Below are 144,179 nucleotides of genomic sequence, written 5' to 3'. Positions count from 1 at the left end.
TCAGAAAATTTATCTTGACTTTAAAAGATGCAGAAATGGTTTCTGTGCACATTGGTGAAATTGATTTATCAATTTGAGTCACGATGAATTTTATATTAATTTCTGAACATGCGGGCTTTGCTTGTCAGGCTTGAACTTAGGACTAATGGGCCCTAAGCTGTTAGCAGCCCACATTATAAATAAGTTATTGTAGTACAGAAATTACACACAACTTACACTCAGATTTTCGAAAACCCTAGCCTCCAGTCTAGGAATTTCGGCCGCCCCCCTCTCTCTGTCTTAGAGAATTTTCAGTCTGCGAATTTCGAATTTGCATTCTGAATTAGCAGATCATATCTGTTCTATCTCTTCGTAGAAACTTCTGATAGACTTTCTAGTGCAGTCTATCAGAGGGATTAAATTTTTGTTCGTGGACCTGATTGAAGAATTGTTCGTTCATCAGTTCCTGGGATATACAACAAGAGCAGTTTAATCTGTTGGTGTCCATAATCTCGTTTCGAGATTTTAAGGTAAAATTTATATTGTTTAAATTTTATATTATCAATTTTAATCGTAGGAATTTGATACCCATATGGAATCGTTCCATATAAAAATTTAAAACTTTCGCTGCATCGGATATCACTTTTTTTTTCGATCCGAAGAACGACCGTGTTCCAACAATATTTATCAATGCATGTTCATTCTTTTAACAGCATGTTAAAGATTGAAGGGCACCAAGAAAGCAGCATAATTCAGAAGTGAACAGCTGCAGTTTTGGAGCAGGGTATGCCCGCTCGATCGGTAGAATGTAACCGATCGAGCGAGGCCCATTTTGTCCAAAAAAGAGAAGTCAATTTTTATGCCCGCTCGATCGGTAAAGTTTCACCGATCGAGCGAGGCCAAAATGGATGCAGGCCGAGAGTTTATACTTTGTGCTCGCTCGATCGGCAAAGAGTGCCCGATCGAGCGAGGGGCAGAGTTTAAAAAAAAAAAAATTTTGTTTCCTCTTGGTTTGAACAATCTTTTATTACATGATTAATTGTTAATTAATCTTTTATTTCCCTAAGATTAGATTATCAACCCGGGTCCCCACAGTCTGTCTAGTAATCAGGGCTTGACGAGGAGGCATATATGATATACAAATGGATAGCACATCAATACAACAAAATATCATATTCAACCATTCTGTTTCAGTCCCCCTCTGATTGGAATATTCATGCGTTCTCAAGAGATTGAGTTTTGATCAAGAACCAGTTCTGATTCATTCTCAACTAATACATGCTTCCAATCAACTCAGATATTCATGTAAGCATGTAATTCTTAAAACAATACAGCATGCTTTGACAATATAAATTACATAATCATGTACATATAATCTCGAAAGTATCAAAGCAAGCTCACATATAATTCATGTAATCAACAATGAATATAATATCATGAAAAATGAATCAATCAATATGACTCGATCTACCCCGCTCACTCATATCTAATCAGTCCAGAACTTATGCTCTGATACGACCTGTTTTGGGGACCTCGGGTGCTAATCTCAATTCATAACATATAATCTATGTTAATTCAAATCGTGGCAACAAGGTAATAAGAAACCAATTTTTTTTAAGATGGGCGTGCGGGCGGGCCATTTTCTCGGGCCATGGCAGCCATGGTGCCATGGTTAGGCGCGGGCGCGCTGCGCCTTCGGGTCCTCTCTTTGCCCAGCTGAAAAATGAAGATTTTGCCCCTGTTTTGATCCCTAAACTTCATCTACCATTGAAATCATGAATCCAACATGAATTCTGAAAAGAAACATGAAATATCACAAAGTGTTTAAGGTTAACAAAAAACACAACTTGCTATCACATCTCATGCCAAGGAACACAACATATGTAGTAGCCCGTGCCCTAATTGAGTAATTAAAGGATTAATGCTAATTAATTGAATTAGGTATCGGACGGATCGGAAGCTCCGAAGGCACGATCGGAAGCTCCGATCAGGATCGGAAGCTCCGATGAGCGATCGGAGGCACCGATGTTATTACGTCAGGCATGACGTGTGGTTGGATCGGAAGCTCCGATCAGGACCGGAAGCTCCGATCACCCCTATCCGGAGTCAACAAGTGATATTTTGACACGTGGCAGATCAGGATCTTCGGAAGCTCCGATGACAGGATCGGACGTTCCGATCGAGGTTCGGACGTTCCGATCAAGGATCGGAAGTTCCGATCGTTGTCTATAAATAGAAGGCCGAGACTTCACTTTCATTTGCCAATTCCGAGTTCTCCTTTCCTTTCTAGTCCTTTTGGAGCTGTTCTAGTCTTCTTAGGCTTGGTCCGGAGGTCGGAGAGGCGTTCGGTAGTCGTAGCGGAGTCGTGCCCAAGTTCTGGAGGCATCGACATCAAAGGGCTAACGACGGACGAAGGTATAGCTTTTGCTCCCTATAAATATTTAGGAGTATGCAATAGCTTAGTTAAGGCTTTTAGAGCACTTTAATGATAGTAGTATCATTTGGCAGTGTAGAGCAGACTATAGGCATGGACCTAGAGTTGGTAGAGCTTGCACTGTTTTGAGGTACGAAAGTACTGTTCGAGATATCCTGACTGAGTATGCATGTATTATATGACTGCATGATTTATATGCCATGATATTATGCTGCATTCATTTGCATCTTGCTGTATCTCCTTCGAGATGTCTGTTAGTAGGGTTGTACCCTATCCTGTTAGTGGATGGACTTCCATCGATTTGGGTCCGGTGTTTCCACGGTTATCTCGGTATGGGAGCCACCTCCTGAAGCGACGGCACAGCGTGCTACATACTAGGGCCCGGTCTGTCTCTGTTATCTGATCCTTGACCTCGAGTCTATAGGGAGTTCACTTTGCATGCATGTATACTCATACTCTCGCACTGAGCGTTGTATGCTCACGTCTCGTACTCTGTATTTTTCTGGACACCCTATTCCATGGGGCAGGTTTGCGATTGGACGAGGAGGGTGGATCCAGGAGGGGCTAGTCAGTGGTTGGCCAGCTGGAGCTTCATCTAGGTTTTATTACTGTTGTTTGGGTTTATACAGCTATTCGATTTGGTTGTATATTATTGGATAATTACAGATTCCTTTACTTGGGATTGTATAATGTTATTGGTTTCCGCAGTTTTATTCTGATATCTGTTTAATTAAGTTAATTGCATGCCTAAGTTCTGTTTAGTAGGTGATCCGGGTAAGGTTCACTACATTTATGGTATCAGAGCATGCAAAAGAATTCTTGGGATTTAGTCTCATCTTGAGGTATTTTTGTAGATGTCAAATCGTGACGACCAGAGTTCTCATGGCAGTGTTGGTGGGCATTGGGGTGATGCCGACCGGGAGCCTCGTCGAGAACGGCGTCATCATCACCATGACGACGAGCGTTTCACTGTGCGTCGATTTTTAGCTATGGGTCCTAAGCCCTTAGTTGGAGGTGAGTCTCCGGAGGATGCAGAGAACTGGTTAGACCGCATGGAGACGACTTTTCAGACTTTCCAATGCACCGATGAGCAGAAGGTGGAGACCCTTGGCTATCTTCTGGATGGGCGTGCGCGTAGGTGAGGGAGGTTTACTTCTGCACCTTTTGTTACGGCGAGAGGAGTGGCCACCTGGGCCGAGTTCCGCACAGCTTTCCAAAAGCGGTATTTTCCTCCTGCACTCCGCCAGTCGAAGGCAGGCGAGCTACTGAGTCTGCGACAGGGAGCCATGTCTATCGATGAGTATCAGCAGAGGTTCTTTGATCTGCTATCCTATTGCCCCGAGATTGCTGATAGCTCAGAGATGAAGTATAATCTGTTCCTTCAGGGCCTTAACCCTGAGATCCATGACCGTGTGGCGGTTGGCGACGACATGTCCTACGAGGGTTTGGTGAGCCATTGTCATCAGGCAGAGGACAACATTCGGCGGAACAGGTCTTTTCCTCAGTCGAGGCCTGCTAGTTCTTTGGGTCCCCGTGCCCAAACTTTCAAGAAGTCTGGATCTTCTTCTTCCTCTGGTTCTGGAGGTATTGTCCGTTATGGTAAGAAGGACAAGTGTGATCACTGTGGGAAGAACCATCCATCCGACAAGTGCCGCAGAGCTTCTGGAGCTTGTTTCCGTTGTGGAGAGACTGGTCATATCCGGAGGGATTGTCCACAGTCTGGGGGAGGCGGTTCTGGATCTGGTTCAGGATCGGGTTCTCAGGCCACCGTTCAGCAGAGGTCGCAGGGACAGTCTGCTGGGAGTTCTCATTTGAGGCCACGAGCTTCTGGCCAGGTGTTTGCCCTGAGACATGATCAGGCTGTGGAGGAGAATGAGAAAGTCATCGCAGGTACATTTATGCTTTTTGGTATACCTGCTCTTGTACTTATTGACACTGGTGCATCTCATTCCTTCATTTCTGCACGTTTTGTTAAGAGGCATAAGTTACCATGCATTGCACTAGACGTAGTGATGTCTGTTTCTACTCCGACGGGCCAATCTGCTTTGGCTAAGCGTCTAGTGATGGGTTGCCCTTTAGAGTTCGAAGGGAACGTTCTGTTGGCGAATCTCATGGTCCTGGCGATGGACGACTTTGATTGCATTCTGGGAATAGATGTGCTGACTACCTATCGAGCTTCAGTGGACTGCTATCAGAGATTAGTACGCTTTAATCCGGAAGGGAGTGAGAGTTGGTTTTTCTATGGTGAGGGAGCGCGACCCCCGATGCCTTTGGTATCAGCTTTGAGAGCCTGTCGAGCTCTAGAGTCTGGCGGGGAAGGCTACCTTATCTATGCAGTTGATTTGTCCGCTGAGAGTATTGGGATAGAGAGCATTCCTGTTGTGGATGAATTTCCAGATGTGTTTCCTGATGAGATTCCGGGTTTTCCTCCGTCTAGGGAAGTCGAGTTTGGCATAGAGTTGATGCCAGGTACTTCGCCTATTTCTAGAGCATCGTATCGTCTGGCTCCGTCAGAGATACGTGAGTTGAAGAATCAGCTACAGGATCTTTTGGAAAAGGGGTATATTCGTCCTAGTGTATCTCCTTGGGGAGCTCCTGTACTCTTCGTGAAGAAGAAGGATGGGTTGATGCGGCTGTGCATTGACTATCGGTAGCTGAATCGAGTCACTGTGAAGAACAAGTATCCGTTGCCTCGTGTTGATGACTTGTTTGACCAGCTGCAGGGCACATCAATTTACTCCAAGATGGACTTGAGATCTGGGTATCATCAGTTGAGAGTCCGTGATCAGGACGTAGCCAAGACTGCATTCCGTACTCGCTATGGGCATTACGAGTTCCTAGTGATGCCATTTGGTTTGACTAATGCGCCGGCTATATTCATGGATCTGATGAACCGTGTCTTCAGGGAGTATTTGGACAAGTTTGTCGTGGTCTTCATTGACGACATCTTGGTGTATTCGCGTAATACGGAAGAGCATGTTTCTCACTTGCGGTTGGTACTGCAGACTTTTCGAGATGAGCAATTGTACGCCAAGCTGAGCAAGTGTGAGTTCTGGATGGATAGAGTGGTCTTTCTTGGCCATATCATATCCAGGGAGGGGATTTCTGTTGATCCAAGCAAGATTGAAGCGGTACTTAATTGGTCGCGTCCGACGACAGTTGCTGAGATCCGTAGTTTTCTGGGTCTAGCAGGGTATTATCGTCGCTTCATTCTGAACTTCTCTCAGTTAGCTCGACCGTTGACGCAGCTTACCCACAAGGGTGTGGATTTTGAGTGGTCCTCCGAGTGTGAGGAGAATTTCCGTGAGCTTCGACGGCGGTTGACTTCTGCGCCGGTGTTAGCATTACCGTCAGGACCTGGAGGGTATGTAGTTTACACGGATGCTTCTCTTCAGGGGTTAGGTTGTGTCCTGACTCAGAATGGGCATGTGATTGCATACGCTTCTAGACAGCTGAAGCTTCACGAGGACAACTACCCAGTCCATGATTTGGAGTTAGCAGCCATTGTGTTCGCTTTGAAGATCTGGCGTCATTATCTTTATGACGAGAAATTTGAGATCTTCACCGACCATAAGAGTCTCAAGTATTTGTTCACTCAGGCGGAGTTGAACATGAGGCAGAGACGTTGGATGGACTTGCTTAAGGACTATGATTGCGAGATTAAGTACCATCCGGGAGCTGCTAATCTCACCGCTAATGCTTTGAGCCGCAAGGTGCGACTATCCGCACTTCAGACTTGTTCGATGTCTAGTGCGATCAGTGACTGTTGTACTTCAGGTTTTACCTTCAAGCATAAGAAAGGTATGCAGAGTATCCAGATGTTTGCGATATTATCTGAGCCAGCCTTGTACTCGCGGATCCGAGATGCTCAGATGTCTGATTCAAAGACCCAGCGTTTAGCTCGTCTAGCTAACGAGGGTAGCTCGTCTGGATTTCATTATCAGTCAGATGGCTTTCTGTGTTTGTCTGGTAGGCTTGTGATGAAAGAGTGGGTGCCCGGTGAGCCAACTTGTGGCTAAGGGCTTTGATGACTCTTTGTATAAACAATCTTTTGTTTAATATAATTTACACTTTTTGTTAATGGCAATGACTTTATCTTTCTTCATATTGTAATATTGTGATATACTATTGTTGTTTTGATAAAGACCTTGAATATACTATAGTGTATGTAAGATGTGGTAGAACATGGGGATGTCTATCATGAAACACATCTTATAGTCACTGTATATTCTAAACTGTTCCTAGTCGATTGAGCCGTCCGATAATAAGGATAAGGATCGCTCGAGCTTGAGACTAGCATTTGCGATGCAGAATACCACGTTTCATTGGTAAGGAACATAGAGATGTTCGAAGCATGCAAATGGATATTCATATGATGAATGATCGAACTACCCTATCCGGACTTTCCAAGTGGTTATCACTTATCGAGTGGATATAGTCCACGGTTTTGGTTGTACACCATTAGTCCTTACTACTTGAGACATCATTGAGACTCTATATGCTAGTACTGTGCTTTGACTCGTTTACCGACTCTATTGGGGTCATCAGGTGTCGGGATTGGGTACAGTTACAACACATATAGGAGTCGATGCTTTGTTGTCAAGGATTCACCACATACTTGCGAGTGTGGATATCCTATGCGATCTGAGGAGATATTAGTGTGACGAATCTCTTGCCAGAGTACATGATGTGATTTAAGAAATGGTTTCTTAGTAGCACATGCGATGTCACTATTTGATCTTCAAGATGCATTGCATAGTTATCGAATCTCGAGCGACTCTCGATATACCAATGGTTGTTGATTCGATCGGGATATATGGATGAAGGGACCGTACTGTACGCTAACCAAAATCTACTGGTTCTTGTAGGCACTATCAGTGATACCTAGGGAATCATGGGGCGATGTTGCTAGGCGCTCATACCATGATTCGATGGGCAAGTCGGAAATTGTTGTTTCGAGTCACAAGGAGTTGTGAGCCCACGGCTAGCTGTATCCCTGAACCATTGAGGGTCACACAGTGTAATGGATTTTTAATCCCCGTTGAGATAGTTAAATTTAAAGAGTTAAATTTAATGAACGAAGAAGTTGGACTTCTTATTTAAGAGTAGAGGAGTAAGATTTCCTAAAATGACATAGGGATGACCATTTTTGGAAATCACTGAATTCGGATTCAGAAAAATTTATCTTGACTTTAAAAGGTGCAGAAATGGTTTCTGTGCACATTGGTGAAATCGGTTTATCAATCGGAGTCACGATGAATTTTATATTAATTTCTGAACATGCGGGCTTTGCTTGTCGGGCCTGAACTTATGACTAATGGGCCCTAAGCTGTTAGTGGCCTACATTATAAATAAGTTATTGCAGTACAGAAATTACACACAATAGGTCACAATTTTCGAAAACCCTAAGTATTTTTCTAAAAGGTGGCCGCCCCCCTCCCTCTCTCTGTCAGAAAAATCCAGCCTGTGATTTTGAATTACAGTCTGGTTTAACGAATCAAATTCGTTAATCTCTTCGTAGAAAACTTCTGATAGATTTTCTAGTGCAATCTATCAGAGGGATTAAATCTCTATTCGTGGACCTGATTGAAGAACAGTTCATCCATCGGTTCCAGGGAGATACAACAAGAGCAGAGAAATCTGTTGGTGTCCAAAATCTCGATACGAGATTAAAGGTAAAAATTTTATAATTGTTAAATAAATTTTTACACACACATAATTTAATCGTAGAGATTTGATACCCAATATGGAATCGTTCCATATAATAAATAATTTTAAACTTCCGCTGCACCGGGTATCAATCTTGTTTGATCTGAAAGCCGCGTTCTACAACAGTGGTATCAGAGTCAGGTTGCTCAGATCAAGCGATTAAATTAATCGATTGTACAAAAATTTTTTAGGCCTCGGTTTTTGAAACAAAATAAATATTTTAAAATAAAAATATTTTTTCGGGCAAAAACCCGGGCAGCGCACGGCGCTGCCCGGCGCAGCACTGGGCGCTGCGCAGGGCAGCGCTCGGCGCTGCCCATGGGCAGCAATGTGATCGCTGCCCAGGGCAGCGATCGTCGCTGCCCTAGGGGCAGCCGGGCTGCCCGGCCCGGGAACGTCCCGGGAGGTTTGCGGGAAAAATTATTTTTAATTTTTTAAATTAAATTTTAATATGTTAAAATTCTATTTTTGGTCCGATCGAAAATTGTTTTGATTGGTCCACGAGGCGTCGGATCGAATTGTTCGAGTCCGAAAATTTTAAAATTGATTTTTGGATAAATTTGAATTTTTGAAAAATTTTAATATTTTATCCTTTAATTGAATTTTGAAATTAATTAATTTTTGGTACAATTGATGATAAGATATGATCTTATGGATATATTGAGTAAAATATGATTTTATGTATAAAATTGGATTTTATAGATAAAATATGATTTTATTTGATAAAAAGATAAAATATGATTTTATATGTAAAATAAGATTTTATGTATGAGATATGATTTTATCTTTTTAAATTTAAATTGCCATTGCATGTTATCCAATAAATTAATTTTGAATTAAATGTTATTGGATAAGGATGATCGATTGCCATGACCAATTTTGTAGGTGTATGTTAGGAATTTACATTTGTTTTATTGTTGTTGGTTTTATTAATGGGCCTGGTTTATGGCCCAATATGAATGTCATATGTAATAAAAGTGGGCTTGGTTTATGGCCCGTTCCCACCCCTTAAAAATGTATCCCCTACTTGTCATTGTTATTTATTGTAAATACATTAGATTTAGTGGGAGATCAAGATTTGAAGATGGAGGTGGGGCCCAGCAGACAATAAAGACAGAAGAAATGTAAATTGGAAGCAAATGTAATAGGATTGGATTGCATACTTCATATTACCTAGGATTGGACTAAGACTCGTGATTGGCAACCACGGGTCGATTAGAAATGGAATCGATCATCCTATATAATATGTGATATTATAGTTGTATGCATGTTTTATACAAAATTGTGTGAATCCGACAAGCGTACAAAAATTATAAAAATGATGAGAAAAATTTTCATAATTAAAAATCCCTCATTTTAAATATGATTTAAAATTGATATCAAGATAAATAAAGGAAATTTAAATTTGTTTAAATGTTCCTACCTTCCATCAACGATCAATGTATGAGATGCTACCCGCGGATACGGTCCGGCTCATATTATTGGGGGGGCCCGTTCGTCGGAAAGCTGTACATTGGATCGACACATGTTGTAAGTTGGGTGGAACTCCCATGGGATCGGCTCATATTATTGGGGGATCCACATGGCGACCGTCCATCACAACTTAATATTGATGGGTCATCTTGACATGTCACAATAAACGGCGTCATATTATTGGGCCCTTATTGGACATGAGGTAAAAACGTGGAGGTTGCTTTGGAAGCAATTGGGCTCTACCTTTTGAAAATTATGGTTGGCTGATATTATTCGGGACTATAAGTTTGTCAATTGGACTCCATGTTCTCACTAAGGAAAACAGTTTCCCGTTTTCACTAGAGGGTAGTGAAATCGTTAAAATAGTGGGAGTGAGATTCATAAAATAAATCTCGCCTATTTTATGTCTTAGTAAATTGCTTAAACAATCACTGATATTTGTCTGTTTCTTTTCAGTATTTCATACAATGAATTCGCGTAATCCACTTTTCTCGATCCTCGAACAAAATAAGTTGACTGGCGCAAACTATACGGAATGGTTCCGTAAGTTGAAGATTGTCTTGACTTCGGAGAAGATGCTCTACGTGTTAGAGAAATCTCCTCCGAAGGAAGCACCAGCTGACGTAAGTCCGGAGGAGTTAGCCAAGCTTGATACATGGTGGGACCATGATATCAAGACCAAATGCTATATGCAAGCCTCGATGTCTGATGAACTCCAGAGGCGATTTGAGGACACCGTGAATGCTGCTGACATTCACGTTCAACTCAAGGAACTTTTTGGGGCTCAATCGAGGGCTGAAAGGTTCGCTACTGTAAAGGAGCTAATGACGTGTCGCATGCGTGAAGGGACTTCGGTCCGTGATCATGGGGTACGAGTGATTTGGCTCATACAGAAGTTGGTAACCCTTGATTTGGTGTTGGAGCATGAACTCAACGTGGACTTACTACTTCTGTCTCTTCCTTCTTCGTTTGACGGATTTGTGGTAAATTTCAATATGAACAAGATAGAGGCCTCCCTTGAAGAGATGGTCAATATGCTTGTGACATATGAATCCACATTAAAGAAGGATAAACCGGCTTTCTTGGTGGGCTCCTCTTCTTCTGCAAAGAAGGGGCCAAGTACGAAGGGTAAGAAACGTTCTGCCCCACCCAAGAAAATCGAACCCGAGAAGAAGTACAAGACAAAGGCTTCAAACATGGAAAAATCCAAGGATGTTTGCCATTACTGCAAGAAGCCCGGTCATTGGAAGCGTAACTGCAAGGAATATCTAGAGCAGTTGCGAACTGCGAAGGGTATGTTCTATATTGAAATAAATGTTTCACTTAATACTACTTCTTGGGTATTGGATACCGGATGTGGATCTCACATTTGCAATGATTTGCAGGTGATGACAAGAAGTCGCAGGCTTAGGATGGGTGAGACCCAGCTGAGGCTCGGAAATGGTTCCAGAGTTGAAGCAAAAGCCGTGGGAGATGTTTATTTAATTTTGCAGAACGGTTTTAAGTTACTTTTAAGAGATATTTTATTTGTTCCGGATTTAATTAAAAACATTATTTCTGTTTCTATGCTTGATAGAGATGGTTATTCTTGCAATTTTGTGAATGGGATTTGCAATATTTACAAGAATGAATGTTTAATTGGAAATGGACAACTTGAAAACGATCTATACAACTTAAAACTAAAAGACGTTCCAATAAATTATGTTGATAAACCGGCAACAACAAACAAAAGGAAAATCGATAGCCAAAACCCGGCAAACCTTTGGCACGCTAGGCTAGGTCATATTTCCTCAAGGAGGATGAACAAGCTAGTGGGAGAGGGCATGTTTGATATGTTTGATATTAACTCTCTACCTACTTGTGAATCCTGCCTAAAAGGAAAAATGACTAAATCTTCTTTTAAGGGGAAACCTGAGCGTAGTCAAAATCTGTTGGATTTGATCCATACAGATATTTGTGGTCCATTTAGAGTTGGGACTCAATATGGCCACACCTACTTCATTACCTTTACTGATGATTATTCAAGGTATGAGTATTTATATTTAATGAAATATAAATCTGAAGCATTTGAAAAGTTCAAAGAATTCAAGGCTGAAGTAGAAAACAAGCTAGGTAAAAGTATTAAAGCACTTCGATCGGATCGAGGTGGAGAATACTTGAGTACCGAGTTTTTGGACTATCTGAAAGAGAATGTGATTCTCTCTTAGTGGACTCCTCCTATGACACCACAACTGAATGGTGTATCGGAGCGTCGTAATCGAACTTTGTTGGACATGGTTCGATCCATGATGAGCTTCACTGAGCTTCCACCTTCGTTTTGGGGCTATGCGCTTGAAACGGCGGTATTGTTGTTGAACAACGTCCACACTAAAGCAGTGGACAAAACACCATACGAGTTATGGAATGGCAAAGCTCCTAAGTATTCATACTTGAGGATTTGGGGATGTCCTGCTTACGTGAAGCGGACAGTGGGAGATAAGTTGGATAGTAGATCCAGCTTATGTTATTTTGTAGGGTATCCGAAGAATTCAATCGGATATTATTTCTATTATCCTGCTGAAACAAAGGTGTTTGTTTCAAGGAATGCCACCTTCTTGGAGAAGGAGTTCTTATTGGATAAGAAAGGCGAGATGATGGAACTCGAAGAAATTCGAGAAGAACCTGAAATACAAAATAACGATCCTACACCTCAGGAACCATTGCTGGACACGCCTGCACCTAGAAGATCCGAGAGGACTTCTAGACCTCCTATTCGATATGGTCTTCTTCTTGAAGGGGATCAAGATGAACCCGATGTTGGATGTGATCCAAGAAACTTCAAGGAAACAATTTCTGATGTGGATTCAAATTTATGGCTTGAAGCTATGCAGTCGGAAATAGATTCGATGCATACAAACCAAGTTTGGTCTTTAGTAGATCCTCCCGATGGAATTGTTCCAATAGGGTGTAAATGGATCTACAGGAGAAAGCTTGGGCCTGATGGTAAGGTATTGACCTACAAGGCGCGATTGGTGGCAAAAGGTTATACTCAAAGACAAGGAGTTGACTATGATGAAACCTTTTCACCAGTTGCAATGTTCAAGTCCATAAGAATCCTTATTGCCATAGCTGCATGGTATGACTATGAGATATGGCAAATGGATGTGAAGACTGCTTTTCTTAATGGAGACATTAAGGAAGAAATCTATATGAAGCAGCCTGAGGGGTTCACATCCATGGGAAGCGAGCATAAGGTATGCAAGCTTCAGAGATCAATTTATGGTCTAAAACAAGCATCAAGAAGTTGGAACCAAAAATTAGATGAAACAATAAAAGATTTTGGTTTCATCAAGAATCCGGAGGAACCATGCGTGTACAAGAAAGTAGTTAAGGATGCTGTGACATTCTTAGTACTTTATGTTGATGACATCCTACTCATTGGAAATGATGTAGGGATGTTGCAGTCAACAAAGATATGGTTATCAGGTAGATTCTCGATGAAGGATTTGGGTGAGGCATCCTATATTCTTGGGATACAGATCTATAGAGATAGATCTAAGAGAATGATAGGACTCACTCAATCAACCTACATCGACACCATATTGAAACGGTTTTCAATGGATGGGTCCAAGAGAGGAAATCTACCCATGTGTCATGGAGTTTCTCTATCCAAGTCTATGTGTCCCAAGACTGATGAAGAGATAGAGAAAATGACACATGTACCATATGCATCAGCCATAGGTAGTATCATGTATGGGATGATATCTACCAGACCGGATGTGGCATTTGCTCTGAGTGTCACGAGCAGATATCAAGCTAATCCTGGTCAAATGCATTGGAAAGCCGTGAAGGACATTCTTAAGTACTTACGAAGGACTAAGAATATGTTCATGGTATATGGAGGAAGAGAACTAAAATTGGAAGGCTATACCGACTCTATCTTCCAAAGTGACGTGGATGACTCGAAGTCAACCTCTGGATTTGTGTTCATGCTCAATGGCGGTGCTGTCTCTTGGAAGAGTTCCAAGAAGGACACCACAGCGGATTCCACCACTGAGGCTGAATACATTGCAGCATCAGCTGCTGCTAAAGAGGCCGTTTGGATGAGGAATTTCGTCCAAGAGTTGGGCGTCATTCCTGAAGTTGTTGGTCCAGTCCCGGTGTACTGTGACAACACGGGTGCCGTTGCTCAGGCAAAGGAACCAAGGTCTCATCAAAGATCCAAACACGTACTGAGGAAATACCACATCATCCGGGAGATTGTGGAAAGAGGAGACATCACTGTCGAAAGAGTGGCCTCTGCAGACAATATCGCTGATCCACTTACTAAGCCCTTGCCAGGACCATTATTTGACAAACATCGCGAAGCAATGGGTCTACGTAGTATGACTAGTTGGCTATAGGGCAAGTGGGAGATTGAAAGAGTGGGTGCCCGGTGAGCCAACTTGTGGCTAAGGGCTTTGATGACTCTTTGTATAAACAATCTTTTGTTTAATATAATTTACACTTTTATTAATGGCAATGACTTTATCTTTCTTCATATTGTAATATTGTGATATACTATTGTTGTTTTGATAAAGACCTTGTATATACTATAGTGTATGTAAGATGTGGTAGAACATGGGGATGTCTATCATGAAACACATCTTATAGTCACTGTATATTCTAAACTGTTCCTAGTCGATTGAGCCATCCGATAATAAGGATAAGGATCGCTCGAGCTTGAGACTAGCATTTGCGATGCAGAGTACCACGTTTCATTGGTAAGGAACATAGAGATGTTCGAAGCATGCAAATGGATATTTATATGATGAATGATCGAACTACCCTATCCGGACTTTCCAAGTGGTTATCACTTATCGAGTGGATATAGTCCGCGGTTTTGGTTGTACACCATTAGTCCTTACTACTTGAGACATCATTGAGACTCTATATGCTAGTACTGTGCTTTGACTCGTTTACCGACTCTATTGGGGTCATCAGGTGTCGGGATTGGGTACAGTTACAACACATATAGGAGTCGATGCTTTGTTGTCAAGGATTCACCACATACTTGCGAGTGTGGATATCCTATGCGATCTGAGGAGATATTAGTGTGACGAATCTCTGGCCAGAGTACATGATGTGATTTAAGAAATGGTTTCTTAGTAGCACATGCGATGTCACTATTTGATCTTCAAGATGCATTGCATAGTTATCGAATCTCGAGCGACTCTCGATATACCAATGGTTGTTGATTCGATCGGGATATATGGATGAAGGGACCGTACTGTACGCTAACCAAAATCTACTGGTTCTTGTAGGCACTATCAGTGATACCTAGGGAATCATGGGGCGATGTTGCTAGGTGCTCATACCATGATTCGATGGGCAAGTCGGAAATTGTTGTTCCGAGTCACAAGGAGTTGTGAGCCCACGGCTAGCTGTATCCCTGAACCATTGAGGGTCACACAGTGTAATGGATTTTTAATCCCCGTTGAGATAGTTAAATTTAAAGAGTTAAATTTAATGAACGAAGAAGTTGGACTTCTTATTTAAGAGTAGAGGAGTAAGATTTCCTAAAATGACATAGGGATGGCCATTTTTGGAAATCACTGAATTCGGATTCAGAAAAATTTATCTTGACTTTAAAAGGTGCAGAAATGGTTTCTGTGCACATTGGTGAAATCGGTTTATCAATCGGAGTCACGATGAATTTTATATTAATTTCTGAACATGCGGGCTTTGCTTGTCGGGCCTGAACTTATGACTAATGGGCCCTAAGCTGTTAGTGGCCTACATTATAAATAAGTTATTGCAGTACAGAAATTACACACAATAGGTCACAATTTTTGAAAACCCTAAGTATTTTTCTAAAAGGTGGCCGCCCCCCTCCCTCTCTCTGTCAGAAAAATCCAGCCTGTGATTTTGAATTACAGTCTGGTTTAACGAATCAAATTCGTTAATCTCTTCGTAGAAAACTTTTGATAGATTTTCTAGTGAAATCTATCAGAGGGATTAAATCTCTATTCGTGGACCTGATTGAAGAACAGTTCATCCATCGGTTCCAGGGAGATACAACAAGAGCAGAGAAATCTGTTGGTGTCCAAAATCTCGATACGAGATTAAAGGTAAAAATTTTATAATTGTTATTTAAATTTTTACACACACATAATTTAATCGTAGAGATTTGATACCCAATATGGAATCGTTCCATATAATAAATAATTTTAAACTTCCGCTGCACCGGGTATCAATCTTGTTTGATCTGAAAGCCGCGTTCTACAACATGTGATTCCACAGGATGAAGAGTTGCGAGAGGAGATTTTATCTCAGGCACATCGCACTAAGTTGAGTATTCATCCTGGGAGCAACAAGATGTACAAGGATCTACGTACTCGTTTCTGGTGGAAGGGAATGAAACGCAGTGTTTATCAGTTTGTTTCGAGATGTTTGGTGTGTCAACAGGTCAAGGCAGAGCACCGACGACCTGGAGGATTGCTTCACAGTCTGCCTATTCCTGAATGGAAATGGGAGTTTATCACTATGGACTTTGTGACCCATTTGCCGGTATCCCCGAGGAACTGTGATGCTATCTGGGTTGTGGTGGACCGACTCACCAAGTCAGCGCATTTCATTGCCTATAGCCGAGAGTACTCTGTGGATCGCATGGCACGGATGTACATTCAGGAGATCGTCCGACTTCATGGAGTTCCTGTGAGCATTGTCAGCGATCGGGACCCCAGGTTTACTTCTAGATTCTGGGGGAGTGTTCAGCGTGCGATGGGTACTACTCTCAGTTTGAGTACAGCCTATCATCCAGAGACTGATGGTCAGTCAGAGCGCACTATCCGTACGTTAGAGGATATGCTTAGAGCGTGCGTCATGGATTTTGGTTCATCTTGGCAGGATCATTTGCCGTTGATCGAGTTCGCTTACAACAACAGCTATCACACTAGTATTGGGATGACACCTTTTGAAGCGTTGTATGGGCGACGTTGTCGTACTCCACTCTTCTGGGAAGAAGTGGGGGAGAGACAGGCTGAAGGACCGGAGTTTATCCAGCAGGCGATAGACATTGTTGATCAGATCAAGAAACGGATTAAGACTGCCCAGGATCGTCAGGCCAGTTATGCTAATATCAAGCGTAGGCCTTTGCAGTTCGAGGTCGGGGAGAAAGTGTTTCTGAGAGTGTCACCTTTCCGCAAGATTCTCAGATTTGGCCTTAAGGGCAAGTTGTCTCCCAGATTTATCGGTCCGTTTGAGATCTTAGAGAGCATTGGCGATTTGGCTTATCGACTAGCTTTGCCACCGCATCTATCCAGCATTCACGACGTGTTCCACGTATCTCTGTTGCGACGGTATGTGGCGGATGAATCTCATATTCTGCAGCGGTCTGAGGTTCAGGTAGACAAGGATTTGACTTATGTTGAGAAACCTCTTCGTATCCTGGATTATAAGGATAAGGTTTTACGGAACAAAGTCATTCCTTTGGTTTTAGTCCAGTGGCAGCGCCGAGGCACTGAGGAAGCTACTTGGGAGCTTGAGGACAGGATGCGTAAAGACCATCCTGAGTTGTTTTGATTTCATTCTTTAAGTTGTATTCAGTTGCAAACTCTGTAAACGCTTGATTTGAATAAAGAATGTTTCTGATTTCTGTATTTGCATTCGGTACTTAAGATCTGATTTCGAGGACGAAATATCTTAAGTGGGGGAGAATGTAGTAGCCCGTGCCCTAATTGAGTAATTAAAGGATTAATGCTAATTAATTGAATTAGGTATCGGACGGATCGGAAGCTCCGAAGGCACGATCGGAAGCTCCGATCAGGATCGGAAGCTCCGATGAGCGATCGGAGGCACCGATGTTATTACGTCAGGCATGATGTGTGGTTGGATCGGAAGCTCCGATCAGGACCGGAAGCTCCGATCACCCCTATCCGGAGTCAACAAGTGATATTTTGACACGTGGCAGATCAGGATCTTCGGAAGCTCCGATGACAGGATCGGACGTTCCGATCGAGGTTCGGACGTTCCGATCAAGGATCGGAAGTTCCGATCGTTGTCTATAAATAGAAGGCCGAGACTTCACTTTCATTTGCCAATTCCGAGTTCTCCTTTCCTTTCTAGTCTTTTTGGAGCTGTTCTAGTCTTCTTAGGCTTGGTCCGGAGGTCGGAGAGGCGTTCGGTAGTCGTAGCGGAGTCGTGCCCAAGTTTTGGAGGCATCGACATCAAAGGGCTAACGACGGACGAAGGTATAGCTTTTGCTCCCTATAAATATTTAGGAGTATGCAATAGCTTAGTTAAGGCTTTTAGAGCACTTTAATGATAGTAGTATCATTTGGCAGTGTAGAGCAGACTATAGGCGTGGACCTAGAGTTGGTAGAGCTTGCACTGTTTTGAGGTACGAAAGTACTGTTCGAGATATCCTGACTGAGTATGCATGTATTATATGACTGCATGATTTATATGCCATGATATTATGCTGCATTCATTTGCATCTTGCTGTATCTCCTTCGAGATGTCTGTTAGTAGGGTTGTACCCTATCCTGTTAGTGGATGGACTTCCATCGATTTGGGTCCGGTGTTTCCACGGTTATCTCGGTATGGGAGCCACCTCCTGAAGCGACGGCACAGCGTGCTACATACCAGGGCCCGGTCTGTCTCTGTTATCTGATCCTTGACCTCGAGTCTATAGGGAGTTCACTTTGCATGCATGTATACTCATACTCTCGCACTGAGCGTTGTATGCTTACGTCTCGTACTCTGTATTTTTCTGGACACCCTATTCCATGGGGCAGGTTTGCGATTGGACGAGGAGGGTGGATCCAGGAGGGGCTAGTCAGTGGTTGGCCAACCGGAGCTTCGTCTAGGTTTTATTACTGTTGTTTGGGTTTATACAACTATTCGATTTGGTTGTATATTATTGGATAATTACAGATTCCTTTACTTGGGATTGTATAATGTTATTGGTTTCCGCAGTTTTATTCTGATATCTGTTTAATTAAGTTAATTGCATGCCTAAGTTCTGTTTAGTAGGTGATCCGGGTAAGGGTCACTACAACATACTTCTTGTTATTGAAACCAAACATCTAGTCTTTTTAAGTTCATAAAAACTTTAAGCTAAAGTTTACACACAATGTTCTTGATAGCAGCTTCTACAACTCTAACCCGAAGTCACCACATCTATCTCGGTCTCGTTCTTTCACGGGCGTCCCTGACTCGTTCCCGCCCCACCTAATTCCATGCACACATACAAAAAAAGCAATAGCCGGATATCTCCGGTGAGAATTACATTCCCATTATAAACAACATAATCATGCATTGTATCATAAGTAAAGCAACTTATAACATATCAAGCAATCAATTCAAACAATAAGAATTTTTCTATAAACCACATCAAATGTAATACATGAATTCAAAAATCGGTTAATAAACTCTATATCGGTTCTTGGGATCACAGGGGAAAAAGAACACAACAACTCTCCCACCTACTCTTCCATTCGAGGTGGAGTTGAATTCTTTTTTTCGGACTTTGGCCCACTATATTGAGCTTCAGCGATAGGAGTAACTCTATCTCCTAGGCTCCTCAATATATGTCCAAACACACGTAATCTTTTAGGCGAATATGCCATTCAAAATCTCAAAGAATTTTTGGCTCAATATGAATGCAACAAAGTCTAGTACATGAGAATCAAGCCAACTATAAGCAAGCTAATTCAAGCAAGCAATCACATGTGCAAATACAAAACATATAAGCACTTAGTATGTGGTTTTGAAAGGGCACTCAAGAAAATCATCTTGAATGGTAAATCCTTTATTCTTGTGATGTCTTATACCTTTATTTTTCTTGGTTTCACAGCTCCTCAAATTTGATATAACTACAATCACATAAGCTCTATCAAAATCTGCTCACAACTCAACTCAATCCTCAAGGCTAAAAGTCACAAACCTTGTTATTTCTTCCACCAGTTATGATTTCGAGGTGCTCGAGTTGACGTCCCCTAGTTTAACTCTGAAAACACAGCAAATATATCTAGAAACATCAGCAAGAACTCTCACATATATCACAGCTCAATCTCATAGATTCAAATGCTAGAAATTTCTTGAACCGATGGCATAACAGTACAAATTCGATAACCAAAACTGAAATATATCAAATCTATCAATCTAAATCCACTCAAATACATCTCCTATCAGAAAGAATACATCAAATATCAGCATATTCATTAGTCATAGGTTTCGAATACTTGCTGAAAAATCATATCAAATGCATACGTTGTCCGTTCTTCGATCCGATTTCGATATCGCAACACATATAATCTCAAGAACACAAATACATGATCAAATTCTGAGTTATTCATACACATAATTTCGAAAACTACTAAATCTCATCAATACTTACATCAATTCGTAGCTCTTGAAGAGAGGATCGCAGAACTATGCCCGGATAAAAAATCGGATGGCCGGATCTTGAGATATATAAGATTGAAAATAAAATTTAGATGAAAAAGCTGAAGGTCTCGACTTTGACCTGATGAATTGCATTCAATATACACGCTAATATGCTAGCAAGACAAGTGTCCTCCACTAAAAATCCATTTTTTGCACTTTGGCCCCTGAAATCTTCACTATTTGCAATATAGTCCTTGGTCAATCTTTTAATTCAATTTCAATCCTAAATAATTTAAAAATGTTAGAATTTAAATCCAAACTCCAAAATTCTCAAATTAAATATTCTTTGATTAAAATTAAATAATCTCGTGTCTTACATGATTTTCACCACCACATGCGTAGCCGCAACCACGACCTCCGTACGTTGCCCCCACAGTAGCCACCACCACCTCCATCACCACGGCCAAAATTCCCGCACCCACCACAATAGCCACCTGCGATCACCACCAACACAAAAATTTAAACACCCGCCACAACCGTCATTGCCTCCACAATTGCCACCTCCTCCACCTCCAGAACAGCTAGCGACCACCTTTGCAGCCAGATTGCCACATCGATTCCCAGTACCGGTGCTCTGTGTAGCCAAAAGAGAGCGTGAAAAGTTTGGCTTTTCAACATCCGCAGATTCAGTAAGCACCTTATTAGCAGAGTAGAAGCTCAAGCATACCAAAACCCAGAATCCCACTTGTGCAAAACCCATATAGCTGTTGCCATTTGAGAAATATTCTTAGTATTTCTGATCGATGATGTGAAAACATATACAACGATCGAGCTTTATATAGTGTTAAAAAAATCAACCATTTAGTACGAAATTTCAGCAGTCTTTTGGGTGAGCACTCTTCATTCTCTTCCCACTTCATGATATATCGTTGCATGGATACCGGTAGTTTCAATCATTTACTATAATAATTAATAATTAATTAATCCTAGAGTTCTAGTTTTTTTCCATCTTGCTGACGTTATTTATGTTAAAACACAACAAAATTAATTTTCTACTCCATATTCAATGAATTTTAATATTTTGAAATTTGAAATGAGAGATAGCAAAGTGTAAATTATGTGATAGGAAAGTGTGTATAAACACTACAAGAACAACTGGAAACAACAACGGTTTTAATCCGTTGTCGTAGGGGTCGAAAAACCGTTGTACTTTTATGTGTTGTCGTAAGTATAACATACGACAACGGTTTATATCCGTTGTGGATTCCAACATATGACAACAGATATGAAACATTAAATATCTGTTGTGGCACACACCTTTTGACCACGGTTCATAACCGTTGTCTTAAGTTGTCTTCTACGACAGTTATAAACCGTTGTCTATGTTGGCATACCACACCTTTTGACCACGGTTTATAACCGTTGTCTTAAGTTGTATTTTACGACAGTTATAAACCGTTGTCTATGTTGGCATATGACAACAGATTTGCAACACTTTATATCCGTTGTCGTATGTTTAGAAATAACCACATTTTAAAAATTATGTCTTATGTAGGTTACGACAACATATATGCAACTTCTTATATCCGTTGTCGTTTGCTTATTATTCAACCACGTTTTAAAACCGTTGTCGTATGTTATTTTTAACAACAGTTTATAACCAGTTTCTTAAATTGCCTTTCCGCAAGAGCTATTATTCACAATGAATTAAAAAACCATTGTCTATTTTAATTAGTGGTATATACCCATACAAAATAAAATATTTACTACATACATAAAATATGTGAAATAATATATATCTTCAAGTCTCAAAAGCTGTGACATACATCTAAATACTTTTATAGAAATTGTAGCGCTAGTAATTTTGAACCCAACATGTCATGGAAGTTGTACAAAAAATATAGATCTACTTATCTGACCAATTTACAAGTATTTTCGATCATGATTTTCAAAAACACCTTCTCCTCAATTGTTAAGAGTTCGATCTTGAAACAAAGCGCTTCTCCTCAATTTCCCAAAACAGCAAGTTCATTCCACATTCCCAAAACAGCAAGTTCATTCCACAGCTTCATGCCCATGCCCGACATGACTTCCAGTCACCCGACAGCCAAAACTACAAGTAACAGCAAATACCAAATAGTGTTACAAGCCAATTACGAAATTATGGAGCAATAATGTCGAAAACAATTATGGATCAATAATGTCGAAATGAACAAATTACCTGTGTCAGAATGAAAAAGGCTCTCAGATTTAACTTGGAATGGCTACTCAAGCAACTCCCCATTACAATTCCCAAAAACAGCTTAAAAAATACTGAATCTTTCTGAACAGTAAACATCTCAAAGAAACAGGCCAAAATTCCACAGCCCACGTCAAGATTTTCTTTCCAATCAGTAAATGCAAAAAAAACAACAATACGTGGTTTCTTCCATGTTAAAAAAAAAATTAAGTTGTGTAACATGGCAGCTAAAAATATTTCAGAGCCACACTAAAACATCCATTGAGTTCGTTGTACCCTGCACCACATCAAGTCTAAAGACTCCCACACACGGTTTCTTCCATGTTTTTTCCTTGGGTGATTATCTCTATTAAATATCAAACTTACATCCCTTTCTTTATGGAATTCAATCAAATAAGGCATCACCCAATCAATCTTAATCGAGACATGTTGCTTAAGTTGCTCATGTTTAATCTAACAGCAATCTTTCCATGTGGCCCAAGATACATCACATACAACTCAAACTCTTTCTTTGAAAATTTATCTCGTATCAATAATGCACAATCAATAGGAGACAACATACTATACTTCTTTAAATATGACCAAAATTCAGTACACTTCCAAACCTTATGCACCATCGGGCAGAAAAATAGACAATGACTCGTAGATGCTTCATGCACACCGCAAAACAGACAACAAATAGACGTTAATGAACAGGACATCCTTTAGCGACGACCCCAGGTGCAGTGGGGCATGTAGCCAATGGACAGTGATCATCGGATTCATCAATTTCAGAGGGGGGAGACAGGGGGACTGTCACTTAGAGAGCCACAGCTCTGGCCTCCATTGACAGGGCCATATTTGAACAAAACTTTGTTTAAAAATTCAAGATTTGAACCAAATTAATCTTGCATATAACCAAATTAAACAAAACACTTAACTACTCTGCCAACCGTCTTGTTATACCACTTCATAATTCAACAAACCTATAATGCACAACATGCATATGGAAAATATTCTACAAGTTTAGGCAAGACTTGGCCAGTAGAAGTAGCAACTAAGTGGACTCACCAATATTTATTATGTGAGCACAAACGACAAATAGCAACTAAGTGGACTCACCAATATTCTACATGCAAACGACAAAATCATCAGGTCCTGTAGGTCTTGGCATAAACATGCAGCTGGAGATTTAAATCTGATAAGCATAAAACAATACTTAATTCACACTGACAGTCATAGGTAGAGTACCTTATCTGTAAAATTTCCGTTGTTCGTCCATAAATATACGTACCTAGTAATGAATATAATCTTGGATGCATTCCGCCCATTCGGAACGAACTTCATTAATTTCTTCCATTGAGTACTCTGTTTTCACGAACTTCAAACCACAAATAAATTATATTATTACCCAAATAAATGTAAATGACTTTGGAAAAAAATAACAAAACAATTATTTGAGAAGATTTACTATAGCGAACAGTGAATGCTTTTCACTGTTAACATTTCCTTCAATAATATCTTTCATAAATCTCATCACATAATAACCACATTGTTTTGCATCTGGTTGTCGAGGACCCTGTGTAGAAGAAAGCAGAATGTCTCATCTATAAATAATATTTGTAGATGAATCACAAGTAGACATGCATACATACCTTTACTGTTTCCCATATTGTCTGTTTTTTGCCTTTCCTTTCTTTGTTAGAATTAAACAATTTCAAGCTCCTTCATACATAATATTAACACATTAATGTTGAATCACATAATTAAGTCATCGATAAAAACAAATATGTACTCACATATTCACTACATATTTCCAGTCTTCATAACGATTACGATGACTCAGTGGATCCAAAAAATAAACCATCTCTACGTAAGGATCAATAACAGTGAGAATCCAATGAAACCTATGCGTAACAATATATTATTAGTGCATACATTTCCCTAAACAGTTTCCAAAAATCAATTTCATATGATATTATAACATTTGCTTACCCAACATTAACTGGCACCAAAACTAGTTGATTTCTCGATGAACCACTCAACCTATCTGCCAAAACAGTCGCTCTTTCATTGAAGTGTTCAATTTTACCATTTCTGTCAAGGTTGGTCACAAATGGAATGAATTGGATGGTGTGTGGATTCATAAACCTATATTTCTCAACCTTGTTATCACTTTTCATCTTTCTGTAAAGATGCCTGCCATTATCAACAGAAAAATGTTATTATGCTTAATTAATTAAAGTATGTACAACGTATATGCTAAAAAAATTAAGGTATAAAAGTTCATGTTAATTGAACACCTACCAAATGTAAACAACCATACAATTGGCAGATATTGGCTCCAACTCATAAAAGGGAATGATGTCTTCAAGGTGCACAAGTAGTTCGTATTCTTCATCAAACAAATCATGATCTAAATTGATTGATATATTATTTTCCTCATCAAGAGCATGCGTGCAGAAAAAATGCAACATATTCAAGGACTTCGGTACATGCGATGCCAAAACAGTACTTGTTTTCTTCACATTTTTCTTCTTTCCATGCTTCTAAAAATTGCAAATGTAGATGTATATGTTAGGTACAGTTCACTAAATTTTATTGGACAAGTTAAGTCCAACTATAATATCATATTTACCTCATCCCGCATCAATACCAAGTGCACAGGCCAAGCCACGTGAGAACCTACAGCATCACCAATAGTATCACATTCATTTGGAATTGGGAATGGCAGCTGTGCTGATTTCTCCACAGCCTCATCAATGGCGATGCGCATACAATTTACGGGCAATGGAACTCCATGAAGTAAGTTACCACCTCCATTGACATGAACAATTGTACCGTATGCAGCTACAATATTAGATTCCAGTGTCAACGTAACCAACTTGCCCTATAAAACAAAGTTTCATCATGTTATAAATTGATTCAACTCCCGGGTGACATTCATTCAATTACATAATAACAGTAGCGTAGGCAATACCTGCAAGAAATCGTCTTTGCTCAGAATTTGCATGTCATCATCAATGAAAGTTGCATAATATGGGGCACTCTTTTCTGTTTTGATTTTGTCTTCATTCCTGAGATGTAACTTTACGGAGCAACTACCTTTCTCTTCAATCTCAGAGGCGCATGCACCATTTTTGAACATTTCTTCCAACTTTTTTATGCGTTCGTCTTGATCTGCAAGGCGAGTAGATTGTTCTGAAATCAATAGTTTTGCCTCTGACAACTCTTTTTTATTCTGCATCAATAAGTGGCCATCACCAGTAGGCCTCTTCCATAATGTACCAACATTAAAGTAGACAGTTGGAGTTATATGACCTCCAACACCCCTGACATGTCCACCATGCTCTTCTGAATCAAGTACATTTGAAAGGATATCCTTTTTTGACCCTTCAAATTGCAACTTACCATCCCGTTTTTTCTTCACATATTCATCCTGTCAAGCACAAGAAATTATTTTTTACCAAAAAACAGTTTACTTGAATAAATACTATTGGATTCATGTACTTATTACATACAATCTTTTCTATTTTCATTTTCAGATCATCTCCTTCAACTTCACCCTCCTTATTCACCCGTCCTTTCTTCCAAATAAGAGCCCGATTGACATCATCATCATCACATAATTCACTTGCCTTCAAACAAGATAAAAAATATCAAATGATTGCCATTGTTATAGAAGATAGGCTATGAAAAAAATACTTACTATTTCATCAGCAAATTGTGCATAACCTTTACGGGAAAGCCGATGTGGGTATATGTTCTGCTTTCTTCTCTTGTTTTGCTCAGCACTTAAGTTCTAGATAATTCTCCACATGTGTTAATGTATCGGTATATATAATAATGACATGTTAAATTGTTTTTAAGAAGTAATTAAAAATCGATCTTACCATGAAGTCAACGGACATGCGAGTGATTACAAAGGAACTCCAATCATCCCGTGGAATACCGTAGCCACTTGGCGGTTCTTTCAACTCCTCTGGTTTATCAAACTTCGAGAAAATGAACTTCTCAGTTAGATGCGCCTTGTATTGCCGCCACTTACTATTCGCTGAATGCAAACAACCCTTCCTCCAGCTTGGGCTAACATTGTATGTCAGCTGTAAAGAAAAGTATATATCAACCCATACATAACATTTAAATTATTTAAAACTGTCAAATAATTCTTACTTACATTAACTGATTCCCATATTAACTCTTTAACATCACTTGGAACTTGCTTCCAATTCTTGTAACTGATCTTAATCTTTTCTCGAGCGAGAACTCCTATATAACTCTGCATTTCAGCCGCAAACTCTCCTATTGGCTGTCCAATTTTATTGAACATTACATCCTTTCTAACTCCCTGCACCCTTTGCCTAACGACCTTATCCAAATGTGTACGTCCTCTAGAACTTCTTGTCATCTCGGTCTCAGTAGATTCCACCGGTTCTGCCTCATTGTTTTCAGTAGCTTTACCATTGTGATAACCCTTACGAAACTGTTCACGAGCTTCCATAGTGCCAGAAATTAGAAGATTATTCAATGCCAAATCAGACCTCAAGTTTCCCCAATGACAGTTCCTGCAAAAGTTGACATCTTCTTAGGCATACGTATTAAAACGAAATAAAGAGTGATAATGAAAACGAACTATAAATTTCAAGATAAAATACAAAGAAAATAGATTAACGAGATTTATATACTAAACAGTAAAAAAAGGATTTCAGTGGGTTACATTATGCATTGTCAACCCAAGTTCCATCACAATCTTCACGAATGCATGGTGGTTCATTTTCATCTTTTTCATCAACATCCAATGGTTCCATTGGTAGAAATCCTCTAGTAAAAGATTGATAATGAATTACAGAGTTTTCCAACACATCCTCAGATATGAATTCAATGTACTCCTTGGTAGGAGTAGTAAGTACAACATGCCATGTAGGATCTTGAGGATCTTCAATATAAAACACCTGCTTTGCTTGACTGGCTAAGATAAAAGAGTCAGATTTGAATCCAACTCTTTTCAAGTTCACCAACATGAAACCAAGATCATCAACTTTAATACCGTTATTATTATCAACCCAATTACATTTAAACATTGGAACTTGATATTTGTGGTAATCGAGTACCCATATCTCTTGAATGACTCCAAAGAAAATCATGTCTGACACAACTGGATGTTTGTCCTTTGCACTGACAACTTGCATTGTTTTTGCAATTAAGCTTACTCCAGAGTTTTGAACAACTCGTCTATCATCACACTCTTTGGTATGATAAGTTACCCCATCAATCAGATAGCTAGAGTACTTTAACACTTGATTGCTAGGTCCACAGGCTATCCACTTTAATCTTTCTGATATTTGACAGGTGGAATGACCAAAACCACTTCCAACCTATATTTCACAATGTGATAAATTTTATCACGAACTTCAAAACTTATATTTCAATGCTTATGACACTTACACGGTCACGTAACCAGTTAGCAAACGCGCGGTTGTGCTCATCTTGTAACCACTTTTTGGACTTAGCTTTATTGGGAAATTTTTCATTCAGAAATGTCATGTGTTCCCTAATAAAAAAATAAATGTGTTTATGTTAAACAATAGATCAAAAAAGTTGAAAGAAATTACTAATAAGTTAGAGAAATTACTCGATATATGGATCAACGTCAACATCATTTTCCAACACATAGCGATGCGCTTGATGCAACTCATCAAGGCTAGTGGAGTACACTACGGCACCAGATAAAGGCCTAGTAAGTTGTAATTGTCGATGCCTTGTTGGGATCCCAATTGTATGAACGTTAGACATGTAGTCGGAGCAAAATTCCACAGCCTCTTCAGCAACGTAACATTCGGCTATACACCCTTCCGGCCGATTGCGATTTCGCACATAGCCTTTCAAGATCTTCATGAATCTTTCAAATGGGTACATCTGCCTATACCAAACAGGTCCACACAATTTTACCTCCCGCACAAGATGGACAGTTAAATGAACCATTATATCGAAAAACGATGGTGGAAAATATTTTTCAAGCATACACAATAGGGTAACAATCTCTCTTTGCAGACCATCCAACTTTGAGACATCTATCACTTTATTGCATAAAACATTGAAGAACCCACACAACCGGATGATAGTATCTCTAACATGTTTAGGCAAGACATCGCGGATGGCGATTGGAAACAATTGTTGCATCAAAGTGTGGTAGTCATGTGACTTGAGGCCAACAAGTTTTAAGTCCTTCATTGACACCATATTTTTAACATTGGAGGAGTAACCTGTCGGGACTTTCATTCCAAACAAAGAATTGCAAAGTTTTCTTTTCTCAGTCCTACTTAGTGTAAAACAAGCTGCTGGCAAAAAAGTTCTATTCTCCTCCGTCTTTGGTGCCAAATCAGTCCTCACATTCATCTCCACAAGGTCTAGTCTAGCGGCTACCCCATCCTTTGTTTTTCCTGGAACATTAAGTAGCGTACCAATAAGACTTTCACAAACATTTTTTTCAATGTGCATCACATCAAGCATATGTCGAACATGTAGATGTTTCCAATACTCTAGTTCAAAGAATATGGATTTTCTTTTCCAACATGATTTTGTTTCCAACTCCTTGCGCTGAAGCTTCCCACTCATTTTTCCCGCATGATAGTTAATCTTATCAACTCTTTCCAACACTTCAAGCCCAGTTAATGGTTTTGGTGCGGGGTTAAACTCTTGTTTCCCATTAAAAGCTTTTTTTTGCCTTCGGTAAGGATGATTTCTAGGAAGAAACCTTCGATGACCTGTATATGACATTTTTCTACTATGCTTCAACCTGGTCGAATATGTTTCTTCCCCACAGATAGGGCATGCTTGATATCCTTTCACAACACAACCTGACATGTTCCCATAAGCAGGAAAATCATTGATTGTCCATAGTAAGACAACTCTGAGCGAGAAATATTCTTTCCGATATGCATCATATGCATCAACACCTATCTCCCATAAACATTTTAAGTCATCAACTAGAGGTGCTAAATAAACGTCAATATCATTTCCAGGTTGTTTGGGTCCAGAAATCAATAAAGTCAGCATCATAAATTTTCTCTTCATACACAACCATGGAGGAAGGTTGTAAGTGATCATCACAACTGGCCAACAGCTATATGCAGAACTCATCAAACTATGGGGATTGATCCCATCTGCTGATATGGCCAATCTAAGATTTCTTTACTCCGATGCAAAATCCGGCCATTTGTGATCCACTACTTTCCAAGCCGGCGAATCAGCTGGATGACGCAAGTATCCATCACAAATTCTTTTATCAGCATGCCAAGTTAACTCTTTAGACACCTCTTTGTTCCGAAATAATCTTTGAAATCTAGGAATAGGTGGGAAGTACCAAAGAACCTTTGCAGGAGTACCTTCATTCACCACAGAATTATTACCCAACTTCCACCTAGACATACCGCAAATAGGACAATTGGACAAGTCCTCAAACTCTTTCCGGTACAAGATACAATCATTAGGGCAAGCATGTATTTTCACATAATTCATTCCTAATGCACTGAAGCTTTTCTTTGCATCATAGTAGGATAAAGGCAATTCATTGTGATCAGGAAGCATTTCTCCTAACAAACTTAGCAAGTCAGTGAAACTTTTATCGCTCCAACTATATTTTGCTTTCAAATTAAATAATTTCACAAGTGCTGTTAACTTTGTAAATTTTGTGCATCCAGAGTATAAAGGTTTCTCGGCATCTTCAAGTATCTTATGAAATTGGCTTGGATTCTCAGCATAGCTATCATATGCATCATGTACCATATCTATAGTTTCCTCGGCAAAATATTTGTGTTCATCTGGTCCTACTTGATCACTATCATTCATTGGGTTCTTGACCGTAGATCTTTCCCCGTGCCAAATCCATGTATGATATGTTAAATCCATGCCATTAGAACACAAATGTGCCCTTATAGTGCGAACATCTTTCATCTGTAGATTACCACATCTTGTGCAGGGGCAAGGTATTTCATTTGGATCGTTGGCATTTTGCATTGCAAATTGCAGAAAAGATTCTACCCCAACCTCATATTCATGTGATAATCTGTTCTTTGACATCCAAGCTTTGTCCATTACTCATACAAATAAGCAACCAGCACTGAGTCTAATCCTTCAAAACTTAAAAAAAATTAATCAATGTTTTATCATTCTATTTTGTTGAAGAAATATACCAGTTAACACTAGTTTCTAATCTTTATAATAAAATCCTTAAATATTGATCTAATCCACCAATCAACGGACTATGGAAAAATAAGGAAAGAACTAATTCTACTAATGTCCAATATTTGAGTGAAAAGGAGCGAATTTCTCAGAAAAATAAATTTTATGATTTGATATTCAACCTAGAACATAATGAAAAATTGTGAAAAAAATTCAATGGCAAAGAAAACAGTAACAAAATAGAACCACTTTTTGATGTTCATATTTCAAAAATCAAAAATAAGAAATGAAGAAGAGGATTGTCTTACCAGCAGTATACCACAGACAAGATTCACAGATCAGTTCCCATCCACAGAGACATTGGCACTGAAGTTATCTAACACAGCTGGAAATAATCCTGTATCAATTTAGAACACGCACCATTATGGCCAAGAAAACACACAGAGAAGTATGAACATTTTTTATGAAAAGTATTGGTTGCCAAGAAAACATTACTTGATGGGCAGAATTGTTGGCGTAGCTAGTTGCACCATTTCCTACAGTGATATGCACATCAACTTCCTTCACTCCCATAATATCTGACTTTTCTTTGAAATTTTTCTGCGGTTTTCAAAATTTGATTGTGATGTTAATCTTCCAACTCACTTTCTATTTATAGTGATCGAGTTACATTTTTTTTTCTTTTTGAGAAATTTTATACATTAATTATCTAATTAAAACTACTTGCTTAGTTGATATACGGTTGTTCTTTGACGACCTTGTCAAATAGTCTAATTTGACAGCAAATGTCAGAATTATTTAACTGTTAATTCTTGGGAATCATCAATCCCGTCAAATGACTAGTTGTAATATAAAATATGAGCTACAAGATATTGAAACAATTAATTTAATTACAAATTAATAATACTAGTATTCCATACTTTGCCACTTTTGGAAAGGAAAATTGAGTGCAAGATAGATATAAATTAAAAGAGATCTGGTACGGGGATTGGATACAAACAATTGTTGTTTGAGAGTGTTATTTTAATTTCTATGTATTTTGTGTAAGATATATATTTGATCATATGAATTCAAAACAAAAAAATATTTGGGTCTACTAGATGATCACATGCATAAACATCTTGTATATATAAAAATGCATAAAAAGTAAAATTGCAGATGTAACATGTATAAACTTAACAATAAAGAAATATATATACTTTTATGGAATCACCATTCGAGTTTAATTCAATTATTATTAGCTTCTAGTTATTAATCTTTTTTAAAGTACTATAAATCACTGCCAAGAGGAAAATCTATTATATCTCAAATTTATGAACCATATATGATTATAATTAATTATTAATGCATGGCACTGTCATTTATTGGTTAAGTTGTTTTAACTATCACCTTTATAATTCAGGTACTCTTTTAATGACATCTAAATTTCTAAGATAAAATTATCTGTTTTGTCCAATAAAATTGTCACATTTTATTAGTTTTCTTTAATAAAAATGTGGAAGGGAATCCCACGAACCTGGAATTCTTAAGAATTCTAACAACCTTCTCAAGCAATCATTTGTCAAACCACTTCACTCCAAGTACTAATCTCTGTTTAACGATGTAAAAGATCTACCATAACCATGCAAAACAATGTAATAAAGTTGAACAAATCATTGAATTTAAATTAGTTGCTCCAAGTCTGTCAATTGCACAATATAGACTTGGAATTTGATCAATTACATCGGTACGAAACAATGTGAGCAATACTTTATTACATGATTGAATTTAAATTCAATGATTGAATTCATGTAATGGCTTTGTGAAGTCTGTTTTTAAATTAGTGTACTTTGTGAAGTCTACCATATAGACTTGGAATTTTTCTAAGAACCATATTATTTTTTAGGAACCGATGGATTAGAGAAACCCTAGAAATATGGTGTTTGATGAGATTTGTATATGGGTACAATTGAACAATATCCCGTTGGCATGCATGCTTGAGGATGTACTGTTAAAATTGGGGGAAAAATGGGTACATTGTGGAGTTGGACAGAGGGTCAGATGGAACTTTTTTGGGTAGGTTTGCTAGAATCAGAGTTTAGATTAACATTACTAAGCCACTGAGGAAATGTATCCGACTTAAGGTTATGGGGGAGGAGGAGGACATCATCATTCTCCTTGTTTACGAAAGTCTACCAGATTTTTGCTATGTGTGTGGACGGGTCGGACATTTTTTTAGAGACTGTGATGACACAGATGCAGATAAGTCAAAGCATGAATTCGGCATGTTGATGCGGGCAGCATCGCACATTGGAGAGGGGAGAAAGTATAATCCAGGGAGTCCAAAACCTGCTCAAAAACACAACGAGGAAGCTTCCCAGACTGAATCAGATGAAAATACTAATCTAAATTCCCAACTGGTGATTGAAAAACAACATAAAGCACTTACTGATGGCCCATGTTCCCAAGAGACAAATGATGGGGTTCTAAAATTACAAAATAGGTAATCCCTACTGGATACGGTAGCCACAAAAGCAATCATTAAATTTCTAGAGCAACTTTTTTTCACTAGGTCGCTGGACTCATTTTTTCAGGCAAAACATATCGGGTGGTTTGACCTATATCAACTAATAAGGCGAACCAACCTAGGCAATGTAAGCGTAGATCACGAGAAAAGGGGAAGGGAATAAGACCTTATGTTTCGATAGTGAAAAACTTGGTAATAATCGTGCCCCCTATCTTATGATAGAGTTTAGAGAGGTTCTCAAGGCTTGTGAATTACAAGACCTTCACTGTCGTAGTGAGATATTTACCTGGGTAAATATACAAGAAACGAATGATATCATATTTGAAAGGTTGGATAGATTCGTGGGTAACATGGATTGGAGACCCTTATACCCCACTGCGCGAGTGTTCATCACTTAAGTTCTACCACTCGGTCCATAGTCCCATCCAACTTGAATTACGCCCGAACCCTATGCCTTTTGGGTGTACGACAAACAAAAGAACTTCTCTATTCCGGTTTGAGAAGGCCTATGTGGTCGAGGATGATTGTGGCAGGGTAATCACGATGAGTTGGAGATCACAGGATCCAAATCTAAGTATAATAGAGAGGCTAAATTCATGTTAGAAAGAACTCAAAAAATTGACCATAATTGATCTGAATTGTTCTCCGAAGCAAATCAAACAACGGCGGGAATAAATTAATGAAAATGAGTTTAAACTATAACTCCTTCTCCAGCCGAATTCGAGAGTTGGAACATGAGGTGGAGAAACTAGCTACCAAGGAGGAACTCTACTGGAGACAAAGAAGTAGTATCACTTGGCTCAAGGAGGGGGACATGAGCTCTAATTTTTTCCATGATCGAACATCACAGCACAAGACGCTGAATTCCATATGTGGATTGGTGTCCAGCCATGGTGATTGGTGTACAAATAGCAGAGGTATTCCTGACATAGTTTTGGATTATTTTACGTCCATTTTCAGGTCATCTCACCCGTCTAATGCAGATATATCTCAATTTCTTAATGTGGTGGTTCCCATTGTTGACACTCGAATGAGCCAGAGCCTCAATGCTCCGTTCTCTTTATTTGAGGTACACCGAGCCCTATTTGATATGAATCCAGATAAGGGCCTGGGGCCTGATGGCTTTTCAGTTTTATTTTTTCAAAAATTCTGGAGAATAGTAGGAGGTGATGTGACTAAGGCAGTCCTCCGAGTGCTTAAGGATGGGGACTCTCTGAAACCTTGGAACAAGACACTGGTCACCTTGATCCCAAAAGTAAAGATCAGATGCTCATGAAAAACTTCATACCAATTAGCCTGTGTAATTTCTCCAGAAGATAGTCTCCAGAACTCTCACAAATTGTTTCTAGCCGGTATTATCAAAAATCATAGCAGGATCTCAAAGTGAATTTATTCCAGGCCGGTTGATCACAAATAATATTATGGTGCGTTTCAAAATTTGCACAAGATCCTACCATAACAATGGAATTTTTCTATCTGATCAATCATTTGTCAAACCACTTCACTCCAAGTACATGAATTCACAAATTAGTTGCTCCAAGTCTGTCAATTGCACAATATAGACCTGGGCTAGTTTACAATCAGCCATTACATGAATTCAATCATTGAATTCAATCATTGAATTTAAATTAGTTGCTCCAAGTCTATATGGAATTTAAAAACAGACTTCACAAAGTACACTAATTTTCATATTTACACGAGCACTAGTTGCTCCAAGTCTGTCAATTATCAGTTATATCAAGATTAAGAATGCGACGAAGAGTCTTAGTCGCAGTGTCAGAACTATAAAAAATATCACCATCCAGAGGGCTCTGCTCCCTGGTGGGGTAAGTAGGCAGAGATTTCACAGCAAAGCGCAAACCAATTTCAGAGGTTGAGGCATCCAAATCAAGGGAAATGGATTGTTTAGGCTGTACCGAGAACGTAGGTATAGGCAAGCAACACCAGCGTTCCACTTTTGTTGATAAACAACACACATTGTACAAGGAAACCAAAGAGTAACATGAGTTTTGTGGTATGAACTCGAAAACAATATCACAGGCAATGGTTTTACACAAACGGATGAGCTAATGAAAGAACCCAAAAAAAAACACAAAATAGAGTCTCGTTTTTCACCTTTTCTCGACATTCACCTAAAACCCAAACAAAAATAAATCTAGACTCTCAACATCTACTAAAAATACCTAGAAACATGAGCCCGAAGAAAGAGAAGAAAGCAACAAAACTTACACGTGAAAGTCGCGACACTGAAGCTCCGATCCAAGCTTTAAACTCACGATTGAAGTCACGATTGCCATTGCCAAGGCTTGGTCTAGGTGCAAAGAGGTCGGACAACCATTTTTCGGTGATCCATCGGCGCCGGAGGTGAGCTGGGTTGAAGGGGGCGAAGGGTTTGGCTAGGGATTGGGTTTCTCTCGATTCTTCTTAAGGCAGAGGTAGTATATAGGTTTATGTTATATGTATTATATTTTTTAAACATTATTATATTTTTTAAAATATTAAAAATAAAAATAAATAAATAAATAACAAGGACAACAGATTACAATCTGTTGTCTTAGGCCTTCAAAAAAACTCTAATAGACAATGGTTTTTAAAACCGTTGTCATAGAACATAAAAAACGCGCTGATTGACAACGGTTTTTAAAAACCGTTGTCATAGAACATCAAAAACACGCTCATTGACAACGGTTTTTAAAAACCGTTGTATTTGACGAATATAAGACAACTGATTTTTAAAAACCGTTGTCTTTTTAATTAAAAATACGGTTAACGACAACGATTTTTGTAAAAACCGTTGTTAAAGGCAAAAAGACAACAGTTTGTGTATAAAACCGTTGTCTTTTCAGTGTTGTTAATGAGCATATTTGTTGTAGTGAAAATACGAAAAATGCTAATATATAAATATATATTTTTTTAAAAAAAGTTGTACAAGAACATATACTTCCTTATCTATTATATAAAATATATGTAATAGTTGTTATCTATTATATAAAATATATGCAATGCGTGTGTTTGTTAATCCATTTGTTATTTTTATTATTTTTTTGGAAAGTTAATACATGTATTATTAAACTACCATTTTAGATTATAAAATATATGTAAACATTGTGGGAGTTACTTTTCAAAACTTGAAAATCATTTGAAATTACTGAATTGCACATTTGATTTTTAAAAATTGCATTATAAGATGAAGGATAATTTTGAAAATTCACTTAAAAATACCAAAAACAGTTACTATATCATTCTCTCACTTTAACTAAAAACGTCAAACGATATAGCATGATGATTCTATCCACAAAACTTCACCAATATTCCTCTGTTGTTGAATCACCAATATTGTTATTGTAAAGAAATTCGATGGCACAATGACTCTTGAAATACACTGACTTAGGCTTAGAACAGATTTCCAGAAATCAACAGCAAAACATCTAATACAAAGTCACACAAGAATTATGTCGAACACTTTCACTCTAGAGATTCGATCTTAATGGCAATGCAGATTATGAAGCATAAAGAAAAACATGACACAAGAGATGCGTGCTTTAGCCAAAATGGCTTACATCCACAGGAGAGCAGCGATCTTTATTCAATCCAAGAACAAGTCAATTACAAGAAGAATCGAATCAGAAAATACAACTCTAATTACATAGATTTCTGATCTTCAATCTCCCTTCGAGTTTTCTGTCTTCTTGCTTGTGGTTTTCCCTTGTTCTTGATTTTGTGTAACTTGCATAATACCTAAGAATTAACTGATTAGCTTCTTTATCTATCTTCCCATCACTTTACTTTAGTCACCGGTAGCTCCCTTTCCAAATGTCGAAGTTTTGCCATTCATTTTCCCAGCAAATGAGTTGTTAACTATCCACTACCGGTGATAGCCTGTCATATTAGTTATGGCCAATAACCAATATTATAACTCATCCTCACTACTTGAATGGAAAGCCAGCTTGGAAGACACCTAATCAACAATTCTCCACCTTGTCTTCAAGATGGCTGCTCTCCAACCCCTATGCTATGCTATGCTAATTCGATTCCACGGCTTGAACCAAGTCAAGACAGTGTCTAAACTTGGCCTGTGGTAATGACTTGGTTAGCATATATGTAGGATTTTCTTCGGTGGGAATCTTTTGAACCTTCACATCCCCTTTCGAAATTATATCTCTCACGAAATTCAGTTTGATATCTATGTGTTTAGATCTCTCGTGATAAACCTGGTGCTTGGTCAAGTGAATGGCACTTTGATTGTTGCAATACACTACAATATGTTGTTGTTTTATCCCTAGATTTGTAGTAATACCCTTAAACCACAATGCTTCCTTGATGGCTTCTGTCACAGCCATATATTCAGCTTTCATTGTGGATAATGCAACCACAGGCTGAAGTATTGCCTTCCAACTTACTACCGTTCCAAATATCGTGAATATATATCCAGTTAGGGACTTTCTTGTATCCAAGTTTCCTGCATAATCTGAATCTACGAATCCTACAACTGGTTCAATCCCATTTTCCTATCTTACAAACAACAATCCAATGTTTTGATTTCCATTTATATATCGTAGAACCCATTTTAGAGCTTCCAAATGTGACTGTCCCGGATTAGCCATGAATCTAGAGACCATGCTTATTGCATACGCGAGATCTGGACGGCTACAAACCATTCCATACATCACACTACCTACTCCACTTGCATAAGGTATTCTGTCCATATCTTTTCTCTCTGCTTCATTAGTCGAAGATTGAGAAATTGAGAGTTTATGATGCTGTCCCATTGGAGTTGTTACTGCCTTAGAATCATGCATATTAAACCGTTTAAGTACTTTCTTCATATAAGATACTTGGCTAAGGAATAAACTGCCTTTGTCCCTATTCCTCATTATTTCCATCCCAAGGATTTTCTTAGCTTCCCCTAGATCCTTCATCTCAAATTCAGAATTTAGCTGATCCTTTAGGGTATGAATTTCTTTCTTACTATTGCTTGAAATGAACATATCATCTACATATAATAGTAAGAAGGTTCTACCTTTATTTTCTACATCTTTCAAATATACACAGCTGTAAAAGTTACTTCTTGAGAATCCAATCCTTGTCATGAACTCGTCAAATCTTTTATACCACTGCCTTGGGCTCTGTTTAAGTCTGTATAAGGATTTCTTTAGCAAACACACTTTGTTTCTGGTCTCCTTTCTTACAAAACCCTCGGGCTGGTCCATAAAGATGGTTTCTTCTAATTCTCCATGTAAAAATTCTGTCTTTACATCTAACTGTTCCTGTTCCAAGTCTAACTGAGCTACTAGTGCAAGCATTATTCTTATCGAAGTATGCTTCACTACCGGAGAATATATTTTATTAAAGTCAATTTCAGCCCTTTGCAAATATCCTTTGGCCACTAGCCTCGCCTTATACTTCATCTTTTCCGTCCCAGGAATTCCTTTTTTAAGTTTATAGATCCACCTACATCCTAATACTTTCTGCCCCTCTGGTTTAGGTACTAATTTCCTGGTATGGTTTTTGGTAAGAGAATCCATCTCCTCATTCATAGCTTCCTGCCATTTATCTTTCTTTTCACAGTTCATAGCTTCATTGAATGAAGAATGTTAAAATAAGTCTACTTGCCCTGCCATTAAAAGAGCATACCAAGTCATGTTTGTGTGTCCAAAATTTTCTGGATCGGAGGCTTTATAACTCTTCTTTGTCTGTCTCGAGCTAAGGCATAATCCCTTAAATCATCTTATGTATGGTGTTGTTATGCTGTCTTTGTGTGTTCAGTTTCCTTTTGCAAGTCACCTTGTGTTAACTCCACCTCAACTTGTGATTCCTTAGATTTTTCATTTCCAATCTGTTCTTCACCATCTCTTTTCCCGTATGCCATAACAGATTCTACAAAAATGACATCCCTTTAGTTGAAACACCTAGGACCATTGGATCCCAAATTCCATAATTTGTATCCTTTTATTCCTTCTGGATAACCTATAAAAATACACTTGAGTGCCCTTGGTTCGAGTTTATCTTGTTTAATGTGAGCAAAATATAAGCATCCAAAAACTCTAAGCACCGAGTAGTCCGCAGGAACACCACTCCACATTTCCATTGGTGTTTTAAAATTGATTGTAATTGAGGGACATCGGTTGATCAAAAAACATGTTGTGACTACAGCTTCTCCCCAGAATGTTTTTGGTAATTTTGCATTTAAGATCATGCATCTTACTCTTTCCAATAAAGTGCGATTCAATCTCTCTATGATTCCATTTTGTTGCGGAGTTCCAGGTATAGTTCTGTGCCTTGTTATTCCATGAGACCTGCAAAGTTCTTGAAATTGCTCTGAAAAATATTCCAGGCCATTGTCAGTCCGCAAATGTTTTAGTTTTCTTCCTAGTATATTTTCATTCACCATTAGCCATTCTTCAAATTTCATGAATGCTTCATTTAGTTTTAAGAACATACACCCATGCCCTCATAGAGTAATCATCAATAATTGACATGAAATATCTACCACCACCATGAGTAGTTGTTTTAGATGGACCCCAAAGATCAGAGCGTACATAATCAAAAGGCACGTTAGTGTTATGCATGCCTGTACTGAAATGAACTCTTTTAGATTTTCCTAAAACACAGTATTCACAAAATTCTATACCCTGATTTTTTTCACCGCAAAGTAGGTTTTTTTTGGTTAATTCTATCAGGCCTTTCTCACTAACATGGCCAAGTCTTTGGTGCCATAAGTTGGGCTTATCAAGTATGTTCCAGACCATTGCAGATCCACCTATGATGTTTCTTCCTAGCAGAATGTACAGGGACTATTTTCTAATGGCTTTCATAACAATTAATTATCCTTTAGTCACCTTTAAGTAACCATTTTCAGATTTAAAACTATAGCCATTTAAATCTGAAGTAGCAAAGGAAATTAAATTTCTTTTTAGTTCAGGCACGTACCTGACCTCTTGAAGTACCAGGTCTCTGTAATCATGTAGTTTGAGTCTAATGCTTCCAATCCCTTTGAATTTATTGAAAGAGTGGGTGCCCGGTTAGCCAACTTGTGGCTAAGGGCTTTTCTGACTCTATGTGTAAATAATCTTTGTTTAATATAATTTACACTTTTATATTGGCATTTACTTTATCTTTTATCATATTATTATGTTGTGACGTACTATACGATGTTTAGATAAAGACCTTGAATATACTAGAGTGCATGTAAGATGTGATAGTAGAATTGAATGACTATCATGAAACACATCTTATAATCACTGTATATTCTAAACAGTTCCTAGTCAATTGAGCCATCCGCAGATAAGGATAAGGATCGCTCGAGATTGAGACTAGAATTTGCGATGCCTAGTACCACATTTCATTGGTATAGAACATAGAGATGTTCGAAGCATGCAAATGGATATTCATATGATGGATGATCGAACTACCCTATTCGGACTTTCCAAGTGGTTATCATTAATTGAGTGGATAAGTCCGCGGTTTTGGTTGTACACCATTATTCCTTACTACTTGAAATATCATGGAGACTCTATATGGTAGTACTGTACTTTGACTCGTTTACCGACTCTATGAGGGTCATCAGGTGTCGAGATTGGGTACAGTTACGACACATATAGGAGTCAATGCTTTGTTGTCAAGGATTCACCACATGCTTGCGAGTGTGGATATCCTATGCGATCTGAGGAGATATTATTTTGACAAATCTCTGGCCAGAGTACATGATGTGCTTTAGGTTACTTGGTTTCCTAGTAGCACATGCGATGTCACTATTTGATCTTTAAGATGTATTGCATAGTTATCGAATCTCGAACGACTCTCGATGTACCAATGGTTGTTGATTTGATCGGGATATATGGATGAAGGGACCGTACTATACGCTAACCAAAACCTACTGGTTCTTGCAGGCACTATCAGTGATACCTAGGGAATCATGGGGTGATGTTGCTAGGCGCTCTTACTATGATTCGATGGGTAAGTCGAAAATTGTTGTTCCGAGTCACAAGGAGTTGTGAGCCCACGACTAGCTGTATCCCTGAACTATTGAGGGTTACACAAGTAATGGATTACTAATCCCCGTTGAGATAGTTAAATTTAAAGAGTTAAATTTAGCGAAAGAAAAGTTGGACTTCTTAAGTAAAGAGAGTGGAATTTCCTAAAATGACATAGGGATGGGCATTTTTGGAAATCACTGAATTCTGATTCAGAAAAATTATCTTGACTTTAAAAGGTGCAGAAATGGTTTCTGAGCACATTGGTGAAATCAGTTTATCAATCGGAGTCACGATGAATTTTATATTAATTTCTATAATAACAGGCTTGCCTTGTTGGGCTTAAATTATGACTAATGGGCCTTAAGGAGTTAGTGTCCTATTAGACATATAATTAATCCAGTACAGAAATTATATATAGTGGATGTAGGGGATTTCGAAAAATACAATTCATTCCAAGTTGGAATTTTCGAAAATCTCATATTAATCTAAATTGGAATTTTCGAATTCCTTCTCCTTTTTGAGAGAATTTAGTCTGTGATTTTTCTGAAAAATTACATTCTGAATTGACAGATCAAATCTGTAAATCTCTTCGATAAACATCTGATTGATTTCTAGTGCATTTAATCAGAGGGTTTCTATTTTTTATTCGTGGACCTAATTCAGGAGTTGATCGAGCAAGTCATCAGTTCCTGAGATTTACAAGAAGAATATATTTAATCTGTTGGAGTCCATTAATCAAGCCATAGCTTGAAGAGGTAAAATATTAATTGTTATTATTATTTTACTTGTAGATTTTAATCTTAAGGATTTGATACCCATGATATGGAATCGTTCCATATCAGAAAAGAAAAATTTTTAACTTCCGCTGCTCAGGGTATAAGATCAAACTGATCTAAAAACGTGTTCCAACAGTGGCGTCAGAGACAGGTTGTTCTCAGATCAAACGATTAAAATTTATCGATTGTACAAAATTTTGGCCTCGATTTTTGGAAAACAAAACAAAATTTTTAAATTAAAATTTTAAGGGCAACACGGGCATCGATTAGATCGCTGCCCAGGGCAACGCTAGGCGCTGCCCAGGGCAGTGCTGATCGGTGCCCAAGGGCAGCGATAGGATCACTGCCCAGGGCAGCGATCGTCGCTGCCCAAGGGCAGCAACGGGCTGCCCTGCCCCACGTGGGGGCGGGGCTGCCCGGGAACGTCCCGGGCAGCCCGAAAAATTAAAAAATTGATTTTTTTTAGAATTTTAAATTTTTGAAATTTTAGTTTTTGGTCGGATCGAAAATTGTTTTGATTAGACCATGAGGCATCGGGTCAAATTGTTTGAGTCCGAAATTTTTAAAATTGATTTTTGGATAAATTTGAATTTTTGGAAAATTTATAAGTTTTATCCGTTAAATTAGATTTTACAAAATTAATTATTTTGGTACAATTGATGATAAGATATGATCTTATGATTATATTAGATAAAATTTGATTTTATCTTTTTAATTATGTTGCCATTGCATGTTATCCAATGATTTAATTATTGAATTAATTATTGGATAAGAGGATGATCGATTGTCATGACCAATTTTGTAGGTGTATGTTAGGTTATTTACATTTGGTTTTTATTATTGTTGTTGGGTTTTATTATTGGGCTTGGTTTATAGCCCAAATTGATTTATCATTTGTAATAAAAGTGGGCCTTGTTTATTGCCCGTTCCCATCCTTAAATATGTATCCCCTACTTGTCATCGAAATTTATTAGACTTAGTGGGAGATAAAGATTTGAAGACAATGGTGGGCCCAGTAGACAATAAAAACCGAAGAAATGTAAATTGAAAGTTCAATGTAATAGGATTGCATTGCATACTTGCATATCACCTAGGATTGGACTTAGACTCGTGATTGGCAACCACGGGTCGATAAGATCTAGGCATCAATCATCCTTTATATAATATTTGATATTATTGTTGTATGCATGTTTAGACTAAATTGCATAAATCCCGCAAGCATACAAATTATTAAATGATGAGACAATTTTTAAAATTAAAATCCCTCATTTTAAATATGATTTAAAATTGATATCAAGATTAACAAAAGGGAATTTAAATATTGTTTAAATGTTCCTACCTTTCATCAACGATCAATGTATGAGATGCTACCCGCGGGCATGGTCCGACTCATATTATTGGGGGGGGGGGGGGGGCGTTCGTCGGAAAGCTGTACATTGGATCGAAAAATGTTGTAAGTTGGGTGGAACTCCCATGGGATTGGCTCATATTATTGGGGATCCACATGGCGACCGTCCATCACAACTTAATATTGATGGGTCATCTTGACATGTCGCAATAAAAGGCGTCATATTATTGGGCTCTTATTGGACATGAGGTAAAAACATGGAGGTTGCTTTGGAAGCAATTGGGCTCTACCTTTTGAAAATTATGGTTGGCTGATATTATTCGGAACTATGGTTTGTCAATTGGACTCCATGTTCACACTAAGGAAACCAGTTTCTCGTTTTCACTAGAGGGTGGTGAAATCGTTAAAATAGTGGGAGTGTAATTCATAAAATTAATCTCGCCTTATTTTATGTCTAAGTAAATTAATTAAACAATCACTGATAATTATCTGCTTTCATCTCAGTATTTCATTATGATGAATTCAAGTAATCCACATGTTTCTATTCTCAAACAAAATAAAATGACTAGCGAAAACTATACGGATTGGTTCCGTAAGTTAAGATTGTCCTGAGTTCGGAGAAGATTTTCTACGTGCTAGAAAAGGCTCCTCCGAAAACAGCCCCGACTGATGTAACTTTGGAAAGGTTGGCCGATCTAGAGAAATTGTGGGACCATGATCTCAAGGCCAAATGTTACATGCAAAACTGGACAAGTCTAAATAAGTTTGCCATTACTGCAAGAAACCCGGTTACTGGAAGCACAACAGCAAAGGATATATTTTATATTAAAATAAATGTATCACTTATACTACTTCTTGGGTATAGGATACAAGATGTGGATCTCACATTTGCAAAGAGTTGCAAATGATGACAAGAAGTCATAGGCTAAGGATGGGTAAGACCCAGTTAAGGCTCGAGAATGGTTCCAGAGTTGAAGCCAAACTGTGGGAGACATTTGTTTAAAATTTTGTAAAACAATTTTAAACTATTTTGAGAGATGTTTCATTTGTGTCAGATTTCAGTAAAACATTATTTCTAAATCTATGCTTGATAGAGATGGTTTTTCTTGAAATTTTGCGAATGAGATTTGCAATATGTACAAGAATGAATGTTTGATTGGAAATGGAAAACTAGAAAATGATCTATATAACTTAAAATTAAAAGACATTCCAGTTAATTATGTTGATAAACCGGCAACAACAAATAAAAGAAAAAATGATGGTCAAGTCTCTTTCATTGAATCTCCTTCATAAATGCTCGGATTCGAGTTCTGACTCGATGGACTATGGAGAAAACAGTCAAATAGCTGAGTTTAATCCGCCTCACCATCAATATCTTATGATTTATACTCACACACTCAATCAATGAGTCAGTGCTGGTCCCCCGGCTGATGCATGTGAATCCCACTTCCCAGATGAATTCAGATGCCAGTTGCTTGCAATCATTATCGGGTCTGGCAGAAGAACTCCTAATTTCCAATGAAACAAATATTAATGCTAAAAGAATCCAGTTGTTACAGAAGAGGTTGACGATCGACTATAATAATTCCTGTGTTGTGCTTCAGATATTTATCAACTTGGTGTCCTGCTCTTTGAGGTCAGTTAGTACGTGGTAGGCAGCAGTGCTTTAATATGTTAAAAAATAGCAGCTTTCTAATATATGCTTCTCACCATCTTCTTGGTATATATCTTGATGTTGATCTTAATGAATTAGATTTAGCGTGATGAAAATTTTTAGACGTTACTGATATAGATTTTTTACTTGCAACTTTAATTCAATGGAACAGAAAGTCACAACTATGGCAAGCCAGCCTGAGACACCGGGTCCTCAATTATGGTTGCTACATCCAGAGCCAAGTAGCAGACCAAAAATATATAGGGTGGGTTTTTGTCTGAGCATTTCCAATCCGTTGAAGCTTCAGGTTTTATTTTCCATTACTATTTTGTATTCATTTATTTCCTGCCACCTTACTTCCCCTTCATACAAAAAAGGTTCCTATTATTCTACTTCAACAAGGTGCATAATTTTCTGTTTTTTTGGAATTCTTGTAGATATTAGGCAGTTTATACAACTTTTGTGAATTTGTCTTCCTAGGAGAGTTGAACTGCCTGTCCTTGTGAATTTGCAAATGTTTGAGCGAGAAAGCATGAGCGTTTAGATACTTTATTGTATTTGATATGCAATTACCTGCAGACATATATATGCATTCTATTTTCATAGGAAAAATATAAAATGGCCGGGTGGATATAATAGTCATCAGACTGTTCATATATATCTGTCGTACATGTACAATCATTCTAATTTATATAATCAAATATGATTTATATATAGCATTTCTTCCTACGTCAGACTATCCATCTCCACAGATACTCTTCTCGGTGGATTTGTCTTGCAGATGTGTTCTGTTATAAGTTGTTCTTTACTACAGCCGTAACTGTTTGCTGTGAGTTGCTGCAAAGCGAGTTTTTGAATGCACCAAGAGATGAACGAGAAGCTGCCATAGACCTTTGAGAGATCGAAGATAGAGGAGCAAGAGCTGTTTTTGTAGTTTATTCTGCTACTGCAAAAAAGAAAGCAGGATACTGCAAATAGCTTGAACGACACAATATCCATTTTGTCTTCTAACATAGAAGAAGTCGACAACTCTTAGAATAAAAGGAGGCCAAAGGTTAGAGGTGGCCAAGAATTCTACCTCAGGTTGCCAGTCAATTGACATTACTAGCTCTGGTAGTTCAGGTTCTAGAAAGAGAATTAGGCAGGGCATATGTGACAGCAACCAAGGTGAAACTTCCGACCACGCAGATGAAAATCAGAAGCTAGAGATGCCTTCTGGATATCAGGGGAACGTTCTCTCCAAAAATTCTAGACTGGTGACTAATATTAGGAAATTGGAATCAGCTTACTTTTTAACAAGACGCATGGCAGCCAAACCGAGAGGCAGATCATTGGCCAAACATTTTCCTGTCAATAGTGATTGTCACGCCCCGAGACCAAGACGTGCCACCGGCGTTGTTTCAAATTCACACAAATTATAAAACAACCAGCCTCTTAGTACAGTATAAACCAAACCAGTCTATTATCATAAATAAACTTCAAAACATTGTCTTTACAACTCGATAAATCCAAAATAATGAAACGATTGCAGAAGCGTCTAAAAACTTAATAACAAAATATTAAAGCAAAAATCCCAATAATAAAAATAACAAAATTTAGTCTTATTATTTCTCTATCACCATCCCCAAAACATATCTTGTTCACGATCCTCTAAATCGCCATCTTCATCATCTGGAAGGGGAAAAGTAAGGGGGGTGAGTGTTTTGGGAAACACTCAGCAAGTGGGGGCCGATCGATCATATCAAATATATACATATATATATATATATTTATTTCAAAAGCTCATAGCATAATTCAAAGCCTAAACATTTCATATCATGTCTTAACATAGCATAGCATGAACATCATCATAACATAATTGACATGACATAACATAGCATAACATAATTTTGGCCAGACACTGAAATTCCTCTCATTAATCGTGGCTAACTGATCAGTCCCCTATATTTAATCCCTCTAAGGGGTGAGGTCATAGAACGGTTATTATTACCCACTGCATCAGGGCCATAACATAACATGGTTCGGAAATTTCCTTTCCACTCATAATTTGAGTCATAACAGTGCCAAAACATACTTATAACAAATTCATCAAGAATATCAATTACATAGCAAAATTCGAAAGAATATCATGAACGATCGAAATTTTAAATCATACATAATATTTTAAAACATAAGCCCACTTACCGTAGACGTGTACAGAAATCAATACTTGACAACGCTGGACCGAAACTTCACAGGGATTCTTCGAAAATCCCACTATGCTCACGTGTTGATAGCTTATAGAACAAGCAAGCACTAAATCCACTAAATTTCCTAGCCCAAATTCTCGAAAGTATGATGGCACAAGATGACAAATTCCTTTGACTTTTATGGTGAAAGATTAAAAACAAAAAGGAAAAAAAGGACAAATTACTTTCCCAAATGGCAGCCTTATACACAAAAATAATTGAAGAGAAGGGGGTGGATTTCTAAGCAAACTCTCAGCCGAGCTTCGAAAGCACGAAGAGGAAAAGAGAGTATGTTTGTGTGATTTTTCCTTAAACTATGAGCCTCTATTTATAGGCACTCAATAGGAGTTTGAGATTGACTAGGATAGTGACTTTCAAAATTTTAATTCAAATCTATCTCTCAAGATTTGACCACACTTAGATCTTGATCACCTATCTTAATAATATTTTATCAAGATACCCAAAATTATATTCTATCTCTAACACTATCTCGATGACATAAAATATACTAATATTAATTATCATAAATTAACTATTATCACAAATAAATAATTAAATAATAAAAGATCCTAAACGTAATTTAGAAAAATTACGGTTTTCACATTCTCCCCACCTTAAAAGATGTTTCGTCCTCGAAACTTTGATTAACTTACTAGTAAAGGTCGCTAAGCTAAATGGTTCGATCGGTTACTCAGGTATAGGCCCTAGCATCTTACGAATCTCTTAGATGTAAACGAATGGGTGACGCCAAAATCAAACGAAACAGATAAAGAAACATTGTTGATTAGAATGGTACCTTCCACGACTTTGTTTGCACCGCCTGCTTCTTCTTGAGTAATTGCATAGACACGAGCATTGGGTTTATTTTCCTTTGGTTGACCTTGGGTAGTAGTACTAGTATGTGGTCCTGTCCTTGCCTTCATGGTTTTGGGGCATTGAGAAATTCGGTGTCCGAATTTTCCACAGTTGAAACAGGCACCAGTGTTTCGACGACATTCCCTTTCATGTCGGAGGTTGCAGGTGGGGCATAGCTTGATCTGTGGACAGTTTGGAGCAGCATAAGTTTCCTTGAAGGATTCATCAGAATTGTTCGAATGCTTGGACACATGTTTGTGTGAAGAAGATTGGCCCGTCAGAGGCAGTTTGTTGTGGAAGTCATTCTCACGACGCTTGATGTCCGATTCAGCTCGGATGGCCGCTCCCATCAAATCCGCGAAGTTGGCAGGCTGATAAACTGCTAATGCCGACTGTATACGACTATTCAACCCCTTCTTGAAACGGTGCAACTTCAGATCATCATCCCCCATAATTGTTGGGGCGTAGGACCCGAGCTCATTGAACTTGGAAGTGTATTCCACCACTGTCATGTCTGGTGTTTGCGTAAGATTCTCAAAATCGTTCAGTTTCTGCATTTTAACTTCATCTAGAAAGTACTGCTTCAGAAATGCGGTACGGAACTGCTTCCATGTGATTGCTCCCACAGCTAGCATAGCAGGTGAAACGGCTTCCCACCATTTCCTTGCTTTGTCCTCCAGAAAAGGAATCGTCACCTCTACTTTCAGTGCTTCAGGAATTTCAAGTAAACGAAGTTGGTCCTCCATCTTCTTCATCCAATTTCGTCCCACTTCTGGATCGGCATCCCCTTTGAACATTTCAGTTCGGTTCTTGCAAAGAGCCTCGTAATGGAATTTGACTCCATTCTGGGCAGGTGGTGGAGGTGGCGGATTGCCATTGCCGTTTCCGTTAATGTTTCCCATCCCTTGTATAGTTGTTGCCACTATTGCTGCAATAGCCGCAAGGTCTTCTCTACTAAGGTTGATTCTTGGAGGTGGGTTCGAATTATCCCCCTGGTTGTTGTTGTTGTTGTTATTGCGAGTTCTAGGGGGTGCTCCGGCCATTTCCTACAGTAAAGGAGTTCTAAGAGTTTGTCGAAACATGACACTTTAAGAAGAAAGGAAATAGCGGAATAAATAAATCAATAAATAATCCAAAGGATAAAAATTATTTTATTGATTCCCAAAATTTCATGAAGGTAAAAAAAACAAGTCAAGTCTCAAAACACCAAGATATCAGAACCATGCTGAATAAAAATAGTGCTGAATAAAAGGAATAAGCTAGGTGATAGTCTAATCTATGATTTCTCCATCGCCCGCGGCTTCATCTTCTGCCGGAACTTCTTCTGGGTCCTCGTTTCCAACAAGGGCTGCCATAAGGAGCTGATCAATGTACTCGAGTGCAGCTAAGTTATGCGCCTCAAGGTTTTGCACAGTGTGTTGCAGCTCTTGCACTTGATTTTTTTTAAACCTTGGATACGGATTCCCGACTCTTGACGCCTTAGTGCCTCTTTGCGTGCCTCCTCAAGGAGTATGGCTTGAAGTTCCTTCACGTTAGCTAGTGCAGATGCTAGTTCCTTCTTTGTTTCCTCGTGTTCCTTCTCTTCCTTATTGAGGTAATATGCAAACCTTTCCACATCGGCTTCAAGGTGGTCCTGATGCTCCTCCATCTCACTGTTGTCAGCCTTTAGCGTCTTCATGTTTTCAATCATTTCCTCTTTCTCGTATTGCTCCACGTATAGAGAAGACCTCAATGATTCGATAACTTGATCCTTGCTTCGCACAACGTTTTTCCGAGCCGTAACTTTGGTGCGAGCCATCTTTCTAAAATAAATAAGAATGGGTTCAAGTTGAAATTCAAATTGATGAAACTTCAGGCAGAATTGATATAGAACAAGATTTTTAGGCGAATTTTCCAGAAAATAAAATTTTGAGATATTTCCAAGGATCGAAACTACTGATCACAAGGAGTATGAGACAATCGACAAAATCAAATTTCGAGTTTCTCACGAAAAGTTATACGCAAAACAAATATTTCCAAAAATAGCAAAAACGTGAATTCGAGGGTTCAAACAAACGAATTAGGGCTAAAAGCGTCACTGGTCATACAAAGTACGAGTTTGACTCAAAGGTCGGTTCGGGCCAGGATACGCTAGGCTAAGGTCGAAATTTGACAACGTCAAATTTTTTGGTACGAAATCCCATCCGGATTTATGAACCTGGCGGGCTTTGATACCACTAAATGTCACGCCTCGAGACCGAGACGCGCCACCGGCGTTGTTTCAAATTCACAAAAATTATAAAACAACCAGCCTTGTAGTACAGTATAAACCAAACCAGTCTATTATCATAAATAAACTTCAAAGCATTGTCTTTACAACTCGATAAATCCAAAATAATGAAACGATTGCGGAAGCGTCTAAAAACTTAATAACAAAATATTAAAGCAAAAATCCCAATAATAAAAATAACAAAATTTAGTCTTATTATTTCTCTATCACCATCCCCAAAACATATCTTGTTCACGATCCTCTAAATCGCCATCTTCATCATCTGGAAGGGGAAAAGTAAGGGGGGTGAGTGTTTTGGAAAACACTCAGCAAGTGGGGGCCGATCGATCATATCAAATATATACATATATATATATATTTATTTCAAAAGCTCATAGCATAATTCAAAGCCTAAACATTTCATATCATGTCTTAACATAGCATAGCATGAACATCATCATAACATAATTGACATGACATAACATAGCATAACATAATTTTGGCCAGACACTGAAATTCCTCTTATTAATCGTGGCTAACTGATCAGTCCCCTATATGTAATCCCTCTAAGGGGTGAGGTCATAGAACAGTTATTATTACCCACCGCATCAGGGCCATAACATAAAATGGTTCGGAAATTTCCTTTCCACTCATAATTTGAGTCATAACAGTGCCAAAACATACTTATAACAAATTCATCAAGAATATCAATTACATAGCAAAATTCGAAAGAATATCATGAACGATCGAAATTTTAAATCATACATAATATTTTAAAACATAAGCCTACTTACCGTAGACATTTACAGAAATCAATACTTGACAACGCTGGACCGAAACTTCAAAGGGATTCTTCGAAAATCCCACTATGCTCACGTGTTGATAGCTAATAGAACAAGCAAGCACTAAATCCACTAAATTTCCTAGCCCAAATTCTCGAAAGTATGATGGCACAAGATGACAAATTCCTTTGACTTTTATGGTGAAAGATTAAAAACAAAAAGGAAAAACAGGACAAAATACTTTCCCAAATGGCAGCCTTATACACGAAAATAATTGAAGAGAAGGGGGTGGATTTCTAAGCAAACTCTCAGCCGAGCTTCGAAAGCACGAAGAGGAAAAGAGAGTATGTTTGTGTGATTTTTCCTTAAACTATGAGCCTCTATTTATAGGCACTCAATAGGAGTTTGAGATTGACTAGGATAGTGACTTTCAAAATTTGAATTCAAATCTATCTTCCAAGATTTGACCACACTTAGATCTTGATCACCTATCTTAATAATATTTTATCAAGATACCCAAAATTATATTCTATCTCCAACACTATCTCGATGACATAAAATATACTAATATTAATTATCATAAATTAACTATTATCACAAATAAATAATTAAATAATAAAAGATCCTAAACGTAATTTAGAAAAATTACGGTTTTCACAGTGATGGTAGAGGATCTATTTCAGCAACTGAAAGAAGTTCCATCAGTAATCCATCATCAAAAGAAAGATACTGTTATGAGAACAAGTTGATATCAAGATTCACATCCACGGGGAGAATCAACTCAAGTTCTTATTAATCAATTCAAGAATGGAGTTCCAATACAATAGAAATGCAAGCAATAATCGATCCCAAAGAATAAACAACTCAATACAATCAAGATTTTATCAACTTCCCTTGATTGCCGATCTTGCTTTCTTCTCTATCGATTATTCCTCTTTAACTCTTCTGTATTGTATCTTCAAGGAGTAGCTCTATACTCTTCTTAAACCTTCAAGATCAGATCGCATTCCTTCCAAGCTCAATTGATCGAAGATCTATTTTTTTTGTTGTATCTTAGCTTCTGGATTAACTCTCATATATATACATCTCAGCTAGTAAGTAGTTATAACTCCTCAAATTCTTTTCCAGCTAAGAGATAGCCCAGCCCAACATATGTGATCCAATTCCTTAGTTACCAACTAAGCCTTTTAATTGAAAATGGGCTGGCCCAACAGATAAGAGTCACAAGCATCAACAATCTCCACCTTGACTCTTGAGGTTGGTTGTTCTCCCATCTAGTCCTTTACCTGACTAGTTCCTTTCTTACCATTCCTACCAAGTCCATACAATACTCGAACTTGGATAGAGTTAAGGATTTAGTTAATGCATCTGCCGGGTTATGATCCGTGGATATCTTTTCTATAGCCACTTCTCCAGTTGATATAACATCCCTTATAAAGTGTAACCGCACATCTATGTGCTTGATCCGCTCATGATGAAACTGATTTTTTGATAGATAGATAGCTCTTTGATTATCACAGTAGACTGTCACTCTATCTTGATTAATACCCAGCTCAATCAACAAACCTCTCAACCATTTAGCTTCTTTGACAGCTTCAGTAGATGCTATATATTCTGATTCTGTGGTTGAGAGTACGACTACTGATTGTAAATTTGACTTTCAAGTAATGGCTGTCCCATAGAGTGTGAATACATATCCTGTTAAGGACTTTCTTGTATCTATGTTACCGGCAAAGTCTGAGTCATTAAATCCTTTTACTGGATTTTTTTCTTTGATTTGCCTTCTTAACATCAATCCATATTCTGAGGTTCTGTTTACATACCTCATAATCTACTTTAAAGCTTCCCAATGATAGATCCCTGGATTTGCCATGAATATCGAGACTACACTCATGGCATATGACAAGTCAGGCCTTGTGCATACCATACTGTACATTAAGCTTCCAACCCCACTAGCATAAGGTATCTTTTCCATCTTCTGTTTATCTGGCATACTTTCTGGACTTTGACTTGCAGATAATTTTAGATGTTTTCCAAGTGGAGTTGATACATATTTCGACTCATTCATATTGTATCTCGATATTAATTTCTTCAAATAAGCTTCCTGATTCAGATATATAGTGCACTGGAATCTGTCCCTCACTATGCTCATTCCAAGTATCTTATTTGCTTTTCCCAAATCCTTCATTTCAAACTCTGATTTCAACTGTTCCTTTATTATTTTGATCTCTGTAATGCTCTTGCTTGCTATCAAAATATCATCTACATAAATTAGTAGATAGACCAGTACTTGACTTCCTTCTTTCTTCAAGTAAATGCAACTGTCAAAATTACTTTTTTCATAGCCTATGCTCACCATGAATTCATGGAACCTTCTATTCCATTGCCTTGGACTTTGTTTGAGTCCATAAAGTGATCTTTTAAGCAGGCATACCTTATTCTGGTTTTCTGGTTTTATAAACCCCTTTGGCTGCTCCATGTAGATCACTTCTTCTAGTTCACCATGAAGGAAGGCAGTTTTTACATCTAGTTGCTCAAGTTCCAAATCAAGTTGTGTTACCAAAGCAAGCATTGTCCTTATTGAGCAGTGTCTTACTACAGGAGAATAAATTTCATTGTAATCTATTCCTTCGATTTGTGAAAAACCTTTTGCCACAACTCTAGTCTTATACTTGACTCTTTCAACTTCTGGAGTAACATCCTTGAGTTTATATATCCATTTGCATCCAAGTATTCTCTGTCCAGGAGGCTTTGTCACTAACTTCCAGGTGTTATTCTTGCTCAAGGAATTCATCTCTTCTCTCATGGCTACCTCCCACTTATTCCTATGTTTACTTGACATGGCTTCTTCATAAGTAGTTGGTTCTGAGTGTTCAAGTTCTTCAGCTACTGCCAAGGCATACCAAACAAAATCTGCCTCCCCATATTTCTTAGGAGGCTCTATTTCTCTGCTGATCCTATCCCTGGCTAGGTGATATGAACTCAAGTCTTCTTTCTGATCACTCTGGTCCTTTTCTTCCCATGTTTCTTGTTCTGATTCAGTAATCTCATTCTGAAGCTCCACCTCAACCGGTGATTTCACAATCCTCTCTGTTTCCAGTGTTTCCTTTTGATCATTTGCTTTATATCCCATTCTTGACTCATCAAATTTTATATCTCTTGAATTAAAGCATTTTGGGCCTTTGTTTTCCAGATTCCATACCTTGTACCCTTTAACACCTTCTGGATAGCCTATGAAAATGCATCTTACTGCTCTTGCATCCAATTTATCTTGCTTTAGATGAGCATAAGCTAGGCATCCAAACACCTTTAATTGTGAATAATCAGATGGCACACCATTCCAAAGTTCCATTGGAGTTTTGAAGTTAAGGGCACTTGATGGACATCTGTTTATTAGATATGAGGATGTAGAGATGGCTTCATCCCAAAAAGTCTTTGGGAGACCAGAATTTAGAAGCATACATCTTACTCTCTCTAATAAAGTTCGATTCATCCTTTCGGCCAAACCATTTTGCTGTGGAGTACCTGGGACTGTTCTATGCCTTGTTATTCCTTGGTTTCTACAGAATTGATTGAACTTTTCTGAGAGATACTCCAAACCATTGTCTGTCCTTAGATGTTTTACCTTCTTTTCTGTCTTGTTTTCTACAGCCAGTAACCAATCTTTAAACTTCTCAAACTCCTCATCCTTTGACTTCAAAACAAAAGTCCATAGCCTTCTTGAGTAGTCATCTATAATGCTCATAAAATACTTTCCACCCCCATGAGTTTCAGTCTTTGATGGTCCCCATAAGTCAGAGTGTATGTAGGCTAGAGGTTGCTTTGAAGTGTGTTTCCCTTGAGTAAATGATACTCTCTTAGACTTTCCCAGCAGGCAGCTTTCACAAAGCTCTAGTGTCTGTATTTTGTCTCCACAGAGAAGTCCTTGTTTTGATAGCTCTTGTAGCCCACGCTCACTAACATGTCATAGCCTTAGGTGCCACAACTTTGCCTTATCTTGGTGCCTTTGAATGTTTGCTGAACCACCAACCACTGTGTCACCTTGTAATACATAGAGAGCATTCACCTTTGAGCTTTCATCATCACAAGTGAACCTTTTGTCACTTTTAGTTTTCCATTCTCAGATTTAAAAGAGTAACCATCAGAATCAAGTGTTCCTAAGGATATCAGTTTCCTCTTAAGCTCTGGAACATACCTCACATCTTTTAGCACCCTGTCCACTCAATCAAACATCCTTATTCTTATAGAACCAATTCCTTTTATCCCACATGCTTTATTATTTCCCAGTAGGACAATTCCTTGATTTGATTCTTTAAGATTCTCAAACCATGATTTCAAAGGGCACATTTGAAATGAACAACTAGTGTCCATTATCCATTCATTAGTCACCTCATTATCTAATATGGTTAATACCTCAGCTGATTCATAGCCATCAGATGCTATAGCTGTTGATCCATCTTCCTTACTTATATCACTGATCTTTCCCTTTCTCTCTGGACAGTTTCTCTTAAAGTGTCCTTCCTTGTGGCAGATAAAACACTTTAAGTTTCCTGTGTAATTCCTTTTGAATTTTCATTGACTCCTTGATCGAGATCTGAACTTCCTTCCAGTTATATTTCTTCTATCAGTTCTTCCTCGAGTCACAAGACTTTCCCCTTGAGATTCAATACTCACATTACTCTTCCTTTGCAACTCCTTTGATTGTATGGCCGACATCACCTCCTCAAGAGTTATAGTCTGCTCTCTTCCATACAGTAAAGCGTCCCTGAAGTTTTCATACTTCTTTGGCAAAGCATTCAGGAGTATCAGAGCTTTATCATCCTCTTCAAGCTTGACTTCAATGTTTTCAAGATCATCTAATATCTTGGAATATTCATTGATAAGTGCATTTTGTATGCATTATTTTATGTTATTTTTATGTCTACTTTGTGTGCATTCATATTATTTTTATGTTTTTTTATGTGTTTTAGTGCATGTGTGTGTATTTCACTCCTTGGGTTAATTTTGTAGGAAAATATATTTTTGAAGAATGAATTCCGGACCAGCTTTGTTCAAAAAATCAAATTTACTTTTAGAGAGCTCCAAATCCGATCCTCACCGTTCAGATTATATTTCAAGATGTTTAAAAGCTGCTGTCCAAATTTCAGCTCAATCCGACGGCTAGATCTTAAGATTTGAATTTTTGAAAATCGTCGCTCGGTGCAAAATGTTTGTACTACTCGTGCACGAGAATCAAGCTCGCGCGCGCGCGAGTTTCGTGTCCAGGCCTATGTTTTTATGTGTTGCGCGCGCGCGAAGCCTATGCCGTGCGCGCGTGCGTGTTCGGGGGTCATATTTGTTCCGAAAAATCCTTGTTTTGAGAGGAAATTAACTGGTAGGAATTCTGGACCATATATATACAAGATATAACATATTTTTGAGGGTTTCGAAGTTCCAGAGCGCAGACAACGCAAAGGAGGCGGCTACAAGGCTTGGGAGAGAAGATTTCTTCTTTCTTTTATTCTTTTTATTTTTATTTTTGAATTATTGTTTTTAATTATTGAGTAGTTTATTTTCAACCAAGACAGCGTGATTGGGCCGAACAAATTCATGTAGAAAATTTGGATGTTCGTTTGGGATTTTTCAGAGTTGATTTTATTTTATTGATTGTTAGATTTATATTTTTCTTGTGAATAGTCTGATCAACTGTTTGCTTGCATGTTAATCGATTCCAAGTCGACAGAGGAGGTTTTGATTTCGATCACTCTGATAATTAACATATTGTAAAACCAACTAGAAATAGAATTTGGTTTCAGTGTGCGGTTTGGGTGTAAACTGAATTTTCACAAATATTTAATGCATTCAAATTTGATTAGAATTACGAAAGATTAGTTCATCAATATTTGAATAGGTTTGATTGTTCTAGAAATAGTCCTTTGAACAAATTAGGAGAATTTTCGTAATTTAAGATTAAATCTGAGTCCTGAATCGACTACTTGTTACATGATTTGTTCGGTACCTACGTGTGTCTTGGTTGTCTTGTTTTAATTATTTTTATATTCAGTTATTTTAATTATTATTTCTTAAGCAGTTTTTATTTTTTATTCTTATTTTATTTAAATCAAATTGCTCTGTTTGATTTTGTCTAGATTAAGTAAAATAATTAATTCTTGAGAATTGACTGTAGTCCCTGTGGGATCGATACTTGGACTCTCTGTCCACTTTACTATTACTTGACCTGGTGCGTTTGCCAGTAGATTTTTATCAAACCGATTTTGCCGATCAAGTTTTTGGCGCCGTTGTCGGGGACTGTTTAGTTAATATTAGGATAGATTATTTGCTTGAGACTAGATTTTTTTTTCTTGCATTTGTTTAATTATTTATTTTAATTTTAATTTTATTCTCTTTTGCTTGTGAGGTACTTGGAGATGGACCATCGACAGGTGTTCACAAGATTTGGCCAACAATACTTGGAGCCTTTCTACGCTGCTTGGGGGAGATTCAATGATTTGGCGAACAGATTTTAATGCCTTCAGTTTTCGACTTACACCCTCACTAAAATTTTTTATGGTGGTTTGGATGAGATTACAAGAAGTTGGGTAGATTCTGGAGCTCTGGCCACTGGCAGTCAATCATTTAGAAGAGATGAAGATAGTGCGATGCACTTGTTGAACGATATGGCATATTTTGACTACCATTGGCATTGTGATCCTTCACTGCAGGGTTGGAGTCACCAATATCCTCCAGATATCAACTCTAAAAATTTTGCGAACCAACCACCAGAGCATCAAGAAGAGTGTATAGGGCGTTCCGAAGATTATGTGGCTCAGTTGGAGAATTTTTTGCGGCAACAGACAGAGACAAATCAATTTTTAGAAAGACGCATAAGTCTTTTGGATGAACAGATTGCGCTTATTAGAGAACCAATTTTGGATATCTGCCAATTGAGTGAAGTAACTGAGCCAGAGCATGAAGAAATCATTTTTGAGGAATCTTCTTGTGAGGATGAGCCAAACATGATAGTGGAGGAGGAAGAACCATTCAAGGAGAGAGATTTTACCTCGTCAGTGGTCGTTCCATGTACACCGTTAGAAGATACTTTCTTGCCATTGACGCCAATCCCATAGTATTTCATCCTCTATGACCTTCAGCCTAGATTCGGAGTCTCCTTCCAAAAGAAAAATTTCAGAACAAGTGTTGTTGGACCGACAAGCTTACAAAGTATTTATCACGCCAAGCTTGAGGGCGAAGGAAATCAAGACCCATACATAGAGTTGTATGATTCTTACTATGGGCGGCAGCCGCTCTTTGATGGTTGCTTCTGCATAGTCGGGAATTAGACTATAAATTTAGCGCTGTCTGGGAGGCAACCCAGTGTTCTTTCTTTTTGATTTTTATTTTATTTTTGGTTTTTGTTTTTGTTTTTGTTTTATTTTTGTTTTATTCCCATGCCAGTTGGTCGTGCCTGCCGATATATACAATCTGCTGCTGTTGTCCCAGCTGATACTATCAAGAATGTAGTGGCCCGTATCCAAAACTAATGAGTAATTAAATCGTATAATCATGTCGGGATTAAGTGAAACATGATTAAGGAAATTCCAGAAGGGTTAACGGATTCCAGAAATGGATCCAGGACACTCGAAAATGGCTTAGAGGGTTTCATGACTCGAGTGGGATCGGAACCACCGATCCAGGATCGGAGCCTCCGATCTTGGTGAGTTCGGAACCACATCGGAAGCAGGGAGATCGGAACGTCCGATCAGGATCGGAGCTTCCGATGGCTGTCGATGACAGGTGTGTGGTTGCATGTGGACCGAATTGACACGTAGCGAACGGAACTTCCGATCGGGGAACGGAGCTTCCGATCTAAACGAACGGAGCTTCCGATCGAGGAACGGAGCTTCCGATCGATGCCTATAAATATGAGGTCCGAGCTCCTCATTTCTTGCCAGTTCCGAGTTCCTCTCCTTCTCCTAGTTGCTCTATTTTAGGGCTTTGGGTACTCTTATTTTAGAGTTGGAGTAGGGAATATATTTTAGTATAGTCAGACAGTGTTTGACATAGTAGCGGAGTGGTGCTCGAGTAGCGGAGCAGCGCTCGTGTAGCGGAGTAGTGCTCGAGGCTGTGGAGCTGCAGCAGGGGTGTGCCCCTAGTTGCGGGATAGTCGCCATCAGTGGGCTAACGACGGACGCAGGTATAGCTATGGTCTCCTTAAATTATTTAGGAGTATGCAATAGCTTAGTTAAGGCTTTTAGAGCTTATTGAATGATGCATGGGTATTTGCATTGTAGACTTGATGATAGGCTTGGAACCTAGAGTGGGACTACTAGGACTACCTTAGAAAGGTACGTAAGTACTGACTGAGATTGCCAGCGGATATGCATGCTTATATGTTGCATTTATGTGTTTGCATGTTATTATTGTTATGCGGCATGTGCATATCATCTTGTGCCTGTACATCTGTATACCTTTCGAGATGAGCCAGTTAGGGTTGCTCAGCCCTGTTAGGACGTTTGATATCGAGTACCCCTAGGTACTGATACCGGAAGGACTCCGTGGTCCGCGTCTGTGATTCGGGAATGAGTGTTCGCACACAGTGGTTAGCTACCCCGATGTGACGAGCTTATATCCCAGGCGCCAGTCTGAGTAGTTTGTATACAGTTATCCCAGATATGGATACCCTGTCATTTGCATGCATCATATTTGTATGTTTATCCGTGCTTTCGTATTGAGCTTAGAGCTCATGTCCAGTATTTTCTGTATATTTGGATACCCTATTCGACGGGGCAGGTGTAGGTGCAGGATTGAGCAGCAGGAGTCTGGAGTAGCCAGTGACCTTGAAGACAGCAGGATTAGCTGTAGGTTTTATTTAAATTCGATTGGGTTGTATAATCGAGTTTGTTTAGCCGGTTGTATTCCGCCGGTCTTTTTGTATTTAAGACTTCCGCAGCGATTTATTTAATGCATGCTTAATTATGCTCTTAACTCTGATTAGATAGTGGATCCGGGATGGGTCACTACATTTATTGGTATCAGAGCAATGCATGCAAGGGACTTAGGAAATTTATATTAAGACTTCTTGATTATCCTTGTAGGATTGATTGAGGCCCAGCGAAAGAAGATTTGGTTCTTCATTGCCGAGGTTTGCGGCATAAGTCTTTACTATAAGGAATGCAACAGTGATGAGAACACCAGTAGTAGCACATCGATAGATAGACTGACTGCTGTGGACAGTTCATCATTCGATGCATTGGGATGTTGATCGAAGAATATATGGATTCTAGCCAAGGAATACTGGAAGAGAAGATCGAGTATATCGCGTCAGATACCTCTGAGGGCTTTTTGGAACGAATGGTGTTTAATAATCCATGTGGTTCCAGTCCTCGAATATTCTCCACTCGTAGTGTAGTGACCCTTACCCGGATCACCTACTAAACAGAACTTAAGCATGCAATTAACTTAATAAAACAGATATCAGAATAAAACTGCGGAAACCAATAACATTATACAATCCCAAGAAAAGGAATCTGTAATTATCCAATAATATACAACCAAATCGAATAGCTGTATAAACCCAAACAACAGTAATAAAGCCTAGACGAAGCTCCAGCTGGCCAACCACTGACTAGCCCCTCCTGGATCCACCCTCCTCGTCCAATCGCAAACCTGCCCCATGGAATAGGGTGTCCAGAAAATACAGAGTACGAGACGTGAGCATAAAACGCTCAGTGCGAGAGTATGAGTATACATGCATGCAAAGTGAACTCCCTATAGACTCTAGGTCAAGGATCAGATAACAGAGACAGACCGGGCCCTGGTATGTAGCACGCTGTGCCGTCTCTTCAGGAGGTGGCTCCCATACCGAGATAACTGTGGATACGCCGGACCCAAATCGATGGAAGTCCATCCACTAACAGGATAGGGTACAACCCTACTACAGACATCTCGAAGGAGATACAGCAAGATGCAAATGAATGCAGCATAATATCATGGCATATAAATCATGCAGTCACATAATACATGCATACTCAGTCAGGATATCTCGAACAGTACTTTCGTACCTCAAAAACCAGGTAGGCACTACCAGCTCTAAGTCCAAGCCTAAAGTCCGCCTACACAGCGAAATGATACTACTATCATTACAGTGCTCTAAAAGCCTTAACTAAGCTATTGCATACTCCTAAATATTTATAGGAAGCAAAAGCTATACCTTCGTCCGTCGTTAGCCCTTTGATGTCGATGCCTCCAGAACTTGGGCACAACTTCGCTACGACTATCGAACGCCTCTCCGACCTCCGGACCAAGCCTAAGAAGACTAGAACAGCTCGAATATAACTAGAAATAGAGAGGAAATTCGGAATTGGCAAGGAGAAATGAAGTCTCGGCCTTCTATTTATAGACAACGATCGGAGCCTCCGATCCTCGATCGGAACATCCGAACCTCGATCGGAACGTCCGATCCTGCCATCGGAGCTTCCGAAGATCCTGATCTGCCACGTGTCAAAATATCACTTGTTGACTCCGGATAGGGGTGATCGGAGCCTCCGGTCCTGATCGGAGCTTCCGATCCAGCCACACGTCATGGATGACGTAATATCATCGGTGCCTCCGATCCTCATCGGAGCTTCCGATCCCGATCGGAGCTTCCGATCGTCCCTTCGGAGCTTTCAATCCGTCCAATCCCCAATTTATTTAATTAGCATTAATCCTTTAATTACTCAATTAGGGCACGGGCTACTACATTCTCCCCCACTTAAGATATTTCGTCCTCGAAATCAGATCTTAAGTACCGAATGCAAATACAGAAATCAGAAACATTCTTTATTCAAATCAAACGTTTACAGAGTTTGCAACTGAATACAACTTAAAGAATGAAATCAAAACAACTCAGGATGGTCTTTACGCATCCTGTCCTCAAGCTCCCAAGTAGCTTCCTCAGTGCCTCGGCGCTGCCACTGAACTAAAACCAAAGGAATGACTTTGTTCCGTAAAACCTTATCCTTAAAATCAAGGATGCGAAGAGGTTTCTCAACATAAGTCAAATCCTTGTCTACCTGAACCTCAGACCGCTGCAGAATATGAGATTCATCCGCCACATACCGTCGCAACAGAGATACGTGGAACACGTCGTGAATGCTGGATAGATGCGGTGGCAAAGCTAGTCGATAAGCCAAATCGCCAATGCTCTCCAAGATCTCAAACGGACCGATAAATCTGGGAGACAACTTGCCTTTAAGGCCAAATCTGAGAATCTTGCGGAAAGGTGACACTCTCAGAAACACTTTCTCCCCGACCTCGAACTGCAAAGGCCTACGCTTGATATTAGCATAACTGGCCTGACGATCCTGTGCAGTCTTAATCCGTTTCTTGATTTGATCAACAATATCTATCGCCTGCTGGATAAACTCTGGTCCCTCAGCCTGTCTCTCCCCCACTTCTTCCCAGAAGAGTGGAGTACGACAACGTCGCCCATACAACGCCTCAAAAGGTGCCATCCCAATACTAGTGTGATAGCTGTTGTTGTAAGCGAACTCGATCAACGGCAAATGATCCTGCTAGGCTGAACCAAAATCCATGACGCACGCTCTAAGCATATCCTCTAACGTACGGATAGTGCGCTCTGACTGACCATCAGTCTCCGGATGATAAGCTGTACTCAAACTGAGAGTAGTACCCATCGCACGCTGAACACTCCCCCAGAATCTAGAAGTAAACCTGGGGTCCCGATCGCTGACAATGCTCACAGGCACTCCATGAAGTCGGACGACCTCCTGAATGTACAACCGAGCCATGCGATCCACAGAGTACTCTCGGCTATAGGCAATGAAATGCGCTGACTTGGTGAGTCGGTCCACCACAACCCAGATAGCATCACAGTTCCTCGGGGATACCGACAAATGGGTCACAAAGTCCATAGTGATAAACTCCCATTTCCATTCAGGAATAGGCAGACTGTGAAGCAATCCTCCAGGTCTTCGGTGCTCTGCCTTGACCTGTTGACACACCAAACATCTCGAAACAAACTGATAAACACTGCGTTTCATTCCCTTCCACCAGAAACGAGTACGTAGATCCTTGTACATCTTGTTGCTCCCAGGATGAATACTCAACTTAGTGCGATGTGCCTGAGATAAAATCTCCTCTCGCAACTCTTCATCCTGTGGAATCACAAGCCTACCAGACAAACACAGAAAGCCATCTGACTGATAATGAAATCCAGACGAGCTACCCTCATTAGCTAGACGAGCTAAACGCTGGGTCTTTGAATCAGACATCTGAGCATCTCGGATCCGCGAGTACAAAGCTGGCTCAGATAATATCGCAAACATCTGGATACTCTGCATACCTTTCTTATGTTTGAAGGTATAACCTGAAGTACAACAGTCACTGATCGCACTAGACATCGAACAAGTCTGAAGTGCGGATAGTCGCACCTTGCGACTCAAAGCATCAGCGGTGAGATTAGCAGCTCCCGGATGGTACTTAATCTCGCAATCATAGTCCTTAAGCAAGTCCATCCAACGTCTCTGCCTCATGTTCAACTCCGCCTGAGTGAACAAATATTTGAGACTCTTATGGTCGGAAAAGATCTCAAATTTCTCGCCATACAGATAATGACGCCAGATCTTCAAAGCGAACACAATGGCTGCCAACTCCAAATCATGGACTGGGTAGTTGTCCTCGTGAAGCTTCAGCTGTCTAGAAGCGTATGCGATCACATTCCCATTCTGAGTCAGGACACAACCTAACCCCTGAAGAGAAGCATCCGTGTAAACTACATACCCTCCAGATCCTGACGGTAATGCTAACACCGGCGCAGAAGTCAACCGCCGTCGAAGCTCACGGAAATTCTCCTCACACTCGGAGGACCACTCGAAATCCACACCCTTGCGGGTAAGCTGCGTCAACGGTCGAGCTAACTGAGAGAAATTCAGAATGAAGCGACGATAATACCCTGCTAGACCCAGAAAACTACGGATCTCAGCAACTGTCGTCGGACGCGACCAATTAAGTACCGCTTCAATCTTGTTTGGATCAACAGAAATCCCCTCCCTGGATATGATATGGCCAAGAAAAACCACTCTATCCATCCAGAACTCACACTTGCTCAGCTTGGCGTACAATTGCTCATCTCGAAGAGTCTGTAGTACCAACCGCAAGTGAGAAACATGCTCTTCCGTATTACGCGAATACACCAAGATGTCGTCAATGAAGACCACGACAAACTTGTCCAAATACTCCCTGAAGACACGGTTCATCAGATCCATGAATATAGCCGGCGCATTGGTCAAACCAAATGGCATCACTAGGAACTCGTAATGCCCATAGCGAGTACGGAATGCAGTCTTGGCTACGTCTTGATCACGGACTCTCAACTGATGATACCCAGATCTCAAGTCAATCTTGGAGTAAATAGAAGTACCCTGCAGCTGATCAAACAAGTCATCAATACGAGGCAACGGATACTTGTTCTTCACAGTGACTCGATTCAGCTGCCTATAGTCAATGCACAGCCGCATCGACCCATCCTTCTTCTTTACGAAGAGAACAGGAGCTCCCCAAGGAGATACACTAGGACGAATGTACCCCTTGTCCAAAAGATCCTGTAGCTGATTCTTCAACTCACGCATCTCTGACGGAGCCAGACGATACGGTGCTCTAGAAATAGGCGAAGTACCCGGCATCAACTCTATGCCAAACTCGACTTCCCTAGCAGGAGGAAAACTCGGAATCTCATCAGGAAACACATCTGGAAATTCATCCACAACAGGAATGCTCTCTATCCCAATACTCTCAGCGGACAAATCAACTGCATAGATAAGGTAGCCTTCCCCGCCAGACTCTAGAGCTCGACAGGCTCTCAAAGCTGATACCAAAGGCATCGGGGGTCGCGCTCCCTCACCATAGAAAAACCAACTCTCACTCCCTTCCGGATGAAAGCGTACTAATCTCTGATAGCAGTCCACTGAAGCTCGATAGGTAGTCAGCACATCTATTCCCAGAATGCAATCAAAGTCGTCCATTGCCAGGACCATGAGATTCGCTAACAGAACGTTCCCTTCGAACTCTAAAGGGCAACCCATCACTAGACGCTTAGCCAAAGCAGATTGGCCCGTCGGGGTAGAAACAGACATCACTACGTCTAGTGCAATGCATGGTAACTTATGCCTCTTAACAAAACGTGCAGAAATGAAGGAATGAGATGCACCAGTGTCAATAAGTACAAGAGCAGGTATACCATAAAGCATAAATGTACCTGCGATGACTTTCTCATTCTCCTCCACGGCCTGATCATGTCTCAGGGCAAACACCTGGCCAGAAGCTCGTGGCCTCAAATGAGAACTCCCAGCAGACTGTCCCTGTGACCTCTGCTGTACGGTAGCCTGAGAACCCGATCCTGAACCAGATCCAGAACCGCCTCCCCCAGACAGTGGACAATCCCTCCGGATATGACCAGTCTCTCCACAACGGAAACAAGCTCCAGAAGTTCTGCGGCACTTGTCGGATGGATGGTTCTTCCCACAGTGATCACACTTGTCCTTCTTACCGAAACGGACAACACCTCCCGAACCAGAGGAAGAAGTAGACCCGGACTTCTTGAAAGTTTGGGCACGGGGACCCAAAGAACTAGCAGGTCTCGACTGAGAGAAAGACCTATTCCGCCGAATGCTGTCCTCCGCCTGGTGACAACGGCTCACCAAACCCTCGTAGGACATGTCGTCACCAACCGCCACACGGTCATGGATCTCAGGGTTAAGGCCCTGAAGGAACAGATTATACTTCATCCCTGAGCTATCAGTAATCTCGGGGCAATAGGATAGCAGATCAAAGAACCTCTGCTGATACTCATCAATAGACATAGTTCCCTGTCGCAGACTCAATAGCTCGCCTGCCTTCGACTGTCGGAGTGCAGGAGGAAAATACCGCTTTTGGAAAGCTGTGCGAAACTCGGCCCAGGTGGCCACTCCTCTCGCCGCAACAAAAGGTGCAGAAGTAAACCTCCACCACCTGCGCGCGCGCCCATCCAGAAGATAGCCAAGGGTCTCCACCTTCTGCTCATCGGTGCATTGGAAAGTCTGAAAAGTCGTCTCCATGCGGTCTAACCAGTTCTCCGCATCCTCCGGAGACTCACCTCCAACTAAGGGCTTAGGACCCATAGCTAAGAATCGACGCACAGTGAAACGCTCGTCGTCATGGTGACGATGACGCCGTTCCCGACGAGGCTCCCGGTCGGCATCACCCCAACGCCCACCAATACTGCCATGAGAACTCTGGTCGTCACGATTTGACATCTACAAAAATACCTCAAGATGAGACTAAATCCCAAGAAATCTTTTGCATGCTCTGATACCATAAATGTAGTGACCCTTACCCGGATCACCTACTAAACAAAACTTAGGCATGCAATTAACTTAATAAAACAGATATCAGAATAAAACTGCGGAAACCAATAACATTATACAATCCCAAGAAAAGGAATCTGTAATTATCCAATAATATACAACCAAATCGAATAGCTGTATAAACCCAAACAACAGTAATAAAGCCTAGACGAAGCTCCAGCTGGCCAACCACTGACTAGCCCCTCCTGGATCCACCCTCCTCGTCCAATCGCAAACCTGCCCCATGGAATAGGGTGTCCAGAAAATACAGAGTACGAGACGTGAGCATAAAACGCTCAGTGCGAGAGTATGAGTATACATGCATGCAAAGTGAACTCCCTATAGACTCGAGGTCAAGGATCAGATAACAGAGACAGACCGGGCCCTGGTATGTAGCACGCTGTGCCGTCGCTTCAGGAGGTGGCTCCCATACCGAGATAACTGTGGATACGCCGGACCCAAATCGATGGAAGTCCATCCACTAACAGGATAGGGTACAACCCTACTACAGACATCTCGAAGGAGATACAGCAAGATGCAAATGAATGCAGCATAATATCATGGCATATAAATCATGCAGTCACATAATACATGCATACTCAGTCAGGATATCTCGAACAGTACTTTCGTACCTCAAAAACCAGGTAGGCACTACCAGCTCTAAGTCCAAGCCTAAAGTCCGCCTACACAGCGAAATGATACTACTATCATTACAGTGCTCTAAAAGCCTTAACTAAGCTATTGCATACTCCTAAATATTTATAGGAAGCAAAAGCTATACCTTCGTCCGTCGTTAGCCCTTTGATGTCGATGCCTCCAGAACTTGGGCACAACTTCGCTACGACTATCGAACGCCTCTCCGACCTCCGGACCAAGCCTAAGAAGACTAGAACAGCTCGAATATAACTAGAAATAGAGAGGAAATTCGGAATTGGCAAGGAGAAATGAAGTCTCGGCCTTCTATTTATAGACAACGATCGGAGCCTCCGATCCTCGATCGGAACATCCGAACCTCGATCGGAACGTCCGATCCTGCCATCGGAGCTTCCGAAGATCCTGATCTGCCACGTGTCAAAATATCACTTGTTGACTCCGGATAGGGGTGATCGGAGCCTCCGGTCCTGATCGGAGCTTCCGATCCAGCCACACGTCATGGATGATGTAATATCATCGGTGCCTCCGATCCTCATCGGAGCTTTCGATCCCGATCGGAGCTTCCGATCGTCCCTTTGGAGCTTCCGATCCGTCCAATCTCCAATTTATTTAATTAGCATTAATCCTTTAATTACTCAATTAGGGCACGGGCTACTACACGTAGTTGGAGAGATTGTCAGATAGACCTTTACCAGGGAATATTTCGAGTGCCTAAGGCATGGCAGGTTCCTAGCGTAAGGTCTGTAAACTCATGCAGAACATGGTTTTGCCGGTATGCTTGCATTGATGCTTTTGTTAGGCATAAGGGAAACTTCATGTTCAAAAGCATGATTCGGATACAAGAAGAACGCTGATGGTAGATCGCGAGCAAAAGAAGTCGACCGACATACACTGACGCAGAGCATAGCTGGTTAGCTATTACGTGCCATTTCTCCGGAGTTCTTCGCGGGAGGACATGTAGAGAGACTTGGACGGGAGTATGCTTTTATCGATGCGTGTGTCGATGAGAAGCTTCGTGCTCAAGGAACGAAGACAAGATTTGATGATTTTAAATACTGTATTGTTGTAGTTGTAAACAGTATTTCAGTTGTAATGAATCATCAGAATTTGGTTGTATCAGTTCAAGTTATTGGATGTACATTTGTTGTATTTTGAATACTGTATGTATTACATGGGATTGTAATAAAGGAAATTTTACATAACTTGAAGTAATGATACATGTTTTATTTATTCAGCAATTCGTGATTGATTGCAAGTAATTTTATAAAGTTTGGCTTGGAATTAGTTGATTGGTAATCAACTAGGTTAGCTCATGGATTTTGGGTAAGCCAGCGGTAACAAATTGAAGTGTGGTTAGTCTAGGTGTTTTCCTAGGATTGACCTATTTAGTCATTTGACTGGATTAGTGCCATTGATGAGGTGATTCATCTGGGGGCATGGGATTATTGATCTTGTTTTGGAATTTTGAGTTTCGTTCTAGGTGATTTCCGTAGATCAATAGCTTGATTAACCTTCATAGGTTGAGACTTCGTGATGATGGGATTTCACCGGGATACCAAGTCGAGTATATATACCGAGAGTTGTGGACTATGACCATGACTAGACATGATGGAGCGCGACCCTATGCCAATGTTACTCTGGGAGTCTTTCGTACTTTGGAGAATGTCTGGAAGCTTTCGTGCTTCAGGATTGGCGGTGGGAAGGCTACTAGTCTAGAGTTGTGGTAACAGTCACAACGGGGTATGAATTTGGATTAGTTGCCTTGGTAGGTATCAGTGGTTTAGATATCGTCTGACTGTCGTCAGAGATATTGGCTGGTTAAGTATCTGTGGTTTAGATATCGTCTGACTGTCGTCAGAGATATTGCTTTGGATTTTGTCATAAGGACCAGTCTTGGAGGGATTTCCTTGACAAGTGCGTACTCTGAGCAGATAGTTTTAGACTATTGGTTACTGCTAGACTGGTGGATCTAGTCGGTGTTTGGATGCTCTGGTGATAGGGGCTAACTAGGAGTTTGGTTTGTGAACTTCCTATAACGTTTGACTCGGGGATTAGTATTTTTTCAGCATTGATGGTTTCCTTCAGTGATAGATTATATCCGATGCTAAGGATTGTACATGACGATTTGAGGCGTGAGGATAGCGTGATTTATGCCAGTGTACACTTGGTGGTGATTTCAGGTGGAACACCGCGGCAAGTAACCTCAGTCTCGATTTGTTGCAGTCTTAGCAAGAGATATAATTATCAGGAGTATGTTCAACAATAGTTGAAATCATTCGGACTTGTATTGCGGCTTGAGTTGAACAAATCCTTATGATCATCTTGGATGAAGATAGACAGTGGATAGTATGTCTAGACTGGTGCAGGTTTAGCACTAGTGACTACTTGTAACTGTTGTCTGACTCTGTCAAAGATGAGCGATTGAATCAGCTGTGATTCTTTTGATTTCAAGTATTTGGGATCTGCGGACGTGTGGCATTGAGATCATTGACAGTGATCGGCCATGGGATTTTTCATTGATCTGTGATTGTCTGATTAGAATTTGTATCGTCAGGCATAGCAAGAGCTACAGTAGATCAACTTGATTGATCAGAATATTCCAATTGGTACTGATTGGGATATAGTGAATCAAGAAGTGCTGGAATAGTACTTAAAAATGGTATGCTATGATATAGCGATTCAAGTGCATTTAGGAAATTCTTTAGTCGCTAAGGAATCTCCAGGGATGCGGGAATCGAGACTTTTGGATTCTCCGGATCACGAAAGTGGTCATTAGTTTTCTTTTGCGATCGTAGTTGTTGGTAACGTTGCTTTGGCTACCAGTGACGGATTTTGATCTGAACATTGCTTGGTTTTAGCAATGATTTATTCAGTTTGCGGAAAAAGGATTCAGTGATTGTTCCAGGGTTGTTAGTGAACGAATTTTGGAGACTGTTAGTCGGAATGATCAGCTTGGGTGCTTCCAGCAGATTTCTCAAGAGTTGTTCTTGAGCGGTAATTCGACAATTGCTTTTGGATTTCAATGAGCATTAGCATGATAGCATTAGTTGTTTCATGGGATGAGACAACAACTGAGACTTGTGTTCCTGAGTCTGGCAGGATTGTTGTCACCGATATCCCAGTGCGTTCTGATATGCTGTGTCATTGAAAGGATTTGATAACGTAATTGACATCCGTATTGATAGATTCTGTACGGGATCGCGGTGAATCAGTTTGGTTATCCCCGCTAGAGAGCCAAGGGTTTGGTTATCTAGAACAGGATTAACCGGAATCGTTTTCGTTGATACTATCTCTAGTTCTGATATGGAAGTAAACATCTGATTGAGACTACTGCTGAGGATGGTGTGGTCCATCTGGGAGTTTCAGCATGATTTTAGTAAATTTCGAGACGACGACCTCGAAGAATGCTTTTAGACAAGAAATTGTGTATAAGGATCTTATCACAATTGGGGTTAGTAATCTTTGTTTGCTAGTTGTTGTTCTTTGGGAACATTTGTTGGCCAATGGCAGGGTGAGTACTGAAAGTACATACTATGACGCCAGGAATTGTCAGGATTTTGTTGTTACCCATGGCAGAATGACTAATGTAATCGAGTAGATGCTATCTACGATGGCGAGATTTGGATCAAGGTTTATTGCAATTATTCTAAGGATTTCAAATGGTTAGAGTCGCGTGCAGTGGTGCGATTGCTCTGCGAGCGGGTGGCCGGTGGCTGCCATTTCTATTCGCATAAGGTACTGTTTTGGAAAATATATTTTATCCTTCGTGATAAAAAGTAACTCACACGAGTTCTTGGAAAAAGGATATCTAGGATTTGACCGAGAGTTGAATCTAGGTCGATTGTTTAGGGCTTTTCGATAACATCAAGAGATGAGATGTTACCGTTACATATCTATAGATAACTGCTGATTAATTACTATCTTAGCAAGGGTGTCATCGCTAAGATTTGTAGGCAGTGTGACTGATTCAATGGGCAATTTGGACCGAAGGTGCCGTGTTGTTGAGGTTATCGATGGATAACTGACGGTAGTCAATAGTGTTACACTATTTTATCAAGGATTGGGTCTGTCGAAGGTTATTCGACCCAATATTTGGAACCGGAACTATTGCTGAATTGGACAAGTGGTTTGTACTATATTCCGAGGTTTACCTTAGATTTCGAGGACGAAATCCTTTTAAGGTGGTGGGAATGTAGTGGCCCGTATCCAAAACTAATGAGTAATGAGTAATTAAATCGTATAATCATGTCGGGATTAAGTGAAACATGATTAAGGAAATTCCAGAAGGGTTAACGGATTCCAGAAATGGATCCAGGACACTCGAAAATGGCTTAGAGGGTTTCATGACTCGAGTGGGATCGGAACCACCGATCCAGGATCGGAGCCTCCGATCTTGGTGAGTTCAGAACCACATCGGAAGCAGGGAGATCGGAACGTCCGATCAGGATCGGAGCTTCCGATGGCTGTCGATGACAGGTGTGTGGTTGCATGTGGACCGAATTGACACGTAGCGAATGGAACTTCCGATCGGGGAACGGAGCTTCCGATCTAAACAAACGGAGCTTTCGATCGAGGAACGGAGCTTCCGATCGATGCCTATAAATATGAGGTCCGAGCTCCTCATTTCTTGCCAGTTCCGAGTTCCTCTCCTTCGCCTAGTTGCTCTATTTTAGGGCTTTGGGTACTCTTATTTTAGAGTTGGAGTAGGGAATATATTTTAGTATAGTCAGACAGTGTTTGACATAGTAGCGGAGCGGTGCTCGAGTAGCGGAGCAGCGCTCGTGTAGCGGAGTAGTGCTCGAGGCTGTGGAGCTGCAGCAGGGGTGTGCCCCTAGTTGCGGGATAGTCGCCATCAGTGGGCTAACGACGGACGCAGGTATAGCTATGGTCTCCTTAAATTATTTAGGAGTATGCAATAGCTTAGTTAAGGCTTTTAGAGCTTATTGAATGATGCATGGGTATTCGCATTGTAGACTTGATGATAGGCTTGGAACCTAGAGTGGGACTACTAGGACTACCTTAGAAAGGTACGTAAGTACTGACTGAGATTGCCAGCGGATATGCATGCTTATATGTTGCATTTATGTGTTTGCATGTTATTATTGTTATGCGGCATGTGCATATCATCTTGTGCCTGTACATCTGTATACCTTTCGAGATGAGCCAGTTAGGGTTGCTCAGCCCTGTTAGGACGTTTGATATCGAGTACCCCTAGGTACTGATACCGGAAGGACTCCGTGGTCCGCATCTGTGATTCGGGAATGAGTGGTCGCACACAGTGGTTAGCTACCCCGATGTGACGAGCTTATATCCCAGGCGCCAGTCTGAGTAGTTTGTATACAGTTATCCCAGATATGGATACCCTGTCATTTGCATGCATCATATTTGTATGTTTATCCGTGCTTTCGTATTGAGCTTAGAGCTCATGTCCAGTATTTTCTGTATATTTGGATACCCTATTCGACGGGGCAGGTGTAGGTGCAGGATTGAGCACCAGGAGTCTGGAGTAGCCAGTGACCTTGAAGACGGCATGATTAGCTGTAGGTTTTATTTAAATTCGATTGGGTTGTATAATCGAGTTTGTTTAGCCGGTTGTATTCCGCCGGTCTTTTTGTATTTAAGACTTCCGCAGCGATTTATTTAATGCATGCTTAATTATGCTCTTAACTCTGATTAGATAGTGGATCCGGGATGGGTCACTACAAAGAAGGAAGAGGATGCATCGAAAACCAGGGGAGTGTTATTTTTGTTTTCATTGTGTTTTTGTTTGTCTTTGCATTTGTGGGTTTGTTATGCATTCTGTTCATTGTTCTGAAGCATTGAGGACAATGCTTTGGATAAGTATGGGGGGGGGGGGGGGTAGACTAGTATTGCATTGTCTATGTGTTTGTGTTGCATCTGTCATGTTTCATATTTCTTTGCATACAGTTTATTTTTGTTTTTGTTTGCATTGTTATGAGTAGGATGAATCATAATAGCCAATGATGATGAAGTTTATTTGAAAAAAATGGATTTTTGAAAAAATTTTGCTCTTGACTGGACATGAGAAACTGTAGGTTGAACCGTGAATATTTTTAAGCACTAATGTTAGACCAGTGAATTGTAGCGAAAGATTTGATGAAGTTTCTATCTGTTTGACCATTGCACGGCAATAGGTGGTTTGTGGATCTTGATTGTGTTCTATGAATTTTGATGAGGCTCTAGTTTACACTTATGATCTTGGGCGCACCTAGAAAAAATTTATATACAATTCCATCCGGGCCTTGAAAGGATTAAAATCCTAAAAAAAAAAAAAATTAAATTTAAGGCTAAGTATGCGGATTCAATGGGATTGATGCTCCATCCGGGCTATAGACGAGGGGATTAGAAAGAAAAAATAGAATGATTTTTCGTATCCTAGCCAGTTATAGCTAAGTCAGCGGGTAATTATTGGGGCTAATGCAATACCGGGTGCAAAATTCGGAGGTGTGTAGTTCATTATCTCAAGGGAGGTGGGTTTAGTCTAGAGGTCGTTTGAAGGAATGAGCACTTGAAGAGTAAAACTTACACCTATTTGTCATAGATCGCCAAGCAGTTTTGAAACGAATTCGGTCTAACTTGCATGAAACTGGAATGACATTTCACACACACACGTTCACGTTAAACCGAAAGTGTATTATGAAAAGTTGAGAGCATGTTTGTGTTTTTTGTTTTGTGATTAAACTTCTCAGAGGCTTTGCACATTTATGAATCGTCCTTACTTATGTTTTTTTTTTTGCATTTTTTTTTTGCATGTCTTGCTCGAGGGCGAGCAAGAGTTAAGTATGAGGGTGTTGATAAGTGCATTTTGTATGCATTATTTCATGTTATTTTTATGTCTATTTTGTGTGCATTCATATTATTTTTATGTGTTTTTATGTGTTTTAGTGCATGTGTGTGTATTTCACTCCTTGGGTTAATTTTGTAGGAAAATATATTTTTGAAGAATGAATTCCGGATTAGCTTTGTTCAAAAAATCAAATTTAATTTTAGAGAGCTCCAAATCAGATCTCCACCGTTCAGATTATATTTCAAGATGTTTGGAAGCTTCTGTCCAAATTTTAGCTCAATCCGACGGCTAGATCTCAACTTGTTGAATTTTTGAAAATCGTCGCTTGGTGCAGAATTTTTGTACTGCGCGCGCGCGAGAATCAAGCTCTCGCGCGCGTGAGTTTCGTGTCCAAGCCTCTGTTTTTATGTGTTGCGTGCGCGCAAGGCCTATGCCACGTGCGCGCGCGTGTTCGGGGGTCATATTTGTTCCGAAAAATCCTTGTTTTGAGAGGAAATTAACTGGTAGGCGTTCCGGACCATATATATACAAGATATAACATATTTTTGAGGGTTTCGAAGTTCCAGAGCGCAGACAACACAAAGGAGGCGGCTACAAGGCTTGGGAGAGAAGATTTCTTCTTTCTTTTCTTCTTTTTATTTTTATTTTTTGAATTATTGTTTTTAATTATTGAGTAGTTTATTTTCAACCAAGATGGCGTGATTGGGCCGAACAAATTCATGTAGAAAACTTGGATGTTTGTTTGGGATTTTTCAGAGTTGATTTTATTTTATTGATTGTTAGATTTATATTTGTCTTGTGAATAGTCTGATCAACTGTTTGCTTGCATGTTAATCGATTCCAAGTCAACAGAGGAGGTTTTGATTTCGATCACTCTGATAATTAACATATTGTAAAACCAACTAGAAATAGAATTTGGTTTCAGTGTGCGGGTTGGGTGTAAACTGAATTTTCACAAATATTTAATGCATTCAAATTTGATTAGAATTACGAAAGATTAGTTCATCAATATTTGAATAGGTTTGATTGTTCTAGAAATAGTCCTTTGAACAAATTAGGAGAATTCCCGTAATTTAAGATTAAATCTGAGTCCTGAATCGACTACTTGTTACATGATTTGTTCGGTACCTACGTGTGTCTTGGTTATCTTGTTTTAATTATTATTATATTCAGTTATTTTAATTATTATTTCTTAAGCAGTTTTTATTTTTTATTCTTATTTTATTTAAATCAAATTGCTCTGTTTGATTTTGTCTAGATTAAGTAAAATAATTAATTCTTGAGAATTGACTGCAGTCTCTGTGGGATCGATACTTGGACTCTCTGTCCACTTTACTATTACTTGACCTGGTGTGCTTGGCAGTAGATTTTTATCAAACCGATTTTGCCGGTCATTCATCTATCTGATCTTGAAGATCTTTTTCATCCTTGATCATAAATGAATACAGTCTTTGCTTCATGTACAACCGATTTGCTAGAGACTTTGTCATGTAAAGGCTCTCAAGTTTGTTCCATACTGCTGCTGCAGATGATTCACGAGCCACCTCCCGAAGAGGCTTGTCTCCCAGACACAAGATGATAGCACTGTGGGCTTTTTCCAGTATTTCAATCTTATCTTTGGTATCAGTAGACATTTCTTCCTTGCCATTGAGAGCTTCCATCAGTCCCTGTTGAATCAAGATAACTCTCATCTTGATCCTCCATAAAGAGAAGTCATTCTTGCCTGTGAATTTTTCTATATCAAACTTCATAGTTCCCATCTTCAATTCGCTTCCCATAGATGGCGCCACTTGTTATGAGAACATGTTGATATCAAGATTCACATCCACGGGGAGAATCAACTCAAGCTCTTATTAATCAATTCAAGAATGGAGTTCCAATACAATAGCAATGCAAGAAATAATCGATCCCAAAGAATAAACAACTCAATACAATCAAGATTTTATCAACTTCCCTTGACTGCCGATCTTGCTTTCTTCTCTATCGATTATTTCTTTTTAACTCTTCTGTATTGTATCTTCAAGGAGTAGCTCTATACTCTTCTTAAACCTTCAAGATCAGATCGCATTCCTTCCAAGCTCAATTGATCGAAGATCTATTTTTTCTGTTGTATCTTAGCTTCTGGATTAACTCTCATATATATACATCTCGGCTAGTAAGTAGTTATAACTCCTCAACTTTTTTTCCAGCTAAGAGATAGCCCAGCCCAACATATGTGATCCAATTCCTTAGTTACCAACTAAGCCTTTTAATTGAAAATGGGCTGGCCCAACAGATAAGAGTCACAAGCATCAACAGATATAATGAGCAAAAGAAAAGTGGATGGATAAACACATTTCTTCAAGGGCTATGCAAGTACCTATATTTTAGTAAGCTCAAAGTTAAAGCAAACTTAAAGCAAGGGGATCTCTTAAATTCCTCCAACCTTGTATGCTCCCTTAGTTTTGACCATGATGGGGAGTTTTTTGCAACTGCTAGTGTAAACAAGAAGATAAAAGTTTTTGAATACAATTCTATCTTAAATTAAGACCTTGATATTCACTATCCTGTGGTTGAAATGGCAAGTAGATCGAAGCTAAGAAGCATATGTTGGAATGTCTACATTAAAGGCCAGATTGCTTCAAGTAACTTTGAAGGGTGGTGCAAGTAAGTTTGATGTTAAATGTGTATCAATCGTGTTGTGATCAAGTCTCTTTGGATATATTTTCAGGTGTGGGATGCCATGAGAAACCAAATTTTCATGGAAATGAGAGAACACGAGCTTCGTGTGTGGTCTGTAGACTTTTTAGTGGATGATCCAACCATGCCGGCTAGCGGTAGCGATGTTGGTACCATTAAGCTCTGGAATATCAATCATGCAATTCTATTTTTGCTCTTGGTGGATGTCAGCTTTTTAAACTAAATGTACTAAAGCATCTAGTTATCATGGCTGCATGAAGTAAATTATAGAAATGTAACAAGTTAATTTTCTTGTTTCAATTGCCACTGCAGGGAGCAAGTGTCGCTACCATTAAGACAAAGGCCAATGTCTGCTGTGTTCAATTTCCCACCGACTCTGGTCGCTCTCTTGCATTTGGTTCAGCTGATCATATGATATATTACTATGATCTTCGTAACTAAAAAATGCCCCTTTGCACTCTAGTTGGTCATAATAAAACAATGAGTTACGTGAACTTCATAGATTCAATAACTCTTGTGTCTGCATCCACAGATAACACACTAAAGCTCTGGGATTTGTCAATGAATACAACGAGAGTTATCGATTGTCCTCTGCAGTCGTTCACTGGCCACCTTAATGTAAAGGTGTTGTGTTTCTTGTTTTTTTAATAGTAGTACCATAAATAGAGAACCATTATTTGAAATGTTGATGTGCAATGATTCAAGTAGTTGATTACTCGCAAAAAATTTCCAGGACAGTAGAAAGGTTCAAGTTGCATTATTTTGTTAAAGATTTTGCCGATAGTGGGTTTTAGTGATACGAATTTTTTTTAAAAAAAAACAACTAAAAACCGGTAGTGGGTTTTAGTGGTTGGGGACGAGTTGGGCAAGAATGGTTGGGCAGCTGAAAATTACCCTATATATATATATATATATATATAGAAAGTTTGAGTTGTCCAACCAATAATGCCAAACTCGTCCCCGGCCACTAAAACCCGGTACTGTGTTTGAGTGATGCGAAAAAAAAAACAACTAAAATCCGATTTAGTGGTCAGAGACGAGGTGACAAAATATTGTTGGGCAGCTGAAAAGTCCTCTATATATATATATAAAGTAATTATTTTAAGGGCAATTTGCTCAAAAATCCCCAAATGCAAACATATTTTGCTTTGGGGTCCCTAGTCATAAAATGTGGTACAAAACAATACAAGATGTGGTACAAAACCATACAAGATGTGATACAAATTAACAAAAATTGTGGTACAAAAAAATGGCTAGGCAGTGCAAAGCAAAACATGTTTGCATTAGGGATTTTTGAGCAATTTGCACTTATTTTAAACAAAAAATTTTTAGTAGTAGTAAGTTTGAGTCTTTTCAGTTGGTATCAGAGCATGGTCCTTGGAGGATACTAGCCTGCTACGTGGAGCTCTAAAGTCGCATTACCAGTTGGTAAGTTTAATGTTTTAATTATGTGTCTTAGGATTTATGCTTTAATGATTTATATTATGGGAAAATCTTAAATATACTTAGTTATGCATTGCGATCACGTTAGAGATTTATGAAAATTACAGTATGCCTCCCCAAAAAATTACTCAGGAATCTAATACTGATGATGCAAACCAAGGGGGCGGTGAGAATTGTCAGAATCTACCTCCACCACCAACACCACCTCAGCTTACTACGTATGAACGGGCCAGTGTGGATATGCTGGCAGGGATCACCAGACTGCTCGAGAGCCAGTTGGCGCAGTCTAAGAAGTGTAAGGCCCGGGATTAATTAATATTAATCCGAATTTATTTAATTTTAATCCAAGTATATTTAATTTTGGAATATTTAGAGTTTCGATTTAAATTCTAATATTCTTAAATTATTTAGGATTGAAATTGAATTAAAATAAAGGCCGAGGACCAAATTGCAAATAGTGAAGAATTGAGGGGCTAAACTGCAATTATGCTTGAAAGTTATCAGATTGTTAATTGATTACTTAGCATGAGTACGTGTATGTTTATGCATATTCAGAATTTTCAGAACAGAGCAAAGCCGAGAGACCATCTTCTTCATTTTCCTTTGAAATTGTGATCTTCAAATCCTTGTAACTTTTGCTTCGGTTATCCGATTTTGATTTCGTAAATTGTTCTGGAATCCTTACAATGAGGGCTTCGATCTAGTGTAAGTTTTATGATGTTTTATTTGAATTTTGAAATTATTTTGGGGCAAATATCAGGTTTTGAGCTCTTGATTATGGTTATCGACGTTTATGCGATTCTATTTCGAAACCGCATTGATGAGCTTATGTTATTTATGTTGAAGCATGATTCCAGCATGTAAATGAATTATTATAACTATTGAGATGAATATTTGAGTGATATATCATCTGGTTATTGATTTGAATACACGTATGAGTTGGTTGAAGTTAGAAATGATTTTGGGATTACGTTGGTTGCCGATTTTCAATCGCTATGCTGTCGATTCGAGTTTTTGGACCGTTTTGATAGCCTATATCTGAGTTGAAGTTGTTATCTAGATGTTATGAATGTTATAGAATTTTTATTCTTCAATTTCAGTCGAGTTTGAAGGCCAACGATTCAAGACGCCGAGTTAAACCGAAGAAGAAAGAGTTGAGGTTTGAAATGAGTTTGATTGAAGATCGATTAATGGTTTTGATTCGTTTCTAAAATAATAGTCTTGAATGAAGTTTGATATGAGTATTTTGGTTGTTATATTTCAGATTGAAGAGTTCAGAACCGAGATATTAGAAGGTATAATGACGACATCGCGAAGTAGGGACTTTGAAACTCAAGAACGACTATTTTTTAGTTGGCCCGTCAAAATCACATACTTGTTTATGTTTTTGATTTTATTGTGATGTTGTCGATCCATCCCAGGTAGTGGATCTTTAAATTTGAGTTGATATGATGCTATATTGAATTGATTCTATGCAAAGGTTGCTGTTAACCTTATTTGCGAGTCGGTTACGAACTCGTTAGATGGATATCCATGTCAAGATCATTTATGAATCTTGATGGCCTCGAAGTTATATAAATCAGTTCTTATGCCAAGCGTTAATTTACTCTATTTGTTGAGTCGAGTTTAAATAGAGTCGATATGATTTATTTAACGCTTTCTATATGTTGGTTATACTGAGATTGATTTCTCACCGGAGTGTATCCGGCTGTTGTCTTGTTTTGTATGTGTGCACGACAACAGATGGGGCAGAAGCTGGTCATCGAGGTTATTGAAAGATGGGAGAGAGTCTAGCACGTGAGGACTCGGGTTGTAGATGAAGTTTTGAGATCTAAAAGCATCAAACCTTAGAACTTGTTGGTTTTGGAATGCATGCATGAAACTTGAGATAGTTTATGTCGTTTATCGTTATTTAGCAACTTGTTCGATGTAACAAATACATGTATAGATGTTTGAGACCTTGTTTATGTTTATATGCATGATTTGGACCTTATATACATGTTTTAGACTTGAATTTTATAGCTTGGAATGGATGGAAAGGATCAAGAATGGCTTCTGAAAAACAGGGTGAAATTCTGCCCAGGAAGCGCCCGAGTTGCTGTTTTTAGCACCCCGAGCGCGAGCCTTCTGTTTTAGAAAAAATCAGGGGCGCCCAGGCGGTAGTTTTTGACCGCCCGAGGCCATCCCCCTTTTGAAAAAAAAAAAAAATTCTTGATCCTTATTCTTTTCTTATTAGATTAATGATGCTTATTCTTTAATTGTCCCTTAAAATTTGAGATTAGCAACCCGAGGCCCCACAACAGGTGGTATCAGAGAATAAGTTTCTCGGACTGAGAATAGATGAGCGGGGTAGATCGAGTTTTTTATTCTGATTTAGTTCTTCTTGAAGCATGTTTATTATCTGACTTGTTTTACAGCTTTAAGAATTGCATGCTATCTGTTATCTGATATGATTGGAAGCATGAATGACTAAGAGTGAATCAGATTCAATCTTTTGAGAAGGCATTGTGGACTGAAACAGACTTGTTCTATCTGAGATTGAACTGTACAATAATCTGTTTGATTATTAGATATGCCTCCCCGACCAGCACCGAGAGTTAGACAGACATTGGCAGTGAATGAACCAGAACAGACCAATGCTGCACAGGTCCCAGTGACAGCAACTGAACATGGACAGGGTAGTACTTCTACTGATGAGTTCAGTGATGCTAATCCGATGGAGAAACTTCTGAAACGATTCCAATCATTCAAACCACCAAAATTGCAAGGAAAAGAGAATGTTGTGGAATGTGAAAATTTGTTGGAAGATATTGAGCAGTTATTCGAGTCCCTCGACTATATAGATGATCGTCATGTCATACTTGTGATTCATCAACTACATGGCCTTGACAAGAGTTGGTGGATAGCGACGAAGAGAGCATTGGAAAACCAAGGTACTGTTATTACCTGGTCTGTATTTCGAACTGCTTTCTATCAGCGTTTCTTTCCTGTGTCTTATCGCAAGGACAAAGGAGCAGAGTTTGCGAGTTTGAAACAGGGACATTTAAATATCGAGGAATATGTTGCAAAGTTCGCTAGCCTGTTGAAGTTTGCTCCACATATTGCTGTTAGTGATGAAGCTCAAGCCGATCAATTTATCAATGGCTTGAATCCTGATCACACTTGTAAATTCGGGAAGACCAAATACCTTTGCCGATGCTTTGAATCGTGCAAAGGGAGCTGAAGCAGGTATACTGAGACAAAGAGGAGCACAGTTTGTGCCACAGCCAGTGAGACAGCCGCAAGAGTAGCCACAGATTCCACCACCACCTCGATTTGAAGCTGGAGGAAGTAGTAGTGGAAAGAAAAATTTCTTCAAGGGCAAAGGGAAACAGTTTAAACGTCCTGGTGGTAGCTCTTCTAGTTCTAGTGGATCTTGACAGTCTCGAGCTAGATAGAGGTCCGATGTATATTGCACCAAGTGTGGAGGTCGACATACCAGTGAACAATTCCGAGGAGTTTTTGGTACTTGTCACATTTGCAATCAGACAGGTCATTTTGCACGAGTCTGCCCACAGCGTGGTTCTGGAGGTGCACAGGGTGCTGGATCATCGAGACCAGTGGTTCAATCAGGATCTTCTGTGCATTCATTTCAGCCACAACCAACAGCACAGGGTAGAACAGGAGGAGGAAGAGGTCAGTTAGTGAATCAACCTCCGAGGCAACAAGCAAGAGTGTTTGCATTGGCTGAAGAGCAAGCACAAGCGGCACCAGACGATGTGATTGCAGGTAACTGTTCTCTTTATGGTTATCCTGCCTATGTCTTATTCGATACGGGTGCGTCGCAAACAAAAACTGCATCAAAATGCCCTCGCTCGATCCGCAAGATCTTGCGGATCGAGCGGTGACAGAAACAGAGCAAAACAGCAGAAATCATGCTAGAACTTGAGTCCAAAACCAACAACATTTTATCATGCATTACAATCACAAGTTCTCCAACAAATACATGAAATTCTAGGGTTACACAACCGCTCAAAAGTATTGGATTTGTAACGACAAACTTTCAACACAGCTCGCATAAACAATACAATAACATACGAAGTTCGATATCTAAACATGTTCAAATACAACTAGGTAGACATGCTGACATGACTTCTAAACCGAGTCTCACTACTAGCTCTCCCTCTTGTTGCTAACCAGGCTTTCGCTGACTTGGTCCTGCCCCACCTGTTGCCAAGTACACATACAAAACAAAGCAATAGCCGGATAAACCGATGAGAAAGATAATCCCAGTAAAAGCAACATAGCAAGTAATAAATTCAATAAACATGCTTTCAAGGTAACAAGTAATCAATGAACGTAATGAATGCATGTCTTTAAAACGGGTTATCAAATTTGATAAACGAGGGATTGCTGCTGTGCTTTTGGGATCCCGAGGATGAGATCACGTAACAACTCACCGACTCTCCCAATCGAGGTGGTTCCACGTATCCCACTCCTCTAGACTTTGAGCAACCATAATGAGTATGCTAGCACTAGGCGAAAGGACTACGACCTAGGCCACTCAATCATAGCCCAAACGTCTAAAGAAAAAAGGGCGGTTCTGCCCGCTGTAAACAAAGTAGGCTCAAGATGAATGCATAGCATAAATATAAGCAAAAGTCACATAACGAAACTCAATCAACCAACAAATACAAGTTCCACATGCTAGAACAAGTATTGATGTAATATGTGATTTAAAAGGGAAAACTCGAGAACCAACAGTCCCGAGTATGCTATCCCGCGACGATAACTGCTTTTACCTTTCAAGACAAGTAGTTCCAATCTCTGGAAAGCTACAACAAAAGATTGTATCAAAGTCTAACCAATCTGAACAACAACAAGGCTCAAGGTAAAAATCTTTACCGATCTTCGTCCAACTCTTGACGATCAAAACTCTGTTAACTCTGGCTTGACAAACTCCAAACGAATCTGTCCAGATGAAATACAAGATCAATAACCAAGATCAACTTACAAGCCAAGTTCAACAACTTCAAAAACGGTCCAAATCTCCAAAACTCAAACTGACGGCATAACGACTATAAACTGAACAAACCGACAACGCAGACAGCAGTTCAATAGCGATAACAACTCATAACAATGCTAATACAACCTTAACAAGGCAATCCCAACAAATCTCAAAATCATTATTTTCGAAAATGGTTTTCAAAAATCACAACAAATCCGAAAGTCGCTCTAATTCAAAACCGACAGATAATAAACGATCAGAACTCCGCCAAGAACAACATACTAAAATCTAAATCGATTCTAACAACCTCCAAAAAAAGAAACATATCCAATCGGAGAAATACTTACGGTATAACGGAGCTCTCACTGCAGTGATCACTAATCTGCCTTCAGAAATAATTTCCAACGGCCGGATCGAGCTCGGACTAAAATCCCAAAGCTTGGAAGCAAAAGGAATCGGCTACAATGGAGGAGGAAGGAATGGGGAAGGATATGAAGACTTTTCAATCTCAATTATAAGTGTAGATAATATATAAAATCCAATAATTGCGTTTTAGTCCCTGAAATTTCCAAAATTTGCAAAAGGACCCTGATCAAAATCAAGTCGGCTCGTGAACTCTGCAATCTCCGATTAACTCAAATAAACTCATTTAAGATAAAAACGGGGCGTTACAGATATGTTAACCAAGTACAGAGCAACAGTGGACTGTTTTCAAAAGATCGTGAAGTTCAAACCTGATATGACTGATGAATGGAAATTCTATGGTAAGGGATCACGAGCCAAAATTCCTATGATATCTGTTATTGCTATGACTGATTTGTTACAGAAGGGAGCAGAGAGATTTTTGATCTATGCAGTCGATATGCTGAGGACTAGTTCGAAATTGACTGATATACCAGTGGTGAATGAGTTTGCAGATGTATTCCCTGACGAGATTCCGGGATTGCCACCATTCAGAGAGGTAGACTTCAATATTGAATTGATGTCAGGTACACAGCCGATATCGAAAGTACCTTACCGAATAGCACCGATTGAACTAAAAGAACTGAAAGACCAACTTGAAGATTTGTTGGACAAAGGATATATCAGACCGAGTGTATCCCCATGGGGTGCTCCGATATTATTTGTTAGAAATAAAGATGGATCGATGAGATTATGTATTGACTACCGGCAATTGAACAAAGCAACGGTAAAGAATCGTTATCCTTTACCTCGTATCGATGATTTATTTGATCAATTGCAGGGATCGTCGGTATATTCGAAGATTGATCTACGATTTGGTTATCATCAGTTGAGGGTTAGAGATGAGGATATTCCTAAGACTGCATTTAGAACCAGGTATGGCCATTATGAATTCATAGTCATGCCTTTTGGTCTAACGAATGCACCAACAGTTTTTATGGGATTGATGAATAGAGTATTTCAAAGATATTTAGATGACTTTGTGATTATCTTTATCGATGATATTTTGATATACTCTAAGAATCTGTGTGAACATGCTGATCATCTCCGAATTTTACTGAGAACATTAAGAGAAGAGAAATTGTATACCAAGTTATCCAAATGTGAATTTTGGTTGCAGAGAGTTGTTTTTCTTGGTCATATAATTTCAGGAGATGGCATTTCGGTTGATCCGAGTAAAGTTGAAGCTGTGATTAGTTGGCAGAGACCGACATCTGTGCCAGAAATTCGAAGTTTTATGGGCTTAGCTGGTTATTACCGTCGATTCATTCGAGATCGATAGTGAAGCCTATTACACAGCTTACACAGAAGAATGCATCATTTATTTGGTCTGAAGCGTGTGAAAGGAGTTTTATCGCACTAAAGAAGAGATTGACTACAGAGCCGGTTTTGAAAATCCCTACATATACTGGTGATTTTGTTGTTTATTGTGATGCTTCTCACCAGGGTTTGGGATGTATTTTAATGCAGAAAGGACATGTTGTCGCTTATGCTTCTCGACAACTAAAACCACATGAAGTCAGGTATCCGATTCATGATCTTGAATTGGCTGCAATCGTCTTTGCATTAAAGATCTGGAGACATTACTTATACAGCGAGAAGTTTGAAATATTTTCTGATCACAAAAGTCTGAAGTATTTGTTCTCACAATCTGAATTGAATATGAGACAACAACGATGACTTGATTTTTTGAAGGATTTTGATTGTGAAATCAAATACTATCCGGGAAAATCTAATGCAGCAGCGGATGCCCTGAGTAGAAAGGTATGTGCTTTATCCTTGTCTACGGTAGGTGTATCTAATTTGATTGAAGATTGTTGTAGTTCTGGGTATGTATTTGAGACAGATAGAAGGCCGATGAGAGTGTATGCAATCAGTGCTGAGCCAGAATTGCTAATTCGTATCAAAGAAGCACAGAAAGCTGATCAGAATGTACAGAAATCGATTGAAATGATCCGATCAGGACATCAGTCTGAGTACAAGGTTAGTGACGATGATATCTTGTATGTGAATGACCGAATAGTTGTTCCCAATATTGCAGACTTGAGACATAATATTTTGAAAGAAGCCCATTGCAGCCGCTATAGTGTTCACCCCGGAGGCAGAAAGATGTACAACGACTTGAAGAGTCAGTACTGGTGGAAAAAAATGAAACCGGGTGGCTTATTACAGAGTTTATCGATTCCTGAATGGAAATGGGATCACATTTCCATGGACTTTGTAACGAAGTTACCACGATCATCTCGAGGATGCGATGCTGTTTGGGTGATCATCGACAGATTGACGAAATCTGCGTGCTTTATTCCTTACCGAATGACTTATCGTCATGATCAAATGGCGGATCTCTATATTCGAGAAGTGGTAAGACTACACGGTGTGCCAAAGTCGATTGTATCTGACCGAGATCCGAGGTTTACTTCGCACTTTTGGCATAGCCTACAGGAAGCTCTAGGTACGCGTTTACATTTGAGTACCGCTTATCATCCTCAAACTGACGGTCAATCTGAACTAACTATTCAGACGCTTGAGGATATGCTTAGAGCTGTAGTACTTGATTTTGGTGTTACATGGCAAAATTCTATACCACTTGTGGAATTTTCTTATAACAACAGTTATCAGACGAGTATAGAGATGACACCATTTGAAGCATTATATGGAAAGAAGTGTCGATCTCCTTTGTATTGGGATGATGTTTTTGAGGTACCTGAGTTAGGGCCAGATATGATCAGATAGATGACTGAGAAGGTAAAACTGATACAGCAGAGAACAGCACAGCACAGACAGTCCAGATATGCAGATATACGATGACGGCCATTATATTTTGATCAGGGAGATAGAGTGTTTCTGAAGATTTCACCGTTCAGGGGCACAGTTCGATTTGGCAAACAAGGAAAATTATCTCCGAGGTATATTGGGCCGTATGAGATTCTCAAGAAGATAGACAATCTAGCTTATCGACTCGCTCTTCCTATGTCTTTATCTGGAATACATGATGTCTTTCATGTATCGATGTTGAGGAAGTATATATCTGATGCATCTCATGTAATTCGATCTGATGAAGCTGAGTTGGATGACACTCTTTGCTACTTCGAGCGACCTATTCAGATTCTTGATAGGAAGACAAAACAACTCCGATCGAAGACCATTCCATTGGTGAAGATTCAATGGAGTCGGCACGGAGTTGAAGAAGCGACGTGGGAAGTTGAAGATGATATGAAGCAACGATTTCCTTATCTATTCCACTGATGTGAGTTCTTATTCAGTTTTCAGTTATTCTTTATTCTTATGAGCATGCAGTCTGCATATCTATAATGTTTATGAATTCGAGGACGAACTCATGTCTTAGTGGGGGAGAAATGTAAGGCCCAGGATTAATTAATATTAATCCGAATTTATTTGATTTTAATCCGAGTATATTTAATTTGGGAATATTTAGAGTTTCGATTTAAATTCTAATATTCTTAAATTATTTAGGATTGAAATTGAATTAAAATAAGTGTCGAGGACCAAATTGCAAATAGTGACGAATTGAGGGGCTAAACTGCAATTATGCTTGAAAGTTATCAGATTGTTAATTGATTACTCAGCATGAGTACATGTATGTTTATGCATATTCAGAATTTTCAGAACAGAGCAAAGCCGAGAGACCATCTTCTTCATTTTTCTTTGAAATTGTGATCTTCAAATCCTTGTAACTTTTGCTTCGGTTATCCGATTTCGATTTCGTAAATTGTTCTGGAATCCTTACAACGAGGGCTTCGATCTCATGTAAGTTTTATGATGTTTTATTTGAATTTCGAAATTAGTTTGGGGGCAGAGATCAGGTTTTGAGCTCTTGATTATGGTTATCGACGTTTATGCGATTCTATTTCGAAACCAAATTGATGAGCTTATGTTATTTATGTTGAAGCATGATTCCAGCATGTAAATGAATTATTATAGCTATTGAGATGAATATTTGAATGATATATCAGCTGGTTATTGATTTGAATACACGTATGAGTTGGTTGAAGTTAGAAATGATTTCGGGATTACGTCGGTTACCGATTTTCAATCGCTACGCCGTCGATTTGAGTTTTTGGACCATTTTGATAGCCTATATCTGAGTTGAAGTTGTTATCTAGATGTTATGAATGTTATAGAATTTTTATTCTTCAATTTCAGTCGAGTTTTAAGTCCAACGATTCAAGACGCCGAGTTAAACCGAAGAAGAAAGAGTTGAGGTTTGAAATGAGTTTGATTGACGATCGATTAATGGTTTTGATTCGTTTCTGAAATAATAGTCTTGAATGAAGTTTGATATGAGTATTTTGGTTGTTATATTTCAGATTGAAGAGTTCAGAACCGAGATATTAGAAGGTATAATGACGACATCGCGAAGTAGGGACTTTGAAACTCAAGAACGACTATTTTTGAGTTGGCCCGTAAAAACCACATACTTGTTTATGTTTTTGATTTGATTGTGATGTTGTCGATCCATCCCAGGTAGTGGATCTTTAAATTTGAGTTGATATGATGCTATATTGAATTGATTCTATGCCAAGGTTGCTGTTAACCTTATTTGCGAGTCGGTTATGAACTCGTTAGATGGATATCCATGTCAAGATCATTTATGAATCTTGATGGCCTCGAAGTTATATGAATCAGTTCTTATGCGAAGCGTTAATTTACTCTATTTGTTGAGTCGAGTTTAAATAGATTCGATATGATTTATTTAACTCTTTCTATATATTGGCTATACTGAGATTGATTTCTCACCGGAGTGTATCCGGCTGTTGTCTTGTTTTGTATGTGTGCACGACAACAGATGGGGCAGAAGCTGGTCATCGACGTTATTGACAGCTGGGAGAGAGTCTAGCACGTGAGGACTTGGGTTGTAGATGAAGTTTTGAGATGTAAAAGCATCAAACCTTAGAACTTGTTGGTTTTGGAATGCATGTATGAAACTTGAGATAGTTTATGTCGTTTATCGTTATTTAGCGACTTGTTCGATGTAACAAATACATGTATAGATGTTTGAGACCTTGTTTATGTTTATATGCATGATTTGGACCTTATATACATGTTTTAGACTTGAATTTGATAGCTTGGAATGGATGGAAAGGATCAAGAATGGCTGCTGAAAAACAGGGTGAAATTCTGCCCAGAAAGAGCCCGAGCTGCAGTTTTTAGCAGCCCGAGCGCGAGCCTTCTGTTTTAGGAAAAAGCAGGGGCGCCCGGGCGGTAGTTTTTGACCGCCCGAGCCCACCCCCCTTTTGAAAAAAAAAAAAATATTTCTTGATCCTTATTCTTTCTTATTAGATTAATGATGCTTATTCATTAATTGCCCTTTAAGATTTGAGATTAGCAACCCGAGGCCCCACAAGAAGTCCCATGAGAAGGATGTGACAGAGAGATTCAGGAAGCAAGGGCCTAAGGATTTTGGCAGTACTACTGATCCACTTGTTGTTGAGGAGTGGATCCGTTCCTTGGAGACCATTTTTGCTTATATGTGGATCACTGATGCTGATAAGGTGAGACGCACCATTTTTATAGTAGTAACCCATATCCAGAATAAATGATTAATCAAGTTATCATGTTTAGATTAATTAAAAAATGATTAAGGAATTTCCAAATAGGGTCTAAAGAGTTCATAAATGGATCCGAAACACTCGGAAATAGCCGGGAGGGCTTCATGTTTGTGGCAGGATTGAAGGCTCCAAACCACTGTATCGGACGATCCAAAGTGAGTGAGTTTGAAGGCCCTAAACCAGTTCGGATGGACAGAGTTCGGACGCTCCAAACTAGGATCGAACGATCCGATCTCCATCAGATAGGATAAGATAAGGAATGGTTTTTATTGGCTGGGAATCGGCCTTCAGATGCTCTGAATTATAGGATCGAACGGTCCGAACAGCAATCCAGCCAGGTGTCCAAGAGGGTGACATCACAGATGATGTAATATCAAGATCGGACGATCCGAAGTGCCTCTTCGGACGGTTTGAAGTGCTGGCAGTAACACTTGTCAAGCATGCATAGTTCGGACAAATCCGAAGGTGGGATCGAACCGTCCGAACGTGTTTTATAAATTGGAGTGCCGAGGCTCAGATTTGAGTGCACCGAGTTCCTCTCCTCTCTCCATTCTAGTAGTATTTTAGGGACTTATAGGCATCCTACTCAAAAGCCGGGAGTGGAAAGGTGCTACGGGGATAGTAGCGAAACTCAGAGGTCTACGTCAGATATTCAAATACTTTGCTTGTCTATCCTGAGCTGACATCATTCTCGTCTGAATGATCTTTACTTGCTCTGCCATGTCTCGAAGCATATCCGGTCCCAAATCAGATGACTCGGACACATCGTTCCAAAACAAAGGAGATCGGCACTTCTTATCGTACAAAGCCTTAAAAGGTGTCATACCGATACTCGCTTGATAAATGTTGTTTTAAGAAAACTCAACAAGAGGCAAAGAATCCTGCCAACTAGTGCCAAAGTCTAGCACTACTGCTCGAAGCATATCCTCTAAAGTCTGAATAGTCCGCTCTGACTGTCCGTCGGTCTGAGGATGATATGTTGTACTCAGATGCAATCGAGTACCAAGTTCCTCTTGAAGACTGTGCCAAAAGTGCGAGGTGAATCTAGGGTCTTGGTCTGAAACTATCGACTTTGGCACACCATGCAATCGCACAACGTTGCTAACATACAACTCAGCCATTTGATCGTGATGATACGTCATCCTGTACGGAATAAAGCAAGCAGACTTCTTCAATCTGTCGATCACTACCCAAATTGCATCGCATCCTTGAACAGATCGCGGTAGTTTCATGACGAAATTCATCGAAATATGATCTCATTTCCAATCAGGAACAGGTAAACTGTGCAACAGATCACCCTGTCACTTCCTCTCTGCTTTCACCTGTTGACAGCTCAAACATCGAAATACAAATCTCGTAACATCGCTTTTCATCTTCTTCCAACAGAACTGATTCTTCAGATCGTTGTACATATTCCGACCTTAGGGATGAACACTGAACCGACTGCAATGTGCCTCTCGAAGAATACGTTGTCTCAACTCAGAAACATCGGGCACAACAATACGATTATTCACAAACAAAAAATCATTCCTAACCTGGAATTCATACTGATGTCTAGCTCTGGCTTTCTCTATCAAAATCTGGATACTTGGATCGGATTTCTATGCCTCTCTGATCTTCAAAAACAACTCTGCTTCGGCTTGAATGACAAAAACTCTGATATACCTTCTATTTGTTTCAAACTCTAAACCAGAAGTGCAAAAATCGTCGATCAACTGAGAAACGCCGATAGTAGAAAGAGATAAAGAAAAAAGCTTACGGCTCAAGGCATCTGCAGCTGCATTTGACTTTTCCGGGTAGTATTTGATTTCACAGTCGAAATCCTTCAACAGATCTAACAATCTCCTCTGTCTCATGTTAAATTCGGACTGCAAAAACAAATACTTAAGGCTCTTATGATCAGAAAATATCTCGAAAGACTCACCATAAAGATAGTGACACCAGATCTTAAAAGCAATTACAATCGCTGCGAGTTCAAGATCATGAACCGAATAACGAGTCTCGTGCGGCTTCAGCTGCCTTGATGCATAAGATATCACGTTCTTATGTTGCATAAGAATGCATCCCAAGCCTCGGTTAGAAGCAACACAATAAACGGTAAAACCTCCAGTACCTGATGGAATAGATAAAATTGGAGAACTGCTCAGTCTCTTCTTCAGATCAATAAAATTGGCCTCACACTCTTCAGTCCAGACAAAAGGCGCATTATTCGGAGTTAGCTAAGTAATCGGCTTTGGAATAGATGAGAATCCCTTGATAAATATGCGATAGTAACCCGCTAAACCCATAAAACTTCGAATCACAAGCGTTGATTTCGTTCTAGGCCAATTCATAACCGCTTCGATCTTGATGGGATTGACAGAAATCCCATCTCCAGAAATAATATGACCGAGAAAGACAACTCGATCCAACCAGAACTCACACTTAGACAGCTTGGCAAAAAACTGTTCAGCCCGCAAAATTTGCAAGACGATCCTCAAATGCTCTACATGGTCAGTACGGTTCTTTGAATAGATAAGAATATCATCGACAAAAATAATTACAAACTCATCCAGATAAAGCTGAAAGATACGGTTCATCAAACCCATAAAAACTGCTAGAGCGTTAGTCAAACCGAACGGCATGACTATAAACTTGAAATGACCATACCTCGTTCTGAAATCAGTCTTAGGCACATCTTCTTCATGAACCCTCAGCTCATGGTATCCCGTACTCAGATCAATCTTCGAATAGACAGAAGAACCCTGCAGTTGATCTAAAAGGTCATCTATTCGAGGTAAAGGATACCTGTTCTTTACCGTTGCTTGATTCAGTTGATGGTAATAAATACAGAGTCGCATAGATCCATTCTTCTTCCAAACAAAGAGGGCAGGAGCACCCCAAGGTGACACACTAGATCTGAAGTATCCCTTGGCAATCGAATCCCTAACCTATTCTTTTAATTCTCTAAATTCGACGGGTGCCATACGACAAGGAGCTATGGAAATCAGTTGAGTACATGATAATAAATCAATGCTGAATTCGATCTCACGAATAGGAGAAAATCTAGGAATCTCGTCTGGAAAGACGTCAGCAAACTCTCTAACCACTGGTATATCAACCAATTTTGGGCTAGATTTCAGTACATCCACTGCATAGATCAAGAATCTCTCTGCTCCTTTCTGTAACAAACGAGTCATCGACAAAACATATATTAAAGGAATTTTGGATCGAGAACTCTTACCAAAAAATTTCCACTCCTCTGCCATCTACGGTAAAAAACGAACTACTGTCTGAAAACAGTCAACGGTAGCCCTGTACTTGGTCAAAGCATCTATATCGATAATACAGTCAAAATCTGACAGTCCAAGCACAATACAATCAAAATTAATCACGTTACCTTAAAAACGTAGTTCACAGTTCCGTACCAATCTTACGGACACAATTCCCCCACCCAAAGGTGAAGTAACATCTACTACAACAGTAAAAGGCTCACAAGGCAAGGCATGCATAAATACAAAATTATCAGATATAAAAGAGTGAGACGCACCCATATCAATAAATACATGAGCAGAATAACCAAAAATCAAACAGTTACCTGCTATAACATCATCAAGTGTAGCATGAGCCTGATCCTCAGTCAGAGCAAAGACTCTTGCCTGCTGCCTCGGAGGCTAGTTCGCATTCGGGTTTCCTCTCTGTCTATTCTGTTGCTGAGGCTGGAAGGAGTGAACCGAGTAGTCTGCCTCTCAGGCTTAGCTGTCTGTCTAGAAGAACTCCCACTCTGAGCTCGATCATTACCTCGTTGAGGACACACCTTAGCAAAGTGCCCTGGCTACTGACAGATATTGCAGTTCCCGAAAAATCCTTTACACTGCTCTTGGAAGTGTCTACCTCCAAACTTGTTGCAAAACATAGATGAAAATCCAGAACTCTGTCCTGAATCGAACTGTTTGGAGCCATTGGAGCTAGAAGAACTGCTCTTTGGCTTCTTGAACTATTTCCCCTTTGATCCCTTCTATTACCTCCACTGCTTCCTCCTTCAAAACTCGGTGATTGGTTCTGATACTGATATGGGTGATTCTGATACTAAGACGGTTGGTTCTGATACTGAGACAGTTGGTTCTGAGACTGTCTTGGCTGCTGAGGCACAAACGGAGCTCCTCTCTGTGTCATCAAACCTGCTTCAGCTCCCTTTGCATGATTCATGGTATCCACAAAATTATCAGGCCTAGTAGTGTTTACCAACGTGAAGATCTCGGGTTTCAAGCCATTAATGAACTGGTCGGCTTTTGCTTCTTAGTTGTTGGCAAAGTGCGGTGCAAACTTCAGCAAGCTATCAAACTTAGACACATACTCCTCAATATTCATGTTCTCTTGCCTCAGAGTGGCAAATTCAGCACCCTTGTCCTTTCTATAAGACGCTGGAAAGAAAAGCTTATAGAATTCATTCTTGAAAAAACTCCAAGTGACAACTGTACCTCGATTATCAAGAGCCTTTTTCATTGAAATCCACCAGCTCTTATCATCACCCAGCAGCTGATGAATAACTAACCTGATTCGGTGGTCATCTGAATAGTCGAGAGAATCGAAAAACTGATCTATATCCTCCAGCCAACACTCACAGTCAATAGCATTCTCAGAACCTTTCAAGGTTGGCGGTTTGAACGAATGAAACCTCTTCAGCAAGGTTTCCATAGGCGTCATTGTGACATCCATCTGATCAGTTTCGGTACTAGCTTGTTCGGAGGAGGAGTGACTGGCGGTGGGTTTCTGTTAATTACTCGACGAGGTCCCATCTGATAATAAAAAGGTTAGGACACAAGATATCTCAATCTCTACAATTCGGTGCCCTTCTACCTCTTAGGAATTCGGATACAGGTCGAGAATCAAAACAGTTATATCTCAAATAGTCCATGCTTTATAAATTAAATCACATAATCATGTAATTAAAATAATTCACAAATAATAAAGCAAGCTCGCATGGAATTCAATAATCAAATAAATAACTCAGTCACATGCGAGAATCCAATACAAGCGGGCTCGATCTACCCCGCTTACTTCTAGTTCAAACCAAGAACTTATCGCTTTGATACCACTTAATGTGAGACCTCGATTCTAAACATCTAATCTCGAATAAAACAATCACTAAACATACAAGAATAAAGAATAAACGCAAATAAAAAAAATTATTTTTCTGGTGAACAGTGTCTCGCTCGATCGGTAACTTCTTACCGATCGAGAGAGAAAAACCCTGCTCAATATCTCCAGGACTTCTCGCTCGATTGGTAAAGATTTACCGATCGAGCGAGAAAAGTGCTGCCACAAAGGGTGAGGACTCCTTGCTCGATCGGTAACTTTCCACCGATCGAGCGAGCCCAACTCTGAACTCAGCAAACAGACTTCTCAAATCCAAACTCCATTCAAAACATAACTAGGAATATAATACATGCAATGACAACATTCAATACTCAATATTCGAATATTTTATACAACAAACATCAAACAAGTTCGAGTTCTAAATATGTTCTCAAAACATAACTAGATTGAAATGTTTTTCAACTTCTAAACTGAGTCCCACTTCCATTCCTTGATCTCGATGATAACCAAGTCTCCTCTGACTCGATCCTGCCCCACCTGTCGCCAAGTACACATACAAAATAAAGCAACAGCCGGATAACTCCGGTGAGAATGATATTCCCAGTAAAAGCAACATAACATGCAATAACAAGTAATATATCAATAACATGATATAAAGACAACATATTCAATGTTAATACAAATGAAATGCATGCATTTAAAACTGGGATATCAACTATGATAATCAAGAAATTTCTGCTATTCTTTTGGGATCCCGAGGATGAGATCACGTAATAACGCACCGACTCTCCCGATTGAGGTGGTGTCCCGTATCTCCATCCCCTAGACTTTGGTGCGACTATAAGGAGTATGCAGACATTAGGTGAACTTCTACAACCCAGGCCACTCGAATATAGCTCCCAAAATGTCTAAACAAAAAGGCCGTACAACCCACTGAAATCAAAGATTTAGGCTCGAGATGAATGCATATAGAAAACACAAGGAATTAAACCATAATCAATTAATAAAAAAATTTCAATCAACAAAATACAAGTTCCCCACCCTAGAATAAGTATTGATGCAAGTATGTGCTTTAGGGAAAACTCAAGAACCATCTATCTTGAGTGTTCTATCCCGCTTAACCGATGTCTTCTTATACCTTTCTCGATTCAATAGCTCCAACTCTGGATAAACTACAATAAGAGATTATATCAAAAACTAAACAACCAATAAAACAATGCTCAAGGTAAACTCTTTACCGCTCTTCGTCTAACTCTTCGACGATCGACTTCTGCTAACTCTGGCTCAAAAAACTTCTAACCAATTTGTAAGGAGGCAAAAAAAGATCAACAACGACAATCAAACCCAAACTAACACGGTTCAATCAATTAAAATCGAACGATAACCCAAAAATCAAACCGGCGGCATAATGACTATATTCTGATCAACCGAAAACACAGACAGTAGTACAATATCGAAACTAACTCAAAACAATACCAAATCATCAATAACAAATTCAATCCAACAAATCTCAAAGCTCCAATTTCGAAATATGCTACCAAAAATCATAATAATTCCGAACGACGCTCTTTTTCAAATTCGACTGAGAATAAACGATAAGAACTATTCCAAGAACATCATATCTGAAACTCATTAGATTCTAAAAACATCCAAAAATTAAAGTATAACTGATCGGAGAAATACTTACGATAGAACAAAGCTTTCGCTGCCGGGATCGCGAATCTGCCTTCGGATTAAATTTTTATCGGACGGATCGAGCAAACCGAGAGATCAGAATCTTTAAGTTCACATTTGGAGACACAAAAATGGAGGAGAAGGCGTGTTGGAGGAGATGAAGCGAATCTAGAAGCTTATAAATATCTAATAAAGTCAATATTTGCATTTTAGTCCCTGAAAATTTTGAAAATTGCAAAATAGACCATGATAAAAATCCAATCGGCTCTCGAATTCTATAATCTCCGATTAACTAAAATAAACTCAAATAAGATAAATTTGGGGCATTACAAAACATGATTAGAAAAATTAATCTTGTAAAATGGAACCGGGCTATTACATTCTCCCCACTTAAGATAATTTCATCCTCGAAATAAATCTTAAGTACCGAAATAGATAAGAACAACAAGTTCTTTATTTTCTCATATCATTTTACAAGATCCTTCAAATGATTAAGAAAACATCATGATCTTTCCACACAGGTCAGATCTGTATCCACTGTCCCTTTGGATAGTTGTTAAAACTCATTTATCACGTATCATCTTAACTGTGTTACATATATAACATATTGTGGATTTTAGACCCATATAACAACAATACTTGTCTAAACTAAATCTCATGTATTGTCCAATATACCAATTAGATCAATAAATTCCGGATATATTTTTTTGAACATTGAAATATCACATCCTCGTTCGCACAACTAGTCAAATGGTATCTCACCATTATTACTGTGATAACTTGTTAATTATTTAATGTGAGGACCTCGATTCTAATTATCTAATACAATCATCCATAAATAAATGAGCCAAGACAATCAAATTTTTTTTAAAACAAAAACAGTGTCTCGCTCGAACAAGAAAATATCATTTAAAACTCGGTCTTAGACATATGTTGATTCTAAAAATAATCGGGGTTTAAAATATATGCAATATAATAAATTCGACAACAAAAGCATGCTACAAAAATTAACCGATTTCTAAAAGTTATTCGACTTCTAAATCGACGCCTCACATCTATCATTCTATCCTTAGCTAACCACGGCGACTCTGACTAGCTCCTGCCCCACCTGTTGCCAAGTACACATACAAAACAAGACAACAACCAGATAACTCCGGTGAGAATAAAATCCCAATAAAAGCGACGCAACATGTAATACCAAGTAAGTATATTAAAATCATAATATACATTCATATTCTTCAATGAAAATGAAAATGAAATGCATGTGTTTAAAATCGGGATTATCAAATCAGATAATCAAAAGAATATCGGACAATCGGTTGGGATCCCGAGGTCAAGATCATGCAACTAACCCACCTATGCTCCCGCTCGGGGTGGTGCTACGCATCTCAAACCTCTAGACTTTGGTGAAAATATAGGAGTATGCTGACACTGGGGGAACTCAACATCCCAGGCCACTCGATATAGCTCCCAAACGTCTAATTCGAATCTGGGCAACTCAGCCCTCTAAAAATCAAGGAATTTGGCTCAAGATGAATGCATATGAATCAAATGCAATTTAATCAAATAAAAAATAATAAATATGTGTATTCAGACATCAATGTATCGAAGATGTTGTTGTGAAATTTCCTCGCAAGTGTACGAGTGTCAAGTTTTAATATAGTGAATAATTCAGATATCGATCCCACAGGGAGTAAAATGAAAATCTTAGTGCTTGTAATTAAAATAGTCTAAACTTTATCTAGAAAATCAATAATCAAGAATTTTGCAATAAAAATAAAATAATTAAGATGATTTTAGATAGCACGCACACAACTTTCAGGAATAATCAATCAGAGAAAAACGGTCTAGAGGTATAGATTTCACCTGGTTTCAACAACAATCAATCCTAATTAATTAATCTTCATGAATTCCAATCAATTAATAGCCAAGAACACTTACGTATATTATTTCCTTCTCCCGAGCAACAAATAATGTTTATCAACTAGAATTAAATTCCAATATCCCTATTAAGAATTTATCGCAGTGATCTATCACAAAACAATGTTCTCTTTAAAAGCTCTGTTAAAATCATACACTCTCCCGAGCTGTATAAATAATTAACAGTGTAGTTTCTAATGTCCTATTCAAAATCCCCTCTCCCGAGCAATGATTTCAAATAAATATAACAAATCAATTATTGATCAGATAATTGAAAAGACAATCAATTCTAGAAAAAAACAATTAATCTAGAAAAAATTCAATTCAATAAAATCAAAAATTCATGAAAGCGTCTACACCAGGTTCCATCCGACCTCTAGACTATAAAAATTAGTTCATAATAAAATTCTGAAAAAACCAAAACATAAATCCAAACATGTTCAGAATTAAATAAAAGATAAGAAACAAATCCGTCGTCGATGCCGTGTCCGGACTATCGAACTCCGTCTTCGTTCTTCAAGTTAAGCTCCAAAAAATCTCCAGGAAAATCACATGATCAAACCCTCTGATTTCTGTGTTATGAGTGGCGGCTCTCCCCTTTCTCCTCTGATAAAAATTTCTTTTTATATTTCTCAGCAAAAGCCTTTCAAAAAGCCCATAAAATTAATTGCCCGAAATAATTAAAATTTCTAAATCAGCAATGGGGCGGACGCTCAATAGACGGAGCGGGCGCGCCTTCAACTCGAAATCTCAATTCTTTAATCTTAAACACTCTGCGCGTTAGCTCTTGAAGAAGCGCTAACAAGAAGCGCTAAAGAATTCTTTCTTGGCCCAATAACAAAAATCCCATTAACCTCTCTTTACTGTACGTTTCTTTTCTTTTCTTCAATTTTCTCTTCTTTTCTTTTTTCCTTTCTTTTATTCTTCTTTCCTCCTTTTTCCTCTCATTTCCCCATAAAATCAATAATTTCCTACACTCACAAAAACAACAAAACACCCACATAAATCTTCTCGAAACAAACAATTAATAATTAAAATCATATATAAATTAAGTGTATAAAATACACTTATCAAATACCCCCAAACTTAGACTTTTGCTAGTCCCGAGCAAAATTATTAAATTCCAAAAACTCATTCTCTCAAAAACCAACAAGAATAGTCAAGAAATATTATGGAGCAATGGCCTAAACAATTATTTCAAAAATATCAAATCCAATCTCATCCAACCTACTAACACTTGAAAGTTTCACCCAGAACAAAATAACCGTATAAACTCACAAGCTCCGCAACTCATGTTTCAAAACACCTTCATCCAAATTCAATTCAAACATTCATAGATCATGAGGTATTTTCAAGGATAGCATAAGATCAAATATAAGATATTGAATCAAAAACACTCACAATTAGGTAAATTCAAAGAATAATAGTGTGTGCGTTTTTCGATCAAAATTCATAATCATTTAAAAGCATCAATCAACAGTCCATAGGCTAAATTCTCGCAACTCTTCTCCACTAGTATATTGGGCAACTGAGACGCGGTCAATAGGACTTATTCAGCTTATAATGTAAGGCCTGGCTCATGGCTACAAATGAAGGATAAGAATTCAAAAATAAGGAGTAATTCACATTCATGCTCTAATTCTAATTTCAACTCATTTTCTTTCACAATTCACTTCTATTTCAATTCACTTCATTAAAATTTCAACTTTTTCACGTTCTCTTCTTTTTACCAACTTTTTCAACCACATTTTTCAACTTTTTTTTCTACTACCTCTTTTCATATTTTCAATTCATCCACCACACCAATCCTTTTTTTTCACAAATAAAGCTAGGAGCATACAACATTTTAGCATTCAAATTACTCCCTTAAAGGTAGAAAATAGTGTATAGGCTATTCAGGTAGTCAATGTAGGACCTTGAAATAATGACGAATGGGTGTTTAATCACACGTTTACATGCATGCCATTCGATTTTCAATAAAGCTCAAACAAGGTACTAGGGATAAAATAGTAATACGTAGCTTGAAAGGCTCAAACGAATTCAGAAAAATTTGCCTAAATCATTCCTAATCTCAGTTTTGCCCGTATTTCGCCTCGAAGAGTGTTCGAACTAGTTCTAGACAAGTCTCAATCCACAATTAAATCATAAAAATTCAATCAGTGCAGAAAAAATAATCATCAGCAGTTAACGATGATTTTCACAAAAAATTCAGATTTTCTCGTACCTCAATGTACTAATATACGTGTAGCTCAAATGGGCAACTAAGGATAAATTCAATGAAACGTAGACCCAAAAATTTCAAACAATGCCTCAATCATATCTATGTCTGTATGTCTCAAAAATCAGATTCAAGTATTAATCACAGAGTATATAGGAAATTGTTCATCTAATTGGTTCCATATTTTCAAAAATATTTGTCAGATAGGTAGACAATCATGGATTATGGATTTCAGTTATAGCACAAAAATCTTTTTCATCAGCCATGCATCCAAAATTTCTCAACTTCTTTTAAATTCAACTCAACTCAACCAAAAACAACTAAACTCAACAAAAATTTTATCTATGAAATTCAAAACTCAACTTTCAACCAAACAACTAAATCAAACATTGATTCACCCCCCCAAACTTAATGTAATCATTGTCCCTAATGATTAAAAACAATAAAAAGAACAAGGGACTTATACCTTCGACACCGAGCATCAGGACTCGGCGTCATCATCATCATCTCCATGGAAAGAAGGTGCAGCAGCAGCAGTATCATCAGAAGACCACTGCGGAGGAGGTGGATAAGGCACAACAGTGGGAGGATAATTGTGGGCGAGAGCGGCAGTGAAGTCATGCATATATGTCATATGTGCTTGCATCATCTTCCACTGCTTCTTCATCTGAGTAAGCACGGCCGTAGAATCATCACGAGTAGAATACTCAGTGGCCGGATGCGTCGGTAGTGACATAGGTCCTTCCAAATAGGAAGGTGCTGGCTCAAAGTGTGGTAGTGGCTCAGAGGGCTGCGGTGGTTCAGCTGCTTGTTCAGAAGTACTGGATGCTTTCTTCTTCTTGTCCCGTCTCAATGCACCAGTAATTCTTATAGGACCTCGAATTGAAAGAATCTGCTCCGTATCATCCCACACAACACCAGCTAACCGGCAAAGTTGAGTAATCAAAGATGAGTGGGGTAAACTGATAGTCGAGGAACCCTTAACTGCAGCAATAATAGACTCCTGAATCACCCACCCAGCATCAACAGATTTTCCAGTGACAATGCAGTACACAAGACCAGCTCTAACCTTAGTCACATCAGATGTATGCCCAGATGGCAAAATTCTGGCAGCCACAAACTCATGCCAATTATTCGCTTCTCTTCTAAGAAAGATGGATGGAAATGTAACAGCTTCATCCTTTGCATTCCTCTTCCATTCCGCCCCATCATGACACAAAGTCTGAATTACAATATTCTCTGGATATGACTCATTCTTAAATACCTCATACTCATCATCTGAAATGTCCAAATCTGGCATTTCATAGAGACTGTTAATTGTACTCTTATAAAATGGCACCAATTTTCCTCGAACTCGAACTTTCAGATTCACGTCTTTGACCATCAAATTTGCATAAAACTCATGAATCAATGATATAACAGCATCTGGTGGACTCCTAACAAATGTCTCCCAACCTCTTCTCTTAGCTTCAATTAACGCCGGCGCACTATGCTCTCTCAAACTCATTCCTCTTTCTTTGTGCATCCCTCGCTCCATTACATCAAAACAATACTCCTCTGTTGTGGCATTCCAAAATCTGTGTCTATCATATGAAGCAGCAGAGGACGAAGAAATTGCTCCTTTCCCTTTGGTTTTCGGTGGCATTGCAACTCAATAATTCAACTCAAATCAAATCAAATGCCACAAACAATGCACTAAACTCCAAACAATTCAGCAACCAACGTTCAAATACAACCCAAGCAATTCAACAAACACTTCGTAGGCACAAATAAAATGATATAGAATTTCACTGCATCAAACGTACTCAAAACCACAGCTCAGACAACCCAATAGACTCAAATCACGACATTTATCACGAATCAAATGTAATAGATAAAATTTCAGCTTTTGTACCGTTCAAGAATAACATTTTCCAAATTCTCCAAATTCCCCTTTCTCGACAAGCGTAGATGGAGCAAGACCAATTCTGAGAATCTCTGCCTTGTAATCAAGATCAAAATCCTTGAGATGATGATATTTTCTTGAGTGGAAGATTTACGATGATCGTGCCAGTGTGTGAGATTTAAAGATGGACTCGAACGAGGGATCGTGATTTCTAAATTATGGAAGGAGTAGACGCTGGAGTGGGCTTTTAAATTTCTGATGTAATACTTGCGCGATAGCACCTAATCATGCGCTGTTCAATCGCGCGTTAGCGCCTGATGTGGAGTGGTAAAGGAGCGCGATAGCGCTAGGATGCAGCGCGGATGAAACCTATAAGGGCGCGATTGCGCTGGTGGAAGAGCTATCGCATGATCTTGTTGGCGCAAGTTAGGCAGGTGCCATGCGCTGTTTGTGTATTAGTGCAACGAAGGGGAGGCGCAGGCGTGCCTTTAAGTCGCAAAATAACTCCACTTTCGTCCAGGTAAGGCGCGGGCGCTCCCATAAATGGGGCGGGCGCGCCTCTTGCTCGAATTTGAGATTTCTGGAGCCTGCAAATTTTTGAAAATTAAGAAAAATTAGCTCAAAAATTTAAAATAATTAAAAAATACTTAAAACAATTAAATAACAAAAATTAAATAAACTAAAAATAAAAACAAATAAAATAAAATAAAAGAAAATGCTTGGGTTGCCTCCCAAGTAGCGCTTGGTTTAAAGTCGTCAGCCCGACTTTAAGGGGATTAATTCTTCCCTTTCTCTTTCACTCGCCAAATAAATTCCACGAACCGCCTTTTAAATTTTGCTTTTTTAGTGGCCTTCTTTGGTGGTTTTGGCGCTCTCTCGTTCGATGAATCAACCGCAATGTCGGCTTTTGAACGACCCTCCAAATTCATAACCGACTCTATCAACCATAATTTTTCAATAGGGGTGTTAGATGACTTCATGAATATATTAAAAATTACACTCTCACCGTCTACACCCATTGACAATGCACCTCTCTTCACCTCTATCTTGGCATCGGCAGTGGCCAAGAAAGGTCTCCCCAATATCAGGGGCATGTTTGCATCCTCCTCCATATCTAACACAACAAAATCTGCGGGAAAAATAAATTTATCTACTTTTACCAAAACATCTTCAATGATTCCAAGCGGATATGTGATAGATCGATCAGCCAACTGCAACGCGATCATGGTGGGCTTCACCTCACCAAGTCCTAAGCTCCTGAAAACAGTCAAAGGCATGAGATTAATGCTAGCTCCTAAATCGCAAAGTGCATTATTAAAATAAGAAGAGCCAATAGTGCAAGGAATAGTAAAACTCCCTGGATCCTTAAGCTTTTGTGACATCTTCTTTTGGAGCACTGCACTGCACTCTTCGGTTAAATTTACTACCTCGTTCTCTAGCAGCCTCCTCTTCTTGGACATCACCTCCTTGATGAACTTCGCATAATTCGGCATTTGCTCCAAAGCTTCAGCAAAGGGAATGTTGATGTGAATTTTCTTAAAAATCTCCAAGAACTTGGAAAATTGCTCGTCCAATGCTTTCCTCTTGAACCTTTGCGGGTATGGAAGTGAAGGCTTATACATCGGTTTTGGCTCAGATTCAAGCTCCTTCTCTTTCTCCTCAACTTTTTCCTCAAGTTTCTTATCCGCAACAGTAGGAATTTGAACTCCAACATCTTTGGCACTCCGCACTTCGATGGCATTGCACTGCTCCTTGGGATTCACCTCAGTACTGCTAGGGAACTGGCCGCGATTGTTGTCCTTCAGTGCGTTCGCCAACTGCCCAATACTAGTCTCCATGGATTGCAACACTGCGCCCATGTTGGCCATGTGCGTCTCCAAACTGTCAAGTCGAGACTCAGTTTTCGCCATCCTCTTACCTGATTCCTGCACAAAAGTACTAACCACATCCTCCAACGACTGCTTACCCTCATCCTTGTTTGTATTGAATCCCGAAGGATTCAGCACATTTTTATTGTTAGCATACGAAAAATTTTCATGATTACGCAAGCTAGGATGATAAGTATTTGGGACAGGGTTACCTCTATAGCCTCCATATCCTCGGTAGCCATTTGGATTTATATAATTGACTTGCTCTATGGCCGGTGATCCTTCAACTCCAGTTGAATCTGTAACATTAATTTTATTCAAAGAAGCTACCTGTGTAGTCAGTGCAGATAATTGAGCAGTGATGGACGTGAGAGGATCCACTGCATACACTCCAGCTGGCTTCTTTACTCCTATACGCTCAGATGGCCATTGGAAACTATTGACCGTCATCTCCTCCAACATATCATAAGCCTGAACATGATCCTTCGCAAATATAGTACCTCCAGCAGTAGAATCGACATTCATCCTTGTAGGCGTATTCAGTCCATTGTAAAACCACTCGATCTGTTCCCAATCTGCAAAATTGTGGTTAGGACAACGTCTTAATAATTCTTTATACCTTTCCCACGCCTCGTATAACTGTTCAGTGTCCATCTGCCGGAAGGTGCTGATCTCGATCTTCAGTTGGGTGGTTTTGGCAGGAGGAAAATATTTTGCAAGAAATTATTCTGACATCCCCTCCCAAGTAGTGATGCTTGATAAGTGCAGTTAGTATGCATTATTTTATAGCATTTTGTGTTTAGTTTGCATGCATTTAAGTTATTTTTCGTTAGTTTTATTAGTGTTTTATGTTATGTGTTTGCATTAGACTCACCTGGTTGAATTTTGTAGGAAATTAATCAAAATTTGGGATTTATGTGCGTTAAAGCCGCGCGCGCGCGAGCCTCTTTCTCGCGCGTGCGCAGAAGGGATGACCAGAGAGCTTACAGGGAAGCCGCGCGCGCGAGTTGATTTAGAATTCGCTGTTTTTTAACACTACGCGCGCGCGAGACGTTCTAGGCGCGCGCGCGCGTGTCCGCATCACCTAAGTTTCGAGATTTTTAGTTTGAATTGGATTCCAATTGGCGCGGCCCTATAAATAGTATTTTTATGCTCTTTTTCCGGACTTTGGGATCTTTTGGGAGCACAGGCGGCAGCTAGGAGGGAGTTCTTCAGATTTTTTTGCTATTCTAGTATTTTTTTTTATATTTTTAATTTTGGATTATTGAATTATGTTTATTAGTGAGTAGTTTCTTTATTTCGATCAAGGCCACATGATTGGGCCAGACAGTTTATGTAAAAACTTGATTTATTTATTTGAGATTTTCAGACTTAATTGAGTTTATTGATTATCAGATTTATCTTTGCCTTACAAATTTCTTGGCCAGTTATTTGTTTGCTTGTTAATCGATTCCAATTTGTACAGAGGAGGTTTCGAATTCGATCACTTTGGTTTTCAACATAGTGTAAAACTGACTAGAAATAGAATTCGGTTTCATTATGCGGTTTAGGTGTTTACTGAATTTTCACAGTGTTTATGCATTTGGATTTGATTAGAATTATGAAATATTAATCCGTCAAATTTGAATAGGTTTGATTGTTCTAGAAATAGTCTTTCGAACAATTTAGGAAAATTCCCGTAAATTATAATTAAGTCTGATATCTTAGATAGATTGCTTGTTGTGTGAATTGTCTGGTACCTACGTGTGTCCTTGATCGAAGTTTTTCCCAAATTTTAAGTAATCCAAAATATTCCAGCTTTATTTTAATTAATTTGAGTTTTATTGCAATTTTAGTTATTAGTTTAAAAACCTGAAATCGCTCTTTTTAATTAGCCTAGATTAAGTAGAAATAAATATATTTTGGTAATCATATTTTTACAGTCCCTGTGGGTTCGGCATCTGGACCGTTGTCCACTTTATTATAATTTGACCTGGTTCGCTTGCCAGTAGAATTTTATTCATACCGAAATAGCCGGTCAAGTTTTTGGCGCCGTTACCGGCGACTGTTTGATATCAAAATTTTTATTTCTCTTGAGATTAGACTGTTTTTTTTTATTTATTTGCTTTATGAATTTTTTTTATTTTATTTGTGTTTGTCAGGTACTCATCTGCTAGTGCATGCATCGATCTCGACTATTCAAAAATCTCCTACCACTCGATTTGGAGATAGAACGCACGCTTAGTAGGATTCGGAGAGCTAGGAAAGATCTTAATTTGGAGCTTGATTCTGAGTCTGAGGAAGAAATGGCAGAAAAAGTTGACAACCGCACTGTTTGGGATCTTATTAGGCCTCCGGTTGAAGGTTATGGATCCAGCATCGTTCGCCCCGCTGTTGAGGCGAACAGCTTTGAGCTTAAACCCTCAACTATTCAGATGATCCAACTTCAAGCACGATTTGGAGGCACTTATACTGAGGATCCTTACGCTCATCTGGAGCGATTCTTGTCGATTTGCGACACATTCAAGTTTAATGGGGTAACCTCTGATGCAGTGAGACTGCGGTTATTCCCATTCTCTCTACAGTGCGAAGCCTTGGAGTGGCTTGATGACCTGCCGACTGGTTGTATTACTACTTGGACGGGTCTTGTCCAAGAATTCCTAAAGAAATACTTCCCTCCTACGAAGATGGCTAAGTTATTCTCTGATATTATATCTTTCAAGCAAAAGGAGGGATAATATCTACATGCGGCGTGGACCAGGTTCAAAAAGATGTTGAGGACATGTCCTCAGCATAATCTTACTCAAAGCCAGCAGACCTAGACGTTCTACAACGGAGCCGATCAGTCGGTTCGATCTATGCTGGATGCTGCCGCCAATGGATGCTTATTCAGGAAGATGCCAGCTGAAGCTTGGGAGATCATTGGCAACATGGCAGAGAGTAGTATTGGGTGGCCGGATGTAAAGAAGGAAAAGAAGGGTGGAATTCTAGAGGTCGATGCTTTGATGGCCCTGAACGCTAAGATCGACTCTCTAACACATCAAGTGGCACTCATGAAAACAGCGCCAACACAAGGGAATCTGAAAGAGGATCAGCAGTTGTTTGAAGTTGATGCTGTAAATTTTATGGGAAATCAAGGACGGCAGCCGTACAACTCCTACAACAATAATTATAATCAGAACTGGCAGTCCAAGCAAGAGGAGAAGAAGCCGAGCTTAGAGGAAATAATGATGAAATATGTGGCGGGTACTGAGGCTCGTTTACAAAATCAAGAAGCTATGATGCAGAGGTTGGAAAGTCAGATGGGTCAAATTGCTTCCCAATTGTCAAATCGTCCTACTGGATGTTTACCGAGCAATACTGAGCTCAATCCCAAAAGCGTGAATGCAATTATGGTAGTGACGAGATCACAATCTGAACAGTCTGAGAAGCAACCGGAAGACGAGAAGGCTGTGGAAGGGCCGAAAATTGATGAAGAAAAAGAGGAGGTGCGTACAGAAAAATCCTCCACGACAGGTAAGAAAGGTAAGACTTCAAAATTTGAAGTTAATAAAAATGTTGATTTATCTACTTTACCTTTCCCTCTTAGAGCTAAGCAACTATTATTTGATTCTCAATTTAAGAAGTTTCTTGAAATTTTCAAGAAACTGCATATTAACATACCTTTTGCAGATGCTTTAGCTCAGATGCCGAGATATGCAAAGTTTCTGAAAGACTTGCTGAAAAATAAAAAGAAGCTGAATGATCTTACGCAAGTCACAATGAAGGAAGAGTGCTCGGCGGTGTTGCAAAAGAAGCTTCCAACAAAATCTCAGGATCCAGGGAGTTTTTCTATACCCTGTCATATTGGAAGTTTGTCTTTTGAGAATGTGTTGTGTGATCTTGGGTCGAGCATTAATTTAATGCCTTATTCTATTGCTCGAAAATTAGGAGTTGAAAATATAGAACCTGCTGCTATCTCTCTTAAATTTGCTGATGGTTCTATTAAATATCCGAGAGGGATCGTAGAAAATGTCCTAGTCAAGATATAACACTTTATATACCCTGTAGATTTTGTTATTCTTGACATGGATGAGGACTGTGAGGTTCCACTGATTTTAGGGCGTCCTTTTCTTGCTGCTAGTAGAGCCCTAGTTGATGTTGAGAAGGGAGAGTTGGTTCTGAGATTGAACGATGAACAAGTAGTTTTTACTATGTCTAAGTCGGCTACTGAGAGCCCAATTTTGAAATCTTGTTCTGTTATTCATTTGGTTGATGAGATGCATGATGTTGGTGCATGTCTGCAGGTGCAGTTGTCTACAGGAATTAATCCCTTGCACAAATTCTTTAATGATGTAGCATGCAAGTGCAGGACTGATTCGAGTTTTTCACAGACGGTGGATAAACCACCTTGAATTTCACCACTCAAAGAGGAGTATAGTCGGGCTATAGACTAAAATTTAGCGCTGACTGGGAGGCAACCCAGTGTTTTTGTTTTTTTTATTATGTTTTTGGTTTTTATTTTTGTTTTTATTTGATTATTGTTTCTTTCCCATGCCAGTTGGTCGTGCCCGCCGATAATCTAGACTACTGATACCGTCCCAGAGGATACTGTCAAGAAGGAAGAGAATGCATCGAAAACCAGGGGAGTGTTATTTTTGTTTTTCATTACATTGTGTGTTTGTTTGCATTCTGTTCATTGTTCTGAAGCATTGAGGGCAATGCTTTGGATAAGTATGGGGGGGTAGACTAATTTATTGCATTTGTCGTGTTTCGTTTTTGTTTGAATATAGTGTGTTTTTGTTGTTGTTTGCATTGCATGAGTAGGATGAGTCATGATAGCCAATGATGATGAAGTTATGTGAAAAAAAAAAAAAATTTGAAAATTTTTGCTCTTGGCTTGACATGAGAAACTGTAGGTTGAACCGTCTCTTGGCTTGACATGAGAAACTGTAGGTTGAACCGTGAATTTTTTTAAGCACTAATGTTAGACCAGTGGACTGTAACAAAATATTTGATGAAGTTTTTGTCTGTTTGACCATTGCACGGCAATAGGTGATTTGTGAATCTTGATTGTGTACTATGAATTTTGATGAGGCTCTAGTTTACACTTATGATCTTGGGCGCACCTAAAAAAAAAAAAAAAAGAAAAAGAGTTTTATACAATTCCATCCGGGCCTTGAAAGGATTAAAATCCTATAAAAGATTAAATTTAAGGCTAAGTATGCAGGTTAAATGGGATTGATGCTCCATCCGGGCTATAGATGAGGGGATTAGAAAGAAAAAATAGAATGATTTTTCATATCCTATCCAGTTGTAGCTAAGTCAGCGGGTAATTATTGGGGCTAATGCAATACCGGGTGCAAAATCCGGAGGTGTGTAATTCATTATCTCAAGGGAGGTGGGTATGTCTAGAGATCGTTGGAATGAATGGGCACTTGAAAAGTGAAACTTGCACTAATTTTTCATAGGTTTCTAAGCAGATTTGAGACGAATTCGGTCTAAGTTGTATGAAACTGGAATGACATTTCACACACACACGTTTACGTAAAACTGAAAGTGTATTATGAAAAGTTGAGAGCATGTCTGTGATTTTTGTTGGTAATTGAACTTCTCAGAGGCTGTGCACATTCATGACTTGTCCTTACTTATGTTTTTATTTGCATTTTGTTTTTGCATTCTTGATCGAGGGCGAGCAAGAGTTAAGTATGTGGGTGTTGATAAGTGCAGTTAGTATGCATTATTTTATAGCATTTTGTGTTTAGTTTGCATGCATTTAAGTTATTTTTCGTTAGTTTTATTAGTGTTTTATGTTATGTGTTTGCATTAGACTCACCGGGTTGAATTTTGTAGGAAATTAATCAAAATTTGGGATTTCTGTGCGTTAAAGCCGCGCGCGCGCGAGCCTCTTTCTCGCGCGTGCACAGAAGGGATGACCAGAGAGCTTACAGAGAAATCGCGCGCGCGCACGATTTGATTGAGAATTCGCTGTTTTTTAACACTACGCGCGCGCGAGACGTCCTAGGCGCGCGCGCGCGTGTCCGCATCACCTAAGTTTCGAGATTTTTAGTTTGAATTGGATTCCAATTGGCGCGGCCCTATAAATAGAATTTTTATGCTCTTTTTCCGGACTTTTGGATCTTTTGGGAGCACAGGCGGCGGCTAGGAGGGAGTTCTTCAGATTTTTTTGCTATTCTAGTATTTTTATTTTATGTTTTTAATTTTGGATTATTGAATTATGTTTATTAGTGAGTATTTTCTTTATTTCGATCAAGGCCACGTGATTGGGCCAGACAGTTTATGTAAAAACTTGATTTATTTATTTGAGATTTTCAGACTTAATTGAGTTTATTGATTATCAGATTTATCTTTGCCTTACAAATTTCTTGGCCAGTTATTTGTTTGCTTGTTAATCGATTCCAATTTGTACAGAGGAGGTTTCGAATTCGATCACTTTGGTTTTCAACATAGTGTAAAACTGACTAGAAATATAATTCGGTTTCATTATGCGGTTTAGGTGTTTACTGAATTTTCACAGTGTTTATGCATTTGGATTTGATTAGAATTATGAAATATTAATCCGTCAAATTTGAATAGGTTTGATTGTTCTAGAAATAGTCTTTCGAACAATTTAGGAAAATTCCCGTAAATTATAATTAAGTCTGATATCTTAGATAGATTGCTTGTTGTGTGAATTGTCTGGTACCTACGTGTGTCCTTGATCGATGTTTTTCCCAAATTTTAAGTAATCCAAAATATTCCAGCTTTATTTTAATTAATTTGAGTTTTATTGCAATTTTAGTTATTAGTTTAAAAACCTGAAATCACTCTTTTTAATTAGCCTATATTAAGTAGAAATAAATATATTTTGGTAATCATATTTTTACAGTCCATGTGGGTTCGACATCTGGACCATTGTCCACTTTATTATAATTTGACCTAGTTCTCTTGCCAGTAGAATTTTATTCATACCGAAATAGCCGGTCAATGCTTCCAAGCGGCAGTGATTGCAACCAACTTCTGGCTTGATCCCTGAGAGAAAACGGAAACAAGCGTAAGCGTATAATATCCTCAGACACACCATTAATTTTTACCGTATCGGTTATCTCCAAAAAGGTGCGTAGGTGTAGATAAGGATCGGCAGTGGAGCTCCCATTAAATTGGTTCTGTTGAACCATGTTGATCAATGCAGGCTTCAGCTCAAAATTGTTTGCATTGATAGTTCCTCGAGCGATTCCAGAATAGTGAGCCTGGATCGTCGGTCTGAAGTGATCTCTAATAGGCACTAGGGGAGCTTGATTTGCTTCTTGTTCAGCCATTTTTCAATTTCTTCTCTTCTAGCTCGTTTTAAAGCACGTGCAGTGCGCTCGATCTCCGGATCAAACAGTAGAGAATTAGCACTTTGAGATCGTCGCATAGACTGCAATTAAAAGATAAGAAAAAAATTAATTAGTAACTAAAAAAAATAAAATAAAAACTCTAAATTAAAATCTAGACTAATTGGTAACAAGACTAAAAAATAATCAAAATTTACTCCCCGGCAACGACGCCAAAAACTTGTTGTGAAATTTCCTCGCAAGTGTATGAGTTTCAAGTTTTAATATAGTGAATAATTCAGATATCGATCCCACAGGGAGTAAAATGAAAATATTAGTGCTTGTAATTAAAAAAGTCTAAACTTTATCTAGAAAATCAATAATCAAGAATTTTGCAATAAAAATAAAATAATTAAGATGATTTTAGATAGCACGCACTCAAATTTCAGGAATAATCAATCAGAGAAAAACGGTCTAGAGGTATAGATTTCACCTGGTTTCAACAACAATCAATCTTAATTAATTAATCTTCATGAATTCCAATCAATTAATAGCCAAGAACACTTACGTATATTATTTCCCTCTCCCGAGTAACAAATAATATTTATCAACTACAATTAAATTCCAATATCCCTATTAAGAATTTATCGCAGTGATCTATCACAAAACAATGTTCTCTTTAAAAGCTCTGTTAAAATCATACACTCTCCCGAGCTGTATAAATAATTAACAGTGTAGTTTCTAATGTCCTATTCAAAATCCCCTCTCCCGAGCAATGATTTCAAATAAATATAACAAATCAATTATTGATCAGATAATTGAAAAGACAATCAATTATAGAAAAAACAATTAATCTAGAAGAAATTCAATTCAATAAAATCAAAAATTCATGAAAGCGTCTACACCAGGTTCCATCCGACCTCTAGACTATAAAAATTAGTTCATAATAAAATTCTGAAAAAACCAAAACATAAATCCAAACATGTTCAAAATTAAATAAAAGATAAGAAACAAATCCGTCGTCGATGCCGTGTCCGGACTATCGAACTCCGTCTTCGTTCTTCAAGTTAAGCTCCAGAAAATCTCCAGGAAAATCACACGATCAAACCCTCTGATTTCTGTGTTATGAGTGGCGGCTCTCCCCTTTCTCCTCTGATAAAAATTCCTTTTTATATTTCTCAGCAAAAGCCCTTCAAAAAGCCCATAAAATTAATTGCCCGAAATAATTAAAATTTCCAAATCAGCAACGGGGCGGACGCTCAATAGACGGCGCGGGCGCGCCTTCAACTCGAAATCTCAATTCTTCAATATTCAACACTCTGCGCGTTAGCTCTTGAAGAAGCGCTAACAAGAAGCGCTAAAGAATTCTTTCTTGGACCAATAACAAAAAGCCCATTAACCTCTCTTTAGTGTACGTTTCTTTTCTTTTCTTCAATTTTCTCTTCTTTTCTTTTTTCCTTTCTTTTATTCTTCTTTCCTCCTTTTTCCTCTCATTTCCACATAAAATTAATAATTTCCTACACTCACAAAAACAACAAAACACCCACATAAATCTGCTCGAAACAAACAATTAATAATTAAAATCATATATAAATTAAGTGTATAAAATACACTTATCAGATGTCCACACATTCAACTCAAATATTCAAACTGATGAATATAATATCGAAAATCATTGAAGTAATTCAAATAAGCAATCTCATGCTTTCAAAACGAATATATACATCACTTACTTCAAACAATTTCATATAGACAAACTCATGTCTTTCATGTAATATCGAAAATCAATTAAATCATTCAAATTCTCATTTAATATCAAATAATCAAATAAACATGCAAGTATGTGATTTTAATCGGGAACTCAAGAATCTCAAGCTCGCTCGAGTATTCATTCCCTTCGAAATCGACATCAGCTCATACCTCAGTTTTCCAAGTCTGGAAAAGTTCCAACCCCTAAACTGCTGATCTCTGTCATTAAATATCATCGACTCGCTTTCAATCTGTGAAAAATCACATAATATTCAAAAGTCAACATCGGTAAACTCCAATCAAACTTTGACCGATAAATTTGCAAACTTTATCGCGCTCTCACCGCTTCATCATTTCGAATCTCGACTCAAAACTTGGATATTTGGATCTATCACGTCGAGAAGATAAAAAATGGTTAAATCGTCGGAGGTCGCTAGAAAATGACGAAGACGGCGACGACGACGGCGATCCAAACGTGCTCCAAAAATTATAAAATTTTATAGGATTGTAGAAATTGATGAGACGATTCCAACGCACTAGGCCACGATCAGAATGGATCATCGAGGCGGCCGGAATCTGGAAAATTCAGTCAGGTTAGCCGGAATTCTTCAAGCTTTGATCTACACTATAAACGCCGAAAAAATCTACCAAAAGCTAGGGAAATGTTCTACTCATCTCATAGAATTGTTTAACAGCTTTAAAAGCAACAAAAACGAGCTCGAATTGCGCATTATCAGATGAAGAAGACCATGAATAGTACCTTCGTCAAATTCGTCTGTTCTTTGTCGATTTCTCGGCGATCCAACCGTTGGATTTTTGATTTCTTTATACCAATAGATTCGTCTTGATCTTGACTACAATCTGACCGTTCGGATCTTTGATCGGAGCTATGGTGAATGACCAAAAAAATAAAAAACATGGACTGCTACAGTAAATCCAAAAATTCAAAAATTGGGCGAAAAATTCTTAACTCTGTATTTTCTTTTCTGACGTTTAAACGCGTGTTTTTTCTATTTATAATATTCCAATATTTTCGGGTCTCGGAATAATTTATTTGATACCCAAATGGTAAAATTAGTCTCCAATCTGATATTTTTCTGATACATACCCAACAACAATTAATACCATTTCTGAAATTATTGATTTTGACCAGTCAATTGGACTCAAAATTTTCCAAATTAAATACTAAATTCAATTTAAACTCTGAACAGTCCACTCGGTCAAATATTCTTCCAAATTAATTTATCTGGCATAAATAATTATTTTTATTTCAATATCTCAATAATTATTCCAAAATGCCAAATATTCGAGATCTCTAAAAATAACAAACTCATTAATTAATTGACACGTGTATTTTGTAAATACACTCTATAATCTCATTAGCAATAATGATTATTTAATCAACTCAATAATTATTTCAATTGCTAATTAATTCGGTAATTAAATTTTTGGGGCGTTACAATTCTCCCCCTCTAAGAATTGATTTCGTCTTCGAAATCGTATGCAATCTGAGCACATCACATAACGATTTGAAAGAGTCTGTACTCAATCTCATTGCAATAAAGAGATTCGGATTATCTATCCCAAATCTTGTTCTAGCTTCCAAATGACTTCTTCGATTCTTATTTAAGTCATCATACTGAAACAACTAGAATGAACTTGTTATAGAACTACTCCTCTTTTTGGTACGCAATCTGTATCTGTCATCGGTTATCGATCAATCAAAGTAGTTCAAAATTTCATTCAATTCCGTCTCATCTCTCTAAAGTACAAAGGAACGAATCTTGTTCCCTTAATAAAGTCTGAATCAAGACTTACAATTCTGACACATCTGTCTCGCACTGTTCTGATTCTATTCGGAATCACAATCACTTTCTTTGACATCTATGACAATATCAGGTCAAATCTGACTCTACAGCTGATGTACTCCAGAACATCATTCTCGAAATAAGAAAAATTCGTAGTACTCATCGTACATCGCTTCGAAAAAAGTCATCTCTAAACTCTTTTGATAATAGTTCAAATCGGAACATTCAATCAATGTCATGAATCTGGCCAACTAGTGCCAAAATCTAACACTATGGCTAGTAGAATATCCTCTCAAAAGGTATGAATAGTTTGTTCTGACTGTCGAACAGTCTGAAATTAGTATGTTGTACTCTGATGAGATGAGTAACAGGAGCTCTAGAACATTCAATTTTGACTCAATATTAATCATCAGATCATATCTGTCTGTCAACTAATAAGGAATCGACCAAAATTCTTCGAAAACCTCTAACGAGTCAGTAATCCATCCTTGATCGATCAATCTTAATCTAAACTCAATACAAATTTTAGAATTCAGAGAAAACTTATGTCAATCAGACAGTTCATAACATCTCAAACTCATATACTGAGTTAATCTTAATCAAATCGATATTCCTCTAATGTCTTCAAGTCAAATTCGATCAATCAAACAATTCGCACCATTCCCCAAAAATTTGATATAAGCAAGTTCTTTCTTCGCTATCATTACAAAAGATCGTATAATCATCGGCAATTCACAATCTGTTTTTGCAATCATCTAACAATCCCAAATCAAGAAGTTATGAAGTTCAACAAATTCTTCCAATATCAATTCAGATATAATCAATCATTCAGTCAAAATCCAAATTCCAAGATCTCTCGTCCGATCCAAATCGAATTAATCTCATCAAGTGTAAGAATGATATTCAGGTAGTCAACTGTATGCACTAGAACTTATTCAGTACTAGTTTTCCTAATACAAGTTTCTTCTTCTTCTTATTCGATCCATCTGATCTCAAGTGTTAGTAATTCCCGCCATCGAGTTCGAATGCTAAAACGAGATTAAACATCTCTACTAAAACTGAAATTACTATCTTATTTCTAAATTCAAAATTCTACACTTAGTCCAACAATGTAATTTTACCGCAAAAATTCCTTAAATTCCCGAACAATCATCACAAAATCCAAAGATCAAAAGATAAATCCGATATCACTGATTCATTGGGTGAATCCTATAAATTGTTTCTAAAACATCTGAAATGTTCTTTACAAACCCAAATTCGAATCCGAAGGGTTCGCTAAACTAATTCAATATCATCACAATTCATCTATTTGAATCCACGACAATTCTGATTCAAAATCTGACCCAAAATACCAAAAATCTGTACTACATTAAACTAAAACTTTATCTGTTTCAGTCGAACAATAAATTCTAATAGTGCTATCTATCTCTATTAGTTACGAGCCAACAAAATTACATATACCGAAGATATTCATCAATAATCAATGACTCTCCGAGTCGGAATCAAAATGATATCAAAGATAATCTCTCAAATCATGATCATCAATAGAATGAATTCTGGACAACAATCTTTGCTAAGTGAAAACAACTCACTTGCATCTCAATACAAGGGGTGAATAAATCAAATTCTAAGGCTCCATGAATAAATGATGCGAGCCAATCAATCAATATCAAATCACTTGATCACCCGTCATCGGGTTTGACATCATGCCCATCATCGAGAAAAACCAAAATCATGGTTGTCAACGTGGCCTCACTCACGAGGAATCCGCACGCAGTCATCGAAAAAGAGATACAATCTCATGGCATAATCCGATGTAAAAATAAAATCGAGATCACAAATGAATCAAATAATCAAATTTCACCCGAATCAATATCAATGTCCAGAATTAAAATTTTAAATATTAAGAATTTTCAATTTCCAAGTTCATACTCGAGTATCAATCGATACCAAAAGGTAATTCTCATTGAATTCAATGTTATGCAAATCAAGGATGCATAACTACTATAGGATTCAAGTATTTTCATATTAATCGAAGAAAGTCTCAACTGTAACTGAATTTTGGTATTATCCCAAAAATACTAATTTCATCCTCTTATTCTATCGGAAAGAATTTCTCCCCAACAATTCTCAAATTCATATCTTTCCCAAAATATCGCTCACAATAACTCCTTAAATCAATTCAATACTAAAAATTCATACAAGTTCTCTTAAGACCCAATAAAAACATCATTCTCGAAAAAACAATATTGGATACATCAATAAAATCTCGATATCGTCAATTGGGACCTAATCGAATTTTCAAAATATTCTATTAATCTTGCTTATCCTCAAAAGTTAAGCACATGAGTGTTGAAATTCTAAAAATTAACTAACATCTTTCATAAGTATCGCATACTAATATCAATTCCTGATAATTCAAACTATTATCCAAATCTAATCATCTTAGATCAAAGTAATCAGATACAATCTGTTCATTCATATACCGATCTCAATTCACTTCTACTCAATCTCTTGATATCACACACAATTCAAGCTTATCATTTCTTATAAATCGAATCATCTCTTCATAATGGGTGTTTTTAAAACACTTAGTTTTGATCTCAGAGTATTGTACAATACTCTCTCAAAACTTACACCACATTCTTCCCGTCAATAAGTCAAGATCAATAAAATTCTTACCTCGAGAATTCTTACCTATTCATTACAATCGTTGATCAAATCAAATCTCATTCTGAAGTTTTCTGAAATTCTTAATATCGATGTATTATCTCTGTTCTGTATTGAGGTTCATCTGACACTAATCAATTCAATCATTGCTAAAAAATAAATATCAATTCTTACCTCGGTCAAGCTCAGCCACAAATCTTCAAGGGGTTTTTAATTCAGTCTCCTCAGGAACAGACCTTATCTTTATTATGTCAACCTCATGACATCAGTAGCCAACCTCATCAAATCTTGATTTGACTTTTCTTTATCTATCTTAAATAAAATCCTGCATTAAATCTCATGCCGACTACCCAAAATATCATACGAATTCATTAATCAATCAAAATAGACTTCATAAAATCATTTTCTAGATCTCTCATCATTACTGATTCTCAGTTTCGAGAGCATACAATTCTTTTCTCAACAGGGAGATAAATTGATAATGACAAAGATATAACAATTCAGAATATCATAAATAAAATCTCACCTATAATCTAATCCTGCTCAACAATTAATAAACCTCAACTTTTTATCATAATCTCAATTTTTCGGAGCAAGCAGTCTTTCACTAAAATCAAATCTGATTTGCTAGCTATCTCAACCATATCGACTTCACAATTTTCTCAAATATTCACATAAGCGCAATTCTCGGAATATCAAAATTATCAACTCAGTTTCAATCATCCTCTTATCATCATACTCATGTAATCACATGAGTATTAAAATTTTCATCTCGAATTCAGTTCTGATACTCTTTCATATAATGCATTGGTAGCGCTTATCGTGTACGCCCAAATTACCCGACTCACTCAGATAAATAAAAACATGCATTAGTGTGAGTAGGGATCGTTCCCACGAGGAAAGATAAAATTTCGTGTTCTTTAAAAATACGAAAATAGTAAAAAGGGGGTTTTTGGTTTGAAATTTATCCACTAAAATTTAAAAACAATCATGAATGCAATTCTATCAATTACCAAGCACAATAAAATCACAACGGAAAATTCAATAAGAGACAAGCCTTAGTTTTGGTTAACTACACCCTTGATGTCATTCGTTCGATCATCGATTATCTAAAAATATTTAATCATGTTGAATATTCATCATTGGAAATTAAATTCCTGTTTCACCTTAATTGTAGTTAACTAGACACAAGCGTTCTAAGATAACCCTTACCAATGAATTAACCTAATACAAGCGATTAGATTTAAACCCACAATAGCATGCAAACTAGTGAAACTGATAAATATAGACAACCCATACACAAGTGGATGAATTTAGCCTAGTCAATTATTATCCCTACAATTCCTAATCTCACAAGAGGACGATTATTAATTGCAGTTGCTTCGCAAATCAGATAATTCAAACAATTACGGATTCAAACTCCAATTTAGCAGTAGATTTTATATAAGAATTATCAGGTGATCAAGCTAATAATCAAATATACAATCATGAAATAAATCAGAATAATGATTGATACTCAACAATAATCAAGCTCTGTAAAACATAAATCTCACGAATAAATTAATCAAGGGCTTCGTCTTCCTTAACCAAGTATTAAGAACTAGCCAACACAATTCATGAAGAACAAAATAAAAATAATAATAAAAGGCAGAATTCTAGAATTCTCAGAAAAAACCTAGTCTTTGCAAGAGATAAATCTTCCACCCCAACTGAAAGTCTCCGTCCTTTTCTTAAAACTTAATAAAAGACTTATATCTTGGCAACAAATCATCCAAAGATAGGCCTAGGAATTAAAACAAGAGTTTCCAAAACATAAAACTCTTCCAAAAATAAGTCTGCGCACAACGGCGCGGGCGCTCAATGGAATGGCGCGGGCGCGCAGCTTCTTTGCATCTTGCATTCTTCAGAGTGGCGCGGGCGCGCCAAATTACTGCGCGGGCGCTCCACTCCCACGCATAAATTCCTTGTTTGCTACAGACCATCGCGCGGACGCTTGGTATTACTGCGCGGGCGCGCCTGATGTATGCTTTTCACAATATTCAGAGCAGCACGGGCACGCGATATTGATGCGCGGGCGCGCCTTTGCTTCGTATTTTCTTCTTATCTTCATCTTTCAAGTCTTGATCTTTGATTTTTCTTCCATTCTTTCTAGCTTAAATCCATCAAATCAAATCCAAGGCTCTTCTTGCCTTCATCCAACAAAAACAACATAACACCACATAATACCTACCAATCAAACACAAGATTCAAGCTAAATACTAAGCAATATAAGCGCATAAAATGCACTTATCAAATTCCCCCAAACTTGAACTCTTGTTCGTCCCGAACAAAACAAAACACCTAATAAAAATAATTATACACAATATAAGAGAATCATCAATAATTATCGTGTATCAATAGCCTCAGCAACGAAATCACAATTTTTCAAATCCAATCACATCACATCCTCCTAATATTGGAAAATTGTTTAAGCAAGAAACATAGCTCAACCTCATAGATTTTTAGACTCCGCAACTCACGTTCACAACATTCTCCCCCAAACTCAATTCAAACATCTATAGATCATGAGGACTTTCAAGGTAACTCGGAATCAACATGAAGGGTATTCAATCAAAAAATCTCACAATGAATTAGCTCAAGAAAGAATATAGTGTGTGCGTGTTTTGATCAAAATTCATATTCATCAAAAATGTCAATCGACAATCCATAAGCTAAACTCTCACAACCCCTATCCACTAGTATATTAGGCGACTGTAACTCGGTCCATATGTCTTATTTGGCTTATAATGTAAGGCTGGGCTTATGGCTAGAAACGAAGGAAAAAATTCAAAGAGGGAGTAAAATATGATCTTATCCCTTAAATCCACTCTTTTTCATTCACATGGCAAACTTTTTTCATTCTTTCAACTCCATTATTATTTTTTTTTTCATTTTCAACTCTCCATTTATTCATAGTTTTCTCCCTTTTTTTTTTTTTTTTTTTCAGATTTCTTCCTTCCACCCAATCTATTTCTTTCTTTTATTTCTCATCCCCTCCACTACTACACTTCTTTCGATTTTTTTTCCGTTGCACTTCTCAACACACTATCCATTTATTAGCATTCAAATCAAGAGTATAAAAATCAAACATGCAATTACTCCCTAAAGGTAGGAAATAGTGTTTAAGCTGCAGGTAGTAGTTGTAGGACCTTGAAATAATGTCGAATGGGGGTTTATCACACGTTTTCACGCATGCCATTCGTTTTCAATTAGGCTGAAAAGAGATACTAGGGATACAATGTATTAAGGGTGGCTTGAAAGGCTTAATCTAATTCAGAAAAATTGCCTATATCATTCCTAAGTCACAGTATACCCGTATTGCACCTCGAGGGATGTTCAAGCTAGTTCTAGATTAATCTCTCTCCACAATTAACTCACATGAATTCAAACAGTGCAGAAAAAGAAAAATCACCAACAGTAAACGGTGATTTTGCACAACAAATACTCAGCAAATGCACCTCATGTGCTCATGTATATGTGAAAGTTCAAAGAGCAACTAAGGATATTGCATGAATTAATCAGTAAAGGCCCAAATTATCCAAACAACGCCTCAATCCTATCTATATCTGTCTGTTTCAAACTCAGGATCAAACAAAATTCACAGAGTATATAAGAGTTTGAAGTCCACTTGGTCAAAGTTTCAAAAAAAAATTTCGTAGGGAGGCAGATATTCAAGGAGTCAATTTTTTTTTTCAATTAACACAACTAAAAATCATCATCGGCTATATTTCCACTTCTTATTTTTTTCTCAAAAGTTATGCAACTCTTACAACTCAAGCAAACAAACAAACTAACTAACTCGACACATAAAAACAACCACACTAACACTCAAATAAACAAGACAAAACACAATAAAATCCACAACCTACTGAACTCCCCCCAAACTTAGGTACATACATTGTCCTCAATGATATGACAGTATAACAGAACAGAAACAGGACATGTACCTCATGTGATGACCGTCAGTGGTCACCACCATCACCATTAGGATGTGGATTAGGAGGAGGGTCAGTCGGGCCAAACATCAGAGGCCACTGTGGTCGCGGAGGTAGGAATCTGGCACCATCAGGAAAGTAGTGTGGGAGAAAAGCTGCAGAGAGGTCCATCATATAGTTCATAAAGACGCCAGACGTCTGCTGCATAGCTCGAATCTCCTCTCTCTGCTGCTGCTGCTCCTGTCGTGATAGTCGCACCTCCTCCTCTAGTCCAGTCAATCGATCAGTCGCAAAAGGAACCGATTGATGCTGGGGTGCCTGTGCTCTATGTGTTGCAGCTCTCTCTTCTCTCTGCTGCTGCTGCGCTAGAGTTACCAAGCGGGTGTTGCAGTCAAATGCAATAGCGGCGATGGGCTTCAAAATCTCCTCCGTGGGGCTCCAATCCACCCCAGCCTCCTCACAAAGGTCAGAAATAATAACAGGCAAGGCAAGACCACCACTCGTCTTTCCTTGCACCATGTGCAGAATAGTCTCCTGACAAACTAGTCCCAAATCAATGGACTTCCCCTCCACAATGCAATAGAGCAATAGAGCTCGATCCCGTGTAACCTCATGCTCATGGTCGGTCGGCTTCAGGCGAGTGCAAATAAAGTTATACCACAGATTGACCTCATATTGCAGTTCAGTCTTCTTCAATTTTGATGGCATACCATCACACCCATAGCAACACTCAGCCCCCGGTCGACAGATGCGATGAATCCTTGCTTGGCTAGGATGTTCTTCCCAAGCCATTCTTGATAATATGCAGCAGCCTGGGCGTTCCAGAAACGCCTATTAGCTTCGGTAGGAGCGGGAGCAGAAGAAGAAGAAGCACCAAACTTAGTTTTCTTCTTGGGGACCATCTAGCAAACACTTGGGGTGCACTCCTGTAAACATATTCAAATATGCCAATATACCACTCTTTTCTTCCCTCTAAACTTCAACAATACCCACTGCACAACTTCACCACAATCACCAACCAAACGATTCACAAATAATATTCCCCCCAAACTTCGACAAAATCCACACTTCACAACTTCACAATATTAATTTCGGCTTGAACAAGAGCTTCAAACCCAGAGATGAAAGCCAACACTTACCCAATATAAGATAGAACTCGATGTTCGACTTTGAAAAGCTCCAAAAAATTCCCACGAACGAGATGAGCAACTCGACCCAAATTCACGCGTCTTCGATGGGTTGAGAGAAATTGGGGAAAGAATTTGGTGATAGGGATGTGGGATGTAGTAAACAATTTTTCAAAGAAGGAAACGATTTGGAGAGGAATATTGAGTGAGAGTGGGAGGGTTTTAGGGATTTAGGGGTTTAGAATGTAGGATAGATGAGAAAGTGAAGATTGTGTCGATCCTCGGATTCTTTAAAAACCCGTCGCGCGGGCGCTTTGTGTAGTGGGGCGCGCGCACTTGCGCATCGAGTTTCTACGAATTGGTGCCCAGGACTCGCGCGGGCGCTCAGTGTAGTAGGGCGCACGCGCGCCTGCTTGACGTCTTTTTATAATTTCCAGAAATGAGAAATCGCGCGGGCGCGCGGTTTGGTCGGGCGCCCGCTCCTGGCCTTCGCAAAAAGTATGTTTTCTGACTTTGAAGCTGCGCGGGCGCCCAATGGAATGGGGCGCGCACGCCTGGGCATCGAATCTGCCCAATTTTGTGTGACAAAACCTGTGGAAAAGTAAAACCAAATCAATTCTCAAGTCACGCAAAATTAGTACAGTAAAAACTTAAAGAAAAAATGACAAAAGAAACGAAAGAAACAGAGGTTCAAAGACGAAAAAAATATAAAATTTGGGTTGCCTCCCAAACAGCGCTTGGTTTATAGTCGTCAGCCCGACTGGATGCTGTGAATTTAATCAATCTGTGGCGGATCATTGAGTGTGAGATCATGCGCATCCTATTCTGCATTCGCTTAGACCCCTTCAAAATAATGCTTCAATCATTGGCCATTCACCTTGAATGTTTTCGCAGTTTCCAAGCTTTTTATTTCCAATGCACCATGAGGAAAGACATCAGTGATAACAAACGGGCCAATCCATATAGAATGCAACTTACCTGGGAATAATCGAAGTCGTGAGTGATAGAGCAAAACTTTTTGACCTACTTCAAACACCTTTCTAGAGATCATCTTGTCGTGGAACGCCTTTGTCTTTTTCTTGTAAATCTTTGAGCTCGCATATGCATCATTGTGTATCTCTTCTAGTTCTTGCAACTGCAGCTTTCTATGCGCTCCACTCTCATCCGTCTGCATATTGAAATTTGTAATAGCCCAGTAGGCTCGATGCTCCAATTCGACAGGCAGATGACATGGTTTCCCAAAAATCAATCGATATGGGGACATCCCAATCGGTGTCTTGAACGCGGTTCTGTATGCCCACAATGCATCATTCAAGCGCAAACTCCAGTCTTTCCTAGTAGGATTCACTGTCTTCTCCAAAATGGATTTGATTTCTCAATTTGAGACCTCGGCTTGGCCATTCGATTGCGGGTGATACGCAGTGGAGAGTTTGTGCGTCACATGATATTTCTTCAATAAACTAGCCACAGTCCGGTTGCAGAAGTGCGTTCCTCTATCACTAATGAGGGCTCTTGGAATTCCAAACCTAGAGAAAATATTATGCTGAATGAATTCTGCAACCACTTTAAAATCGTCAGTACGGGTGGCCTTGACTTCCACCCATTTCGAGACATAATCCACAACAAGTAATATATAAATAAATCCATATGAACTAGGAAAAGGTCCCATGAAGTCGATGCCCCATACATCAAAGATTTCACATATTAAAATGGGTTGCTGAGGCATCTCCTTACACTGGGATATATTACCTATCTTTTGGCATTAAGCGCATGACTTACAAAACATGTAAGCGTCTCGAAATATTGATGGCCAGAAAAATCCACAGTACAATACCTTCCTAGCTGTTCTTTTTGCTCCAAAATGGCCACCACAAGCATATGAGTGACAAAATGTGAGAATTGGATTTTCCTCTCTTGCAGATACACATCATCGTATGACTTGATCAGTGCAGTGCTTCCACAAGTATGGATCATCCCACACATAATATTTAGCATCACTTCGGACCTTATATTTCTGTGCCTTATAGAATTCAGAAGGGAATCCATTAGTAACTAAATAATTCACAATATTTGCGTACCATGGTAATTCCATGCTGACTGAAAATAACTGCTCATCAGGAAATTATTCTCGTAACTTCAGCTCTTCTTCAACATGAACTAGTCGACTCAAGTGGTCAGCCACTCGATTTTTGGTCCCTCTCTTGTCCTTAATCTCCACATCAAATTCGCTCAGCAGTAGTATCCATCTTATCAGTTTTGGTTTTGCCTCCTTCTTCGCCATCAGAAAACGAAGAGCTGCATGATCAGAATAAACAATAACTTTAGCACCAAGTAAATATGAACCAAATTTCTCTAAAGAAAAAACTACTGCTAAAAGCTCCTTTTCAGTAGTGGAGTAGCTTCGTTGGGCATCGTTCAGAATGCGCGAAGCGTAGTAGATAGCGTGCGATGTCTTCCCAAATTTTTGTCCCAATACCGCTCCTACGGCATAGTCACTGGCGTCACACATGATTTCAAATGGCTTGGTCCATTCCGGTGGTTGGATGATTGGTGCTGAAGTCAATGAGTCCTTGAGTTTATCAAAAGCAGTTTTGCATGGCTCATTGAATTCAAACGACACATCCTTCTGCAGCAGTTTGCACATAGGGGATGCAATCTTGGAAAAATCCTGAATATATCTCCTGTAAAAACCTGCATGGCCAAGAAAAGAGCGCACCTCCCGCACACTTATGGGGTAAGGTAGAGACTGAATAATATCAATTTTAGCTTTATGTACCTCCATCCCCTTAGATGAGAAGACATGACCCAACACTATACCTTGCCCAACCATAAAATGATATTTTTCAGAATTAAGAACCAGGTTGGTTTCGACACACCTCTGAAGAACTAGAGCAAGATTAGACAGACAGTCTTCGAAAGAGTCACCATAGACAGTAAAATCATCCATGAAGACTTCTAATATGTGCTCTACTAAATCAGAAAATATACTAACCATACACCGTTGGAAAGTAGCCGGTGCATTGCATAGACCAAAGGGCATGCGTCGGTATGCAAAAGTTCCAAATGGGCATGTGAATGTCGTCTTCTCCTGATCTTCCGGTGCAATCGCAATCTGAAAATAACCAGAATAACCATCAAGAAAACAATAGTAAGGATGACATGCTAACCTTTCAATCATTTGATCAATAAAGGGAAGAGGAAAGTGGTCCTTTCGGGTTCCTGCATTCAGCTTCCTATAATCAATACAAACTCTTCACCCATTTTGAATACGGGTGGGAACCAACTCGTCATCCTTATTTTTCACCACAGTAATTCCGGTTTTCTTGGGTACCACTTGAACCGGATTGACCCACTGACTGTCAGAAATTGGGTAGATGAACTCAACTTCAAGTAACTTCAGAATTTCCGCTTTGACCACCTCCATCATTGGTGGATTCAATTTCCTCTGTGGTTGACGTGAGGGATTCACCCCATCCTCCATCAGAATTCGGTGCATGCATGTAGATGGGCTGATTCCCTTGATATCTGCTATGGTCCACCCAATAGCAATTTTATATATTCTCCTTCAGAACCTTGACCAGTTGTTCTTCTTGCTCGGCTTCCAAGCTGTTGGACATGATGACAGGTAGTGTTTCTCCTTCTCCAAGGAAAACATACTTAAGGTGGTTTGGAAGCATCTTTAGCTCGATCACTGGCGCCTGCAAAACAGATGGAAGACGCCTAGTATTAGAAATTGGTGAAGATATGTAAGAGACATTACCTGACTGAGGTAGCTCAGGTGAACTATTCAGAATTTTCTCAATCTCTTCCACTTCTTGACTGCATTGAATCCCATCTTCCGTCTGCATAATGGGTGCTGTAATAGCCACCTCTAAATCATCTTTTCCTGCATGCTCACAAAAATCTTGTGCCAAAAAATCCACAATGTCAACAGAAAACACACAATCATCACTATCAGTAAATTTCATGGCATCATAAATATTAAATTTCACAACCTCACCATCAAATTCCATAGTGAGTGTGCCACTGTGAACATCAATTTTTTTCATGGAAGTTTTCAAAAACGGTCTGCCTAACAAAATAGGACTATTATGATCACCATTTTCTATGTCTAGCACATAAAAATCGGCAGGAAAAACCAACTCATTCACTTGCACTAACACATCTTCGACTACTCCCCTATGATATGCATTAGACCTATCAGCTAATTGTATGACAATTCCAGTCTTATTCAATGGGCCAAGTTTCAAGGATGCATAAATAGAGTATGACATAACATTAATTGATGCTCCTAGATCTAACATGGCTTTTTCAAGTTTAATATTTCCTATAGTACATGGGATGGAGAACATACCTGGATCCTTGCATTTGGCGGGTAATTTTCTTTGGATCACTGCAGATACATTCTCACCTAATTCCACATTCTGACAACCCTTCAATGTCTGTTTCCTCTTTGCTGTGCACAACTCCTTCAAAAACTTTGCGTATCGAGGTACCTGTTTAATAGCATCTAGCAATGGAATATTAACCTCATATCTACGAAAAGTTTCATAGATCTCCTTAATCCCCTCACCTTTCCTAGAGTCCCTAAGTGCTAAGGGAAAAGGGGCAACAGGCTTATATTCAGATAAAGGAGGGAACTTACCTCTTGGCGCTTCATCCTTGGATGTTTTTTCTTCACTTACCTTTTGCTCTTCTTCTTCTTTTTGCTTCTCTTTGGGCTCAACCTCAACTTCTTTCTCCTTCACCTTCAATTCCTTCCCAGTTCTTAGAGTTATTGCACTTGCGTTCTCTCTTGGGTTCACCACAGTTTGAGATGGCAGACTGCTGGAATTTTGTGCTTCCAGCTTGTTGATTGCTGTAGCGAGCTGTCCCATTTGAGTAGTTAAGTTTTGGATACTTGCCCGGGTGTCCTGTTGGAAATCCAAAATGTTAGTTGCAAGATCCTTAACTATCGTTTCAAGAAACTCACCTGGTGTAGGAATTTGAGAGCGCTGTTGTTGTGGTTGAAAGGGTGGCCTAAAAGCTTGATTTTGCGGTGGAGCCTGAGGTCCAGGTTGATTTGCTTGTTGATTCCCGTATCTAAGATTGGGATGATCCTTCCAACCAGGATTGTACGTGTTGGAATACGTATCATACTTCCGTTGTGGTGGTCCAGGAAATCCGCCAGTAGCGTTTACCTGTTCAACTGAGTCCTCTTGAAGTGTAGGACACATATCAGTGGCGTGTCCTATTTCAGCGCAGATGCCACATGCCTTCGCAGTCTGTCCATTCCCTACAGCCATCTGACGCACAAGAGTCGTTAATTCAATTAATTGCTGCTCAAGGGAAAAGACATTTACCTCGTTGTTTCTCCTGGGTGCATGATCAATTCTGTTGGTGCCAAATTGCTGAGAATTGGCAGCCATATTTTCTATTAAGTTCCTTGCTTGCACCGGAGTTTTGTCCACAAAAACTCCTCCACTAGCCGCATCCAGCATACTCCTGCCATGAGGTAGCAAACCTTCATAGCAATATTGAATTAAGAGGTTTTCACTTATCTGATGTTGCGGGCAACTAGCGCATAGTTTTTTGAACCGCTCCCAATACTCGTGAAGTGATTCCCCTGTCATCTGCTTGATTCCATAGATCTCTTTCCTGATGTTTGCTGCTCTCGACGCTGGATAATATTTTTTGAGAAAAATTCTTTTCATGTCAGTCCAGGCTGTGATCGATCCAGAGGGTAAGCAGTATAGCCAATCCTTAGCAGCACTCTTCAAAGAGAAAGGAAAGGCTCGAAGTTGGATCTGCTCCTCTGTTACTCCATGTGGCTTCATGCTAGTGCACACTACATGGAACTCCATCAGATGCTTATGAGGATATTCACCTGCAAGACCATGAAAAGAAGGCAACAAGTGAATTAATCCAGATTTCAATTCGAATGTAGCATTATTTTCTAAAGGGGGAAAAGTAATGCATAAGGGTTTCTGATTCAAATCTGGATGCCCAATTGTCTGAGGCTCAGGTTCGCATTAGCAGCCATCTCTTCTTCTTGTCTTTTACGAGCTTCTCGCCTACACCTCTACAAAGTCCTTTCAATTTTCGGGTCGTAGGGGACTTCTTCTTCAGACGAAGAATCACCTGAAAGCATGAACGATGGGAGAGGTACTAGAGATAAAGAAAAGACAAAGAGTGAGATAAACAAAAAAAAAACTAAAAAGAACACAAAAAAAATCTAACACCGATCCCCGGCAACGGCGCCAAAATTTGGTAGCGCTTATCGTGTACGCCTAAATTACCCGACTCACTCAGATAAATAAAAACATGTAGTAGTGTGAGTAGGGATCGTTCTCACGAGGAAAAGTAAAATTTCGTGTTCTTTAAAAATACGAAAATAGTAAAAAGGGGGTTTTTGGTTTGAAATTTATCCACTAAAATTTAAAAACAATTATGAATGCAATTCTATCAATTACCAAGAACAATTAAATCACAACGGAAAATTCAATAAGAGACAAGCCTTGGTTTTGGTCAACTACACCCTTGATGTCATTCGTTCGATCATCGATTATCTAAAAATATTTAATCATGTTGAATATTCATCATTAGAAATTAAATTCCTGTTTCACCTTAATTGTAGTTAACTAGACACAAGCGTTCTAAGATAACCCTTACCAATGAATTAACCTAATACAAGCGATTAGATTTAAACCCACGATAGCATGCAAACTAGTGAAACTGATAAATCTAGACAACCCATACACAAGAGGATGAATTTAGCCTAGTCAATTATTATCCCTACAATTCCTAATCTCACAAGAGGACGATTATCAATTGCAGTTGCTTCGCAAATCAGATAATTCAAACAATTACGGATTCAAACTCCAATTTAGCAGTAGATTTTATATAAGAATTATCAGGTGATCAAGCTAATAATCAAATATACAATCATGAAATAAATCAGAATAATGATTGATACTCAACAATAATCAAGTTTTGTAAAACATAAATCTCACGAATAAATTAATCAAGGGCTTCGTCGTCCTTAACCAAGTATTAAGAACTGGCCAACACAATTCATGAAGAACAAAATAAAAATAATAATAAAAGGCGGAATTCTAGAATTCTCAGAAAAAACCTAGTCTTTGCAAGAGATAAATCTTCCACCCCAACTGAAAGTCTCCGTCCTTTTCTTAAAACTTAATAAAAGACTTATATCTTGGCAATAAATTGTCCAAACATAGGCCTAGGAATTAAAACAAGAGTTTCCAAAACATAAAACTCTTCCAAAAATAAGTCTGCGCACGACGGCGCGGGCGCTCAATGGAATGGCGCGGGCGCGCAGCTTCTTCGCATCTTGCATTCTTCAGAGTGGCGTGGGCGCGCCAAATTACTGCGCGGGCGCTCCACTCCCACGCATAAATTCCTTGTTTGCTACAGACCATCGCGCGGATGCTCGGTATTACTGCGCGGGCGTGCCTGATGTACGCTTTTCACAATATTCAGAGCGGCGCGGGCGCGCGATATTGATGCGCGGGCACGCCTTCGCTTCGTATTTTCTTCTTATCTTCATCTTTCAAGTTTTGATCTTTGATTTTTCTTCCATTATTTCTAGCTTAAATCCATCAAATCAAATTCAAGGATTTTCTTGCCTTCATCCAACAAAAACAACATAACATCACATAATACCTACCAATCAAACACAAGATTCAAGCTAAATACTAAGCAATATAAGCACATAAAATGCACTTATCATGCATGCTTTAAAAAAATCAATTCACATAATCATGAAACAGATAGTTTGAAATCAGTAAGGCATGCTCGCATGTAATTCATGTATTTAAACAAATCAATCAATCATATGCAAAAGAAAATAAATCAAACGGACTCGATCTACCCCGCTCACTCACTTATATTTCATTCCAAGAATCTTATCGCTTTGATACCACTTAATGTGAGGACCTAGATTCTAATCATCTTATACAATCATCCATAAATAAATGAGCCAAGACAATCAACATTTTTTTAAAGAAAAACAGTGTCTCGCTCAAACAAGAACATATCATTTAAAACTTTGTCTTCGACATATGTTGATTCTAAAAATAATCGGGGTTTAAAATATATGCAATACAATAAATTCGACAATAAAAGCATTCTTCAAAAATTAACCGAGTTCTAAAAGTTATTCGACTTCTAAATCGACGCCTCACGTCTATCTTTCGATCCCAAGCTAACCACGGCGACTTTGACTAGCTCCTGCCCCACCTGTTGTCAAGTACACATAGAAAACAAGATAACAGCCGGATAACTCCGGTGAGAATAAAATCCCAGTAAAAGCGACGCAACATGTAATACCAAGTAAGTATATTAAAATCATAATATACATTCATATTATTCAATGAAAATGAAAATGAAATGCATGTGTTTAAAAATCGGGATTATCAAATCAGATAATCAAAATAATATGGGACAATCGGTTGGGATCCCGAGGTCAAGATCATGCAACTAACCCACCTACGCTCCCACTCGGGGTGGGGCTACGCATCTCAAACCTCTAGACTTTGGCGCAACTATAGGAGTATGCTGACACTGGGGAACTCAACATCCCATGCCACTCAATATAGCTCCCAAACGTCTAATTCAAATCTGGGCAACTCATCCCTCTAAAAATCAAGGAATTTGACTCAAGTTGAATGCATATGAATCAAATGCAATTTAATCAAATCAAAAATAATAAATATGTGTATTCAGACATCAATGTATCGAAGATGTCCACACATTCAACTCGTATATTCAAACTTGTAACGCCCCGTTTTTATCTTAAATGAGTTTATTTGAGTTAATCAAATATTGCAGAGTTCACGAGCCGACTTGATTTTGATCAGGGTCCATTTTGCAAATTTTGGATTTTTCAGGGATTAAAAGGCAAATATTGGATTTTATTTATTATATTCTAATGGAAATGATTGACTTAGTCATTCTTCACTCCATTCATCCCTTCCAAACCGAGACCTCCATTGTAGGCGCCCAAAACATCTTCCAAGCTTTGTGATTTTGATTTCCGTTCGATCCGTCTGTTGGAAATTATTTCTGAAGGCAGATTAGCGATCACTGCAGTGAGAGCTCCGTTATATCGTAAGTTTTTCTACGATCGGATACATTCTAGTTTTTGGATGTTGTTAGAATCGTTCTAGATTCGAGTATGTTGTTCTAGACAGAGTTTTGATCGTTTATTATCTGTCGGTTTTGAATTAGAGCGACGTTTGGATTTGTTATGATTTTTGGAAGACATTTTCAAAAATGTGGATTTTGAGATTGATGGGTTTGCTTTGTTATTGTTGTTTTGAGCATTGATATGAGGTTATATCAGTATTGAACTGCTGTTTGCGTTTCTGGTTTGTTCAGTTTATAGCCGTTATGCCGTCGGTTTGAGTTTTTGGGTTTTCGAATCGTTCTTGTATTGATTGAAGCCTTGGCTTGAGAGTGATCATGGTTGTTGATCAAATCTTGTATTCGTACAAATTCGTTGGAGTTGTTGAGCCCTGTGTTAGCAGCATTGTTCGTCGAGAGTTGGATGAAGAACGGTAAAGAGATTTCCTTGAACCGTTGTTTGTTGTTTAGGTTGTATAGTTGTTGATACAATCTTTTGTTGTAGCTTGTCCGGAGTTGGATCTACGACATTGAAAGGTAAAAGCAGTCATTGAGTGGGATAGCATACTTGGGACAGTTGGTTCTCGAGTTCCCCTTTCCAATCACATATTGCATCTACACTTGTTCTAGCATGAGGAACTTGTGTCTTGTTGATTGATTTTACTTTTGACTATGTGGCTTATGTTTTATGTTTCTATTATGCATTCATCTTGAGCCTACGTTGATTCAGCGGGCAGAACCGCCCTTTTTGTTTGGACGTTTGGGAACTATGATTGAGTGGCCTAGATCGTAGTCGTATCGCCTAGTGCTAGCATACTCATTATGGTTGCTCAAAGTCTAGAGGAGTGAGATATGTGGCACCACCTCGATTGGGAGAGTCAGTGAGTCGTCACATGATCTCATCCTCGGGATCCCAAAAGCACAGCAGCAATCCTTTGTTTATCAGATTTGATATCCCAGTTTAAATACATGCATTTCATTACGTTGTTATTGATTGTGTTGTTGTCTTGAAAGCGTGTTTATTGTTGTATTAATTGATATGTTGCTTTTACTGGGATTATCATTCTCACCGGTTATCCGGCTGTTGCTTTGTTTTGTATGTGTACTTGGCAACAGGAAGGGCAGGATCAAGTCAGCATAGACCTGGTTAGCGTCCAGAGCAAGAGATAGAAGTGAGACTCGTTTAGATGTCAAATCAGCATGTCAACCTAGTTATGTTTAGCGAACATGTTTAGTCATTCGAACTTCTCGTAATTGTTTTGTAAGCAAGAATCGATGTAGGTACTACCGTATTGAATGTTTCTCTTCCATAAACCTTACTTGTATTGTTATTGGCATGTCAAATACTTTTATTTCCAGTTTTTAGGTTTTGATTGAGTTTTTCAGTGCCTTAACTCTTCTGGGCGAGAGGACGGCGCGGGCGCGCGGCCTCTTTGCGAGGTATGGGCGCGGGCGCTCTTACTTAGAGTGCGGGCACACTGGTCTTTGAGCAGAATCGGCGCGGGCGCGCTGGTTTTAGCGGAGCTTAGGCGCGGGCGCGCTGATGTCAGCGCGGGCGCGCGAGCCTTCTTTTAAAAAAAATATATATATAATTGGTTTCTTGTTTACTTATCGCTTGTTGTCTGATTTTAGTTGATTAGAAACGAGGTCTCACATTAAGTGGTATCAGAGCGATAAGATTCTTGATTAAACTAGAGTGAGCGGGTAGATCGAGTCTGCGTGTATTGGCTCCTCGCATGTGTTGAATTATTTAACTGTATACTTAATTCCATGCGAGCATGCTTTATTGTTGAGAATTATTTGAATTACATGGTTATGTGATTTACTTTTATAAAGCATAATCTACTTGAGATATAACTGCTTATGTGTAGTGACCCTTACCCGGATCACCTACTAAACAGAACTTAGGCATGCAATTAACTTAATTAAACAGATATCAGAATAAAACTGTGGAAACCAATAACATTATACAATCCCAAGTAAAGGAATCTGTAATTATCCAATAATATACAACCAAATCGAATAGCTGTATAAACCCAAACAACAGTAATAAAACCTAGACGAAGCTCCAGCTGGCCAACCACTGACTAGCCCCTCCTGGATCCACCCTCCTCGTCCAATCGCAAACCTGCCCCATGGAATAGGGTGTCCAGAAAATACAGAGTACGAGACGTGAGCATACAACGCTCAGTGCGAGAGTATGAGTATACATGCATGCAAAGTGAACTCCCTATAGACTCGAGGTCAAGGATCAGATAACAGAGACAGACCGGGCCCTGGTATGTAGCACGCTGTGCCGTTGCTTCAGGAGGTGGCTCCCATACCGAGATAATCGTGGATACGCCGGACCCAAATCGATGGAAGTCCATCCACTAACAGGATAGGGTACAACCCTACTAACAGACATCTCGAAGGAGATACAGCAAGATGCAAATGAATGCAGCATAATATCATGGCATATAAATCATGCAGTCACATAATACATGCATACTCAGTCAGGATATCTCGAACAGTACTTTCGTACCTCAAAACAGTGAAAGCTCTACCAACTCTAGGTCCACGCCTATAGTCTGCTCTACACTGCCAAATGATACCACTATCATCAAAGTGCTCTAAAAGCCTTAACTAAGCTATTGCATACTCCTAAATATTTATAGGAAGCAAAAGCTATACCTTCGTCCGTCGTTAGCCCTTTGATGTCGATGCCTCCAGAACTTGGGCACGACTCCGCTACGACTACCGAACGCCTCTCCGACCTCCTGACCAAGCCTAAGAAGACTAGAACAGCTCCAAAAGGACTAGAAAGGAAAGGAGAACTCGGAATTGGCAAATGAAAGTGAAGTCTCGGCCTTCTATTTATAGACAACTATCGGAACTTCCGATCCTTGATCGGAACGTCCGAACCTCGATCGGAACGTCCGATCCTGTCATCGGAGCTTCCGAAGATCCTGATCTGCCACGTGTCAAAATATCACTTGTTGACTCCGGATAGGGGTGATCGGAGCTTCCGGTCCTGATCGGAGCTTCCGATCCAACCACACGTCATGCCTGACGTAATAACATTGGTGCCTCCGATCGCTCATCGGAGCTTCCGATCCTGTTCGAAGCTTCCGATCGTGCCTTCGGAGCTTCCGATCCGTCCGATACCTAATTCAATTAATTAGCATTAATCCTTTAATTACTCAATTAGGGCACGGGCTACTACATTCTCCCCCACTTAAGATATTTCGTCCTCGAAATCAGATCTTAAGTACCGAATGCAAATACAGAAATCAGAACATTATTTATTCAAATCAAACGTTTACAGAGTTTGCAACTTAATACAACTTAAAGAATGAAATCAAAACAACTGAAGATGGTCTTTACGCATCCTGTCCTCAAGCTCCCAAGTAGCTTCCTCAGTGCCTAGGCGCTGCCATTGAACTAAAACCAAAGGAATGACTTTGTTCCGTAAAACCTTATCCTTATAATCAAGGATGCGAAGAGGTTTCTCAACATAAGTCAAATCCTTGTCTACCTGAACCTCAGATCGCTGCAGAATATGAGATTCATCCGCCACATACCGTCGCAACAGAGATACGTGGAACACGTCGTGAATGCTGGATAGATGCGGTGGCAATGCTAGTCGATAAGCCAAATCGCCAATACTCTCCAAGATCTCAAACGGACCGATAAATCTGGGAGACAACTTGCCCTTAAGGCCAAATCTGAGAATCTTGCGGAAAGGTGACACTCTCAGAAACACTTTCTCCCCGACCTCGAACTGTAAGGGCCTACGCTTGATATTAGCATAACTGGCCTGACGATCCTGGGCAGTCTTAATCCGTTTCTTGATCTGATCAACAATGTCTATCGCCTGCTGGATAAACTCCGGTCCTTCAGCCTGTCTCTCCCCCACTTCTTCCCAGAAGAGTGGAGCACGACAACGTCGCCCATACAACGCTTCAAAAGGTGCCATCCCAATACTAGTGTGATAGCTATTGTTGTAAGCGAACTCGATCAACGGCAAATGATCCTGCCAGGCTGAACCAAAATCCATGACGCACGCTCTAAGCATATCCTCTAACGTATGGATAGTGCGCTCTGACTGACCATCAGTCTCCGGATGATAGGCTGTACTCAAACTGAGAGTAGTACCCATCGCACGCTGAACACTCCCCCAAAATCTAGAAGTAAACCTGGGGTCCCGATCACTGACAATGCTCACAGGCACTCCATGAAGTCGGACGATCTCCTTAATGTACATCCGTGCCATGCGATCCACAGAGTACTCTCGGCTATAGGCAATGAAATGCGCTGACTTGGTGAGTCGGTCTACCACAACCCAGATAGCATCACAGTTCCTCGGGGATACCGGCAAATGGGTCACAAAGTCCATAGTGATAAACTCCCATTTCCATTCAGGAATAGGCAGACTGTGAAGCAATCCTCCAGGTCGTCGGTGCTCTGCCTTGACCTTTTGACACACCAAACATCTCAAAACAAACTGATAAACACTGCGTTTCATTCGCTTCCACCAGAAACGAGTACGTAGATCCTTGTACATCTTGTTGCTCCCAGGATGAATACTCAACTTAGTGCGATGTGCCTGAGATAAAATCTCCTCTCGCAACTCTTCATCCTGTGGAATCACAAGCCTACCAGACAAACACAGAAAGCCATCTGACTGATAATGAAATCCAGACGAGCTACCCTCGTTAGCTAGACGAGCTAAACGCTGGGTCTTTGAATCAGACATCTGAGCATCTCGGATCCGCGAATACAAGGCTGGCTCAGATAATATCGCAAAAATCTGGATACTCTGCATACCTTTCTTATGCTTGAAGGTAAAACCTGAAGTACAACAGTCACTGATCGCACTAGACATCGAACAAGTCTGAAGTGCGGATAGTCGCACCTTGCGACTCAAAGCATCAGCGGTGAGATTAGCAGCTCCCGGATGGTACTTAATCTCGCAATCATAGTCCTTAAGCAAGTCCATCCAACGTCTCTGCCTCATGTTCAACTCCTCCTGAGTGAACAAATACTTGAGACTCTTATGGTCGGTGAAGATCTCAAATTTCTCGCCATAAAGATAATGACGCCAGATCTTCAAAGCGAACACAATGGCTGCCAATTCCAAATCATGGACTGGGTAGTTGTCCTCGTGAAGCTTCAGCTGTCTAGAAGCGTATGCGATCACATGCCCATTCTGAGTCAGGACACAACCTAACCCCTGAAGAGAAGCATCCGTGTAAACTACATACCCTCCAGATCCTGACGGTAATGCCAACACCGGCGCAGAAGTCAACCGCCGTCGAAGCTCACGGAAATTCTCCTCACACTCGGAGGACCACTCAAAATCCACACCCTTGCAGGTAAGCTGCGTCAACGGTCGAGCTAACTGAGAGAAGTTCAGAATGAAGCGACGATAATACCCTGCTAGACCCAGAAAACTACGGATCTCAGCAACCGTCGTCGGACGCGACCAATTAAGTACCGCTTCAATCTTGCTTGGATCAACAGAAATCCCCTCCCTGGATATGATATGGCCAAGAAAAACCACTCTATCCATCCAGAACTCACACTTGCTCAGCTTGGCGTACAATTGCTCATCTCGAAGAGTCTGCAGTACCAACCGCAAGTGAGAAACATGCTCTTCCGTATTACGCGAATAAACCAGGATGTCGTCAATGAAGACCACGACAAACTTGTCCAAATACTCCCTGAAGACACGGTTCATCAGATCCATGAATATAGCCGGCGCATTAGTCAAACCAAATGGCATCACTAGGAACTCGTAATTCCCATAGCGAGTACGAAATGCAGTCTTGGCTACGTCCTGATCACGGACTCTCAACTGATGATACCCAGATCTCAAGTCAATTTTGGAGTAAATTGATGTGCCCTGCAGCTGGTCAAACAAGTCATCAACACGAGGCAACGGATACTTGTTCTTCACAGTGACTCGATTCAGCTGCCGATAGTCAATGCACAGCCGCATCGACCCATCCTTCTTCTTTACGAAGAGAACAGGAGCTCCCCAAGGAGATACACTAGGACGAATGTACCCCTTGTCCAAAAGATCCTGTAGCTGATTCTTTAACTCACGCATCTCTGACGGAGCCAGATGATACGGTGCTCTAGAAATAGGCGAAGTACCCGGCATCAACACTATGCCAAACTCGACTTCCCTAGCAGGAGGAAAACCCGAAATCTCATCAGGAAACACATCTGGAAATTCATCCACAACAGGAATGCTCTCTATCCCAATACTCCCAGCGGACAAATCAACTGCATAGATAAGGTAGCCTTCCCCGCCAGACTCCAAAGCTCGACAGGCTCTCAAAGCTGATACCAAAGGCATCGGGGATCGCGCTCCCTCACCATAGAAAAACCAACTCTCACTCCCTTCCGGATGAAAGCGTACTAATCTCTGATAGCAGTCCACTGAAGCTCGATAGGTAGTCAGCACATCTATTCCAAGAATGCAATCAAAGTCGTCCATCGCCAGGACCATGAGATTCGCTAACAGAATGTTCCCTTCGAACTCTAAAGGGCAACCCATCACTAGACGCTTAGCCAAAGCAGATTGGCCCGTCGGAGTAGAAACAGACATTACTACGTCTAGTGCAATGCATGGTAACTTATGCCTCTTAACAAAACGTGCAGAAATGAAGGAATGAGATGCACCAGTGTCAATAAGTACAAGAGCAGGTATACCATAAAGCATAAATGTACCTGCGATGACTTTCTCATTCTCCTCCACAGCCTGATCATGTCTCAGGGCAAACACCTGGCCAGAAGCTCGTGGCCTCAAATGAGAACTCCCAGCAGACTGTCCCTGCGACCTCTGCTGTACGGTAGCCTGAGAACCCGATCCTGAACCAGAACCAGAACCACCTCCCCCAGACAGTGGACAATCCCTTCGGATACGACCAGTCTCTCCACAACGGAAACAAGCTCCAGAAGCTCTGCGGCACTTGTCGGATGGATGGTTCTTCCCACAGTGATCACACTTGTCCTTCTTACCATAACGGACAATACCTCCAGAACCAGAGGAAGAAGAAGATCCAGACTTCTTGAAATTTTGGGCACGGGGACCCAAAGAACTAGCAGGCCTCGACTGAGGGAAAGACCTGTTCCGTCGAATGCTGTCCTCCGCCTGGTGACAACGGCTTACCAAGCCCTCATAGGACATGTCGTCGCCAACCGCCACACGGTCATGGATCTCAGGGTTAAGGCCCTGAAGGAACAGATTATACTTCATCTCTGAGCTATCAGCAATCTCGGGGCAATAGGATAACAGATCAAAGAACCTCTGCTGATACTCATCGATAGACATGGCTCCCTGTCGCAGACTCAGTAGCTCGCCTGCCTTCGACTGTCGGAGTGCAGGAGGAAAATAACGCTTTTGGAAAGCTATGCGGAACTCGGCCCAGGTGGCCACTCCTCTCGCCGCAACAAAAGGTGCAGAAGTAAACCTCCACCACCTGCGCGCACGCCCATCCAGAAGATAACCAAGGGTCTCCATCTTCTGCTCATCGGTGCATTGGAAAGTCTGAAAAGTCGTCTCCATGCGGTCTAACCAGTTCTCCGCATCCTCCGGAGACTCACCTCCAACTAAGGGCTTGGGACCCATAGCTAAGAATCGACGCACAGTGAAATGCTCGTCGTCATGATGACGATGACGCCGTTCTCGACGAGGCTCCCGGTCGGCATCACCCCAACGCCCACCAACACTGCCATGAGAACTCTGGTCGTCATGATTTGACATCTACAAAAATACCTCAAGATGAGACTAAATTCCAAGAAATCTTTTGCATGCTCTGATACCATAAATGTAGTGACCCTTACCCGGATCACCTACTAAACAGAACTTAGGCATGCAATTAACTTAATTAAACAGATATCAGAATAAAACTGCGGAAACCAATAACATTATAAAATCCCAAGTAAAGGAATCTGTAATTATCCAATAATATACAACCAAATCGAATAGCTGTATAAACCCAAACAACAGTAATAAAACCTAGACGAAGCTCCAGCTGGCCAACCACTGACTAGCCCCTCCTGGATCCACCCTCCTCGTCCAATCGCAAACCTGCCCCATGGAATAGGGTGTCCAGAAAATACAGAGTACGAGACGTGAGCATACAACGCTCAGTGCGAGAGTATGAGTATACATGCATGCAAAGTGAACTCCCTATAGAATCGAGGTCAAGGATCAGATAACAGAGACAGACCGGGCCCTGGTATGTAGCACGCTGTGCCGTCGCTTCAGGAGGTGGCTCCCATACCAAGATAATCGTGGATACGCCGGACCCAAATCGATGGAAGTCCATCCACTAACAGGATAGGGTACAACCCTACTAACAGACATCTCGAAGGAGATACAGCAAGATGCAAATGAATGCAGCATAATATCATGGCATATAAATCATGCAGTCACATAATACATGCATACTCAGTCAGGATATCTCGAACAGTACTTTCGTACCTCAAAACAGTGAAAGCTCTACCAACTCTAGGTCCACGCCTATAGTCTGCTCTACACTGCCAAATGATACCACTATCATCAAAGTGCTCTAAAAGCCTTAACTAAGCTATTGCATACTCCTAAATATTTATAGGAAGCAAAAGCTATACCTTCGTCCGTCGTTAGCCCTTTGATGTCGATGCCTCCAGAACTTGGGCACGACTCTGCTACGACTACCAAACGCCTCTCCGACCTCCGGACCAAGCCTAAGAAGACTAGAACAGCTCCAAAAGGACTAGAAAGGAAAGGAGAACTCGGAATTGGCAAATGAAAGTGAAGTCTCGGCCTTCTATTTATAGACAACGATCGGAACTTCCGATCCTTGATCGGAACGTCCGAACCTCGATCGGAACGTCCGATTCTGTCATCGGAGCTTCCGAAGATCCTGATCTGCCACGTGTCAAAATATCACTTTTTGACTCCGGATAGGGGTGATCGGAGCTTCCGATCCAACCACACGTCATGCCTGACGTAATAACATCGGTGCCTCCGATCGCCATCGGAGCTTCCGATCCTGTTCGGAGCTTCCGATCGTGCCTTCGGAGCTTCCGATCCGTCCGATACCTAATTCAATTAATTAGCATTAATCCTTTAATTACTCAATTAGGGCACGGGCTACTACATTATGTTATCGACTGGTATCCGGTTTTTCTGAGCGGTTGTAAAGGGGCACCGGTTGTAGCGATTGAGATATCTTGTGCCCTAACCTTTGTTATTCAGATGGGTCCTCGTCGAGTGATAAACAGAAACACACCGCCAGTTATCCCTGCGACTGAGCAAGCTAGAACTAAAGTTGATCAGTTGGATGCTTCAGCAACGCCTATGGAAACCTTGCTGAAGAGGTTTCAGTCGTTCAATCCGCCGTTATTGATGGGTTCGGAAAATCCAGTTGACTGCGAGAGTTGGTTGGATGATATTGATCAGATGTTCGATTCCATTGATTACACAGATGACCGCAGAATCAGGTTAGTCATTCATCAGCTACGTGGGGTTGCTAAGAGCTGGTGGATCATGACAAAGAAAGCAATGGAGAGTAGAGGTACGGAAGTTACTTGAACTCTTTTTAAATCTGAATTTTATAAGAGGTTTTTCCCTATCTCGTATCGCAAAGATAAGGGAGCAGAGTTTGCCAACCCGAGGCAAGGGAATCTGAACATTGAAGAGTACGTGGCTAAGTTCGATAGTCTGTTGCGTTTTGCACCGCTAATTGCCGGAGATAAAGAAGCTAAGGCAGATCAGTTCATCAATGGTTTGAACCCCGACGTCTTCACGTTGGTAAACAACAACAGGCCTAACAACTTTGCGGATGCCATGAATCACGCAAAGGGAGCAGAAGCAGGCTTGTGGAGGCAAATAGGTAACCAGGTGTAGTAGCCCGTAACCAAAATCAGTAATTAAGGAATTAATCATAATTACTTGGGTAGAGTTCGGAAGCTCCGAAGGTGAGTTCGGAAGCTCCGATCAGGATCGGAAGCTCCGATCGATATTACGTCAGGCATGACGTGTGGCAAGATCGGAAGCTCCGATCAGGACCGGAAGCTCTGATCACCCATATCCAGAATCAACAAGTGATATTTTGACACGTGGCAGATCAGGATCTTCGAAAGCTCCGATGGCAGGATTGGACGTTCCGATCGTGGTTCGGACATTCCGATCGAGGATCGGAAGTTCCGATCGTTGTCTATAAATAGAAGGCCGAGGCTTCACTTTCATTTGCCAATTCCGAGTTCTCATTTCCATTCTAGTCCTTTTGGAACTGTTCTAGTCTTTTTAGGCTTGGTCCAGAGGTCGGCGAGACGTTCGGTAGTCGTAGCGGAGTTGTGCCCAAGTTCTGGAGGCATCGACATCAAAGGGCTAACGACGGATGAAGGTATAGCTTTTGCTTCCTATAAATATTTAGGAGTATGCAATAGATTAGTTAAGGCTTTTAGAGCACTTTAATGATAGTGGTATCATTTGGCAGTGTAGAGCAGACTATAGGCGTGGACCTAGAGTTGGTAGAGCTTGCACTATTTTGAGGTACGAAAGTACTGTTCGAGATATCCTGACTGAGTATGCATGTATTATGTGACTGCATGATTTATATGCCATGATATTATGCTGCATTCATTTGCATCTTGCTGTATCTCTTTCGAGATGTCTGTTAGTAGGGTTGTACCCTATCCTGTTAGTGGATGGACTTCCATCGATTTGGGTCCGGCGTATCTACGGTTATCTCGGTATGGGAGCCACCTCCTGAAGTGACGGCACAGCGTGCTACATACCAGGGCCTGGTCTGTCTCTGTTATCTGATCTTTGATCTCGAGTCTATAGGGAGTTCACTTTGCATGCATGTATACTTATACTCTCGTACTGAGCGTTTTATGCTCACGTCTCGTACTCTGTATTTTTTGGACACCCTATTCCATGGGGCAGGTTTGCGTTTGGACGAGGAGGGTGGATCCAGGAGGGGCTAGTCAGTGGTTGGACAGCTGGAGCTTCGTCTAGGTTTTATTACTGTTGTTTGGGTTTATACAGCTATTCGATTTGGTTGTATATTATTGGATAAATTACAGATTCCTTTTCTTGGGATTGTATATTGTTTATGGTTTCCGCAGTTTTATTCTAATATCTGTTTAATTAAGTTAATTGCATGCATAAGTTCTATTTAGTAGGTGATTCGGGTAAGGGTCACTACATTTATGGTATCAGAGCATGCAAATGAATTCTTGGGATTTATTCTCATCTTGAGGTATTTTTGTAGATGGCAAATCGTGACGACCGGAGTTCTCATGGCAGTGTTGGTGGGCGTTGGGGTGATGCCGACCGGGAGCCTCGTCGTGAACGGCGTCATCGTCATCATGACGACGAGCGTTTCACTGTGCGTTGATTCTTAGCTATGGGTCCTATCCCTTAGTTGGAGGTGAGTCTCCAGAGGATGCGGAGAACTGGTTAGACCGCATGGAGATGAATTTTCAGACTTTCCAATGCACCGAGGAGCAGAAGGTGGAGACCCTTGGCTATCTTCTAGATGGGCGTGCGCGCAGGTGGTGGAGGTTTACTTCTGCACCTTTTGTTGCGGCGAGAGGAGTGGCCACCTGGGCCGAGTTCCGCACTGCTTTCCAAAAGAGGTATTTTCCTCCGGCACTCCGTCAGTCGAAGGCAGGCGAGCTACTGAGTCTGCGACAGGGAGCCATGTCTATCGATGAGTATCAGCAGAGGTTCTTTGATCTGCTATCCTATTGCCCTGAGATTGCTGATAGCTCAGAGATGAAGTATAATCTGTTCCTTCAGGGCCTTAACCCTGAGATCCATGACCGTGTGGCGGTTGGCGACGACATGTCCTACGAGGGTTTGGTAAGCCGTTGTCACCAAGCGGAGGACAGCATTCGGCGGAACAGGTCTTTCCCTCAGTCGAGGCCTGCTAGTTCTTTGGGTCCCCGTGCCCAAAATTTCAATAAGTCTGGATCTTCTTCTTCCTCTGGTTCTGGAGGTGTTGTCTGTTATGGTAAGAAGGACAAGTGTGATCATTGTGGGAAGAACCACCCATCCGACAAGTGCCGTAGAGCTTCTGGAGCTTGTTTCCATTGTGGAGAGACTGGTCATATCCGGAGGGATTGTCCACTGTCTGGGAAGGCGGTTCTGGATCTGGTTCAGGATCGGGTTCTCAGGCCAACGTACAGCAGATGTCGCAGGGACAGTCTGCTGGGAGTTCTCATTTGAGGCCACGAGCTTCTGGCCAGGTGTTTGCCCTGAGACATGATCAGGCTGTGGAGGAGAATGAGAAAGTCATCGCAGGTACATTTCTACTTTATGTTATACCTGCTCTTGTACTTATTGACACTGGTGCATCTCATTCCTTCATTTCTACACGTTTTGTTAAGAGGCATAAGTTACCATGCATTGCACTAGACGTAGTGATGTCTGTTTCTACTCCGACGGGCCAATCTGCTTTGGCTAAGCGTCTAGTGATGGGTTGCCCTTTAGAGTTCGAAGGGAACATTTTGTTAGCAAATCTCATGGTCCTGGCGATGGACGACTTTGATTGCATTCTGGGAATAGATATGTTGACTACCTATCGAGCTTCAGTGGACTGCTATCAGAGATTAGTACGCTTTCATTCAGAGGGGAGTGAGAGTTGGTTTTTCTATGGTGAGGGAGCGCGACCCCCGATGCCTTTGGTATCAGCTTTGAGAGCCTGTCGAGCTCTAGAGTCTGGCGGGGAATGAATTTCCAGATGTATTTCCTGATGAGATTCTGGGTTTTCCTCCTACTAGGGAAGTCGAGTTTGGCATAGAGTTGATGCCGGGTACTTCGCCTATTTCTAGAGCACCATATCGTCTGGCTCCGTCAGAGATGCGTGAGTTAAAGAATCAGCTACAGGATCTTTTGGACAAGGGGTACATTCGTCCTAGTGTACCTCCTTGGGGAGCTCCTGTTCTCTTCGTGAAGAAGAAGGATGGGTCGATGCGGCTGTGCATTGACTATCGGCAGCTGAATCGAGTCACTGTGAAGAACAAGTATCCGCTACCTCATATTGATGACTTGTTTGACCAGCTGCAGAGCACATCAGTTTACTCCAAGATTGACTTGAGATCTGGGTATCATCAGTTGAGAGTCCGTGATCA

The 144,179-nt window shown here is 39.5% G+C and overlaps 4 protein-coding genes and 1 pseudogene across 4 annotated transcripts; 1 reads left to right on the top strand and 4 right to left on the bottom strand.

Moving 5' to 3' along the window:
- Window positions 1-26,881: 26,881 nt before the first annotated feature.
- LOC140889272 (uncharacterized) lies at window positions 26,882-29,303 on the bottom strand. Its single transcript, XM_073296987.1, has 3 exons — window positions 27,796-29,303; window positions 27,609-27,714; window positions 26,882-27,538 (listed from the first exon to the last, which is right to left on the bottom strand). Exons 1-3 carry the CDS (start codon window positions 29,301-29,303, stop codon window positions 26,882-26,884), a joined length of 2,271 nt encoding a protein of 756 aa, XP_073153088.1.
- Window positions 29,304-29,354: 51 nt separating this feature from the next.
- Window positions 29,355-30,257, bottom strand: LOC140889271 (uncharacterized). Its single transcript, XM_073296986.1, has one exon. It carries the CDS (start codon window positions 30,255-30,257, stop codon window positions 29,355-29,357), a length of 903 nt encoding a protein of 300 aa, XP_073153087.1.
- A 14,147-nt stretch (window positions 30,258-44,404) lies between these two features.
- Window positions 44,405-77,975, top strand: LOC140889270 (protein SPA1-RELATED 3-like; annotated as a pseudogene).
- A 14,985-nt stretch (window positions 77,976-92,960) lies between these two features.
- Window positions 92,961-93,359, bottom strand: LOC140889269 (uncharacterized). The gene has a single exon (XM_073296985.1). The coding sequence runs from the start codon at window positions 93,357-93,359 to the stop codon at window positions 92,961-92,963; it is 399 nt and encodes a 132-aa protein (XP_073153086.1).
- Window positions 93,360-122,790: 29,431 nt separating this feature from the next.
- On the bottom strand, window positions 122,791-125,409 carry LOC140889268 (uncharacterized). The gene is made up of 4 exons (XM_073296984.1): window positions 125,286-125,409; window positions 124,405-124,619; window positions 123,763-123,866; window positions 122,791-123,217 (listed from the first exon to the last, which is right to left on the bottom strand). The coding sequence occupies exons 1-4, from the start codon at window positions 125,407-125,409 to the stop codon at window positions 122,791-122,793; spliced, it is 870 nt and encodes a 289-aa protein (XP_073153085.1).
- Between the last annotated feature and the right edge of the window lie 18,770 nt (window positions 125,410-144,179).

The sequence above is a fragment of the Henckelia pumila genome, chromosome 3 (assembly GCF_033568475.1).
Source record: "Henckelia pumila isolate YLH828 chromosome 3, ASM3356847v2, whole genome shotgun sequence".
Classification (NCBI taxonomy): domain Eukaryota; kingdom Viridiplantae; phylum Streptophyta; class Magnoliopsida; order Lamiales; family Gesneriaceae; genus Henckelia; species Henckelia pumila.
This window is presented reverse-complemented; position numbering and strand designations above follow the sequence as displayed.

Excerpts from the sequence above, each read along its gene's own strand:
- LOC140889272 (XM_073296987.1), bottom strand. The coding sequence starts at position 29,303 with ATGAGTTCTGCATATAGCTGTTGGCCAGTTGTGATGATCACTTACAAC. Across the intron at positions 27,715-27,795 it reads GACGTTGATCCATATATCGA|GGAACACATGACATTTCTGA; the intron begins GTAATTTCTCTA and ends TTTTTTTATTAG. Across the intron at positions 27,539-27,608 it reads CTAACTGGTTACGTGACCGT|GTTGGAAGTGGTTTTGGTCA; the intron begins GTAAGTGTCATA and ends TGTGAAATATAG.
- LOC140889271 (XM_073296986.1), bottom strand. The coding sequence starts at position 30,257 with ATGGACAAAGCTTGGATGTCAAAGAACAGATTATCACATGAATATGAG.
- LOC140889269 (XM_073296985.1), bottom strand. The coding sequence starts at position 93,359 with ATGGAAACCTTGCTGAAGAGGTTTCATTCGTTCAAACCGCCAACCTTG.
- LOC140889268 (XM_073296984.1), bottom strand. The coding sequence starts at position 125,409 with ATGGAGGATGGGGTGAATCCCTCACGTCAACCACAGAGGAAATTGAAT. Across the intron at positions 123,867-124,404 it reads GTGACTATGCCGTAGGAGCG|TCATACGATGATGTGTATCT; the intron begins GTATTGGGACAA and ends GCACTGATCAAG. Across the intron at positions 123,218-123,762 it reads CAAAAAGAACAGCTAGGAAG|AACCGCGTTCAAGACACCGA; the intron begins GTATTGTACTGT and ends GTGGGCATACAG.